Below are 134,495 nucleotides of genomic sequence, written 5' to 3' on the forward strand. Positions count from 1 at the left end.
GCTGTCCCCGTGTGGGGCTGGGCCCGGGCCGGAGCGTAGGGCCTTTCCCTCGGCGAGACCTTCGCTTTTTGATTTTGGGTTTCTGGAGCTGCCTGAGGGCGCTGCAAGGCTGGGGCCCCATGACACTTCCCTTTCTCAGCACCAGAAGTGGATTTCTGCATTGGGGAGCAGGCCCCCCCGAGCTGAGCCCCCAGCCCCGTCCCAGCTGACAGGCTCTCTCCCTTCCAGGGGAAGATCCACCGTGGCTGCTTCGGGTCAAATTCCACAGGCTCCCTTCCATCTAGAAATGACGGAGGGAGCAGCCTTCTGACTGCTCACAGGGCAGGATGAGGAGCAGGACGGGCGAAGACTTACTTCAAGAAACCATGGCGGCCCAGAGCCTCTGTCGTCTCCGATTCCCTGACCCTCAGACAGTTGATGTCATTGCTGTGTGTGTCTGTGTGTGTGAGGGTATCTGTGTGTGTGAGTATGTGAATCTCTGTGTGTGTGAGTATAGACCTGAGAAAGCTTCGTTCTGGGGGCCAGGGAGAGTTGCAGGCATGGTTCGGATCCCTCCTCCTCGAGACTGGGAGCCCAGGTGAGAGCTGAGGGGCTGTGGGGTGTCCACTGCATCGTGTCTCAGTCGAATATCATGAATGACTTTTTGATTTAAAAAACCAAGCCAAACCCCCAAAACGTGTTTCTCTGCCCTCCCCATCCCCCAGCTCCTTTGACCTTCTTCCTGATCATCATCGCCCCCTCCGCCCCTCGCCAGGCCCCCAGTTCTGGAAATCTGGGACCATTTAATTACGGTTTGGGCCATCGCTTGCAGAGCACACAGGTCTGTCTCCCACCAGCGATGCAAACACGTTCCGCTTTGCGGCTGCAGCGCAGCCTGCTCGCTCCCTGAAACAGCACCTGCTCCTTGACTCCCCTTCTCCATCACCCTTTCCGTCCTGCCCTTTTCCACTAAATGCTGCCCTTGGGGCTCATTTAGGTGAGTGTTCTGCGGAGGCTGATCCTCAGGGGTGTGATTGTTACGGATAGACCTCTTCTTGGTTGACTGCAAGGGAATCTCTGGGGGTGAGATCTGGAAATCAACGTCTTTGGGAGGGGACTTTATTCAGCTGGTTACGCGGGGCCTAGGAAGTGGTCACTACTATATCCTGGCCTCAGCTGCATGCTCCCGGGAGAGGCCTCTGACCTCTCCGAGCCTCAGCGTCCTCAGCTGTCCACATGGAGATACTAACACGTATTGGATAAGGAGGAGGGAGCCTTGGTGGCGTCAGGAAGGTCAGCAGTTCGAACCCACTGGTCGCTCTACTCATGTCAAGATGTACAGCCTCCGAGACCCCCAGGGCCGGTGCTCCCGTGTCCTACAGGGCTGCTTTGTGTGTGAATTGACTCGGTGGCATTGAGTTTGGGAGGAGGAGAAGGAGGCTGGAGTCGGACGTGAAAATGACCAGTCAGTGCTGGTTGCAGGAATTTGCTGAATGACGCATGGACCCCCAGTCCCTGGGCTCCCTATTAAATGTCCCTGGGGGCTCAGTGAGGACCGGAGACTAGGGAGACCCCAGTGAGGGGGGTAGAAGGGATCCAGGAAGCAATGTAGCTTGTGGAAAAGCAGAAGCCCCACTTTAAAATAATTATTAATCATTTTATTTGGGGGGAGCTCTTAGAAATCTTATGATAACCCATCATTCAATTGTATTAAGCACACATGTACATATGCTGCCATCAACATTTCCAAAACATTTTCTTTCTACTTGAGCCCTTGGTATCAGCTCTCATTTTCCCCCTCCCTTACCCACTCTGCCACCCTTGTGAATCCTTGATCAATATATATTGTTATTATTTTGTGTCTTACCCTGTCCATTGTTTCCCTTTACCCATATTTCTGTTATCCGTCCCCCTGGGGAGAGGGAGTTATATATCCAATCTTGTGATGGGTTCCTCCTTTCTCCCCTTTCCTCCCATCCCCCTACCCTCCTGATATTGCTACTCCCACTACTGTTCCTGAGGGTTTATCTGTCCTGAATTCCATGTGCTGAGAGCTCTCACCTAGACCACTGTGTGTTCTCTGATCTAGTCGGACTTGTCAGGTAGCACTGGGTCATGGTAGTGGCGGGGAGGAAGCATTCAGAAACTAGAGGAATGAAGTGTGTTACGTCAGTGTTATATTGCACCCTGGTTGGCTCGTCCCTTCCTTGTAACGCTTCTATGGGGGGATGTCCAATCGTCTACAGATGGGCTTTGGGTCTCCACTCCAACCCCCCCTCATTCACATCAATATAATTATTTGTTTTGGACCTTTTGATCCCTGATCCCGTCGACACCTCATGATCACACAGGCTGGTGTGTTCTCCCATGTGGGCTTTGTTGCTTCTGAGCTAGATGGCCGCTAGTTTATCTTCAAGCCTTTAAGACCCCAGATGCTATATCTTTTGGTAGTCGGGCACCATCAGCTTTCTTCACCACATTTGCTTATGCACCCATTTGTCTTCAGCGATCCTATCGGGAAGGTGAATATCAAAGAGTGCCAGGTTATTAGAACAAAATGTTCTTGTGTTAAGGGAGGCCTTGAGTAGAGGCCCAAAGTCTGTTTGCTATCTTAATACCTATCATATAAATATATGTACATTGGCCTCTATCCCTTTCATTATAAATTGATATATTTACATATATGCATGCCTACAGCTATACCTCTTTGAATAGCTTTTGCGTCCTACTTCTTTCTTCTGTTTCCTTTCACCTTCCTCCTGCCCCACTGTCATGCTCACCTTCCCCTCAGCTCTCAGTAATTCCTCTTGGACACACTGCACTTGATCAAACCCCATCGGGCCTCCTCGCCATTATTTTTACATCTCTTGTTGTTCCCTCATCCCTGAGTTTGTTGAGAAGCCCCACTTATGGAGGCGGGCCCCATGCCCCCTTCCCCCCTGTGCCAGGGATGGCACTGGCTCAGATACAACAGCACACAGGACCCCTTGGGGGGTCTGGGGAATCTGGGGGCTCAGACGCACGGCATACTGGTCCGGCTTAGATTTGCTGCAGCCTGGCCTGGGTGCGCTCTCCAAAGCAACTTGTGCTCTAGAGCCCACAGCAACCCCTCGTATAAACACAGGAATCTGCAACCTGCAGCTGGACATGCACGTCCCCTGAGTTAGCTCACTAGAGGCCGAATTGCAGGTCTTCTAAGCCCTGGCCTCTCGGTGAGGCCCGTGGACACCTGGGCCTCTGTGACTCTGTCTGTGTCCACCATCTCTCATCAGCAATGTGGCAGACTGGAGCTGGGGAGCCCAGGGCCACCCAGGAAGTCACCTGGCTGGGCTCCTGGACCTGCGGCTGCCTTTCCAGGGACCGAGCACTTGAGAGGCAAGGCGGCAGGGCGAGAGCTCTCGTTCTGGTTCTGTGGGTTGTGCTGCCCTGGAATTCGAACCAAGGTGGCAGCTTTGAAGAGTAGGCCTGAGTTAGCGCTGTCTTTGAGCATTTCTGCCGTGACCGGGATGCTTTCCTTCACTGCCCAGCATTCAGAGCCTGTGGTGAGGCAGGGTGTGCGTGGAGACATGGCTGAGGCCCATGGCTCGTGCTGGGGCAACTTTCCTGCAGGTGAGGACAGAGGGGACAGGATTAGGTGAGAGAGGGAGAGATGGGGTTCAGCCCCTCAGTTGCGTGCCTGGCTGCCTTCCCATCAGGCTGCAGTCTCCACCAACTGGGTTGGGAACCCAGAGCCAGGAGGGGACAGACACAGAGACAGACAGACAGATTCTAATTTCTGCAACTCTCACACCAGCCCTGAGACAGCCCCAAACTCTCCTCCTAGACCCAAATCCGCAGTCATCCCAGTGGCTCCTCCCTGCAGGAGGTGGGCCTGCCTAGGCCAACAGCAGTGTCATCCGGACCACTGTTGTGGACTGCCCACTGTGCCTTCCAGACTGACAGTCCTCCTGACAGCCCCACAAAGTCACCAATGCTTGCTCCATCCGCAGGTGGGACACTGAGCCCAGAGGCCACAGTGCTGATTCACTCACACAGGTGACAAGAGACATGGTAGGGTGAGTGCAGACTTCCTGGGCCAGGGGCTATGCAGGCCTAGGAAGGTCCATAAGAAAAAAGGCTTCCTGACGGACACCCCTGGACGTCCTCGTCCCCTCTGCCCCGGGCTGGTTTTCCTCTCCTCGCAGCCTACTGGCCTCCTCTCTTCGTGGTCATGTCAGACTCATGGCACCGTGAAGCCCTTGGTGAGCACCTCTCGTGGACCCGAGGTCTGTGGCACACGCAGCATCTAGCCCTCCCAAGCAGTCTTCTTGTTCAGTCACTGTGTCAGTCCGAGTGGACCTAGGAGACGCGTATCTGTATAAGAAAGAGGTTCATATACAAGAGCACTTGAATATTGAGAAAATATCCCAGCCCAGTTCACAGATCAAGTCCATAAGTCTGATATTAGCCCATATGTCTGATACCAATCTATAAATTCCTCCTCAGACGCACGAAGCTCATGTAATGATGCAGGATGATCACAGGCCAGTGGGTGGAAAGTCTTGTGGATCCAGTGGCAGTGTAAGCATCTCAGCACTGGCAGGGGTCTCCACGTGGCTTCTCCGGCTCTGAGGCTCTGGCTGCCATCAGCCTGTCTCCATGTGGCTTGTCAACAAGAATGCCTTGCAGGGACTGAGCAGAGAGTGTGTCTCCACCTCCAAGGGGGAATACCAGAGTTCCCAGAATCCTCAGGAGAAGGCCATGCACACACAGAGGCTAGACTCCACCCCTTCACTCTTAACCCTCTCAAATTGACAAACGATCATATAATTACCACAGTCACCATGGGGGGGGGGTGTGACAGAGCAGGCTGCGTTCAGGACCCAAACACCCACAGGAGGGAAGAATCCTGGCCCCAATATCGTGTTGTTAATGGATCAGTCACCTCTGTCATTCTGTTATGTTGACGGATTCAGTTTTGACTACGGGTCTCCATTGTGAGCCAGACAAATACGGGCCTCGACTTCTGGGTCCTCGCCCAGCAGCCCTCAGCTCTGCTTGTGTTCGTTCCTCCATCAGGCGAGTATTTTCTCCTTCCTCAAGGCTGCCCATGGCACTGTCGGGGATGAGGCGGCCTTGGCAAAGTGAGGTCCGATTTCGGAACCTTCTCTCCCCTGCAGTTCTAGATCTACTCCTGGGGCCTTCTGCTTTCACACACTGGACATCCAGCCTTCAAATTCAATCATTCAGTGCATTTTAAATTGGGTCTGTATCGCGCTTCTCAAACTCTGCGCGTCTGTGTTTATGCAGCACCTTGGTATAGAGCATTTAAAGACCACAGCCCACCAGTGCCTGTTACCAACACCCTGCATGGGCTTGGGAATGAATGAAGATCATATCCAACTCGTAGCCGCCCTACACAGAGTTTCCAAGCTGTGCCAGTTACACAATCTCCTGTCCACTTGAGCGGAGGGGTGGGGTCTAGGCTGTCAATCAGGTCACAGCCAATGAGGCCTCTGTGTGGGCGTGGCCTTCTCCTGAGGATTCTGGGAACTCCAGTCTTTCTCCCTGGAGGCTGGAAAGCACACACTCTCTCTGCCTCACCTTCCTGCTGACAAGCCATATGAAGCCACGCGGATGCCAGCTAGAGCCCTGGCGATACTTCGACCACTCCTGGATCCACCAGATTTTCCACCCACAGATCTTCCTGCAATCTGGCGTCATCACGTGTGTTGCATGAGTCTGAAGAGGAATTTACAGACTGACATCAGACATACGGGCTAATATCGGACTTATGGACTTGATCTGGATTGGGCCGGGATGCTTTCTCAATATAGAATTACTCTTAAAACTCTCTCACACACGTATGAGTGTCTCTGGATTTGTTTCTCCAGTCAACCTGGACTGACACATAAGGCTTTGTGAATCTTTATAGGGGAGACAGCCTCATCTTTCTCCCGATGATCAGTTGGCTTTGACCCACCAATCTTGGGGTCAGCAGTCCAATGCTAATTCGACAGCACCACCACACCAAACTCACTGCCAACAACTCCATTCTAACTCACAGCGACCTTATAGACAGGATAGAACCGCTCTGGTCAGTTCACAAGACTGTAACTCTTTGTGTGTGTGTGTGTGTGTGTGTGTGTGTGTGTGTGTTAAACATGAAGCCCTAACAGCATTGGACTAAAGATTTTATTGATATTGAATAATTCTTTTTTTCCATACTTTTATTGGGGGCTCTTTCATCTCTTATCACAACCCATACATTCATCCCGTGTGTCAAGCACATTTGCACATCTACCTCCATCATCATTTTCAAAGCATTCTCTTCCCACTTGAGCCCCTGATATCAGCTCCCCATTTCTTCCCCCTCCCTTCTCCACCTGCCCTCCCTCATGAACCCTTGATAAGTTATAGATTATTATTTTAATAATAAAACATCATCCTCTGTCGCCCCTCACCCACTTTTCCATTATTCATTCCCATGGGAAGGGGTTCTAGACTGATCCTTGTGATCAGTTTCCCCTTTCTCCCCCCACCTCCACTAATCCTCCTGGTATCTCTACTCTCCTTGTTGGCCCTGAGGGGTTTATCTATCCTGGATTCCCTGTGTTGTGGGCTCTTATCTGTAGCAGTGTGCATGCTCTGGTCTCATCCAATTTGTAAGGTAGACTTGAGATCATGACAGTGGGGAGACTGTAGCTCTCAACAGGAATAGAAAGCCCTGCCTTTCTCCAGCAGAGCAGCTGGCGGCTTCACACGGTGAATGTGTCATAACCCCTATGCCCCCAGGGTTTCAACAACAGCACACCATAGATTCAGATGACAGACATCTGAGACAGACAGATCTATCTGTAGTATGTCTGCACGTATCTCTAGAAAACCGCGCTTTCCCACCTAGGATGACGATGTGGTCCACATGGACTCAGGATGTTGTGCGTCCGTGTGATTCAGAAGCAGACCAATGATTATGATATGGTTTCATCAGTCTATGAACTCTCAAGTCAGCCAGTCAGAGCCAAGAGTCTCACAAGGGCTCTTATCTAGAGGTCCTGGGAGAAAATCTACTGCCCCGCTCATTCAGGGTGTTGGCAACAGGGGCTAGATTTTCTTCCTGTGTCTTTGCTGGCTGCTCTCTGCTCAGAGACCACCCCCATCCCTGGGCACCTGGCTCCCTCCATCTTCAAAGGCAGCGACACCCTGTCAAAACCCTTCCTGCTCTGCTGGAGCAAACTGCTGTTAAGGGGCTCGTGTCCTCCGTTAGCCCCCAGACGCTGACCTTTGATTGCATGGAACCCAGTCGCGGGCTTGACACTGGTGCTGTGAATCAGCAACCACGCAAGGCAACCCTGTTTGCACAGAGCAGAGCTGCTCCGTCGGGTTGTCTGGGCTTGGCCTTCTGGAGGACGATCGCCAGGCCTGTTTACCGAGGCGCCGCTGGAGTAGAAAGCCTTGTCTTTCTCCTGAGGAGGAATGGCAGGGGCTTTGAATGGCTGACCTTGTAGTTAGCACTGTAACCACTGTGCCACCAGGGCTCCAGCCTTTTAGTTAGTAGCCCTTCCTGGTCTGCACCACCCAAGGACATTGCCACCCACCCTGAGAGGGGCGGGGACGAGAGAAGGGCAAGGGTCATTCTCAAAGTCGGCCTTCCTGCCAAAGGGATGCCGGAGTGCCCAGGAGGGAGGATCTGCTTTGCGGAGGGCAATTTTGACTGTTTGCGGGGGGGATGTTTTTGTCACGTGAAAAATTGAGAAGCCATTCACCCCATTGAAAGCGTACCATTCGGTGGGTGTTAGCGAATCCATGGTGTTGTGTGCCTTTCCCCGTTGTCTAACTCCAGAGCACTGTCATCCTCCCGCCAAGAAACTCCACGCTCTTAGTCCCACCCAACCTTCTCGTCTACACTCCGCCTGTGGAGGTGCCTCCTGACTCCATTTTGGTACATCAAGGCAGCTTGTTCACGTGACTCTCATGCGCTGAGAAAATGTTTGCAGGGATGACTGCTATTAAGACAAGGCAATCCCTCGAGCATCTTCCAACGTTGCTCTGTGTGGTTGGTTCTGAGCACGCTCAACCCCTGCGTCTTCCCGTGCCACCCATACAGCTGTCAGATGCGGGCCTATTACACAGCCACTGAGCCAATCGGTCTTGCTGACGGGTTCCTCTTTTTAACTGACCTGCTACACCGAGCGTGACCTCTTTTCCCAGGGCCTGGCCTCTCCTGATAGCCAGTCTCGCTAGCCTCGCTTCACAGCTGTGTCCCGGTGGGGCTCACTCCGGCTTTCTACAGCACGTCCTGAAACAGCCCACTGCGGCCAGCCCACCCTGCTTCACCGCGGCCCTGCGGCCCCGCGGGACAGGGTCGAACTGCCCCCTATGGTCTGCCAGCCTGTACACGAGTCTTTAGGGGAGCAGACTGGCACATCGTGCAGCACATGGTTTTTCCATTTGAGTTTTGCCCTAAAACCCTTAAATCCAGCGCGGGTTGTTGGTTGTGGGGAGCGGGTACAGCATGGCATTGTGTAGAGTTTTGGCAATTGAGTTTTCCTTGTGGCCATTATTTCTACCAAGCATATAATCTCTCTGTGAGCCTGGGTGGCGTAGTGGTTCCTCACTGGGCTGCTAACTACAAGGTCAGCGGTTCAAAACCACCAACTGTTCCTTGGGAGACTGAGGGGGCTTCCTATTCCCATTAACGGGCACAGTCTTGGAACACTCCCAGGAGCAGCAGCTCTACCCTGCCCTGTAGGGTCACTGTGAGTCATTTTTTCACTCGATGGCAGTGAATTTTTTAAACATTATAATCTCTTCAGATTAAATTTTGCAGACGCACATTTTATCCAGAGGTTTCTTTGACCTTCCTTGTAGAAAACATCCCCCATCACCTTCTAACACTATGATCTGCTTTATTCTTCACTGAATTCATCACCTCCGGCGTCTATATTCATGGACTTACCACCTGGCTTCCTCGCCAGACTGAGTCCCATGAGGGCAGGGATTTTTGCTTGCTTTGTTCTTGGCCGCGTTCTGAACACTCACACCAGCGCCAGGGGTACAGGGGGTCTCAATAAGTAGAATGGATGACGGAATGAGTTACGATAGGCGTTTGATCAATTATTCGTGAATGGAGATGCCCCGGTCACGCAATGGTAACTAAAGGACCCTGGTTTTCCAGATGTGAAGGAGAGTGGACAAAGTGGAGACCCAACGTCCACTTGCAAGACCATTGGACTGGTCCTCACAGAGGGGCCTCGGGGTGGGGTAGGGGCATGAGGAAGTCAGGCTGTGGCATAGCACTGATGAAACCCCTAACCATCCTCTGGTTCTTTAATATTTCCCCCCCTCACTACTAAGCCTTATGTTTCACCTCATTAGTACCATTAGTCTGATGTCCATTCAGGCCTACAAGTGAGATCGTTAGATTCGGGAATGGCAGGATGGAATACCTACCAAAATGAGCAATGGGGGTCAAGATTCCCTGAGGATACGGGAAGACTGGGGGGGGGAGGGGGGAGCTGGTAGCAACGATGACTGTAGAACTCCACTCGAGGGGAGCAAGTATCAGAATTGTAGGTGAAACGTATATATGTACATATAAAAATGATAATAGAATATTAATGCTAACATCACAATAGCAACAAGGGTTCCTGGAGGGATGGGTTCGGGAGAAAGGGGAGCTGACATCAAAGCATTCAAGAAGAAAGAAGGTGTTGAAACTGATTGAAGTAGCAATTGTACAATTATGTTTGAACTATTTGAGTTATGGGATGTTATGACATCTGTAAGAGCTCCCAATAAAATAATGAATTAAGAAAAATTTTAAGATACATAAAATGAAAGCTATCATTAAAAAAATTCCTAATTTTCACACCCTCCCATGGCTTATGGAGAAAATATCTGGCCATATGTTTCTGTGAAGATTGCTGCCCAGGGAATCCTTTGGGGGCAGATCCACCCTGTCCCACAGGATGGTTCCAAGCAGGAACCAACACGACTGAACAACAACAGGGATGGATGATGGACTGGAGAGGACACTCACTGCCTTCAAGTGGGTGCCGATTCACAGTGACCCGACGGGGCCAGTAGAGCTGCTCCTGTGTGCTTCCCAGACTGACTGACGGGAGTGAAACGCCTTGTCTTTCTCCGGCGTGTAGAACACTTGTGGCCTGCATTTGTCTCTTAGCCCATGCATATGTCGTGGGCAACATTATTCGGCAAAAGCAGAGAGAAAGAGAGATTACGCAGGCTCGGGGTCTGCACGGTGCGCCAGGTTGCCCCACTCACCCCACCCTGGGGATGAGCCAAGCTCTATCCATGTAGCCAGGGAGGCAGGCAGCCAACAGAGCAGCTGGACTCCATTTCACTGCTGTAAAGTGGTACCTGGCATGGGTCCTTGGGGGCAGCAGGGCACTACGGCCAATTTGACTGGAAATGACGCTGAGGGTTAATCCAGGTTGGCTACAGAAACACATCCAGGGAGATTGGTGTGTACCAGAAAGAGCTTCATATACACGAGCAGTTGAATATTGAGAAAACACCCCAGCCCAGGCCAGATCAAATTCATAAGTTAGATATTAGCCCATATACCCGATACCAGTCTGTAAATGCCTCTTCAGACTCATGCAACACATGCGATGATGCAGAATGCAGGAAGATCACAGACCAGTGGGTGGAAAGTCTCGTGGATCCAGTGGTGGAAGCATCTCAGCGCTGATGTGGGTCTGCAGGTGGCTCCTCCAGCTCCAGGGCTATGGGTCCATCATCGTAGCTCCATGTGACTTGTCAACAGTTATGTATCACAGGGAGAGCGTGTGTCCGCCTCCAGGAGTTCCCAGAATCCTCAGGAGAAGGCCACGCCCACATAGAAGCCTCATTGGCTATGACCTGATTGACAGGCTAGACCCCACCCCCTTGCTCAAGTTGACAGGAGATGATGTAACTGCTACCGGGTGCTACTGTCTATCAGGCCAAAGGGCGAGACCACCCTGCTTTCTTCTTTTGAAAGAGATAGTTGGTTCAAAATAGCCAGCCGATTGCATGGCTGGGTTCAGTTTAATAGACAGGGGTGGCTCCCAGGCTTCACTTGTGAAAAGTAGCCCGTGATTCTTCTCACCTTCTTGGGGAAGCAAAGGTTCTCAGCCCCGACCACACAATGAGTTGGCGACAGAACAAGAGCCTGACTGAAGTCCCCTGACCCTAGAACTGTGCACGCTCCATCTCAGCCAGGGGCAGAAGAGCTGGGGAGGGGGGTGCGCAGGGGGCAGGTCTTCCCAGGCACGGGCCTTGCTTCCAGCTCCTTGCCCTAGCCCTGGGCTGCATGACGAAGGGACCCGGTTGGCAGGAGGGGCCCGGGCATTCCGACTGAGTGGCAGCACAACTGAGACTTGGGGTGTGGCTGGGAGAGCCTCCGGCCAGAGTGCCGCTGCCCCACCTGTGTCCTCCCTTAGGTGGGCTCTGCTTAGGAGGACGAGGCCGGTGAAATCGCACAGGATGGGAGAGGAACACCACCCTAGACTTCTGGAGTCCCACGCCTGTCACTGACTCACAGGGACCCTTGGGCAAGTCATCCAACCTCTGTGGGCCGGTAAGAAACAGGGGCCACGCTGCTTGGCTTCAGATGCCAACCAACAACTCAGGCCAGGGGTTCGAACCACCTGGGAAGTCTACTGCTTCAATAAGTCGGTGCTGTAATGGGTCTCATTTCCTCAATGAAAAAACCCGAGTCAAACGGATACCAGAAGTGGCACAGGTCTAGGGAGACCGGGCACCTGCAGACAGAAAACCGAAAAAGAAACGCCCCAAACCAACCGCAAGAGCCCTTTCTTGTGCGCCTGCTCCGATTCTGCCGCACTTAAGGGACGGCAGCACTAGGTGGCAGTAGTACTCAGCTTGTTTCTGAAGAGCCACCCCCATCCCAAAACGTCCTTTTCTGCAGTGGACCCTCTGAGAGCTGGAATTCCGAAGGACTGCCTTGTTTTCCTGGGTCTTGAGAGTTTTCCCGCTTTTGACGGGGTGCAGACATACGACTTTCTCATGAGTGGGGAATATCTGCGTTTTCCTTCCCTGACAGCTTTCCGCCTCACACGGGTTCTAGCTTGGGCAGGTTTGATAGCATTTAAAGAGGGGCCTCACCCAGGAGCCACTGAACCTCATCTATAAAGCGCAGGCAACAGCACCTACGTGAGATGATGCATGTGAGGTCTTCCGGCGTCCTGGAAAGCCCTCAGTCATCCTAGTCGTGTGGTTAAGAGGATGGTTTTTGAAACCAGGCTGCCTGAGTTTGAATCCTAGTTACACCAGCCATCTACTGTGTGATCTTGGGCAAGTTACCTAACTTCCCTGGGTCTCACTTTCCTTGTCTGCAAGATGCAGGCTGATGAAGGCACCTGGGTGCAGTGCTTTGCAGAGTGGGCCTGGTCCCTGGGACTCGCTGCTGCCCCCAGGCTGGGCATCCTCCCGGGCAGCCTGAGTCTTGGTCCTACCTTCAGACTGAGGGGCTGGTCCAGGCAATAGGCCTTCATGCTCACCGCCATAGAATCAATTCCAACTCACAGCAACAGGGTAGAACGGCCCGGCCCCCGTGGGTTGCCGTGACTAACTCTTCATGAAAGAAGCAAACCTCGTCTTCGTCCCGAGGAGCGGCTGGTAGCTTCAAACTGATGACCAAACTGAGCGGTGGTTCACAGCTCAATACGTACCCTCTACGATCCCAGGGCTCTTCAGGGTGGCCTTCCTCCCTAAACTGAGTCATGGACAGAGAAAGCCGCCGTTCCCACCCTGCTCACAGCCTGCCTCCGGATGCAGGCACAGCTGGCCACAGTTTCTGCTTCGCCAGGCAGGTGACAGAACCCAATGTGTAAGCGTGAAGGTGGGAGGAGAGAGAAACAGGGGCTGTGCGGCTATTTTCAAAGTGCTTTTGTTCCCCCTGTGTGTTCTGCCCCCCTCTGAGAAGCAGGCTGCTGGTAGGCAGCTCAGAAACCAACCCCCCTGGGGCTGCTGGCTGGTCCTTTCCCAGTGTCACCTCTGGCCAGGTTTGTGGGGCAGATGGAGGCATCAGGTGCTGGCAGGGCCCGACCAGAAGTCCAGAGATCCGATCCAAGATGGGCAGGGTGACCTTGAATGAGTCACTTTCCCTCTCTGGGCTTCTGAGGCCTGTTTGGCTCCAACCGGGACACAGCTCCAGCCTTCCTTAATGAGATGTGGTGGCAATAACAAAACCAGACACCTGGAAACCTCACCTCCTCCTTGAAGCCTTCCATGCCAGAGGGAACATAAGACAATCCAAGGCTCTCGGGGGCAGGGGGAGAGGGACATACACTATTCATGACCAGATACATTATTTATCCGTTGCTTTGTTTCTTTCCCACACTTCTCTGGGCGGGCAGACCTGCTGGCCGCTCCGCATGTGTCTATGGACGCTGGAAACTCTTGGGGCCGGGCGGGGCCAGCGGGACCCGGGTCCTTGCTTTGTATGGGGCAGAGGGTCGCATGGAAGAGGCTTCTGCTGAAGGATGGCCTGGAGCCCGCAGTGGGAAGGAAGGTCCGCAGTTGAGTCGGATCTGGCTTAAAGGGACTGAGGAAAGTGAGTTGCCTGGACGATCTGAGATGTAAAAAGCCCCGTAGAAAATCTACGTGCTGTGCACACAGGTGTGTCCTGGTCTCTGGGGACGGGCCGGGACACTAATGGAGGAGAGGGAGGGAGAGCTCGGCTCTGACGAATGTAAGGTTCACAATCAGAAAATCTAGAAGTGGGGGAGCGGGGAGGGAGGGGACAAAAATGAGGAGCTGATGCCAGGGGCTTAGGTAGAGAGCAAATGTTTTGAGAAGGACGAGGGCAATGAATGTACAAATGTGCTTGACACAATGGATGGATGTATGGTTTGTGATAAGAGTTGTCTGAGTCCTTAATAAAATGATTAAAAAGAAAGAAAGAAAATCTAGAAGGAAGTGAGTTTAATTTTAGGAAGCATGAACGTCTGTGTCAATTCCCAAAATAGCACTGCACTTTGGGTGACATGTGGGCAGGTGTGTGTGGAGGTGGGGGGAAGCGGCTGGAGCTTGGGGCTGCGAAAATCTCGAAACAACCCCCCCCCACCCCGGCATGACTCAACTTCAAATGGAGTACTGCTCTTTCCTCCATCACCGGGCCACGCCTCCAGTGCCCTCCCCACACTGTCTGAGAAGCTCCAACTGGGTGAGGGCAGAGGCCTGTCTTCAGAGTTCCTGTACTCTCTTTGTCCTCCGTCTTCCGACCTTGTGCCCCTTGCTTGTCCCCTCGGCAGAAGGCACGTCTGCCAAGGGACACTGGGCTTCCCCTAACAGCCAGTGTCCGGTGTCTGCACTTCATGGCCTCTTCAAAGTGATCAGACCTGGGCTTCCTCATTCCAGTGCCATCCACATCCCGGCTGCAGCCCCGGTCCAGAGCAGTGTACTGGCGTGGGAGGGGCGGAGATTTTAGTCAAGAGACCATCCGAGAGTGCATTGTAAGCGTCTCTTAGGGAATTCGTCTCTTCATATTGGGCAATTTATATATCAAATATAGGTATAGATTCATTATCTATATTAATTATTATATGTACGGGGACGGGAATTTCACAGCATGGTGACAGATCAAAAGGGAAGTGCTTTGGGGCTGCATGTAATTCATGATCACAATAAACAAATAAACAATCTCACTGCCTTCAACTCAGTTCTCACGCATGGTTACCCAACAGGACAGGGTGGAACTGCCCCTGGGGCTTCCGAGACGGTGACTCTTCATGCTTAGCTGTCCAGCACCATTGACTGCATGCCTACTAAGTTCCCAAAGGAGCCCTGGGGGCGTTGCGGGTTCTGTGCCGGGCTGCTAACTGCAAGGTCAGCAGTTTGAAATCACCAGCTGCCCCTGCGAAGAAAGAGGAGGCTTTTGTTTGGGCTGGGTCTGGACCGTGCAGCCGCCTCCCCTAGCTCTCCCGAAAGATAGCCTGCTGCACTGTGTAGTCCCTGCCTCCAGCATTCCAAGGAGCTTATCCCTTGGCCTGCTGGAGGAGTCGGTATAGCCCCTTCCCTCAGTGTTCCAGGACGATTTACTCACAGACCACATCCTGCTTCACAACCTGCAACTGCAGCCCCAGAAGGCCTCATCAGTACATACATCCTTGACTCAAGCCCTGTGTATGTCCCACTGCCTCACTTCCAGATGCAATTTTCCTGACCTAACTCATTGGGTCTCAGAACCCACCTGGTGGCTCAAGATGCCCTGTCCTTTCTCTGCTCTCCCTTCCCTCCCGGGAGTGCTTTCCCTGCCTCAATAAAATCCTTCTCAACTCCACCTTCCTGGCTAAACTCTATCTCTGTTCCCGCCAAGTCTCCAACCTCTCAGCTTTCTGCTCGTGTGAAGATGTACCCTGTCCTGTCGGGGCACTGTGAGTCAGAATCACCTTGATGGCCGTGAGACTGGTCAGGCACTTGGTTAGGTGCAGTGCATTCTTTGTCTAACTCCAGCATCCCCAGAGCCGGTACAAGGACCTCATCGCCATCACCACCTTGATCAAGACAAGCAAATGAAATAAGTGCTTCACTGCTAGGGGGTTCCCCTGGACACTGCAATTCTCACACAGCCTAAGACAGCGGGTTCTCAACTGGCGGGTCGCCACCCCTTTGGGGGTCGAATGACCCTTTCACAGGGGTCGCCCGATTCATCACAGTAGCAAAATGACAGTGATGAAGTAGCAACGAAAATAATTATATGGTTGGGGGGGGGGGGTTACTGCCACATAAGGAAAGGCAGGAAGTACACCTATGTGCCCCATCTAGGTGAGGACCCGGGAGTGGTGAGGTCCGGCAACATCGGAACTCCAGCCTTCCCCTCTCAAAGATGGGGTGGGGGTGACCGACCCTCACCTTCTCTCCCCTTTCCTGGCTTCGTTTGCCTTGTTCATGCATATCACTTTAAAATATGTTCTAGGTACACGGGGGATTCAAAGAGTTCGTGGGAAAATGGAGTGAGAAGATCATGGAATTTTCTCCCACGAGCTTTCAGAAACCCCCGTGCACTATTTATTGTATTTAATCGCTGCCTTGGTCACGCGTTGGGCTACTAACCCCCAGGTCAGCAGTTCGAAACCATGAGCTGCTCTGCGGGAGCGAGACGACTGGGCATCCTACTCCACTGAGAACTATTGTGCAGAAACCCACAGGGGCAGTTCTACCCTCTGCTATAGAGCCCTTGGGGTCGGCATGGCGCTCCGGTTGGTTTTAGGTTTTCCCCAAAAGCGTGGAGCAAAGATTTAGTCTGTTTTAAGCCCTGCTGTCGCCAATGATTGACACCTAGTAGGTCTTCAATGGATGGGCGAGTGGTGGGTGAGTGCTCCAAGGTGCCCGCTCCCGTCGGCGGTGCCAGCCTCCAGGTGCACGCAGGGCTCCAGCAGTGGCGTGGAGTCCTGGTGATGGCCAGTGCAGCTGGAACTGGGGCACCCGGGGTGGTGGCTCTGTCCCCCGGGGATACCGGGCTGCCTGGGGACGGGCGGAGGAGGGGTGCCGGCTGTCCGCTCCCGCCGCATGCCAGCCTTGGCCGCCCTCTGCGCATCCTGCGGCCCGCGCCAGGCGCAGAAGCCGCAGGGGCTGGGAGAGGCCAGTCCACCGAGTCCGCGCGGGAGCGAGCGCGGCGGCGCGAAGGTGGGGAAGGGGGCGGCGGCGGGGTGGGGGACAGGCTCGGGGCGCGGGGCACCTCGCCCTCTCTCCGCAGGGCCCTAGCCGGGCCGGGTGGGGGTGGGGACCGGGCGCGCTAAGCCGGGGGCTGCGGCCTCCGCAGCCGCCGCGCTTCCACCTGCGCAGGCCCGCGCCGCCCGCCCCGCGCCGCCGCTATTGGCTAGCTAAAAATGCCTTGCTAATCTGCGCTCATCTCTCCTCGCCTCCTCCCCGCTCTCCTCCTCCTCTTCCTCCTCCTCCTCCCCGGCTCTGACCTTCCTCCTGCCCGCAGCCGGGCCGAGATCGCTCGGAGACGCGGTGGTGGCCACCTCGTCCGCCGCCTCCTCCCCTCCCCGCCCCCGTGGGAAGCCGCCCGGTCGCGCCGCTGATGGTGCCCGGCGCTCCTGCCCACAGGTAGGAAGCTGGCTCCTCGGATGGAGGGGAGGGGGCTGTCTGAGAGTGGGTATGTGTGTGAGGTGGGCGCCAGCTGACACCTTCCTGGGCTAGAGCCCGGGAGGGAGGATGGGGCACTTACCTGGAGAGAGGTGGGCCATGACCCGAGGTGTTCCGTGGGCGCCGCCCGCCGGGATGCCCCTGGCCTGGGGCCCTGTCGAGCTGGGTGGGCACCTGGCTGCGCCGGCGGAGGCTTTACCCTGGGGAAAGCATAGGAACTAGGTTGCTTGGGAAGCCAGGAGCGGGCCTGGGTGGTCCACGTGCCTGGTTTTGGAAAGCCAGCTGAGTGGGTGGCAGTGCCAGCTTGGTGCGTATGCTATTTATGGATCAGAGTGGGCTGGGGAGAAACACAGTAGCAGATGGTCTCTGTCTGGTTTATGATTAAAGGTATTTCCTTCTGCCCCCTTCTCCCTTCCCTGACACCTGTGATCAGGAAGGGAGGAGGGGTGGGAAGGAGGGGATGCTCAAAGCCCCCCAGCCACAGCCCAATCTCTGGTCTGCCAGGCACTGCCAGTGCCCTCACCTCTCCCACCCCCTTACCGCTGGTTGGGGCAATCTCATCTCCTTATTTTTTGCCACAATGTTACGAAAGAGTTTCAGGGTCATCAGAGTATGTGGGACCAGTGACAGGGCTGGGCCAGAGTCAGCTTCGAACCCAGCCACCCTGTACCCCCTGCAGCTCAGCTTTGCACCCCACGTGCCGTGACACATGTGGTTTCTTTTCTCTGGGCAAAACCACAAATAGCCCACAGTGCCTGGCTCCTGGCATCACGTGTGTGCCAAATGGAGCTGTCTGCTCATGGCTCTGGGGTTTCTGACTTCAGGTATGACCCAATCACCACTGACGGGCTCCCCCCCCCCCAACACCCCAGGAGAAACCCTGGCTCCGTGTTCTCCGCCCCAGCCTGCTCTGTGGTGTCAATGATGTCTCGTCTGCTGCCCTCTAGGCTCGAAGTGTCGTCAGAGAAGGAAGCGGTCTGATTTGTCTGTGCTGTCACCCTTGCACCTGACCGGGGCCTGGCCACAAGTACATGTTTGTGGAATGAATGGATGAGTGAATGACTGAACTTGAGCTCTGAGAGATGGTGGGAGACCCAAAGGAGCCCTCCTGGATTCTCCAGGACCAGCCCAAACACCCCCCCCCCCAAATCAAAAACAAACTCACTGCCACTGTGTGCATGCTGATTCATAGAGGTGCTGGAGAACTGCCTCTGGGTGTTTCTGAGACTGCAACGAGAGCCTCATCTTCCTCCGAAGAGCAGCTGGTGGTTTCAAACTGCAGACCTTGCAGTTAGCAACCCAATGAGTAACCTTGACGCCACCAGGGCTCCTTCTTCCTGGACCAAAGAGCCCCACAGATGGACCCTTCTCTTCAGGCTCTTCCAGAACCTGGAGTGGATTGGGGGCTGCGTCCTTTGGAGACAAGACGCCACAGTCCTGCTGGTTCCAGAAGGGCTTGCTGGCCCCCTGTTTTGAGAGTCCTAGTCCGGGGCAAACTTGGTAGGAAGCCTGAGCAGAAAGGTCTGACTCGCTTCATGTCAGGCTGGCATCATCTTCCTGGGATGCAAGCTCAGACCTGGCTCAGCCCTTGGGAAAAACCCGGGTCAGCTCTAGGCAGGCTGCGAGGGCCTGAACCAGGCCAGCCTCTGTCACTGGGCCTCCAAGCAAGCTCTGAGCTTCTGCTGGGACTACTCCGGTGTGTGGATGAGAGGCAGGGGCGGCCACCAAGGGGACTGGCCAGCCACAGAAACCTGGGTGTGTGGACGTGACATTTGCACAGCCCCCTTCCAGCCTTGTTCCCGTGACAGTCATGCCTGACAAGACACCTGCAAGACATTCAAATCGGAGAGAACGGGAAACGAGGGCCCACAGAAGGTCAGCCACAGGGTCCTGGCTCCAAGTTCGGAGATTTTCCCACTGAGTCCCAGGGCCTGTGGGAGGAGAGTTGAGGCTGGGGTCAGAGCGCTGGGTTATCACCAAGCCCGGAGGTCCCACCTCTCTGGCCCTGTCCTGGCCCCTAGTGCTGAGACCATGCCTGTGAGTGCTCCCATAGTAATGTCCATTTTCCACATTAACAATTAACTCATTGAATTCACACCGTAGCCCAATAAGGTGGGGGAGACAGAGGCCCCAAGGGTTCTGTGTAAGGTCACACATTAGGAAGTAGAGGAGCTGGGATTTGAACCCAGACTTCAGAGTCGATGCCTGACCGTATATTCCCTAAGAGCAAAGAGACAGTAGACATAGCGGCTGGAGTGGGGTCTCCATGGAGATATGGGCTTCAGGGACCCCATGAATAGAGCCCATGCACCATGGTAGTGTGCTGGTGTAGGCGCTCAGAATGACAACACCCACAGCAGCCAGAGTGGTGTTGGCGCGCACATGCACGTGTGTATGTGTGTCAGGAGGTGCGCATTCAATCCTGTCACTCCTTTGCTCTGCATCCCCTAAGGCCCTCCCCCGCTCCAGGAGAAAGTGCTCTCTCAGTAGCATGACCCTGCCACCCTCCCCAGCCTGGGCTTCCTCTCCCCCCTGCTCTCCCCCTCCCCCTGGCTGCCAGCTGTTTCTCACTGCTCTCAGCTCCTCAGCTAAGTCCTGCTTCCCTTACCTGCAGGCTTTGCACAGGCTCTTGCCCCTGCGTGGGACACTCCCTCCCCCACCCCAAGTGCCTTGCCTTCAGGGGTCCACTGAGATGTTGCTTATTTATTTATTTTCCCAGGAGCTTCCTTCACTTGGTTGGGAGTCCCACCCTTGAATTCCCCCACCCTGAAACTTGATCACCTCCCTTGGGGACCCAACGCCTCATACAGCATCCTCATAATCTTTTGACTATGTTTTGACATAGTCCCCTCCCCTCCACTAAGCCGTGATTTGTTGAAGGCGGGGTCTGTATGCTGGCCTCTGGGCCCCCCTTGTTGTCTGTACTTGGGGAGGAAAGGAGGGAAGGAAGGAAGGAAGGAAGGAAGGAAGGAAGGAAGGAAGGAAGGAAGGAAGGAAGGAAGATAGATGGGCCCCATCATACAGGTTCTCTCTTCACCAGTCTTGGGACATCGGTACCATTTCTCCTTCTCCCAATAGGAAAGCATTCAGAAATTTGCATGAAACCTGCCAGCCTCCACTGGCGAGGTGAGCCTGGCTGCGGGCCTGCAACAAGGAGAGGACATGTAGGGTGCCGGGGCTCCCTCCTGCGGGGCATCTGCCGGAGGCAGAGGGCAAGGAGTGGCTGGGCTGGGTTGGGCTTGGTTTTATTATTTTTCTTCTTCTTAAAGTCGTCCGTATTTGTTGTGGAAAATTTAGAGTGTCCTGGAAAGCCAGTGCGGATGAGGAAAGCCCATTAGCCACCACTAGATCCACCTGCCACGGGCACTTTGTGGCTGGCGTCCCGGCAGGGGCGAGGTGGGCAGACAGGAGCAGGGAAGGCTGGGGCGGGGACTGGTGGGGCAGGTGGGAGGCAGGAGAAGATGCTCTTCAGCACATCACTTGTGGTAAGCCGGGAAGGGCCACAGGATGGGTACAGCAGTGCCAGCGGTCCCCTCAGCGACCACACTGTCCTCTGGGACTAGAGCGGTTCTCCAGAGTTGCGGGGATCTGCTTGGAGTGGTCAGGCACTTGGACCTGAGCGCCCATTGGGCAGGGGTTCCCAGGTGATGGTACCAATGATGAATGCACTCGGCTGCTGACTAGAAGGTCAGAGGTTTGAGTCTACCAGAGGTGCCTCAGAAGAGAGGCCTGGTGATCTGCTTTTGGAAAACCACCCATTGAAAACCCTGTGGGACATGGCTTTGCTTGGACACCCACAGGGCAGGCATGGGTGTCAGGTTGGGGATGTCTCAATGGCAGCTGGGTTTCGTCAGGTTTGGGACCCATCAGGCATAGGAGGGGCATGCCTCTGGGCAGGCAGCCAGCAGCAAGCAGGGGCTGGACAGAGGAGACCCATGGGGAACTGGGCCCAGCTGCCTCCTGAGAGAGAGAGAGAGAGAGAGAGAGAGAGAGAGAGAGAGAGAGAGAGAGAGAGAGAGAGAGAGAGAGAGAGAGAGAGATGGGAGCGGGTCCCATGGTGGCTGGGCTCTGCACTCCCAGCCACATCGTCTCCTTCAGGAGTGAGGCGACGTGTCTCTCGGGTTCTGAGACTAGGGGTGCTCCAGGAGACAGACCTGGAAGGAAGGGCAAGGAGATGGAGAGGGGCGGAGTTGACCCTGGGGACAAAGATGCTGAGGCTGAAGCAGGGAACTGCTAAGGCAGCTGCACCCTGGTCCGACCATCCCAAAGCAAGAGACCCGAGAACTAGAAAGGCGAGGCTCACCGAGCCATTTATCCCTCTGCCTTCAATTAACCCCACGTGTGTTTATCGGCCAGGTTGGCACAATCAACTACCTCACCATCTTTCCCCTCCCCTTTTCCAGTTGAGCCAGTGAGGAACCAGGTCCTTTATCCGGTAGGATTTCCCCGAGTTCAGGTTTTGCAGACTGTACCCTGTCACTGTGGTCGAAGATGCTCATCTGACCCCTCTGTGAATTGCTAGTTGGCGTCGTCTTGTTTTTTGGCATCTCTCCATCTAATCACCACTAACTCCCCTTAGATCTACCTTGGAAACAGACCCAGAATCTTACCATCATCCCTGCTGCCCTTCCTAAGCCCCTACCACCGCTCCCCTGGTCACTGCAGCTCCTCCATCCCATGGCCCTTTTCCTCTGCCACTTCCCACCCTAGTAGCCAAGCCCCTTCCCTGCGGAATGGGCTTCAGTGACCCAGAGTCCTCCAACAGCCTGGGAAGCCTGCTGTGAGGGATCCCTCTGCCTGACACTTCTTAGCTCACCTCACACCATTTCAGCCCCTTTGTCTCCTGTCTCCTGACCCTTTCGTGGACATATCAGAAAACCGCCTGTCTCAGGGCCTTTGCACGACTGGAAGGCACTTCCCCGGAGATCTATAGGATCCTCATGCCTCTGTCCATGCCACTCCCTCAGGGAGGCCCCCCACACCACCACAGCTAGGTTTCCATGTCCTGCCCTCCTCTCTGTCCCTTCCCAGGAATGACGCCATCTCCCCACAGTATCAGCTTTAGTTTCTCTGATTGCCTCTGCGTTCCGAGGGTGGGCCCACAGGCCTCAGCCCCTTCCCTGCCCCACCCCCAACTGCCCTCTCTTCCTCGCTTCCTGTCACCACTCTCCCTCCTCGTTTCCTGAAATGCAAAGCAACTCCAGGGTGGGATGTGGTGCTTCCTGGTTTATGAAATATTTCCTTTCTCAGGCCAGGTTCCCTAGCAGCAGATCCGGAACTCTGGGAAGTGATTTATGGCAGGCTCCTTCTCCCTGGAAGGTAGAGAGGGAGCCAGGGAGCGAGAGAGGCTTGGGGAGGAGCTGGGGGAAGTTGTGCTTCCAGATGCAGCCTAGTTCTGGTCTGGTCCCAGGAGCGGTTCTAGAGCAGGAGCAGCTGGCCTCACCCGGTGGGCCTTCCCCAAAGCAAGGCAAGGGGCCAGGCCATTGAACCCCTTCCTTCTACACCGTCTTTCAGAGGTGGCTGCGGAGGGTGACCTGCTCCCAGGGAAAGGCATTACCTCCCAGACAGCCTTAGGTGGGACTGCTCCCAGCAGCCTCTCAAAGGCAGCAGCTGTGAGCTGCCAGCAGTCAGCACCTCCAGAGGCTAGGGGCTGGGTGCCCACTTGGTAAGGGGTGCTCACAGCACCTCCTCCCCTTCTGTAGGCAGGGTGTGCCCTGAGGCCTACCACAGCTGAAGAGGAAGGCATGTGTTCATTAGCATGATGCCCATGGGGAGCTGGGGTTCTCCGGGGATCCACAGCCAGGGAAGGGCAGACTGGCAGGGTCCAGCTCAGAGTCTTCCTTGGGGTCCTCTGATTGGTAGAGAAATATCTTTGTTTTTTAAATCATTTTATTTGGGGCTCGTACAACTCTTATCATAATCCATACCTCCATCAATAACAACATTTGTAGTTGCTGACTCCTATTGTCACCAGCAGCCATTTTTTCAACAAATACGTTCTTGAGGACAGACTGGGAGCCCCTTTCTGAGCTTGCCATTCATTCACTCAGTCAGTCGGCTGTGAAGGGAGCGTACCTTGGCCCGTGGCTCTGGGACTCCCGTCCAGGGTGTCTGCCCCCATCACCACCATGGGCACCTAGGTTGGATCCTCAGCAGCCCCGCCTTCCACAGTCACAACCGCTGATCCCCAGGGAGCACCACTACGGAGCTCTGGTGGTGTCCTGGTGATGCGGTGGGTGGCTAACCTCAAAACCACCAGCCGATCTGGGGGAGCAAGATGGGGTTTTCTGTTCCCGCCAAGAGTGACCGTCTCGCCAGCAAACAGTCCTCAAACTAACTACAAGCTTTTCTTTCTTGTTGTGTTGTGTTTTGTTGTTATTGGTTTGTTGTTGTTATTTTGTTGTATATTGTTGCTTGGTTTTGCTCTGTCTTGTTTTTGTGCATGTTATTATCTCTGCAGGTCTGTCTAAATAAGATAGGTTGGATGAACAATCGGGAGGAGAAAACAACGGGACCGACAGTTCTCGGGGGACATGGGAGAAGGGGAGGTGGGGGAAAAGGAAGTGTTGTTAACAAACCCAGGGACAAGGGAACAACAAGTGATCCAAATCAGTGGTGAGGAGGGTGTAGGAGGCTTGATAAGGTCTGATCAAAGGTAATGTAATAAAGAGGAATTACTGAAACCCAAATGAAGATTGAGCATGATAGTGGGACAAGAGGAAAGTCAAAGGAAATAGAGGAAAGAGCTAGGAGGCAACGGGCATTTATAGAGGTCTAAATAAAGGCATGTACATGTGTAAATATATTTATATATGAGGATGGGGAAATAGATCTATGTACATATATTTATATGTTTAGTTTTAAGGTAGCAGATGAACATTGGGCCTCCACTCAAGTACTCCCTCAATGCCAGAATACTTTGTTCTATTAAACTGGCATTCCATGATGCTCACCTTCCTGACACAACCACTGAAGACAAAGGGGGTGAATAAGCAAATGTAGTGAAGAAAGCTGATGGTGCCCAGCTATCAAAGATATAGCGTCTGGGGTCTTAAAGACTTGAAGGTAAACCAGCAGCCATGTAGCTCAGAAGCAACAAATCCCACATGGAAGAAGCACACCAGCCTGTGCGATCATGAGGTGTCGAAGGGACCAGGTATCAGGCATCATCAGAACAAAAAATCATATCATTGTGAATGAGGGGAAGTGGAGAGTGGAGGCCCCAAACCCATCTGTAGGCTACTGGACATCCCCTTACAGAAGGGCCTCGGGGAGGAGATGAGCCAGTCAGGGTACGATGTAGCAACGATGAAAAATACAACTTTCCTCTAGTTCCTAAATGCCCCCCCCCCCCACCAGCCACTATCATGATCCTAATTCTACCTTACGAATCTGGCTAGACCAGAGGATGTACTCTGGTACAGATAGGAACTGGAAACACAGGGAATCCAGGGCGGATGATACCTTCAGGACCAGTGGTGTGAGTGGCTATATTGGGAAGACAGAGGGAGGGTAGGTTGGAAAGGGGTAACTGATTACAAGGATCTACATATAACCTTCTCCCTTGGACAACAGAAAAGTGGGTGAAGGGAGAAATAGGACAGTGTAAGAGAGGACAAAATAATAATTTAAAAATTATCAAGGGTTCATGAGGGAGGGGGGAGCGGGGAGGGAGGGGGAAAATGAGGAGCTGATGCCAGGGGCTTAAGTGGACAGGAAATGTTTTGAGAATGATGAGGGCAATGAGTGTACAAATGTGCTTTACACAACTGACATATGTATGGATTGTGCTAAGAGTTGTATGAGCTCCTAATAAAACGATATAAACATTTTTTTAAAAGAAAGAGTATCTGTCTCAGAAAGTTGCTGGGGGGCAGTCTACCCTGTCCTGTAGGGTGGCTTGGAGTCGGTGTGGACTCGCTGGCAGTGAGTTTGACTAGGGGCCGAGCTCTGAGTTAAGGCCTGCGGTTGATTAACTCACCTTCCTGGTGCGCCATGTTCAGATGGATAGTCAGAGTCTAAAGCTGGGGGGTGGGGCACATAGCCAACCCACTCTGCTATTAACCACAGGCTGGATTTCAGGAAGAGAAGTCTGGTGATCCACTTCTGCACATCAGCCACGGAGAGCCCCGGGAGCCCAGCCCTCCTTTGATGCACAGGGCAGCCCTGGGTCAGAAGGATTCACTCCGCATCCATCACCTACTCCTGCTCTTGTTTCCGTTTAAGCTGAGCCCGCAGAGAGGCTTAAGGCATCCAGCCAAGGTCCCAGGGTGAGTGTGGGGTTGTGCTCCTGGTGACTCCCCCACTCCCCCCTTCACTCAAGGCCTCTGTGTCCCCTCCCCCCAGCCCCACCCACAGCAGGGTATCTAGTGTTGCCCCTATCAGAAGCTCCATCAGACATCAGACACCTGCTGCCCGGGCATTGGGTGACTGGCTGCCTTTTCAACTGTCCCACTTGGCCCTGACCCAGACGGGGCATCACCGAGGAGATGGCTCCCCCAACCTGCAGGGCCAGAATCTGTGCTTCAGCATCCCCTTTGCTTCCCCCCACCCCCGTCCCCCGCCCCATCATTGGCCTGCACTGACTGGACGGACCCACCTGCCAGCCCAGCATGGTCTGGGGACTGTTGCCCACTATCCTGCCTCTGCTCCAGCTGACCGGATAAACTGAAAAAGTTTATTCGGGTTCATGCCCCTGGAAGGGCCGCTGGGGTGGAGGTGAGGAGGGGGGTGCTAACCTTCCTGTTCCTCCTGCTCCCATGGAGAACCACATCATGAAATACCTGCCCGAGGGGGTAAGAATGGAAAAAGTTCCAGACAGCCTTGGTGGTGGGGATCTGCAGGAAGATGTGGCATGAGGCCCCAGGCCTGCCCCAGCTCCAACCCCGGGCCCCTCCGGCTCCCCCAGGACCCTCTGGCTCCCTCCCTCATCCCCAGCCTGTCTCAATCACCGCTCAGCTGAGGGGTGGGGAGGCTATGCCCTGTTTGGCAGAACTCTGGGAATCGCTTTCTGGATTTGGCACATGAAATAGCATGCACATCATGTGCAAATGAGCCGTACCTCCTGGAGGTGTAGCCTACAGTGGGGCAGTGACTGCTCCGAGCACCTGCCGGCTCTCAGACTGGGCTGCTATGGTCTGTGGAGAATTGAGGTGCCCCTGCAGAGGCGGGGAGCACCAGGGCCTGAGGAGCTCTCAGGGCTGTTACTACAAGTTCATGTCCGGTTCCTCTGGCTTGTTTCTCTGTGACAGACGGTGTGATTGTTCTCCCGGGGTCATTTCGTTTGCCTTCATCCTTATTCACTCACGGCCATCGAGTCACCGCCGACTTGTAGTGACCGCCTGTCGGTTTCTGAGGCTGTGACTGTCGAGGGGAGTAGAAAGCCTCGTTTCTCGCCCAAGGCGCGGCTGGTGGCTTCGAACTGCCGACCATGCGGACTGCAGCCCAACGCGTAACCACTCCACCACCAGGGCACCTCCTTGCACTAATTAGTTAAACTTTTTTCCAAAAAGAACTTCCCCACTTCACCTATTTGTTTCTTCTGCAACACAGCTTATATGACAGAATAAAGGACTGGATTCTTTCTCTGTTTATCAACTTCCAGAGATGTGTGGGTTGGTCTTCTAGTAACTTCCAAAGGTAACCACTGAGTACTTGTTCCCTATCAAAGTGAGTAATTTCCCCGCAACGAGGTGCACATTACTATAGCACCAGCACTGCTGTTGCCATCAGGCAGGTCATTGCTGCAGCTCCAGAACTCTTCCCCACCACAAGCCCCTCGGTGCCCCAGGAGGACACCCTTCCTAACTTTACTGAGGGTTCTTAAAAGCAGACTCACTGTGGAGTCAGTTCTGACTCACGGCAACCCTCAGGGCAACAGGACAGGGCAGAGCTGACCCTGCGGGGTTTTGACGCTGTGGGTCTTTATGGGAGTAGAAAGCTTCGTCTTTCTCCCGAGAAGGGTCGGGTGGTTTCAAACTGCCGACCTTGTGGTGAGCCGTCCAAAGAGTAACCACTATGCCACCAGGGCTCCTTCGGGGTTGTTAGCTGCTTTGTTTTTGGTTTTACCACCGAAGCACACATCCAAGACAAAACAGCCTTCTCTTTTACAATTTCAATCAGTGGGATTAATTACGCATTCTTGTTTCCACCACTGTTCATTGTTTAATTGAGTAGCGTTAAGGGCGGTCCCAATATCGTGCAACCATTACCACTCCCAGGACTTGTTCGTGATCCCAAACGGAAGCTCTGTTTATTAAATTATGAAATGATAACTTCCCGTTTCCCCACCTCTTCCAGCCCCGGTAACTTCTTCTCATGCATTTTCTGTCCTACTGCATCTGTCTCTTGCAGCGATTTTCCATATTTCACTTACCATGATACTTCCAAGGATCACCCATGTTGTAGCATGGATGGAGCTTCGTTCCTTTTTATGGTCAAGTAATGCCCCACTGAATGCATAGACCGCACATTGTTGCTTCACCTGTCGGTGAATGCTTGATTGTTTCCACTCCGGGGACCGTTGTGAATAATGTAATCAACATCCGTGTACAAGTTTCTCTGAGTGTGTTTTCAGAGCCTTGGGAGACATAGAGATAGAATTGTTGGCTCAGCTACTAACTCCATGTCCCCTTTTTTTAAGGAACTGCCCAACAATTTCTGTAGTGTTTTCCATTCCCACTCGCAGTGCACGAGGATTCCGATTCCCCACGTTCTTGACGGCACTTGTTAGTGTCTGTGGGTGCGACATGGCTTGGATTTGCATTTCCCAGTCCAGTTGCTACTGAGTTGCCTCTGACTCATGGCGACCCTCTGTGCGTGAGAGGAGAACTCTGCCCCGTGGTCTTCGCAGAATGTTTAAGCAGATCGCCAGAACTTTCCAGATTACAAGGTGCCTCTGGGTGGATTTAAACTGCCAACCTTTCAGTTAGCAGCTGATCATTTAATCATCTGCACAACCCATAAGCAATTGCTTTCTGCACACACACACAGACACACACACAGACACACACACACACACAGACACACACACACAGCTATAACTCACGCAAGGTAATGTTCATCCCTGTAAGTGCACGATTCAGTGGGGTTTTTGTATATCTACAAAATTGCTCCACCCTAAAATTATTATTTATAAACTATCAAGAGAGCAGGGGGAAGGGGGAATCGGGGAGGCGGGGGGAAGGGGAAAAAGAAAAAGGAAACTGAGCTGATTCCAGGAATCCAAGAGGAAAGCGAATTTTGAGAATGACGAGGGCAACAAATGTATAAGGGTGCTTTGCTCAATTGATGTATGTACGGATTGTGATAAGAGTTGTATGAGCCCCAATAAAAAGATTTATTAATAAATAAATTGCTCCACCATTGTTGCTACGAGGGCCTCCGACTCATAGCACCCCTACTTGAGACCCGGTGAAACGCTGCTTGGTCTTGCGCGGCCTCTCAGTGGTGGTTATCCCTGAGCCACCTCTTGCAGCCACTGGTCAATCCATCATGCTGACCGTCTTCGTCTTCGTCGCTGCCTCCTGCTTTTCCAAGCATGGTGTCTGTCCTTCTCCAGCGACTGGTTTCTCCTGGTAACTTGTCCCAAGTGTGGGAGAAGAAATCTTGCCACCTCCACTTCTAAGGAGCGTCCTGGCCGGCCTTTCTCACACAGATTTGCCTGCGTTCTGGGCAGTCCTGGCACCGTCGGGCTTCTTCGCTGGCATCTTAATGCGAAGGCATCGATTCTTCCTTGGCCTTCTTGTCTCCTGGTCACAGACATAGGAGGCGACTGAACAGGCCACGGCTTGGGTCAGGAGCACCTTCGTCCCCAAAGGGACTTCTTTGCTTGGTTGCACTTTAAAGGAAGTCGGTGCTTGCCGATGCACCCAGTGGGATGTCTTGACTGCTTGCTTCCTTGGGTGTGGCTTGTGGATCTAAGCAAAAGGAAGTCCTTGACCACTTCAATCTTTTCTCCATTTGTCATGACCCCTCTCTAATTCCCCAACATGTTCCTCACCCCACAAAAAAAGCAAAACAACCCCCTGTGCCCACTAGCAGCCATTCCCCTCTTCCTCTCCCACCAGCTCCTGGCAACCCATCGTCTCTAGAGATTTGCCTGCTCGGGGCGTTCCAAGTCAATGGAACTGTACGAGCCGAGCCGTTTGCAACCGGCGTATTTCCCTGAGCACAGTGTTTCCAAGACGCATGCAGGTTGTAGCATGAGGAAACACGCTCCATCCCTTTTGTGGGGGATACCATTTCCCTGAATGGAGCGACCCCCGTTTGCCTATCCACTCGTCAGCCAGTGGGCCTTTGAGTTTCTTCTCTTTGGTGCTTACAGATTATGCTTCGGCCAGCCTCAGTGTGCAAGCATTTGTGTGCGCCTCTGTGTCCGTCTCCCTGGGGTCTACACCTGGGCTGGGGGATGCTGGCTCACAAGGCGCCTCGATGTTGCCTCTTTGAAGGAGCCGCCAGACTGTTCTCCCCAGCGATTGCGCCGTTTTTGCCTCCCAGAACAGCGATTTTCCACCTTCGCTCTGGCGCTTGCTGTCGCCCTTTTTTATCAGCGCCATTTCCGTGGGTGTGAAGCGAGAGCTGATTGTAATTCTGATGCGCACTGCCCTGGTGACTAATGGAAGGAGCATCTCTCCCTTTGCTCCCTCTCTTTTCTGGGGCCGAGAAAGGAGGCGGCTTGTCCAGGGAGCACCCAGCTACGAGGTGGCTGTAGCCCGCCAGAGCTGCTGGATCCCTGACGCAGCTGTTCGCCCTCCTGGGGGCCTCGCCCAGCACGATCCACATCCTCCAAACTTAGCCTTTCCGGCGCACGGCCACCGGGCCCTTCTGTCGCTCTCAGCCCTTCGCTTCCTTCAGTGGGAAGAGCGGGTCCCCTCACCTGCTTTTCTTCCTGCTCTACTCTGCTGTGTCACCTGGCCTTGGGAGGGGGCGCTTGGGCGGCTTGTCTGTCCATGGTCACATTCGGGAAGCTGTGGGTTCAACTGGGGGTAAAGCGCTCTCATTACTCACTGGCTCATCAGTGTCTTCACTGCCCTCGGAGGCATTGTGAATGTCGCGAGAGACTCAAGGCATGATAGTTGCCAGACTTGGAGGAAGGAGAACTGTGCAGGAGTCAGGTGTTTGGTCCTGGGTTCCCAGATGGGCTGTGCCATTCGTTAGCCTGTGACCTTGAGGGACTGCCCGCACCTTCCCCTCTCAGCCTGTTTCCGTCTCTGGAGGATGGGAAGGCAACCAGCATGCCTCCGTGTGTGTGTGTGTGTGTGTGTGTGTGTGTGTGCGTGTGTGTGTGAAGTAGTGGGTGCAATCCGTGGCAAGGACCTTGTCTGCTGCTGGAGTCCTGGTAGTGCAGTGCGCTATTCATTGGACTGTTAACCACAAGGTCAGCAGTTCGAAACCACCAGCCGCTCTACAGGCAAGAGAAGAGGCTTTCTGATCCCATCAAGATGTACAGCCTTGGAAACCCACCAGGGTGGTTCCACGCTGTTCTGCAGGGTCACCGGAGGTCAGAATCTCGACTTCAGGGCAGAGAGTTTTTGTGTTGAGGGTCTTGCTGCTCATTCAGGAAACGCTCGTGCGTGCTGGGGAAGCGCTCTTGGAGGAACATTCTATAGGACAGCCCTCCTTTCCACTCGCCGAAAGAGCGTCATTCTCCTGCCGTCTTCCGGCCTGCCACCCAGACCCAGTGAATGCCCACGGTATGCCTGGCACCCTGGTGGGCACTGGGCATGCAGCTGTGACCAAGAATAGACAAATGATACCCTTGTAGAGCTGGTGTTCGGGCAGCAGCGTGGCGGCGGTCAAGGGCAAGGCACAAATAACAACGAGAAAGCTCACACGTGCTGCAGAGAGCCGCTGGAGCAGGGGGAGAGGCTGGCAGTGATGGGAATGGTCTGGCCATTTTCGGTGGGGTGGGGCAGGGGCGGGGGACAAGGACTTAACAAGGTGAGGAAATGAGGGGCATGGATCTTGAGAGAACCACAGGTACAAAGGCCCCGAGGCAGGAGTGAGCTGGCTGGGTTTGAAGACTAGCAGAAAGGACTGAAATGCCTGAAGTGGAGCACCAGGGGGGGGAGGGGGAGGGGAGGGGACAGGGAGGGAGTAGTCGATCAATAGGCACCACCAAAAGCACATAAGGGTCTGGTTCAAACTGAGATGGCGACTTACTGGAGGGTGGTGGCAGGTCAACATTAAAGCTGTATTTTTAAAATGATGATTGACTGTTGGCACCGTCCTGCGAAGAGACAGTAGGAGGCCAGAGCAGAAGCAGGGAGGAAGGGGGAGGCTACAGTCAGCCAACGAGGAGATGATGGGCAAAGGGCGGGGGTGGGGTGGGGTGGGGAGTGGCGTCTGCTATGTGGCAGCTCTCTGATGGCTTGTCCTCTGGGTGGGCTTGGGAAGAGTCCTGGGTGGATGATGGTGTTCATTTCCTGAGCTGGAGAAGACCAGGTGGGGGGCGGGCTTGGGTCCAGTCAACAGTTGGTTGTGTCAGGTTGAGTGGGTTGAGCTGCTTGTTCCACGTTCAAATGGGATGTGAGAAGGTGGTTGTGTTTATGAGGCTGGTGTTCAGGGGCACAACGGGATTGGAGATGTGAAAGTGGGGTCTTTCAAACCTGGATGAGATCTCCGAGGGAAGGGAGGCCCCAGGCCTGAGCCCTAGGGTATCAGCCTGTAGAGGCGTCGAGACCGGAGTGGAGGTGAGTCGGGAGTGTGTTAGCAGAGGTGCCAATTGCGCCGAGAGGGGTTTAGAGACTGACCACTGGCTTTGGCACTGTGGGGTTAGTGGTGGTCAGGGAGGGCCAAAGCCCGAGTGGAGAGGCCCTGAGAGGGCGAGAGGATCGAGGTGTCCTCTGCTGACAGGGCAGGGGTTTCAGGACCACGTGAGATCTATGGAGAGCTTCTCTGATGAGGGGTCCGGTCTCTCTCGACAGGAGCTTTCTGTAGAGAGGGGGCAGCTGATCTGGGGTGAGGGGGCCGTTGCTGGAGCGATGCTGTTGCTGATCAAGGAAGGGGGGGGCTGAGTGTCCCGTGGAAGGGCGGCACAGCAGGGGTCAGGTGAAGGGGTGGGGAGTGAGTGTGGGGCCTTCTCTTCTGGTGCTCTCATTTTCTCAGTGAAATAAGCACTGTTTGTCAGCTGAGTGAGAAAGGAGGCGGCGGTGTGAACCTTTGTGTTGGAGTTTGGCGAGATCTTCACAGGCACTGAGTGAATCCATGCCATCGACTCTGCTCTGGAGGTGAGGACCAGGGAACTTGTCCGAAGGGAGAACTTGGATTTGAAGGGGGTCTGGTGGATTTCAAGAGCTCCCCTCCGGCGCCTTGTGTTCTTACAGGAGTCTGAACAGAAGGGCGTGGGTGGGAAGCTGTGCCTCCAGTCTCCCGCCCTAATTCACCTGCAGGGTGGACACTGAGGTCCAGAGAGGGGAGAGGACTACCTCAAGGCCACACAGCAAGTGGGTGACAGGACTGAATTTGGAATGCCTGCCCAGGGTCTTCAAATCGCCACCCACTGGGCCTCTTCCACCTTGTTCTAAGATCTAACCAGTGTCACACATCCGGGCCATCCCGTTCTCTTTCCTCCCTGCCCCCCCCCCCCGCAGTGCTGCCCTCTGGGGGTCTCCTTAACTGCTTTTGAGGCTCAGTTCAAGGTCGCCACTTGCTGGAATAGTTTCTCTTCTCTACTTCGTCAGACTCCAGCCAAACTTGGTTTCTTCAACTCTGGCTTTCTCACTGGGCAGCGGGCTGGGCACTGTCTTTTGAATGAGGTGCCGTCTACAGAGAGGAAGGTGTGCACTTCACAGTGGGACCACTACCCAGGACAAGAGCTAGAACACCTCCAGCATCCCAGAAGGTTTCTTCTTGTCCCTTCCCAGGAAACATCTGCTTCTCGTAATCACTGTCACCAGCATCTGATTCGCCTGTCACCAAACTTCATATAAATACAATCATGTGCAAAGCACTCCTTTGGGTTTTGTTTTGTTTCTTTTTAACCAGATAAGAAAAGCTACTGGACCAGGAATCACCATCTCGACACAAATACAACGGTGTAAAAGGGGAAAGGAGGTAGTTACACATTCGCTGTCTTTACACTGGCGAGTTCTCTATGAAGAGCAGGGGAGTACGCGGACGGATTAGCTGCTCCAGAAATGTGAATGTGATTGCCGTTGTTTTTGCCCTTCATTAAAAATCTGCCAGTGTAATAATGATTAATGAAACAGATGACACAGTGATTTAGTTCGTAGGTTTCACGGACAGGAGAACCAGCAACCCACACACCATGCTGTTCTCCCTTCTGGAAAGAAACTGAACGCAGCTACGCTGGTGAGGGCCTGGGGCTGTTCTGGTCCACCCTGGTGCTCCCCAGGGCGAGGCTCCCGCCCAGTGGGACACACAACGTGGGCCTTGGCTGGCCTGGTGTCATGCCATGTGCTGGGGAAGGCTCTCCTTTGTATCTGGCTGCTTTTGCTCAGCGTGTCTGGGAGAGCCATCTACAGTGTGCCCATTTTCAGGATTGGCTCCCTGTCATAGGTCTAGTTGCTAGGGCAAGATTCTGAGCTGGGGATTTGGACGCGGGAGGTTGCTCTTGGGATCGAGAGGGTTGACGGATGCAGGATGGGACTGCGATGCACTTATAACAGAAGTGCCAGCCCATTCCAGAGGGAGGTGTGCGGCTGGGGGGACTTTTCCATCCAGTATCAAGGCCGGGAAGGTGTCCAGGTGGTGGGTAAGCATTGGGCTGCTAACCAACCGCAATGAATCGGTGGGTTCACCTCAACAGCCTCTCCACGGGAGAAAGAAGGAACTTTCTTTTCCTGTAAAAATTGGCAGCCTTGGAAAACCTAGAGAGCAGTTCTACTTTGCCCTAAGAGTTGGAATTGACTTTGCAGCAGTGCGTGGTGCTGGTGGTGAAGTGAGAACAGGGGGCCAACCCTTCTGCATTCCCTGAGTAACCAGCAGATATTCCCAGGAAGAATACGTAATGAGACAGCTCCTTTCAGCCAAGAGCAGTCCCAGAGAGGGACTCCACTCTGTCCTATAATCAGGAGACACTTTCAACAACTGGAGCAAAAAAAAAAAAGAAAGAAAAAGGTGGGGGGGGAATGCCATAGACCTGAAGAGCGTACACCACAGTCCACCCCTTTGTTCTACTTGGAAATGCAGGCTCTTGTGATAATTTTATCCCACCTGGGTTTCTTCTGGGTTCTGGTTGACCTCTTTTGCTAGGGAAACTTAGCAGAAGAAGGTTAGTGAGATAAACTGCTTGCAGCAGTGGATCTTGGATGAGGTGACCCTGACCTTCAAGTCTCTGGCTGTAATCTCCTTTTCAGGTCATGGCTGCTGTACTTAACCACTGAGCACCAATATTGGTTGAGGACGTGCCAAGAGATGTTCCAGGAAGCCATCTGGATGCCAAACATTTTCTTTCCTGCTTATTCCGTGTACAGAAGGCTTCTCCTGATGATCAGGGTCATTTATTTCTGGCAGGACGGTCAGTGGCTGCTTTGCTTTGCCTGCTGGTCCCTTGCCACAAGGAGATGGAAACAAAACCAATGGCAACGGTAGCTTTACGTTGAACAAAGACCTTGCTGTCTAAGGATGGACACGTTTACTCTTTGAGAACCAGGGTTTTTGAACCGCAGTGTCCAGAGTGGGGGGTTGAGGAGCCCAAATTCCTCAAATGAGTCCGTGTCAGAGAACCCAGCGAGCAAGGAGCTCTATAGGGAACAATTTCACATCTTCACCACATTCAAGATTCTGCTTCTAGGTGTGGCTTGCCCCACAGGCCACAGAGCCACGGAGCCCATGTGCGACTCTGCCAACCACCAACTACGTTCATTCCAGTTACACGTCAGGGGCCAGACAGATGACCCCTGACCGGGCCTGTGAACCAAGTGGCCTCACTGTGAGCTGAGCCGGGAGTCACGTCCCTTCTGTCCCCATATGGCCATACCATGTGGGGCACTGGTGACGCGATGTCTCTGCCAGCCCCTTCACATGCCCACACTCTTAAGAGGAGGACATGGGGACTCTAAGTCTTTGGTACCAGTGCCCCTGGGGTTTTGTGTCCGACAGTCCTTGAAATGCCCAGATATGGTTATTTCACCGAATAAGTGGCTGTGTAGGTTCTTTGGGGAATCCCTGGCTGGTTCAAACAGTTAACATGCTCAGCTGCTAACTGAAAGGTTGGTGGTTTGATTCCTCCCAGAGACATGTTGAAAGTAAGGTCAGGTAGTCTACCCCTGAAAAATCACTGCCATGGAAATCTTACACAGGGGTTACTGTGAGTTAGAACTAACCCAATGGTGTGTGTGTGCGTGTGTGTGTGTGTGTGTGTGTGTAGTCCCTTTAGGGAGGGACTGGGAGGATCCTGCCTCTGTTCCCTTGCTGAGGAATTATGGGGTCCTTCTTTCTGGGGACACGTAGTCTCTCCTCCAGCCAATGGGTTTAACACCTTACAGCAGCCTGGAACCTGGACCAGGGACACTGAATTTTTTAGGTAGCTGCCCTCAGTGCCTCCTAGTCCAGCTTTGGTTTCTTTTGGATTATTTAGAGTGAGCAGAGCAGCGTCCTGGCTGGCTGCACATCTGCCTAGCCTCTGGGGATCTGTGTTCTATTAACCATTTCCTGGCTCAGACCTTCCTAGAGCACCTCTGACCTGGGCCTCTATGGATTACTGCCTGCACCTAGCCTCTCGGCCAGTTGTGCTATTAGCTGGCTTGTGTGGCTTGGGGTTCCCATACTCCCCGTCGCCGTCAGGACCCCCAGATCTGTAACAGCATCAAGCACTGCTAGGGGTAGAGGACACTCACAGCAGAGCGTCGCCTGCCAGTGCTGTCTCTCACACGTGCTGAGAAGACAACCCGGTGGGTCTGGCCTCATTGCCGTAGCTCCTGAGCACCCACTTTCTTCCCCTGAAGCCCAACCTTGTATTTAGTCCGCACTGTCACTTTCTCCAAGAAGCCTGCCATCTCCCCTTTCTGAGGGTCCTTGGCGCGATGTTAAGTCCTGACTCATGGAATAAGCTCCCCTGGGTGCTGCAAGAGGTGGGAGCTTGACTGCTAACCTAATCTAAAGCCCTGGGCATCTGCTTCCATGAAGTTGACAGCCAAGAACACCCCCCACCCCAGTCCCCTGCAGCAGGTCTTCTCTGCAACACCTGGCTCATGGGGGGGGATGGGGGAGAGGGGGCTGGAATCAGCTCAGTGGCAAGGGGTCCCGTGTTACGCCCCGCCTCCACCCCTTGGTCCAGCCCCTGCAGATGAAGTCCCGTGTCTTCGCTTGGTGCGCACGGGCTCTGTCCTGCAGCCCTGTTTCCTCGCCAGCTCAGTCTGGCTTTGACCTGGTGGCAGGAGAGATGGAGAACAGAGCTGGAGGGTGGGTGGTACGACTTATGTCGCTGACTCCCTGGTCTTTAGGAGGCAGAGAAGGTACTTCTGCGTTCCTTTCCAATCAGACCCTGGCCTGGGGCCGCAGACTCTGATTAGAACTAAGAATTCAACCTTCCGGGCAGCTCTGTTCTACTAATAATTAAACCCTGCCCTCCCCCCCAGCCCCCCATCTCTCTCTCTCTGCGTTTCCTTCCCCTCCAGCTGCAGGAGAAGGGAATTTATATGCTGCTAAAGAGGCCCTTGGCTTTCACACTTGGCCTTAAATTGGAGATTAATCACCCTCAGCTTTTCTTTGTCTTTCTTCATTGCCCGAGAGCCGGGCAACAGCCATCCAATCCAGTGGTCTTTGTAATTACCACTTCCCCAGCCTCTCAGACTGGGGGCGGGGGGGGGGGGGGCGAGGGGGGGGCGGTAATGCCCCAGCGAATGCGCTTGCTTCCCTTTCCAGAACCCAGGCTGGCTGGAGGGCCCACTGGGCTGTCAGCCCTCCCCCTCCCACCAGAGGTTGTCCTGGTTGCCAGCCAGGGTGGGTTACCCAGCTCCAGGTGTCAAGAGTCACTCCCAACCCAGCTACAGAGGGGGGGCTCCCCTGGGAATCAGATTCTGGAATGGAGATTTGCATGCATGGGGGTCCCAGGGGTGTAGGAACACCGGGTGGCAGAGGGGAGGGAAGCAGGATTGGTTATAGAGCAGGAGAGGTTGAGCCAAAGTACCGTGTTAACACGGGTCTTGGTTACCTCCCCCCACCCACTCCACCCCGGGAGTACTGAGTCTGAAGTGACTCTCAAGACTTAAGTCAAGGGACCCAGGCTTGTGTCAACTACTTATTAGATGCAAGCTGACCCTTTGGGAAGGATCCAGACGTGGAGGCAAGTTTTAGGGAGGGACCCAGCTGAGAGCTGGCAGGGTTGAAAGTATGAGACTGAGGAAGAAGGGGCTCCATACAGTTGGTGGGGAAATTCCATGATCTTTCTCCCCATTTGCCCACCAGCGTTAAGGCACTGCATTGTATATGGTAGGTATTGCCGAGTGGTTTCTGAAAGTGACGATACTGTCTTCTAAACAGATAGTGATGTGGGAGAGCTGGGTGTGCTGCTTTCTCGTCAGCACTTGGTCTTACCGGCCTTCTGCTTTAGCCAGTTGGAGGTTGGGACGTTGGTGAATCGACGTTGCAGCAGGATGAGAAACAGCAGCATGCACCCCCTCCCCCAGGTATTCATAAGAGGTGAGCTTTGGGGAGCCCTGGGACCACCCCCACCTGAATGTACCAGGTAGCCAATTCCATGGATACACAGAAATGGTGCCACATTTGTGTGGCTTTGCCCTCGCAGCCTGAGATGGTCAGCTCTGAAGGGTTATGGGAAGAAACAGAGGTACATTTTTCTACCTGTCAGGCGAGGCTTAAGTCAGGGAATCTTGAGGACACTGGGAAGCAACCAGGGTGATTCACCCTTTCCAGGGTTTCGTGGTCTCAGAAATGATTTCTCAGCTCAGCTCCTTGGGGGCTTGTGATAGCCCGGGAAGGACAGCGAGAGGAAACAGGTTCACTCCGTTCATCAGAAGAGGACATTGTAGCCCACGGTGAAGGTTCATGTTATGCACAATTGAGCCAACTTGAGCCACCAATTAATTGAAAGCCAGTCCGTTTCCTTGGGGCGTGTGGTCTGCATACAAAACAGATGGATGTTCTGTCAACTGAATGGCATTCTTCCGATCTTATATCTAACTCACCCTCCTCTGACGTCTGGTTCTTGGGATGTAAGCCCCAAGCAGCCTGCCGACTGACCAGCTGACTTGGGGTTTGCCAGCCAGTGAAAGAAACCATGTGAGTGGAGAAGCCTCCAGCCTGACTCCTGACCCGTAGACTTGAGACGTGGCAGCCTCTACAGCGGGGCGAGCCATTTCTTTGAAATAAGTCTCCATGTTTATATGTATTTTACTGGTTTTGCTTCTCTAGAGAAACCAGCTCAAGGCAGTTCAATACTTGTGAAAATTCAAACCACGAGTTAGTAGAAAAGCGAGCCTTGAACACACAGGCTGTAGATTCCCATCCAGGGTCCCAAATGTACCTACTTCTTAGTTTAATGGTCTAGCCCACTTCTTCCTTTCAAAAAGCAGCCCTTGGCCAGCTCTTTGGTGGCATTTAATCCCCTCTGCCCTCATTCCACACCCCTCCCACCACGTCCTTGGAACATACTTACTCATCCGTGTTCTGACGTGGGTAATTCTCAGAACTCTCTGGTTACATGTCAGACCAGAACTTCTCCAGCTGCCCTGTGCCCAAGGAGTCCCTTGGGGATCATGTGGAAGGATCTTGAGTGGACACTCTGGATGGCTAACAGAGTTTCAGGCAATGCCACCACTGCTGGCCTATGGACCACACTTTGGATAGTGAGGAGCGAGACCCCCCTCCGGCCCCGGGCTATACAGGCTGCTCTGCTCTGCTCTTAGGCAAACACTGGTCAGTTGTCTGGACTCTGGTCTGCGTGAATACACACCTTTCTGGGGTTCCCATTATGGGTTCGGACTCCTGATTCGAAGAGTCTCACTTTTTTTTCCAATTTAATAATAGAGAGATTAGATATTCTTGTAAGCAAACTCCACTATTCATATATGTTAAACATCTACACATTTCAGTGCTTTCATATTATTTAGTATTTTAAAATTTTATTTTATTGGGGCTCTTACAGTTCTTATCACAACATATATATATATATATGTATATATGGTGTCAAACACATCTGTACATGTGTTGTCATCATCTTTTTCAAAACATTTCCTCTCTACTTGAGCCCCAGGCACCAGCTCCTCATTTTTCCCCTGCCTTCCTCACCCTCTCTCCCCCATGTCCCCTCAATAATTTATAAATTATTCTTTTTCCCCCCAGGTCCTACACCAAATGCTGTCTCCTTTCACCCACCTTTCTGCTTGCTTTTAATGTCTCTTTTAGGAGGACTTCTTGCCCCTCTCTCTTCCTATTTTCCTTCTCCATCACAACTCCCAACTCGATTCCCTCCCCCTCCTCTGCCTCCCGCTTCCAGTGCTGAGGTGAGACCGACCTCAGCTAGGCACCAGCAAGGAAGCTGGCAGAGTCAGCTCATTTTGACTAAAGTGTGCATGACCCACATCTCTCCCCTTCACTCTTCCAGTGGTGATCCAGATGTGGCACAAAGGAACCTTTGGTTGTTGGAAACATTGACAGTATGGGAAAGGACAAACACTATATTCAGGGGTTCCTTCCTGTACTATCCGGTACTCCAATAGTTCCCACACAAGGGTGGACGATCAGAACGACACGAAGGAACCTTAGAACACAACAAAATCAAAACAAGAACTTGGGGGGGGGGGTTTGCCCCAGATCAACAGATTTAGCATCTCCAGACTGCGGCCAAGGAATGTGCATTCTACGAAGATCTGGGCGTGGGAGCTACTTCCCCAAACTGGGTGCTGGTTTCCTTTCTGTCCCACCGCCCCTGCTTCTAAAGGAGAGTTAGTCAGGGTCCCTCTGGGCCCCCCAGGAGGCCGTAGAGTGAGAAGACTCAGATGAGCTACTGGGGTGCCGTTCCTGATGGAGCTCGGTTGCTTAATGGGCCACCCCGCCATCCCCAGTGATCTAGTGCCCCGAGCCTCTGCCTTTGCTCTTAAGGTTCCTTCATGCAATCTCGCATGGGGATGGATGCAGCCTGCTGCCCCTGCCCCACTGTGGTGGTAGTTGTAGGGCAAAGGGAAGTGGACTGAGCAGATGCAGGCAGTGACGTCCTGGGACAAAGGGCAGCCTGTGAGGGGAACAGGGATGCGGGCGGGGTGTAAAAACATAGTTCAGGGCTTGGCACCTGGGCTGGTGCCTTGGTCACAATGGCTCATTGGGAATAAAAGCTGTAGTAATTCTGAAGATCACACCGGCAAATGGCTGCGAGTTTACATTCTGCCCCCCGGGCAAAGGTCGTTGATCATTGCCTGCCTCCCCCTCACGATGGCTAAGAGGCTGCCAAGGTGCGTCAGGGCCGGGCTGGGGATCTGTGGTCCATACAGAAGCTGCTGTCAGTTTGAGAGGATTCAGAGCGGAGGGGTGGAGTCTACTCTGTCAGTCGGGTCACAGCCAATGAGGCCTCTGTGGGGGCATGGCCTTCTTCTGAGGATTCTGGGAACTCCTGTGTTTTCTCCTTGGAGGCGGGAGAGACTCTTTTTCTGCTCACTCCCTGAGAGACACTCAACTGACAAGACACGTGGCATTAAGGTGATAGACCCCAACCACCTCTGGATCCTCAAGACTTTGCACCCATGGGCCTGTGATCTTCCTGTATTTGGCGTCATGGCATGTGTTCCGTGAGTCTGGAGAGGAATTCATAGATTGGACATATGGGCTACTATCGGACTTCTGGACTTGCTCTGGCCTGGGCTGGGATGTTTTCTCAATATTCAACTGCTCCTGCAGATAAAGCTCTCTCATGCACATATGAGTGCTCCTATGAATTTGCATCTTTGGTCCACCCGGACTCACACGGGGTCTTTGGGTTGCAGGGCTGGGTTTCGGAGACGGGAGAGGAGGGCTGCACTGTCTATAGAGATGTCAGTGCCGCCTGCTTCTCCTCAGCACTGCCCGGTGCTGGACCTCTTCGTGCTGAGCTTGCTGACATGTGGGGAGAAGCTTTGGCCGAGGCTGTGTCTTGCCTGGGCCTTCCTAGAAGCCTCGGCCGCAGGCCCTGGTCAGGCTAACCTGCTGCGGGGACCCTCTCACCTCTCTCGATCCTTCTCTATAAAATGAATAGTGGTTTTGAGAGGCCCCATCCAGCTCTGGGTTGTGGGATCCCAGGAGGCCAGCCCCTGGTCCGCAAGCTCCCAGGGGGATGTGTGAGTGGCTTTGTGCCCTGGCTCCTGCTGTGGGGTGTGAAGCTGTTGGGCTCAGAAGGCAGCTCACCTCTTTCCCAGGTTCCTCCTTGGGCTGTGGTTGAGGTGAGGAGAGAGGGCAATCGTGGCCCCTGCGGCAGATGGGGGCACAATGGTTCCGCTGACTGGAAGGTTGCTGGTTTGAGGCCACCCGGCACCTCTGCGGGAGAGAGACTTGGTGACCCGCTTCCCTAAAGGTCACAGGCCAGGAAACCGTGAGCCCGAATCATCCCACAGCTCCCAGCAACCACAAACATATCTGACACTGGTGGGCCTGTCCCCTGCGTCAGCCACAGTTCCAGGGCCTGGGAGGACCATGTAACCACTGCTGTGTGACAGGTATGGCTGTGTGACAGACTGACGGCCAGACCCATGGCTGCAGCGTCCAGGTCAACTCACAGTGACCCTGTGGACAGAGTAGGACTGCCCCCAGGAGTCTCTGAGGCCATCGATCTGCTTTGGTTGTTGTTGTTTTGTCTAAGGTTCCTCATTAAAAGACAAACCAAAGAAACCCTTTAATTGTGACTTAGATGGGGGTTTGCTTATCAGATCATCATTTTCGCACTCAGCAACTTAAACAGCTGACAGCGTAGCCTCCGCATGGCTTGCCCTATCTCCACCCTCCCGAGACTGTAAAATCTTTACTGGAGCAGAAAGCCTGACTCTCTCATGGACCCACTGGTGGACCTGACCAGTCAAGTCTGCAGGTACCATCCCCACTGCACCACCGGGGCTGAGGCCAGGGCACGTTTTCCCCGTGAAGTACTCTCTTGTGATGCTTAGAAGTGCAGTTCTGGACCCAGATGGCCTAGAAATCCAATCTTGCCTTTTTTTAAAAAAAATAATTTTATTGGGGGCTTGTACGGCTCTTCTCATAATCCATCCATCCACCCATCCATCCATTGTATCAAGCACATTTGTACATATGTTGCCATCATCATTCTCAAAACATTTGGTTTCTGCTTGAGCCCTTGGTATCAGCTCCTCATTTTTCCCTCCATCCCTCCTGAACCCTTGATAATTTATAAATCTTTGTTTCCACATTTCACACCGTCTGCTGCCTTCCTTCAGCCATGTTTCTGTTGTTCGCCCCTGGGGGTGTGGGAGGTTGTACGTCAATCTTTGTGATCGGTTCCTCCTTTCTCTCCCTTCTCCCCGCACCTTCTCCTTACCCTCATGGTCTGGCTACTCTCAATATTGGCCCCGAGGGGTTTATCTGTCCTGGATTCTGTGTGTTGAGAGCTCTTATCTCTAGCAGTGTACATGCTCTGGTCTAGACAGATTTGTAAGATAGATTTGGAATCATGATAGTGGTGGTGTAGGAAGCACTAAAGAACTAGAGGAATGTTAAGTTTCCTCAGTGCTATGCTGCACCCTGGATGACTCCTCTCTTCCTTGTGACCCTTCTGTGAGGGGATGTCCAGTTGTCTACAGATGGGCTTTGGGTCTCCATTCTGACCCCCCTCATTCCCATCAAAATGGTTTGTTGTTTTGGGTCTTCTGATGCCTGGTACCTGATCCCATGGATACCTCATGATCACACAGGCTGGTGTGCTTTTTCCATGTGGGCTTTGTTGCTTCCCTGTTAGATGGCCGCTGTTTATCTTCAAGCCTTGAAGACCTCAAACGCTATTTCTTTTGATAGCTGGGCACCGTCAGCTTTCTTCACCACATTTGCTATGAACCCATTTTGTCTTCAGTGATCATGTCGGGAAGGTGAGCATAATGGAATGCCAGGTTATTAGAACAAAGTGTTCTTGCATTGAGAGAGTATTGAGTAGAGGCCTAATGTCCATCTGCTACCTTAATACTTAGCCTGTAAATATAGGCCCATAGACCTATATCCCCATCATTATGAAGTAATATATTTACCTATGTACATGCCTATGTTTATATCTCTGTAAATGTCTTTTGCCTCCTAGTTCATTATGAAGTAATATATTTACCTATGTACATGCCTATGTTTATATCTCTGTAAATGTCTTTTGCCTCCTAGTTCGAGTCCTGATATATAGAGCAAGTTTCAGGCCGTGACTGGAGTAAATTACTGCTCTGTACCCGTTTCCTCCCCTGTACAACGGGATGGTAACAATGCCTGCTTCACAGGGAAGCTATGAGATGAAGCAAGATGATCCCCACAAAGCATTTAAGACAGCATCTACTCAGACTAAGCGCCCAGAAAATGTTGGCTAGTGTCCAGATAATGTGAGCGTATTAAAATTTATGTATCAGTTTCCCCCAGGATGGGCATCTCTGTCGGTTCTCTTTTCTGGTGGGACAGAGCTGTAAGGACATTCCTCAGGAGAAAAGTAAACAGTCTTCTAGGACAGGGAGTCGCAAAGTGTTGAGACGGGAGAGCGAGCCAATCCTGTCCCTCACAGCGATGTCACAATTATTTGTGAGCCATAAATACATTTTTACAAACAAATGAAATCATCATAATATCACTGAAAGTTTTTCAGTTTTCCGTGTATGGACCGGAAGAGCCGCATGTGGCTGGAGAGTCTCAGTTTGCCGACCCCTGCTCTAGGATGTTTGCCTAGCCCTAGACCGTGGCTCCCACCTTCCTCAGGCCGCGACCCTTTCATGCAGCAACCCACGGGGAGTGGTGACCCCAACCATAACATTATTTTCTTTTAAATTTTTAAAATCATTTTATTAGGGGCTCATACAACTCTTATCACAATCCATGCGTACAGCGATCGTGTAAAGAACATGTGTAAATTCATTGCCCTCATCCTCAAAACATTTGCTCTCCACCATAATATTATTTTTGTTGCCACTTCATCACTGTCACTTTGCTACTGCTATGAATGGTCATGTAAATATTTGATATGCAGGATGTATGAGGCGGCCCCTATGAAAGGGTCATTCGACCCCCAAAGGGGTCGCGACCCACAGGTTGAGAACTGCTGGCCTCGAGGCAGACCTCATAGGTCAATTTGCCAGTGCCGAAGAGACTACTCGAAGTCTCTCTTTTAAGAATTGTTGCACTGAATTATAAATATTTGAACCCTGGACTGCTGTCTGAGGAACTCGCTGCTAACCACAAGGTCGGCAGTTCCAGCCATGGAGAAGACGAGGCTTTCTCCTCCCACCAAGAGCGACAGCCTGGGGAAAGCACAGCACAGTCCCTCCCTGTCCTGTGGGGTTGCTGTGAGTCAGCCTGGACCCCATGGCAGTGAGGGTTGGCTTGGGTCGGCTGTGTGGACGCTGCAGGCCTCATGAAGAAAGAGTGCGTGGCGGTTGGGGTGCAAAGAACAGGAAAACGAAAAACTCCCAGGGGACCTAGACCAGTGTTTGTCGAATGGATTTCTATGTGAACCAGAAGTCACAACTTTAAAATTATCCGTCCTTCTAGACCACGTGACACCAGAGGCCTCCAGGGAACTACTGCCCTGAGATGTGAGTTAAAGCCTGTATAGAAACTAGCCCCCAGAGTCTCCTTTTAGCAAAATGACAGATTACGCGTCAGTGTGGTGCTCCATCTGAGATCGTGAGGTCAGCAAACATTTAAAGCCCTGGTTCTCAACCTGGGGGTCACACGACCCTTTCACAGGGGTCACCCAGTTCATAACAGTAGCAAAATAACAGTGATGAAGTAGCAACGAAGATCGTTGTATGGCTGGGGGTCCCCACCACATGAGGAAATGTCTGAAAGGGTCGGGCCTGAGGAAGGTGGGGAACCCCTGCTCTAAAGGAAGGGTGAGGAGCTGCAGGCGGGGCTGGGAGACTAGAGTACCAGAAACTGGACGGCCAGAACACAATGGTGCCCCACTGTGGAAAATGTCCCCCATGTCCCTGAACCATTTGGGTGGAAGTTGGCAAACGGGAACCTAACCTGCTGTGTGAACTTGCGCTGAACACTCTGTGAATCAGTCTTTAAAGAGCGGATGGGGGCTGCTGAGCCAGCATTTCTGGAGCTAGGTCTAAGAACCCCCATTTCTAACCCATTTCCAGATCAGGCTGATGCTGCTGGTCTACCCACCAGCCGCTCAGGGGTGAGGGCTAGTTCTCAAACATGGCTGCACACTGAAGCTCTGAGATACATCCTACAGACAGAAATTCTGGTCCATTGAGTTTTAAAAGCCTCATAGGAGCCATTAATTTGGGAACCACTTGATACAATCAGCAAGACTCCTTATCTCAGTCCCCAAGATCTCCAGGACCAGTTAGTTCTGTGGCTCAGCAGCCTCCAGCAACCAGCTTCTTAGCTTGCTACATTGACACACTTGATAGATACATTGGTCTTTAAGCTTGCTCCGGCTGGATACACACAGCGGCAGCCACAGCTGCAGACATGCATACAGACCCCACAGAGCCCAGGGGGACGGAAAACACTGTATCTTCCCACGGCCTCTGTTATTCACGAGGAGTCCTTCAGCGGAAGCTCCTTCGCACGGCTCCCTCTGGTCTGGTTGGCCAGGGGAACAGGAGCCTCAGAAGTGGCTCAAAGTGCCCTCTATGAACCCCAGACAAGCAGGGTGGAGCAGATTCTCAAGCCCTCCCACCGCCCTGCACCCGAAACTTGTCACAAGCCCCCAACGGGATTCGGGTGCATACCCACTCTGAGCTGGCTTTGTTGGGTGGGTAGGTGTGTGTGCGTGTGGGGGGGGTGGGGGGGGGACATGTGGCAATGTATGCCGGCGTTTTTGGCTGTCACAACTTCCGGGAGGATCTAGTGCTCAGAGGTGAGGGTGCTGCTCAGCACACAGGACGGGCCTCACCACAGAGGACTGCCGGGCCCCATTTGTCAGTAACGCGCAGCTTGGGAAACCCAGTTTTAATCCAGTAAGCCTGCACTAAGGCCACTCTTCATGTGCCCAGGTCACTCTTAATGACCCCCTCCGCCATGCAGTGATTTTCGTCGCTACTTCATGACTGTCGTTTTGCTACTGTCATCAGTCGTCATGTAAATGTCTCATAGGCAGGATGTATGTTCATTGTTACAAATTGAACATCATGAAAGCATAGTGATGGATCACAAAACAATCTGTGATTCTATATTGTGAGATATTTATCCCTAATGACAAATCAATGAAATGTTGTCTTGAAGCATGGTGCAGCATGGGTAACAGTCTTCACGCCGGGTACTCGTATGTGGGCATATCTGCGTGTGGGCGGACCCTCCTGGAGATGGATAGAGGAGCGGTGTCTCGGTTCCTAAGACCATCAGGAAACATGTGTTTTCTGATGGTCTTAGGTGACCCCTGTGAAGGGGTCTCGCCCCACAGGTTGAGAACTGCTGGGTTAGAGGGTCACAGGTCTGGGGCTCTCAGGGTTAGAGGGGTAGCAAGCCAGAGCAGGGGGGCCTTTGTTCCCCCCTCTGCCAGGGTGGGGGTTGGGGGGATCCTGAGGGAACCTGGATTCTGGCAGGTGCCATGCTTGGTGACTTACTCCAAGTATTACTGGTAACGCTGTTTGATCAGATGCTTAATCCTCTCGCTAAGCACAGAATGTGATAAAAGGCAGGCTGCACCCCCTCCGTGGGATTTTTGCACTGCTTTGGACCCACATTTTTGGTTCCAAGAAACGCTGCGTCTCGCAGTCGGTGTCTGAGCAGAGGACCGATGGGAGGAACTGGGCTTTGGGGCCCCATTAAACGTGTGCTGTTCGCCTTGCCTGCGCTGGTGTGGTTTGGGGACCCAGCCTCCCCACACTGTAAGATCAGTCTTTTTGGAAAGAGGGGGCCACTGAGCGCAGGAATTGTGGCAGCCGAGGAACTGAATTTCTACGAATTTGACAAAGACGCCTGCTTTGTGATGCCGCTGTTGAGACTAGACCCTGTAGAACACACCCGAGGCCAACAATTTCTACGTGTCCCGGGCAGGGAGAGCCTGTGGCGCTCTCTGAGTTGTGCCTCCCCCATTTACATAAACTGACGCCCCCCAGGGTCCTACCTCATCTGGCCAATTGTTGTTAGTTCTGAGAAGAGTTGTTTTGTTTTCTTTAAACAAATTAAGATAGCCTCTTTGGTGTCTGGTTGAGAGACCATCTCAGGGCAGTGGTTTCAGGGGGCCTGACAGTGTGTCTTCCATGAGAGTTTGAAGCACCGCTCTGCCTGTCTTCCTGGTGATGGGCTCTCTTCTATAGAACAGTTGATGAAGATGTTCAGCAATGGTAGATGGTTTTTTGTTTTCCCTTCAGTAATTAAATTTCTAATTTCATTTCATTGTCATTAGTTTCCATTTGAATAGCCACAGGGCACACGTAGCCCCCATCGGCGAACAGTGCGACCTAACTCCCTACGTTTTGCCCTGTGGCACGTGGCAGTGTGCTGGTTTGTGGTGGGCCCCGCGCCCAGCACGCAGGAGACTGACCGCTGGGTGGGCTGTTCAGTTGAAGGCCCCCGGAACTCCAGAGTTTGGAATAGGGCCAACTCTGTCCAAGAGCAGGCGACCCAGTGCACCATGATTTCAGCGCACTGTGCTTCGAAGAGCTGCTGGTGAGCCCGTGCTGCTGAGAAACTCTGCCCAGTAATGAATTGAGTGTAAAGCCCTATTTGGTTTCCAATTTAAAAAGAAATTACTTGTCCTGCTGGTCAAAAATCTTTCGAAGCCTGGGGGCCTTTGGGTGAAAAAATCCATAAGGGGCCCCTTGGTGGTTGGGACGCTGGTGGTGGTGGTGCTGGCGAGTCTGCGCCGACGCACAGTGCCCCGAGGGACAACGGAACAGGCCACCGCCCAGTCCTGCGCCATCTGCACAATGTCCGTTTGAGCCTGTTGCCATGGCCACTCTGCCGTCAGTTTCCTCGATGGTCTTTCTTTTTCCTTTACCAACAGCGGTGTTTCCTCCCAGGGGATGGGTTCCCACTCCCCCACCCCCCACCCCCCCGTCATAGGTCCAACAGAGGCGAGACGCAGTCTTAGCATCCTTGCTTCGAAGGAGCACTCTGGCCGTACTTCTTCCAGACAGGACTGTTTGTTCTTCAGTGCTGCAAGGACTGGGCTCCCAACCACCACACTGATGCTTAGAATCCATCAGCTTCTCCACCAGAGAAGCAGGGGCCGTCCGCGTCGGTGAAGATCTACAGCCTCGGAAACCTGCGATGGCTAGGGTGTGTGTCAGCTTGGCTGGCTGGGCCAGGATGCTCAGTGGTTTGGCAATTATGTTACGATGTAGTCACCCACCCCCCATGATGAAATCTGATATAATGCAATCACTTCCATAAGGAGATCTGCTGTGAACAGCTAATCAGTTGCAAGGGTGCTTCCCCGGAAGCAGGACCTGCGTCCAATAGCCAGTGTCCACGTGGAGGGTCTGTCAAAGCTCTGGCGCTTGGCTTGCTGGGAATCCTGCCTCTGGGCCTTGGGCTTGTGCCTGTAGCTTTCCCTGTTGCCTGCTGCCCTTGGAATTTGTAAGCCTCTGCAGCCTGTGAGCCAGTGGTAGGCCGTCTTCCCTGTCCATCTTGGATTTGTCAGCCCTGAAGGCAAATGACTCAGAAGCGTCCAGTCTGCTGTTGGGCCCACTGATTTGGAGCTTGTTAGTTCTCAGCCGCTACAACTATGCGAGCCATTTCCGTGAAAGTTCTCCGTGTGTGGCTGGTGGGTGCTGGTGAGTCGGTTCTGACTCACAACCGAACACTGCCCTGCCCTGAGCCACCGCGGCTTGTGCTGTGTGAGCCTGGTGTTGCTGCCACTGTGTTCTCCCACCCTCCCCTCCCGATTCTCTACTTCCCCAAGCAGGAAGCTCTCCTCCAGGGACCGATTCCTTCTGATGACACGTCCAAAGCGCATGAGAAGAAGTTCAAGCCTATTGGCGCTTGGCGACATTTGCTGCTCTGGATGCTCAGCCTAAGACAGAGCCCTGGGAGGCAGCGCAGCCAGGTTGCTCGTGGGAGCGCAGCGACAGTGGGTGTGTGGTGCGTGTGACACGCCGGAGCAAACCGGCTGGCGGGGCAGCTTGGTGAACGTGTGCGATGTGTACACTAGGGAAACTGCCCCTTGGATCGGGGTGGGGAGCACTCAGGGTCCCGCTGTCACCCCCAGACTCTCTCCTGTTGATGGGTCCTGTAGAGGCAGCTACTGCTCTTGGCCTCCAGCTCTGAGGATTAGGTACCTACTTCCTGTTTGGTCTGTAGTCTTTTTTTTTTTTTCATTTTCTGTTCACGCCTTTATTTATTTAAAACATTTTTTATTAGGGGCTCATACAACTCTCAGCACAATCCATACATATACATACATCAATTGTATAAAGCACATCTGTACATTCTTTGCCCCAATCATTCTCAAAGCATTTGCTCTCCACTTAAGCCCTTTGCATCGGGTCCTCTTTTTTCCCCTCCCTCCCCACTCCCCCTTCCCTCATGAGCCCTTGATAATTTATAAATTATTATTTTGACATATCTTGACCTGTCTGATGTCTCCCTTCACTCCCATTTCTGTGGTCCGTCCCCCAGGGAGGAGGTCACATGTCGATCCTTGTAATCGGTTCCCTCTTTCCAACCCACTCACCCTCTCCCCTCCCAGCATCGCCCCTCACCCCCTGGTCCTGAGGGGATCGTCCGCCTGGACTCCCTGTGCCTCCTTGTCTGTAGTCTTGTTAAGGTGTCTCTCTGTCTAGGTTTTTTAAGTGGTTGCCCCAGGCATCACTGTAAATGTCCATAACTCATCACAGTGACAACATTTTAGTAATTCAAGTGGGGTATAAAAAAGTATCTCTCGTTAAGCCCCTGCACCCCTGTATACGCTACCCCTCTCCCTTCATAATATAGATGTCTTCAATATTGATTCTATATACTCTGAGACCCATGTTCTAGAATGAATTGGGTCTCCCAGAACGCTGTAGTCAGTCCTGACTTCTAGCACTTGTGGGTGTGACCGGCTTGAAAAGGGGGTCTTTGAAGGTGTTATTAGCTAACACGAGGTCACACTGGAGAAGGTGGCCCGTGACCCAGTATCATTGGAGGTCTTGTAACAGAGAAGAGAGCAGATGACCGTGTGACGGTGGGGACGCTACAGCCACAAGGCAGGAAATCACTGGGCTTCCTGAAGCTTCCGGCAGAGCATGGGCCTGTTGACATCCTACATTGGACCTCTAGCCTCCAGAGCTGGCAAAGAAGCCTCTTCTGTTCTGGGCCCGCCACGCTGTGCTTTGTCACGGCAGTCCTAGGAAAGCAATGCACGTAGGTCGGCCATGCCCCATGTTGTTTTGCTTCAACTCGCAAACACAATTTAGAAAACTGGAGAGCAGGAAAAATCCTGCATATCCATGTTTACCCCGTCCACTGTTCCATCCTCCTCCCTGACGTTCCAGGATATTCCTTCTTTAAAGACGTTCCTATAGCCAGTCTCCTGGCAACAAATTCTCTCTGTTTTCCTTCCTCCGAGACTGCCTTGCTTTCCTCTTTCACAGGAGCGTGTTTTCACTCGATCTAGGATTCTTTTCTTTCAGCACTTGACAAACGTTCTACCACTTCCTTCTGGCTTCCATGGTTTCTGATGGGAAATCTGCTGTCATCCTCCTGGTTTTTCCTTTCAGGGAAGCTGCTGTTTTTCTTGTTGCTTTTCAAGATTTTTCTTTTCCAGCAGTTTGGTGTGTCTTGGCGTCGTTCTCTTTGGGGTGCATCCTGTATGAATTTCTTGTTCAGCTCCTTATTTCTGCCCCTTTGTGCCTCTTGCTAAAGGTGCCCATTTCTTAGCCTTTGTTTCTTTGAATACTTTTTCAGCCTGGCGCTTTCTCCTCTCCGCCTGGGACTCTGACAGCCCAGAACAGGCCTTCTGTCACAATCTCACAGGTCCCTGAGACTGTTCATTACTGTTTCCCTCTGTTCTGATTGGGTAATAAATTTCTATTGATCTTCAATTCCCAGATTATTTCTTCTCTGTTGTCCCCATTCTGCTCTTGGGTCCATCCCACAAGGTTTCAATTCTAAAGGTCAACTTGGTTCTCTGTGTCTTCTATTTCTTCGCTGAGCCTTTCTGTTTCTGTTCCAAGTGTGTACATGATTTTTGGTCGGCACATGCTTTTATGAAGACAGCTTTAGAATCCATGTTTGCCATCGTGGCATGGAAGTGTTTGTTGGGTGCTTTGTCCCCTTCATGTTGAGATTGTCCCATTTCTTGGTGTGATGCGTTATCGATCTATCAATCATATTCTGGACATTTGGAGTATTGCGCTATAAGGCTCTGGATCTCATCGAAACCTTCTGTTTTAGCATGCTCTTACACTGGGCCTTGTCACTGGCAAGTAGGTGTGGCAGTCCAGGCCCCCACGGTGCTGGCGCCCCAGGGCTGCTGTGACATGATGGACACATGAGTGGCTTAAAGCAGCACAGATGCAGCATCTCGCCGCTGCCGAGGCTAGCAGTGTGCGTGACTGGCTTGTGGTGGTCCTCGCGTTGCCATGGTCTGTGGCGTTGCCACTGCAGTCTCATCCCCAACTTCATATTGCTGCCCCCCCCCCGTCTCCGAGTCGCTCCTTGTGAGGACAACGATTATAGAGAAATTAGTATCCACCCGAGGGACCCCAGGGTGGGTGACCTCACTGGGGGTGGCGGTGAGGGTCCGCCCTCTGCAGCAGGCCTCCCCAGGCACCAGCCCAGCACAGAATGGGAGGGGTGCGTGGTGGCTGCTGGGTAGAGATGGGAGTTCAGACTTTCTGCATGGTCTTCTCTGATGCATCAGTGCCCGGCTCAGCACCACCTGAGGGGATGAGCACTCCAGTTTCTCACGTGCTCTCTGATAGCCCTCCAGCCGTGGGCCGTGAGTGCCCTGTGACAGACAGGACAGGCTTTCCACTCAGCCATTAGGCTGCAGTTTCCCCATGGCGTCTGGCTAGAGCAGAATGGTTACTGTCTAGAAGCGTGTCTTGTTCGCCTTGCTGCCCCAGGCCTTCGGCTGGAGAGAACAGGCTTGTCTTGGAGCTGCGTTAGTCCATGCTGACTTCTCCTGCTCCCAGGGTGGCGTGGTGGTTAAGCACTGGGCTGCTAACTACAAGGTCAGAAGTTCGAAACCACCAGCCACTCCGAGGGAGAAAGACCAGACTTTCTACGCTTGTAAAGAGGTACAGTCTTGGAAACCCACAGGGGCAGTCCTAGCCTGTCCCACATTGTCGCGATGAGTCTGGGGTGTATTGGGAAAAAGAAAACCCGGGGGACTCACTGCCCTGCCATGCCTCAGCTCTGAGGGTCCGAGCCAGTTGGGCAGCGTCTCTCCACCTTTAAAACTCATTTGAGATTTGTTTTACATAATGTCCAAGGGTTTTAGCCGTATGTGGCGGGAGGACTAAGGAGAAGTGGGTCTGTGGCATAGGCCTGGAAACAGACCCGGGGCTGCCGTCCGATCCAGGGATGTCGGCATACTCTGTGTGCTTTTTGCCGCTGTTGCTCAGAGGATGTCTTGCGATCTCTCCATGCGGCGGTATCTGAGCAATGACCACCCCCCCACCCTGCAAAGCAGGTGACCATAGCAACCCTAGAGAGGGCTTCCGAGGTTGTCAATCTTTGCAGGTGCAGAGAGCCTCGTCTTTTCCCCCCTGAGTGTCTGGTGGGTTTGAACCGCTGACCTTGAGGTTAGCAGTCCAGCACCTACTCCATAGCACCACCAGAGGCCCCTGTGGCTGTGTATAGTGGGATGAATATAGTGTGGGCTGAACTCACCACACAACAGACTTCGACACAGCAAGGAGAGCAAATCCCTGCGATATGCGATACGCTTCCACATCCTCTGTGTGGGCACTTGGGTCGGAGTTAGTGTGTGCAAACTCACTGCCGTCAAGTCAGTGCTGGCTCTTCGTGACCCTCTGGGACAGGGTAGAACTGCCCCTGTGGGTTTCCAAGATGAGCTCTTGATGGGGGTAGAAAGCCTCCTCTTTCTTCCATGGAGAGGCTGGTGGCTTCGAACGGCTGACCTGGTTTTGGCTGCAGCCCAGTGCGCAGCCACGGCTTGCTCTTCGTTATGAGCAAAGCTGCCACAAACATCCTCGGCTGTGCGCCTCAGTGGTCACGGGGTAACTGTTACAACAGCCTCTCCACGGGTCTCCTCGCGTCCGTCCTTACCCCTCCGTTGCTTCTCCAGACAGAGCTGCCACCGCCCTTCCTGGGCTCCGAGACACCGAGTGCTTTCTCAAGGATCATCGTGGGTGCCATCAAGTTGGTTCCAACTCAGGAGGCCTCTTGTGCCAAGGAGAGCTGCCCTGTAGGGGTCTCTTGGCCAAGCAGGAAGTCAGCTCTTTGTCCCCCAGTGCCGGTGGGTAGATGCGAACTGCCAACTCTTTGATCACTGGCTGAGCACTGAATGGATGCACTGCCAAGACTCCCTTTCTCCTTCAGACACAGAGACCCCACAGTCCTCCCTGGGGCCTGCAAGTCCTGACAAGTCTAGCCCTTGACTCTCTGTTGTATATACTCTACCTACTGTCCATCCATTCATCCACTTGTCCATCCATCCATCATATACATTCATCCATTTGCCCATCCATCCTTCCATCCATCCATCCATCCATTCATCCATTCATCCATCCATCATCCATCATATACATTCATGCACTTGTCCATCCATCACCCATCATATACATTCATCCACTTGTCCATCCATCCATCCATCCATCATCCATCATATACATTCATGCACTTGTCCATCCATCACCCATCATATACATTCATCTACTTGTCCATCTGTCATCCACCCATCATATACATTCATCAATTTTCCCATTCATTTATCATATACATTCATCTATTTGTCTATCCATTCAACCATCATATACATTCATCCACTTCTCCATCCATCCATCCATCCATCCATCCATCCATCCATCCATCCTATACACTCATCTGTTTGTCCATCCATCCACCCACCCACCTTGCATCAAATACATTCTTTCCATCTTGGGGTGCCTCCAATGTGCCTCGCTTACTCCTCCCTCTGGGCTTTTATCTTTATTGTTAGTTCTGCCCGACCCACTCTCTCTCCAATTGTCAGACCCTTCCATCTGGCCTTTTACTTAGATCTCTGTTCAAATATCACCTCTCCAGAGGTGATTTTGACATGGCACCCACTCACCCTCTGCTTCTCCTTACCCCATATTATTTTCCTTGATGGCATCCACTGCTCTTTGAAATCACATTGATTATATGTATTATTACATCATCTGTAATACAATAAAAGCTTGAAACACCATGAGGCCATGAGGTTGTCAGTCTGGACCCTGACAGGTCCCAGTTCCTAGAGCCGTGCTGCATACAGTAGGTGCTCAGGAACCCACAAAGGTGTTGGAGACACTCGCATGGGATGTGGTCTCCTCGATTGCTTCGTCTTCCAGCTGTGCATTAGATGGGACCAGTCCCTGAGCTCAGGTCTTCTCACACGCTGAGCTCCTTGGAGCTTGTTAGAACGCAGGTTCTGATCCAGGAAGCCGGCAGCGGGACCTGAGATCCTGCGTCTTTACCACCCCTAGGTGACACTGAAGCTGCTGGTCCATGGGCCTCCCTGTGAGTGGCGAGGCTTCCACCTCTCTGAGCCTTGGTCTCTGCCTTTATGAAGTGGCTCCTGTGAATAACAAGGGAGCGAAGGTGCAAGCCCAGCCCAGTGCCTGGCTTCCTTAGCACGCGCTCAGCAAGCAGCCTGGCTCTGCCTCCCGGCTGCTTTCAGGGTCAGAAGCTTGAAGTTGTAGCTGCTGATTCCTCCCTCTCCCCCCTCCCTCTACCCCCATCCCAGTGCCCACTCACAGGCCTGGCTCCCCCTACAGGGTCATCACGGAGCGGTATCCATTTTATTTCTCCAGAGTTGGCCAACTCTGCCAGCCCTTTCAGGGGTCTGTGGGATTCTGGGCATTTTAGCATTCACGGGCACGTTATGCAGATGAGATGCAAAGCAGCAGCTAATAAGCCCTGATTGCATTTGCTCTGGCCATGGAGAACACGTGGGATAACTGCTAAGTGGGGGAGGGGGGCACTGAAAGCTTTGGGGGCTGGGTGCAGAGGGGCTGACAGAAGGCATTGGCTTTTCCTGCGGAGAGGAAGGTGGCTGCTCTGTGGCCTGGGTGACACCCCTTTCCTGGGTTGTAGGAAGCTTCTGCCTGTGGGACCTGAGCTTGGATAAAGTGTGTGTGTGTGTGTGTGTGTGTGTGTGTGTGTGTGAAGACAGGCTCTGTGATCTGCAGATGGGGGTGCAGAGGCCTGCAGGTGGGCGACTCTGGGGGGGGGCCTTCCAGGAAGCAGATGGGCCTGGGTCAGGCTAACAATGGATGTGGGGTGGCAGCAGATGCTCTCCAGGCTGAAGAAGGAGGGGGGTGGGAGGGGGGTGACCCAGGGGGTCACTTCACCCACAGGGCATGTCTGAGACCTGTGAGTGTGGGAAGGCAGGACTCAGGAGTCCACCAGCAGCAGATGGGGCCAGATCAGGATGACAGAGGGTGGGGGCGGCTGGCTTGGGTGTCCCTGGACTATCAGCAATGCAGCCAGTTCTTTAGGAGAAAGATGATCTGGGGCTGGGGGCCCGCGGGCGGGCAGGGGGCTCTGCTTACAGAGCCTGGGAACTCAATCCCTCTCCGCCCCCTGCTGAGGCCACCTCAATATCCCAGGAGCCTCTGCTCTTAGGTGCCAGGCACCCCCACTCCCCGCATCCTGGCTCCTACCCGACTCTCTACCCAGGACCCCCAAGTCTGGGGGCAGCCCACACCAGGCTTCTGGCCTGAAGAAGGTCAGGCTGGCCTCCAGCTTGGAGGTCGATCCTGCGGGGGAGGGGGCCTCCTCTGTGTCCACCACCTGACCTGACCGGCACTATGCATGTACTCCTGCCATGATCTGAAGATGAGAAGAAGCCAACTTTGCCACGAAACGTCTAGAAGCCCGGTGCCTGTTGCCCTGCTTCCCAGTCAGATCCTCTTGGGAATGACCCGTGTGGAGCATTTGAGAAACTCAGCTTTCTGTCCTCTTGGGCGATTTCATCTCTGAGCGCCTCCATTTTCTAACTGGTCATTCTGGCTGCTGTGACCGCTGGAGCTGCTGCAGGGAGCCGGAGAGCAGGGTCGGGGGCTCAGTAAGCCCCGGGACTTGCTCTGCTGGTCTCAGGGGGGTTTCCCAGCCCCTCAGACATGTGCAGACACCTTGTCCATATCTGCTGTAGGAGTGAAGTGCCCCTTTTCTTCTATTCCAAGATGCCCACCCCACCCACCCCACCCCACCCTCACATTGTCACATCTGATATCGGGATGTTTCATACCATGTCTTGATTAGTTTAATTGGTGATCGAGACCAATTAGATGTGATGAAGTACGGATGAGACCATTATTAACAGGTTCAACTTTCCGATGTGTTCTCTTCAGCCGGAGCCATTCTCTCTAGGGTGTGGGAGGGGGTCCCAAGAGGCCCCTAAGGCGCAGGGGTGCAGTGACCCCTGCCTGAGGTCTTCTAGTAGTACGGGGGCTGGGGACAGCATGTTCTGGGGGCTCAGGCCCCCCCATCCCTGCTGTATATTGTCCTTCCTTAGGGTGGCAGAGTGGACTGATATCCAAAATATCCTCTAAGGAGGACAGGACTCTCTCTGTAATACTGATACAGGGAACCTATGTAGTGAGGCATTTAAAGGGACTGACTTCCAAGGAGCCCTGGTGGTCCAGCGGTGAAACGCTCTGCTGGCAAACTGAAGATGGGCAGCCCCGCTGGCGTAGCGGTGACTTGTTGGGCTGCTCACCGAAAGGTCAGCAATTCCACTCCACAGGAGAAAGAGGAGGACTGCTGCTCCCATGAAGAATTACAGTCTCGGAAACCCACCGGGACGGGTCTAGCCTGTCCTGCCGGGTGTTGGCAGGAGGGTGAGGTTCGAGGGGGCACAAGGGAGAACGTCTTGATCTGCTTCCTGAAAACCCTACCGGGCAGGGCTGCACTGCCACACGGGCCCAGATGAGTCAAAAGCAGCTCCGGGGCATTACCAGTAATTTATTCTGGTCCAAACTCCAAGAGCCAGGAATGGGCCATCACCCGGTAGGAGGTGGGTGCGGACGGGCAAGAGGCCTAGACCAGGGGCGAGGAACCGCTGGCCGCAGGCTGTAAAGCCACCATACCGGCCCCACCCAGGAGAAGCAGTCCAGCCAACGTGTTAAACTCGCCCACTGCCATCACATTGAGTCCGACTGACGGCCACCCTATCTGACAGGGGAGACCTGCCCCTGTGGGTTTCCACGGCTGTGAATCTTTATGGGAGTAGAAAGCCTCCTCTTCCTCTTGTGGAGCAGGCGGTGGTTTTGAACTGCTCACCTTGGGGTAGCAGCCACACTATGCCACCAGGGCTCCTAGCCGTCACATTAGGGATGATTTAATAAAATATTTGACTTGTGACTGATGTTATAAATATCCAAATGGCCCTTGGCAGAAAAAAGTTTCCTACCCCTTCACCTAGACCAAGGGGGACCCCCTAAGTGCCCCTCTAAGTGCCAGAGGATCCCCAGATTGAGGGGAGGCAGAGTGGAGGAGGTGGGTGGGCCTCTGTGCACTCACCCGCCCGCCAGCTGCAGAGACACTGCCCTGGGCAGATCCCTGGTGGGCAGAGCTGACAGTCAAATCCTGTCTTGGCGAGGCTGCTCATGGTTCAGTCCCCTGGGAGCAACATTTTTTCTCCTGTCATTGAGCCCCTCCTCAGAGACTGTGGGCTTGGGAGCTGTGATTTTGTCTAAGAAGGGCTTGTGTGTGGCATGTTCTGTATCCAGGCCGGTGCGTGTGCCTATGTCTTAAAGATGTGTCTACATTGAGATTGCTTATACAGCTAGCATGCGCATGCGTGTCACTGACATGTACACAGACATGTATCAGTAGATACACGCCTTGTGGAAATGCAAGTGTGCAGGTGCATGCTGGTATGTGTGTGGTTGGGGTGCACATGCGTGCCAGCCTGGGTGCGTGGGAAGGCACCAGAATTGGGCACCAAGAGGCCTCGCTGCCTAAAACTAGCCCATGAGCCCTGCTCTGCTCAGATGGATCGTGTTACTCCTGTGGGCCTCCGCTTCCGATCTGTAAAATGGGGACGTGGAACCTGGTTAAGATGTGGAGATGACAGGTGTGATCCTCAGGAAAGCCTCCCGACACAAATTTGACCAATGAGGAGACAACGAATGGCTGAATCCACAGCTGCCTCACAACCGAGTGGCGTGGCGTGGCGGATGAGATGGACCTGCGGGAAGGGGCTGGAAAGGGAGGTGCCTGGACAGGCTGGATCGTGGGTAGGCGGGCGATCGGGCCCTGAGCCTGTGTGCCCACCAGCATCTCTGTGCATGTGATGTGTGCACACCCATGCCGGCGCCAGGTCCACGGAGAACGCGTGAGCCCCTCTGCGTACTCCGGAGGGAGACTGTCTGAGCGGAGCATAGCCCGGTTGCCATAGAAACGAGCAGACGGAGGTGGGTGGCTGGAGAAGGAGGCGGGCCGAGGGGAGGGAGCGGGGAGGAGGCAGGGGAGGAGGCGGGCGGGGTGGGGGGGAGGCGGGGAGCTGCTCCTGGCATTCTGGCGCTGCCGCCGCCGCCGCCGCCTGAGCCAGCGAACGGTGGAGGGAGCCCAAGAGGTCAAAGCCTAGGGCCTGGGCGCCAGGCCCCCCGTCGCTCCTGCCACCACGGAGGACAGCCAGTCCCTCCGACCCTGGCCTGGCCCAGCGGGGGCAGTGAGCTCCTACCTGCCACCAGCTTGGTGCCCAGACAGGCCCAGGTAGGCATCTCCCATGGGGGTAGCTGAAGCCGGGGACCAGGGGCTGCCACTCTTGCAGCCCCGCCCCATTAACCTGTACAGACCTGAGGGCCTGGGCCAGCGGGCCAGAGTAGGACAGGGTCTGCATCCCAGCGGACCCCCTGCGCCCTCTCCTCCCACTGCTGCCACAGGTGCGACGCCCCTGCGCTCTGGGAGTGGGCCAAGGGGGCTGGGGCCTCCAGGTACCCGCTGCCCCTACCAAGCTAAGGCTAGAGAGAAGGAGGAAGGCTGGAAGAAGGTGGGTGTCTCCTGTGTGTCCCCCCCCCCTTCCCCGCAGCCTCCGTGTATAGAGCCCTGGTCAGAGAGAGGCATCTCTCTCCCCTTACCCCAGGTTCAGGTCCTCCCCCTCTTCTCTCGCTGAAGTCTTCCAAAGGACCCCCGTCCTCAGCCCCCATGGTCCAGGGGAGAAGGCTCCGGATCTGGCGGGGTGCGGTGGCCCTCCCTCCTCCCTCTGTCCCTGTGCTGCATTGCTCCTGGGCCTGACTCTGCTGCCTGCCGGGGTGCGGGCAGCGGGCACTGCGGAGGCGCTGCCGCTGTTGGGAGGGGGTGGGGTTGGGGCGCTTGGGAGGAACTGGGGCGCCCTGCCTTGTGGGGCACAGGGAGGAGGGGCCAGGAGGAAACAGCAGCAGGCTGTGGTTCGTGGGTGCGCCCGCCCCAGGTTTGCCCCTGATGGAGGTCGAGGCCTGGCCTGGCCCCAGAGGTGAGAGGATAGGTCTCTCTCCAGGTTTACGGGAGCAGGGTGTCCCTGTGGCTCTAACCCTGGAACTGGCAGCCCACACACAATTTCTCAGATCCCCATCACCTCTTCCCTGTGTGCCTTGGACCAGGGGCTGGTCTCTCTTTCTCAGGCTGGGGTGAAGGTGGGGGAGGGGGAGGAGGGGGGAGATAGGTGGGGGGGCAGGAGGTCCTCTTCTCACCAAGGCCTGGGGGCTGGCACCAACATTTGCCCTGTCCCACCTCCATCAGTCACTGGTCACCCTCTCCCCCGCAGCCAGCACAGGGTCTTCTAGCAAATGCTGGATGCTGGGAGGGGCTCCTCCCTGGCCCTTGTCCCCCTTCCCCTGGCTCTACTTTAAGTCAACCCCCCCTCCCCCTTTCATTCTGTGTCTGCCCTGCTCCTCCCTGGTCTCCATCAGCTCTGTCTCTCCTCTCCCTCTCCCCTGCCCTAGGCACCTGTCTGGAGGCCAGGTTGAGTCCCGGGTCAGTGAGTGGTCCATGCCTCCCTACAGAATGCCCCCAGGAGCACGTAGAGGCTGAGGGCTGGAAGAATGATTTCATTCAGCCGATCCCAGGCCCCCAGTCCAGGGGGAGCGTGAAGGGGACATCTCCATGTGACTCCTAAAAGGCTGGGACTCTCCAAAATGGAGCTCCTAGCTTCCCCAAAGCAGCCCCTCCCCCCTCCCCCCTGAGACTGCCCTGAGACTCCTCCCTGCTTGGTCCCTGGGGTTCTCCTTGACCCTCCGAGGACTCTTTCTGACTGTCAAGGCCCATGTCACTTGTCTATTCCCCTGCACCTCCCTGAGGGCCCACTCTTCTCCCTTCAGCTATACAGCCCTCTGTTGGGTCCTCAGACAGGGCAGCAGCCCTCAGCCTCAGGGCCTTTGCACTGACTGTTTCCTCTGCCAGGAGGCTCCCTCCCAGGTATGACTTGTTTAAGGAGTTTAAAGTAGCAACATGCCCAGCCCAGCACCAACCCTCCTTTCCCCTCCCCCTCTCTGACTGATGTTCCTGTGGTCCCTCACATTCTAACACTCTATCATCCACTTATCTATCTTGCCTTTTGTCTAACCCCGCTAGAAGGAACCTTGGTGGCACAGTGGGTTAGGCACTGGGCTGCTAACTCTAGGTTGGAGGTTCAAACCCATCAGCTGCGCCGAGAGAGAAGGATGAGGCTGTCTGCTCCCCACCAGGGCACTCCATTCTCTCCGACTTAGGAGTTGGACCCGGCTTGATAGCAGTGTGTCTAGCTAGCTTGTTTGTTTTTGCGACCCGTCTAGAACGCACGTCAGCTCCAGGAGGACATGGTACCTGCTGCTTGTTCACTGCTGTGGTCCAGGGCTGCAGTTGAAAGCCCGAATTCTCCAATCCAGTAACAGGCCCTCAGCTTGGTGCTGAAAGTGGGGAGGGAGGGGTGAGCTGTGATTCCGCGCACTCTTGTTGTCTCAGGGGCATCTGTTGGGCAGAGCTTCCTGTCTCAACGGAACCCAGGCCTTTTGGCTCTCTCCACTCTCAGCCTTGGCCAGAGCCGCTCTGCACAGCTGGACCCATTGCCCCTCAGTGCCACTGGAGGGCTGTCCCATCAGGCAAGCATCCTGTGGATGGATATCCCAGGCGCGTGGGCCACAGAGAAGGGATGACATGGGTCCAGCTCTCACGCACCAACAGGTCCATCTCCTGGCAACCCCACGAGTGTCGTGTGGGCTGTGCTCCCTATGTTTCCAACGGCTGATTGTTGAGAAGTGGATTGCCAGGCCTTTCTTCAGAGGCACCTCTGGGTAGACTTAACCCTCCAGCTGACCTTTCGGTTGGCTGCCAAGAGTGTTCTCTGCTTGCCTCACAGGGGAGCCCACTGAGTGAGGACCAGCCAGTCTCTAGGAGAGAGTGGTATCCAGAGCAGAAAGGACAGGGGGAATCTGTCTCCCCAACCAGCTCCCTCTCTGGCCTCCCAGTCTGGAGTGGTGGCTCCGTATGGCCTTCCCGGGAGCAGGCACTGAGACTGGGAAGTGAGCAGGCGCAGGTCCCTGAGAACTCTGCTAGGAGAGTGGGGAAGGGAGGCAGGGCGGGGAAGGCAGCCAGTAAAGGGAGTGTGTCTGGCCAGCTGAAGGAGCCCTGCGGCACTGTGGGCGAACTGTTGGACTGGGAACAACAACGTTGGCAGTTCAGATCCACCAGCCACACCGCGGGAGAACCGGGAGGCTGTTGGAGTTAACTGGATGGTAGTGGTTGCTTTGGTACTTTGGTGCGTAGCCAGCTATAGAGCCATAGACAACAGGGGACCCCCATCGTGCTGGGGACAACGCCAGCTGGCTCACCAGAGAGGTGATGGAGATGACGGAGCTGTACCCCAGCGTCTATCTGTTGTGGTGGAGGGCTGTTCTCGGGGGCTGCTGACTCCCAGGCACCCCGGGCTGCTCCCTTTGCGGCCTGCACTGATGGGTTGAGAGACCTAGCTGGTGACATGTGGAAGTCACAAGGTCCTGCAGGGGTGGGGGAATGGCGAGGGTTGGGGCACATTCCCATCCCCCAGCCCAGCACTGCTGGTCCCCAGGAGAGTGCTACCTCTCCTCCTTCCCCTGCCCAAGCCCCAGAGGCCCCCTGCTCCTCTGAGCAGCCTTCCCTGACCACCCTGTTAAAGCAGCATCCTCCAGTCCAGATTCCTGCCCCTCCCTGCTTGCTGCCCCTTAATGAGGACCCATGCACCCGCCTCTGTCCTTCCTGCCCTGAGATATACCCGCCCCGACAGAAAAACCCAGACTCTGGTCTAGCTGGATTTGCAAGGTAGAATTGGGGTCATGACAGGGGTAGTGGGGTTAGCATTGAAGAACTAGAGGAAAGTTGTATGTTTCATCAGTGCTGTACACGGGTGCAGATCAGAGCTGGAAACACAGGGAATCCAGGACAGATAAACCCCTCAGGACCAATCATGAAAGTAGTGATACCAGGAGGGGAAGGGGAAGGTGGAGGGAGAAAGGGGGAATCGATCACAGTGATCAATATATAACCCCTTCCTACGGGGAGAGACAACAGAAAAGTGGGTGAAGGGAGACAGCAGTCAGTGTAAGACATGAAAAAATAATAATTTCTAAATTATCAAGAGTTCATGAGGGAAGGAGGGGGAAAATGAGCTGATACCAAGGACTCAAATAGAAAGAAAGTGTTTTGAAAATGATGATGGCAACCTATGTACAAATGTGCTTGAGACGATGGATGGATGGATTGTGATAAGAGCTGTACGAGCCCCCAATAAAACGATTAAAAAAGAAAGAAAATTAAAACCCAAACTACCCGTGAGATGACTCCGACTCATCGTGACCCTGTAGACCAACAGCTCTCAACCTGTGGGTTGCGACCCCTTTGGGGGTGGACCGACTCTTTCACAGGGGTCCCCCGATTCAGGAAGGTTCAAAACCAGAGGAGACTGCCCATAGGGTTTCCCAGGCTGTCAATCTTTTAGGTTCAAACTACCACCTCTTTGGTTAGCAACCTGGGACAGTCTTAGAGGCTCGTGGGTGGTCTTGTCCACCGGGCCTGGGGGCTGGGAGTGCTAAGGGTTAGTGGGGTGGGGGGATGATGGTGACTCTACTGTAGAGAGTGGGCCTGGCCTGGAAGGAGGGACAGGAGGGGGTGCATGGAGAAGGGGGAGAGGGTGAGGAGGGCCACCCAGTCCTGCAGAGGTGAGGTTGAGTCCTGGCGGGGCCAGCGGTCAGTGTCTAGGGACAGGGCTGGAGACAAAGGGAGAAAGGGTCAGAGGACCAGGCCGCTGCTGAGGTCAAGTGGTAAGTAGGCATTTTTAGACAAGAGCTGGAGCAGAGAGATGAGGCTTTGATTAGCTTTCGGTACCGCATCCTTCTGTGAGCTGAAGGCTCCCGGAGGGCGCGGTCCCATCCTGAAGGCAGCATTGTCATGGGAGATTTGGGAAGGAGACAGGGGACCTGGAGCAGAGGCAGTGTCATGGTGGACTTGTTGAGCACCTCCTGTGTTTCTGCCGGGGACGCTCCCTGGGGGTGCTGTCAGGTAATCACTGGACGGCTCCCCGGAAGAGAGAGGAGGGTGCCTACGCCTACAGAGATGTACGTACAGCCTCTGAACCCCGAGGCAAGGTTGCTGTGAGTTGAAATTGACTCGATGCTGCCAAGTCTCGTGTCCTGGGTGTCTCTGGAAGTTAAACACTCCCACTAGCAACCAGAAGGGTGAGGGTGTGGCTCTGCCCATAAGCACCTGGGAAGAAAGGCCTGGCAACCTACTTCTGAAGGGTCCCGGCCACTGGGGACCCAGGCTCAGCTCTACCCGGAAGCACTCGAGGCTGCCAGGAAGCCGGGGTATTGATGTCGCGCCCTGAAGCGACTACTGATGGAGGGCCCGTTTTTGCTATTCATGGAGCGAATGTGCTAGAAGGATTGGGGCATTTATGTATTAATTCAACAAACATGTCTTACACACCTCCCATGCGTCAAGTCCTGCTGCGGACACTTGGAATGCAGCAGGGCCAGGCAGACAGCAGCCACTGCCCTCACAGCGAAGAAAGCGCTAAGCCCGTGGCTGTTCTGTTGTCGAGAGCGTGCCGGTGGGACAGAGTATAGAGAAGTGGGGTGCTGGGGGTGGGAAAGGGGTTCAAGACATTGGAGCGGAACGGGTGATTGGAAGACCGTAGCCCATGAAGCCCTAGCCCTGTGCTCACCCACCCCCCCCTTTTCTGGCTTCCCCAAAAGAATGGGCCCTACCAGTGGCTGGTGTTGTGGATGGCTCACGATCCAGAGTACTGTCCAGTGACCCCAAACCTAACGACTCGGGTCACCCTTACAGCCGCCCATTGTACAGATGAGGGTACTGAGGCCCAGGGAGAAGAAATGACCTGCCCAAGGTCACACAGCCTAGGGATACAGAGTCAGAATTTGAGCCCAGGCTGTCTAGGAGCCGTGGTGGTGCAGTGGTTAGAGAGGGGCTTTCTACGCCCATCAACGACGCCCCAAAACTCCCAGGGGCAGTTCTACCCCTTCCTATCGGGTTGCTGTGAGTCAGCATGGACTTGATGGCAGTGAGCTTCAGTTTTGTCTGTCTCTAGTCTGTGTTAGACCCCTGCCCTATGCGACACACCTCCAGGGTCAAATCCGAACTCTGGCACCACAAGCTGGTGACCTTGATCACCCATTTACCTCCCGAGTCTGTCTTTGCTCACACCTGCTGGTATAAAGTGGGAAACCAAGCCCTCTCTCTGGGGTTTGTTTTGAGACCCAAACTGAGGTCCTGGGGGCAAGGACCTGTCCCGTAGTAGGTGCTCAGTAAACACTGGAGCTACCCTGTCTTTCTCCTCCCCCATCTTCTTCCCTGCACCGTGGCTCCTCCTTCTTTCCCTTCAGGGCCCTTGGGAGGTGGGCTCAGAGGGGGCCCAGGCAGCAGGGACTGGACTGCCTGCGGCACCGCTTCCCTGAGGGGACCATGCAGCGCCCCCAGGGCTGTGTCCTATCGTGTCCGGTGCAGGAAGGCACTCAGTCACTGCTAACCAGTGGTAGCCAGAATGCTGTGCTGACAGTGTCTCCGTGGTGAGCAGTGGGCTTCACCTCCAGCCACCCCTGTTCCTAGCCACTGCCAGCAGGTGACTTCACGGCCCTGCGACTCTGTTTCTCCTGCGGCAAAGCTGAGTAGTCACAGTCCGTACCTCACACAGCTGCTGTGAGCGAATCCGTGCCTAAGGGTCTCACTCACAAAGCTAGACCCCCTCTATCTGCTAGCCTTCAATAAGGACAGCAGGCGCCTAGGTTTGAGGCCTGGAGCCCTGCCTGGGCCCCCTCCTTGCAGCTCCCCCGGACGAGCTCTTCCATCAAGACTAGGGGGCCCTCCATGGGGTCCGAGAATGTGATTGCATAGGGGAGTAGAAAGCCACCTGCAGAGCTCCTGGTGGTTTCAAACTGCCAACCATGCAGATGACAGCCTGACACATAACCACTGCACCACCAAGGCTCCCGGGTGCAGGCAGACAGTCCAAACCAAACCCCCCTGCCTCCTGCCTTGGCGCCCATTCCCACCCAGAGCGCCCTCTATGGGACAGAGTAGAACTGCTCCCCAGGATTTCTGAGGCCAGACCTTTTTACAGGAGCGGACAGCCTCATCTTGAACCAGCCCAGCAGCTGGGAAATTGACACAGCCAACCTTTCGGCTAGCAACCCTGCGCTTAACCCACCGCACCACCAGGGCTCCTCGTGGAGAACAGGCTCCCTGCTGGTGAGGGAGAGGTGATGATTGTGAGTAAGCGGGCTCTGAGCAAGAGCTCCGTCCATGTCAGCGCTTCGCTTTTGGAAGACCTGGGCCATGCGGACGGCCTAGAGCAGTGGTTCTCAAACTGTGAGTCGTGACCCCTTTGGGAGTCCAGTGACCCTCTCACATGAGTCGCCCGATTCATAACCGAAGCAAAATGACTGATGAAGTAGCAATGAAAATAACTTTAGGGTTGGGGTCACCGCCACACGAGGAACTGTATGAAAGGGCCGCGGCATGAGGAAGGTTGAAAACCACTGTCTTAGTGCTTGCTATTAACCACGAGGCTGGTGATTGCATCTACCCAAAGGGACCACAGAAGAAAGGCCTGGCCATCGACTTACCGGAAACGATGGTGCTTAGAAAGCCTCGGAGGCACAGCTCCATGGTGATACACCTGCGGGCCCCATGAACCAGATTTGACTCGAGGGGAACCCATTTGGTGTGTTTGTTTTCTGAAGTCCCGTCCCCAATTGCAACTATTTGTTCTATATCGGCAAATGGACATAACAAGATGAGTAATTCTGAGGCGTCAGTTCCGCTCTTCAAACGGTGTGACCACTCTCACTCTCCTTCTTCAAATCATTCCACAACCATTTGGTTTGCTTCTTCATCATCATTAGTAGTTGTGATGACGGCTCCGGGACCTCGATGGGCTGTGCCCACCGAGCGGAGAACTCAGCGGACCATTGGGTCTGAGGAAGGCTCGGAGCAGGGCAGGCTTGTCCACCAGGAGCAGCAGCCACCAGCTGCCCAGCCCGACTCAGGGCCGCAGCGTGACGGGCCAGCCAGGGAGGACAGAGTAAGGTGTGCCCCCAGGGTGGGGTGAGAGGCTGGTTTGGGCTAAGGAAGCCAGGTCAGGATGGGACAGTGAGGCTGGCCTATGACTGGTGGGGGGCTCAGACACTTCCTCCGCTCCGGCCTCAGCTCCGGATCTCCCCGCCTGTCTGCCCAGACCCACCCCTGAACAAGGGTCCAGTCTAGAATCTACCAGGAGCAAGACATCACCCCATGTAATCTTCAAATCAGTTCATCCCATCCCCATCTCACAGCAAGGCCCAGAGAAGCTGTGGGACTTGCCCAAGGTCACAAAGCATATGGATGGAAAAGCAGGGACCCCCGAAGCTGGAGTGGTTTCTACTGCATATGCTACTTCAGTGGAGAGTTTGGAGGACCCGTTTCCTGACCACAGCAGCAGCAGCAGGACCACAGCAGGCCGTACTGTCCTGAGCCTCCACCGTGCGGTCCATTCCTGCTGCCATGCTGGGTCCCCACTGCACACTCCCAGCTCCCTGGGCTCTGCAGCCAGCCGAACAGTTTGGCAGATATGCAAGGTGTGCATCAGAGTACCGTGTGAAAGCCACAAAGGAACCCAGAAAGGAGATTCTCCTTCCGACCCAGCTCCCCGAAAGCCCCCACAGCCCCAGTTCCCCACGCGGCCTTCCGAAAGAGCAGTAGACAGACACACATGTAGATACGAGGGGGGCTTCCAAAAGCGGCTGGGGAAAATGGGTCCCCCCTGGATTTCCTCACAAACTTCGGAAGTTCCCCTTGGCATAGAGAGATGGATTTTGCCCCGTGTTCCTTGAGCTGGTAGAATCGAAGGTGTCAGAGGAGGACTAGTCCCCCGCTGTCACAGTGATGAGCCGACCACCACGCCCCGTTCTCCCTCAGCTGTGGGTGGGTTTGAACCTTGGCTGCCAGGGCTGATAACTAACTTCTAGCTCAATTCTGACTCCTAGCCACCCAGCAGAGCAGAGTAGAAATGCTCCGTGGGCTTCTGAGACTGTAACGCTAGGTGGGAGCAGAAAGCCTCATCTTTCTCCCATAGGGTAGCTGGTGGTTTCAAACCGCTGACCTTGTGATTAACAGCCCAATTTGTAACCACTGTGCCACTAGGGCACCTAGGTAGGTCGGCAAGTCATTTTCCTTCCAACCGCACTGCCCTGGCCCTCACTGTTTTGCTTTGATGACACGTTGACTTAACCAGTCCCTCGTGGCCTTGAATTGTTTCCGGCCTTTTGCAAGGATGTGCTACTGTAAATAATCATGTCCATCTTCATGGCTGCAGGGCACATTCCTAGAAGTAGCCCCGTGGAGGGTGTGTGCTTCCAGCTGTGAGAAGAGAGCTAGTCTCCCTGCATTGAGGTGTCCCTGTGCCTTCCCCACTGTGATGGGTGAGACACAGGGCTGGGGGCCCGACCTGGATTCCCAGTGGGTGTGCTGCCGGTCTGCTGACAGCAATATTCCCCCCACCCCCACCCACGCCAGCAGAGCTCTGTGTGACGTCCAGGATTCTGGAAGGGGCTTTGACCCTGGAAATACTTCCCCAGCTTGGTGGAAAGTCCACTAAATATCCCCTGTCTTTTGCATCCTCAAATCTAAATTCAAAATGTTTACCAAACAAGGACTGCTTTTTAAAGGAAAAGTGCTAGCAAAAGTAGAAACAAGTTCAAAGACGCATCTCTTTGCCAGGCATTCCTTGGCCCTCACCCCCAACCCCCCAATCCTTTCATCCCCACTGCAGATGAGTGTGTGGGGCACGTTGGGCTTCCCTAGGGACATGTCACCAGGAGAGAGCCGTTCCTGGAGAAGGACATCGTGTGTGGTGATGGGGAAGGAGGGTCAGTGAGTAAAAGAGGGAGCCGGATTGAGACAGTGGCTCAGACAGCACAGCCGTTGTGAAGATGGGGCCCGAGTGGGCTGTGTTCTGTTGTGTGTGCACAGGGTGGCAGTGAGTCTGAACAACAACAAAGGAAAAGAGCCAAACTGTGTTAGGTGCTTGAGAGGAGCGAAGTGGTAATGCTGAATTCTTCCTGGGGAGAGACCCCCAGCCTTGAGAAGGAGCCCAGGGAAGTGGGAAGGCAGGCTCTGAGGAGTGGGCGCAGCTGGAAGCTGGCAGCTCCTAGTAGGGCCAGGCTTAGCCCAGACTCTTCTGGATCCTATCCCCTGACCACTGAACCATTCTCGCCTGGCTTGGGGAGGAGAGGCGTGCGCACCCCAGCCCCGGGGCAGCACGTTACCCAGATTGGACAATGTGATGGTTAACGAACGACAGATCCAGGGCAGAAGTGGCCGCCAAACGTTCACGCAGACCGCAGGGATAGTCTGCCCTTGGGCCAGGAAGCTGCCTGTCCGCACTCCCAGGAGACCTGTGAGTGGCTAATGGGGGCTTGGCACATGGGGCACGGGGGCCCCCATAAGGGCGTCCACAGGTTTCCGGCAGCTTAGAAGACTGAGGGTTCCCCGCTGCCAGCTTGGGACTCTGGGCCCCGGTCGGAGAGGCAGGAATAGGGTCTGGGCTCGAGGCCTGTCGTTCTGCATTGACAGGAAAGCTGAGGAGGTGCTCGCGGGCCTGGTGCCACGTCTGACCAGGTCAGGGTGGGCAGTCCTGAGGGAGGAGCCCCCAGCTGGGGCTCACTGACTCCGCAGCATACCAGCTGGGTTCCTGAGCCCCAGGGGTCTGGCCGGGTTTGGGCCCCGGGAACCCTGCATGCACAGATGAACCTGACCACTGACTTCGAGGAGCCGTGTGTGTGTGTGTGTGTGTGTGTGTGTGTGTGTGTGAAGGAAACCCCAGGTTTGTAGAAAACAAAGGGGCCGTGTGGCTCTCAGTGTGGGCATTAAGCACCCAGGAACGCAAGAACAGTGGTAGGCACCAGGGGTTCTGGTGTTAGGTCAGTGGGGACAGGCTTCTTTGAGGATGAGGATGGCTATGGCCTTAGGTGGGGGTGGGGAGGGGAGAAGGAGAGATGGGAAATGCAGGAGGGATGCCTCGGGGTGAATTTTGGGGCTCCCCTGGGGATGGTGAGCCAGGGCAGGAGACCCCATCCTGATGTTAACTCATGCCCACAGAGCCTTCATCCCCACGGCCAGTTTGGGATGCAGACCTGGAACGGGGTGCCTCCCTCATCTCCAGGGTACCTCCTTCCTCTTTCTAGCGCATGAGCAGCCGAGCCCGCTGACCGCAGCCCCACGCCTGCCGCCGCCACGGCCACACCATGTCCGGCTCCTACGATGAAGGCTCGCTGGCTGCGGAGGAAATCACTGACAGCTTTTGGGAGGTGAGACCCTGCCTGAGGTGCCCCAGGCCCCGGGGACCGGACGACCTGGCTGCGTGGAAGGCCCGGCTCCCATCTACCCCGACAGTCAGATCCCGCAGAGGGTGGGGGGCAGGGGGTGGAGCTTGAGAGGCAGAGAGGAGAGGTTTCTGGAGCCCACAGCAACGACAGGGAGCTGGAGGTAAGGCTAGGAGCCAGCATTCCTGGCAGCTCCCCGAGTGTTTGAGACCCCAGAGGAGAAAACAAGATTCTATTGGCTTTAGAAGCCTCCAACGAAAACCGGCAACCCTAAATTAATAAGTGTTTAATGAGATGTCTACAAAACATAATATTATGTCAAGTCGCTCAACTCAGCTCGTATATGGCTCTCTATAAATATAATAGATTTCACTCACAAGAACAGAATGAATTATTCATTCTAGTCCAAGTCCAAATAATAAAAATCTTTCCACATTTTGTGGCAGGGAGAGAATTCGATTTAAATGGGATGAGGGTGTGTTTAGGACAGGGTCTGACGCAGGATGCTGGGCCTCGGGAAGGGAGGGAGGTCAGCAAGTGGGGGCTCTAGGGCTGACGTCACCCCGTGCATTAACTCGGGGCACCCACCCCCACCCCAGACCAGACCAGAAAGATTCCTCAGTCACGTGCACTATCAGTTTAATCACAGAATAAGACGATAGCTATACATTGCTTCACTGTACTATGACTTCGTTGTACAAATACTAACCACAAAATTGTACTGTAACATCTTTCTACCTTGAATTACGTTATGAGTTACAATTAGTAACGGAACCTTTAAAAAAAAGTTTCTCCTTAATTGCAACTTCATTCTCAAAAAAAAAGCCATTGGCATACCTTCACAACTTCTACGGACCACGGCGTTTAAGGTGAAGCGCTAGGACGTTTGACAAAATCAGTGACTATAAAACACCTGCAGCATGGGAGGCAGCAGGACCTGCTTACGGGGGGGGGGTGAGGGGGGGAACCAGGTGACTGGAAGCAGCCTTGTGAATGGGCACTAAGTGGCCGCCCTGACTCAAGAGTCTCGCCAAGGCCCAAAGAGTAAATGGGCATGGCGTTTTAGCCTAGTGAATCTAGGGAGGCAAGTAATCTGAGCTTCCAAAGCATGTTTTTGTGGTTCTAACTTGCTACAGGGACATTTTTATGTAAACAAATGGTAATGAATGTCTATTGAGACGCAGCAGGAACCTTGTATAGACGGCCCTTCTGGGGTCACCCTCACTGACCATGTCCCCTAGTGCGGTCCTCCCTCTCCTCCCCCCCCCCCCCCCCCCCCCCCCCCCCCCCCCGCTCCCGATGCCACTAGGTCTGCAGGTGCCCTCGTGTATTTCCGGCCAGGAGGGAGGGGTCCGGGAGCCCGCGGGAGTCGAGTCGCCCTCGCTCTTGGCCGCCAGGTGGGGAACTACAAGCGGACAGTGAAGCGCATTGATGACGGCCACCGCCTGTGCAACGACCTGATGAGCTGCGTGCAGGAGCGCGCCAAGATCGAGAAGGCGTACGCGCAGCAGCTCACCGACTGGGCCAAGCGCTGGCGCCAGCTCATCGAGAAAGGTGCGCATCCCCCTGCCCACCCCGCGCGCCCGCCCCCACCGCCTAGCCTGGGTCCCGTGAAGCCCAAGGGAAGGAGAGAGTGAGCACAGGTCGGTGCCCCCTGCCCAGACCAGGCCCACCTACCTGTGACCCTGACTTCTTAGAGCGTCAGGAAAACACAACGCTGCCCTGTTTTATTTGGCAATCGTCGAAGCGTAGAGAAAAGTTGGAAGAACGGTGCAGGAGGAGTTGTGCCGGCACGGCACCCAGAGTCCATATTGTGGTGGTGTGTGTGTGTGTGTGTGTGTGTGTGTGTGTGGTGTGTGTGTGTGGTGTGTGGTGTGTGTGTGTGGTGTGTGTGTATGTGTGTGTGTGTGTGAGAGAGAGAGAGAGAGAGAGAGAGAGAGAGAGAGAGAGAGAGAGAGAGAGAGAGAGAGAGAGAGAGAGAGAGAGAGAGAGAGAGAGAGAAAGAGAGAGATTCTGCCTTGGGCTGGTCCAGTGTTCCAGGATCAGGAATGGCATTTACGTGTCTAGTACCCAGATGAATGGATGGAGCCATCTGTCATGTTAGTTTGTGTTTCTGTTCAGCTGCTGTTCCGGGAGCTCCTTGGGCCTGCCTGGTGCTGTGCTGGGGTTGGAGAGCTCACGGGGTTCAGGTTGCCCCCCAGTGGAGCCCAGAAGCTGAAGGGGAGTAGTAGGCCCCGAGGAAGTATGTAAGAGCAGAGCAGTTAGGGGGGCTTCTTGGAGGAGGTGGACTCTGGAGGATGGGTCGGGCTATGGAGAGAACCAAGCCCTGGCTGAGTGAATTTCTAACTCACAGTGACCTTGTAGAGCAGTGGTTCTCAACCTTCCTGATGCCGTGACCTTTCATACAGTTCCTCATGTGACGGGGACCACCCCCAACCATAAAATTTTTTGTTGTTGCTACTGCATCACTGTCGTTTTGCTACTGCTATGAATCGGGCGAGTCCTGTCAAAAGGTTGTCCGTGCCCCCCGCCCCCCCCCCCAGGTTGAGACCCGCTCCTATAAAGAGTTTCTGAGGCTCTACACAACATTCTTACAGGAGCAGACAGCCACAACTTTGTTCCAAAGGGCGGTTGAGGGGTTTGAATCCCCGACCTTGTGGTCAGCAGTCCTACCTGAGGGCATCGTGGGGAGAACCGCGGAAGGAAAGAAGGGGCAGGCTTAGAGAAAGGAGGCGTGAGGGGACCTCTGGGTGGGGGCTGATGGGAGCCCCCGTGGCCATCTCCTCAGGCCCGCAGTACGGCAGCCTGGAGCGGGCCTGGGGGGCCATGATGACGGAGGCCGACAAGGTGAGCGAGCTGCACCAGGAGGTGAAGAACAACCTGCTGAACGAGGACTTGGAGAAGGTCAAGAACTGGCAGAAGGACGCCTATCACAAGCAGATCATGGGCGGCTTCAAGGAGACCAAGGAGGCTGAGGATGGCTTCCGTAAGGCCCAGAAGCCCTGGGCCAAGAAGATGAAGGAGGTGCCTGGTGGGCCGCTGAGCTCAGAGGGGTGCCGGTGTCGGGCGGGGTGTCTGCAGGAGTAGGCACTGCGCCACTCTGAGATCATACCGGGGGTGGGGGGGGTAGCAGCACTGCCCACCAGAACGAAACGCCCACAGAGGAGGCTGCCGCTACCCAATGGGGAAAGGGCACCTTCCCAGGAAAAGTCCCAGAGGGGTTGGAGGGCAGGTGGCCCTCTGATCCACAGTCGGGGTGGGCCCGGCCGTAGCCAGGTGTCCACAGGGGGCAGCAGGCACTGTCCTCAGGGAAGCATCCACCGACTGGTGGGAACAGCTCTGTCAACCCAGAGCCAGCATGGTCTGCCTGTTAAGCAGGAGCTGGGCTCCTGGCGGAGTGGGCAGGTGGAAGGGGCCAAGCGCCCTGCTCACTAGTGGGAGCCCTGCTCCCTGGTGCGCCCCCCATCCTCACAGCTGGAGACGGCCAAGAAGGCCTACCATCTGGCGTGCAAAGAGGAGAAGCTTGCCGTGACCAGGGAGATGAACAGCAAGACGGAGCAGTCGGTCACGCCCGACCAGCAGAAGAAGCTTCAGGACAAAGTGGATAAGTGCAAGCAGGATGTACAGAAGGTATGGAGGCGGTGGGGGGGGGGCGGCAGGAGGAGGGAGAAGGGGAATGCGGGGTGGGGTGGACATGGGCAGTTGGGGGCTGTGGGCATGAGCCTCCCCACTCCTTCCCCCTCGGTGCCCGTAGACCCAGGAGAAGTACGAGAAGGTGCTGGAAGACGTGGGCAAGACCGCTCCCCAGTACATGGAGGGGATGGAGCAGGTGTTTGCTCAGTGCCAGCAGTTCGAGGAGAAGCGGTTGGTCTTCCTCAAGGAGGTGCTGCTGGACATCAAACGCCACCTCAACCTTGCTGAGAGTAGCAGGTACTGCTGCGTGGCAGGCGTGGTGGGCAGCGACTGCCAGCAGAGGGTGACACTGGCACACCGTGCCAGGAAGGGGAGGCGAGAGGGGAGAGGCTCCCGGTATGGTGGCTGTCTGGAGCAGCTGACACATAGTAGGTCCTCAAGAACTTGTGCCTGGAGGATGGGGGAGTGAGTGGCTAGGGTGCAGGCTTGGCATCTCTGGGTGTGACTACACTGGTGGTTGGCAAACGGTCTGCGCTGGTCCCCTGAATGGGCACCGAGCATGTGGAGAGGGCCACAATGAATCTGGGCCCCCATGCCCACTGCCAACAGCTACCTCCACGTCTACCGGGAGCTGGAGCAGGCCATCCGGGGTGTGGACGCGCAGGAGGACCTCAGGTGGTTCCGAAGCACCAGCGGCCCTGGCATGCCCATGAACTGGCCCCAGTTTGAGGTGAGGGGGTGTGGAGGTGCAGAGGGTGGCTTGAAAAGGTCGGAAGGAGCCTCAGGAGCAGATGGTCAGCCTGACCGCTCTTCCATGCCTCCCCACGCCCCCCCGCCACCGCAGGAGTGGAACCCAGACCTCCCTCACACCACTGCCAAGAAGGAGAAACAGCCCAAGAAGGCAGAGGGGGGGACGCTGACCAATGCCACAGGGGCAGTGGAATCTACATCCCAGGCCGGGGACCGTGGCAGGTGAGTGCCTCATCCTGGGGCTTCTTGGGGTGGCGGCGGCTGGGGCTGGGGGCTGAGAGACCCACCCAGTGGGACAGCTGAATTTTACCCCGGAGATGCTCAAGGCCATCAATTACAGCAAGCGCAAACACGTGCTCCTCTGGAAGACAGTCCTAGCTGATCTGTCCAGAGCCTGCAGGGTGCCAGGCGCAGGGTGCCAGGCGCAGGGTGCTAGGCTGTAAGCATCTGTGCACACGAGCTGATCTGCACTGTGGATATCCCCAGGCACTGAGGGCGAGATGCCTCCCAGAGAGAGTAAGTGACTTGCCCAAGGTTATAAGTTGGTTCATGAGCTTCACAGCCAAACAGATGCCCTAGCGCTCTGGCACCAGAATCCTCCTCCCTAACCATTAGGCTGCCCTACCCCTCTCAGACAAGGGCTCCGGTATTCCCCAAAGTGCCCTCCAGTGCCCCCTCGGACAGTGCTGATGGCTCGCGACTCCCTCCCACTCAGACAGTCCCCGCACGGTGGGGCCAGGGCTCTATAGTTCGCAGTCTGATCTGATTTCACGTCTGGTCCTCGCTCTGCACGTGCCTCAGTGTTAGCAGCTACGACAGGGGTCAAGCCTACGCCACCGAGTGGTCCGACGATGAGAGCGGGAACACCTTCGGGGGCAACGAGGCCAACGGGGGCGCCAACCCCTTTGAGGATGAAGCCAAGGGCGTGCGCGTGCGCGCGCTCTACGACTACGACGGCCAGGAGCAAGACGAGCTCAGCTTCAAGGCTGGTACGCGCAGGGCGGGGCGGGGCGGCCGGCGGCCAATCCGAGTACGGGCGAGGGTGCTGGGGAACCGGGCCTGGGTCTAGAGTGGGTATGTGGGCAGGGCAGGGGCGCAGCGTGTGTGGTGGGAGAAGGCCAACCTGGTGGAGCGCAGTAAGACAAAGCTTGGCTTTGTGGTTTAAGCGTTGGGCTGTGAGCCGCAAGGTCATCAGTTCGAAACAACAGCCATTCCGAGGGAGAAAGCCGAGGCTTTCTACTCCCGTAAACTGTTACAGTCACGGAAACCCACATGGGCAGTTCTGCCCTATCCTATAGGGTCGCTGTGAATCACCTGGATGGCAGCGAGTGAGTGTAGAGTTGCAGCCTTAGAAACCCTACCTGGCCTGTGCCGCTCACTGTTGAGTCAGAATGGACTTGATCGCCTTGAGAGAGCTTGGAGGCGGGCCTTGGGCCAGTGGGCGTAACCACTGCCAGGGGGCGGGGCCTAAGGGTCAGAGATGCCAAGGAAAGGCACCTGGAGGCGGGGCCTGCGCTCTATGGGCGGGGCCAAGTTCCAGGTGCTCTGTGTGGCTGGCCTGGGCCCCAGGGATGGGTGGGTAGCACTGAGGCTGGGGAGAAGGTAAGGACCTGGCTGGGGCTGTTTGTTGGGCTTGCGCGCAAAGCAGGGAGTGTGAGTGCGGTGTGGACAACTCTGCTTTCTGTCTTCCTCCGCAGGAGACGAGCTCACCAAACTGGGTGAGGAAGATGAACAGGGCTGGTGCCGCGGGCGGCTGGACAGCGGGCAGCTGGGCCTCTATCCCGCCAACTACGTGGAGGCCATCTAGCTGGACCGCCCCCACCACACTCCCCCCCACTCCTTGCCCACCGCCACCCCTCCACTCTTGTTGCCCTCTCCTAGCCATAGAGTTCCAGACATATTTTCCGATCAAGCTTTTATTTTTTTAAAAGTCAGAACAAAACAAGAAAACACAAAGAGACAAGCATTTGCAGGGCTGCCTGGAGGGTAGGAGGTAGGGCTTAGGTGGAGAGGTGAGGGTCTCAGCACATGGCCACTACTCCTGGCATCTGTTTCTCAGATCCCACCAAAGAGGCCCCAGAGCCCTGAGGGATGTCTCCTGGACCCTCCTCCCTGTGGGCTTCCCCCACCCCACTCTCCCAAGGCTGCCAGCACTGGACCCCGCTTTTCTCTGGGCCTAGTTTCCTAACTTCCTTCCCTGGCCTGCCCAGTTCCCTCTCCATCACTACCCTACTCTCAAAAGTCCCAGAAAGAGGGGGCACCAGTTTCTAGTCGGCCGCCCTACCTTCCCTTGGGCACTGTCTTCCCTCTCCATGGTGACCCAGGCACCATGGTACCCTCCTCCCCCCACGCATGAAGGGGGTGTGCTGGAGGAGATAGCAATCACTGGGGTGTAGGAGCGTGAGGTATGCCCCGTCTCAGCTCCAGGCCTGATTGGCCCTTATCTCCAGCTGTCAGCATTTGGGGCCCACACACGTCCTCAGAGATGTAGCTCTCGGTAGTTTTCAGAGCCCTTGCCCACCCCCACGCATAAGTCCTCTGGCAAGAAACGGGGTGGGGGGAGCACAAAGCCCAGGGGATAGCCAGCAACAGTAGCAGCCACCTCCCATTGCCCAAAAGAAGCACATCTTGTACCCCTTCCCCCGTCCCACCTCCCAGGCCCACAGCACCAGCCTCCGTGAGCCCAAGCCTTGGGCCCACAAGGCCCTTAGCCACCCAGCCCCTTCTCCCCTTGCCTGGCCTGTCTGAAGAGACACTGTGAGGCCCATCGAAGCTTCCAGCCTGGGACCATCAGGACAAGGCCTGTAGCCGCTGGAGGAAGCGTGTGTGGCAGGGAGGAGGAGGCCTGGCCCACAGGAGCAGGACAATCACTGTGTCTTTCTCCCTTGTCATCCTCATGTCAGGAACAACAGCCCCCTTGTGGCGGCCCTTCCAGCTCCCCAAGCCTGAGCCTCCGTTAAAGATGTAAGGTCAGGGAGCGGCGCCTGTGGGGATGGGACCCACGGCGCAAGCCTCCCCCTTAGGCCTTGGGGACAGGGCGGCTTGGGAAGCAGACCTAAAGGGGTGGAGAGTGGCTCTCAGGTAGAGGGGGCTCCAGGGGCCCCTGAGACAAGGGCCTGAGGTTTCCTGCTTGTGGTTGATGCCATTTCTGGGCCTGAGGTCCACAGGCACCTCCCCTTTTCTGTCTCGGGTACCCCAGTTCCCTCTGTCACCCTCGGACCTCTTTCACCCCCCACTGCTGCTTCCCACGGCCCACTGTTAGGAGTGTTAGACCCTGCCCGCTTTGTGTGGGCGCAGGAAGGTCCTGGGAGACCCTGACAGGAGCCTGAGTTAAGGGGGCTTTCCTCATGGCTGTGTGGGCACGAGATGGCTCCTTTGCCGCCACCTGTGCTCTCCCAGCCTCTGCTGCACCCTGAGATGGGCACTGGGCCCTCAGAGCCGGAGTGAGACTCCGGCAGCTCGCAGCCCTCCCAACGCTACAAGCGAAGTCACTTCTGCCTCTCCTCGAGACGGGCATGGGCTTCTCACTACAACCCTCGAAAGGCAGGAAGCTGGCACAGCTGCACCTCGGGGCCTGGGCTCCCCCCTAATCTGTGCCAGTGGCTTCCCAAGACCTGGAATGGGATGGTGGCCCCTGCCGGGACCCCAGGTCTGTCCCCTAGCTGCCCTCTGGGGCCAGGACTCGAAACCCCACCTCCTTTGAGCAGCATCCTCCATGGCCCTGTCTGGGTCCCCAGGTCTCCCTGGAAGACCCCCTTGGCTCTGGGGGCCCGGCCCCACCTGTCCGTGCTGAAGTCGAGGCACTCAGCACCCAGCCTGGGGGACGCACCCTCAGCCTGCCCCTAGCTCCCTGCCCGCCCCCTCGATGCTGCACGGGCCTGCCCCGGCAGGGGTCGGCAAGTCATGTGTTCTGCCCTCAGTTAGCCACCATTCTGCAGCCTGGTTCTTCCAGCAGCCGCGGCTGCCCCGCCCCCCGCCGCCCGCCCCCTAGGCTTCCTGACTCCATTCGTCCTGACACCTGTGAGTCTCAGCAGTGCACCTGTTTTGTACATGATTGTGTAATTTAAAAGTATATAAATATAAATATATATATATATAAGCTGTGATCGTATGACTGTGGATAAAATCCGGAACTGTGTCAACCTGGCTGACCTGTGTCATCTTGCGTCTCAAGCACTTTCAGCCCTAGACGTTTTGGAGCCTCTCTGGGATGGGCGGTGGGGCCGAGGGACTGGGTGACCAGGGGCAGGGGCTGGGTGACCAGGGGCAGGGTCTTGTCTCTGTGGGACAGGGTTGTGTTTGGGGGCCCCAGGCTCTGGCTTCCTAGTGTCCTGGGGGCTAGTGACGCATGCTGGTCGGGGGAGCTGCGGCTATGGTCTCACACCTCACATTCAAGGGTGAACTTGACCCCTGAAGAGCTTTAATTCTTGAAGCTAAATTCTAAAACCGAGGTACACGGTTCCTGGGTGCCCAGGGATGGCTCTGGGGTGGGTGGGATATCGTGTCATATCACACCTTCCAGTATCCTGCCTGACCTTCAGAGCTATTTCTGTGTGGGACCGCTGGGAGGGCCCCTCCAGGAAGACTTTTCAGAAGTGAGGGGACTCAGACCTCTCACTTCTCAACTCTGTCCAGCCAGGCTCAGACCCTGCCCTGGCCTCAGTCCCAAGCCTGTGCCCACAGATTGCCCAGCCCTGTTCTGCCCTTGTTCCCGCCTCTGCCCCTGCTCCAGCCTGCCCAGCCTGAGCTAGATCTCTGGGACGGGCCAGGAGTCCCAGGTCCAGCCCTGGCTCAGCCGTCGGTTCCCAATGAGCCCACCCTGACTCCCACCCACGGGCCTGACTTAAGCCTCTGGCTCAAAACTGCTGTCGGACAGTCGTCCAAGACCACTGCTCTCTCGGGCGCGGATGTCCTGGAGGGAGGGAGGATTGCTTCAGCTGGACCTTGAAGACCTTCGCCACCCCCTTCTCACCTCTTGTTATTCTAAGAGCCAGCTGGGTGGATACCAACTCGTTGGTGACCTCATGAGGTTTCCTAGGCTGTACTTTTTGGGGTTTTTTTGCCCAGGACCAGATGGCCAGGCCTGGCTTCTGCGGAGCTGGTATGCGGACGAAAGCCTTCAGCCTTTGGTCAGTGGCCAGTCACCACTGTCACCAGGGCTCCTTCCCATTCGTCAAGTCAAGAAAGGCAGCCTTGTCTTACGATGCAGGCTGTTCGGCTGAGCTATGGGGCATCCTGGATTCGGGACAGGGAAGGGGTTCTGCAGAGGAAGAGGGACTCTCCATTTGCTGCCAGCACCCTGGGTGGGGGTGTCACTGGATGGGTGTGTGCTCTCCAAGGGGACAGGGGGCAGATCTGCTCAGCAGGGAACGGTGTCATCTGACCCCCTCCCCATGCCACACCCCTCACCCTGTCCCTCTTCCCTCCAAACTCAGGCCCACCTGGAGACACGCAAGCAGGTGGCTCTAGGGATGCCGTTGGGGGTAGGGCTGGCAGGCTAGAGACAAAACCAGTTCAGCAGATCCATGCCGGGTCTGGCTGGGGTCCAGTCTGCCCCCTCCCTGGGCGTCGGTAGACAGTGGGACCCAATGAGACAGAGGTGGGGGGAGGGCTGCCTCCCCCGCTCGGTCCGGTCCCACTAACCGATGCCAAGGGCCTGTTTGCTCACTGTCAGGAGTAAACTTACTTCTGGAGACAATAAGAAGGCTGGAGGCAGAAGGCAGCATGGGACAAGATTTAACCCTTGGCAGTGTGGGGTTCCAGTTCTCCTGTCTCCCAGAGACTGTCCTCCGAGGCCCAAGTGGTGGAGCCCCGGGACACGGTCCAGATACCAAGAAGGAAGTGTGGAGGAGCAGAGAGCTGCCTGCCCTTGGGGAGCGAGTGACATGAGTCCCATTGCTGGTTTTGCTACCGATGGGCTGTGTGAGTGTGACCAGTCACGTAGCCGCGTCCAGCCTCTGGCTTCCGTGGGAGGCTTAGTGGCAGAAAAGCCACAGACATGTCTGGCACATAACAGCTGAGAGGCCGGGACAGGCATGTTGCTCCATCAAGTCCAGGTGACGCCCATGGGGAGGGAAGCCCATCCCATCCAGCACACACACACAGGACACACACCCTGCCCCCAGTGCCCACACGGAACTCACAGCTTCATGCATGTGCCATGAAGGAGGCCTTCAGGAAGTCAACATTTCAAACCTGAAGCCCCTTCCTCTGCCAGCCCTCTCGCACACCACCACTGTGGGGGCCAGCTCCCCCTAGGTTACGGAGCAGAGATGAGCTCTGTGCCACCTCGAAGGGGGGGCCAGCCCCTGCCCCCAGCAGAGCAAGAGGACATGGGCCTGCCTCCTCTTCAATCCTGCCTGTAGAGCCTTTCTCAGGCCCAGACCCACCTCCCCCAACCAACCCCATGGCCGCCTCTCCTTGGCCTCTCCCTGCTCCTGCCAGTTAACTGTCCCTTCAGGCTCGGCTTATCGCCACCTCCCCCAGGCAGCCTCCTTGGGGGCATTCCAGCTCCTGTGACCATACCCCAGCGCTGACACCGATCCGGGGACACAGATCCATTCTCTAGTATCTTTATTATCCTTACATGGGGTTCACCCCGCTACCCAACTCAGGTGCGCACGTTCCCCAGCATCGTCCCACGGGGGTGCAGAATGGACGGCGGTGGGATGTAGCAGAGCAAGCACTGGGTTGCCGACTTGGCCACAAACAGGCTGGGTGACCTCAGCCAGGTCATTGCCATCCTGTGGAGGTGTTAGGCTCTGCTCGAGCCATTCTGGGGTCCCAGCCTGAGGCTGGAGGGATGTCCTCTTCTGGGGGACAGTGACCACTGAGAACAGCCCGATTGTATGTGGGGCCACCCCAGTGGCCTGGCAGGTATTCAGTCAGGACTTTGGGGGCAGCATGCTCACCTTAGGGTCCCTGGCTCCAGAGAACACTCCTACAGCCCCGGAAGCATGGGCTACCCCCTCCCTGGCCCTAGCGTGTGGGCATGCCAGCAGCCTCCCCTCTCCACCCCTGCACAGGGTCTGGCAGGGCAGGGCAGGCAGGAGGGAGGCTCTCAGATGGGGTGCACAAACTGGTAGACCAGGCGCTGGGAAACATCCGGCTTCCGGATGATGCCCTTCTTGTAATACTGGCGGATGGAGCGGCTCAGTTTGTCGTAGTTCATGGCGGGCCGGTTCTTCCGGATGCCCCACAGTCGGGCCACCTGGGCCGAGTCCTCGATTTTGAAGATGCCTTCCGAGAGGCAGGAGGATCCCAAGAGAGCCGGCCCAAGGCAAGCCGGGGAGAGGAGGGGTGGGAGAGAGAAAGACGGGTTAGGCTCTGGAGAACCAAGAGGACCAGTCCCAGGGCCGGCCTCTGCTCCCCTATTCCCCCAGTGGCACCTAGCCATCCCAGCCTGGGGCTCCGGATTGCATTGTGCCACGTGAAAAAGATGCCCTGTAAGTCCTAACCTCGATGCCTGTAGAGTGCCAAAGAGCGAAGATGTCGCTCTGAGGACTAGGACCCGCCTGGTGGAAGCCAGGGCATTTTCAATGGCCTCGTGAGCTTGCGAAAGCGGGGCAGGGCATCAAGAAGACAAGAATTGAGGCTTCTGGCCGACAGTACTGGCGAGCAGTGTTAACCGTGGGACAGACTGTCCGGAGAACACACTGATGGGTCCTGGAGGAAGTGCAGCAGCGTGCTCCTTGGAAGCAGACTTGGCCTCACTGTGCGTCAGGAGGGACCCGGGCTGGAAGGATAGCGTACTCATGGACGTAGCGGGGCGGCTAAGACGAGGGCGCTCGCTGCGATGGATTGGCAGAGTGGCTGCAACAATGGGCTCAACACTACGATGGGGATGATGGTACGGGGCTCACGCGGGGTTTCGGACCAGTATGACCACGCCATTATGAGTCTGACGGCCCCACAGCTGCTAAGGACGGCAGCAGCAGTGGGTCTGCATCAGTCCCCTTGGGGGGGGGGGTTGTCTTTGCTATGGTAATGAGGCAAGATGCATGTAGGCTCCCTCTCTGTGCTTAGTAGCCTAAGGCGTAGCCTCCTAGCCACCCACAGTGGGGGGTGGGGGGTGGGGGGCTCCTAGCAGCCCTGTGTCTTGAGTCCACCTCTGTTGAAAGAGAAAAGAGATGAAATGCAAGGTAGAGAAGAGATAGGGGGGAAGTAGATGCCAGGCACATGGAAGTCTTCAAGGACCCAGGAAACAGAAGCCGAGCACGGAAGGACCTTCTCCCGGAACTGACAGCAAAGGAGCTTTTAGAAGAGACACCGTGAACCCGGACGGCCGCCTTCCCCCGTGCAAGAGAACGCAGTGCTGTGTGTTACAGGCCCCCACGTGTGGTCTCCATGCGAATGCAGCGCCCGGTAAGCCGGAGGAGCCGGAAGGCACCAAGTCGGGAAACCCAGGACCCCGAAGAGACTGGCTACAGTCAAGGCGCCGTCAAGAGCAGTTCTGACGAGGGCCCAGCAGGAGTGAAGGGGGCAACCGAGGAAGCCTCTCCCGTCTCAGGAAAGGAAGGCATATCCCCCAGCTACCGACAGAAGGCTGCTAGCGATGTGAATGTCCAAGGAGGCTTGCGAGGACCAGATTGGGTGGCTGGACAGCGGAGGAAGGGCGACGATGCCTTTTACGCGGTGGCAAAGAACTGTGTGAGGCGTGCCGAGACGTCTGATAGAAGGAAGCGCCGGAAAGGAAGCAGGAGCGGGGTCTCCGGCTGAGAGTGTTCCGAGCCATCCCAACGGCGCCCCGTGCTTTCTCCTCGCCGCTTAGAGTCAAAGGCAAGAGGAGAGAGATGGATTTTAAAATGAACCGGGCGAAACGGAAACAGCAGTGGGAGATTTGGAAAGGTTTGTTGTACATCAGGCCTGAGGTCCTGGAATGTCCACCAAGGATGTGGCTGGAAAAATCTCTTATGAAGGAAGTGAGGCCCGTGACTGAGGGGTCTAACCAGCGATCACAGCAGAAGACTAGAACATCCGTCTGGATGGGAGGGGACAGAGAAAGGACAACAGTAAAAGAAAGAAAGAATGTGATCGGCCTCTTGGGATTCTACAGGCAGGAGACCGCCCCAAGGGGCGTTTATCTATTGCCTTCCAAGAAAAGAAGAAGGTCCCCTGGAGTAGCTCAGAGGTCAGCAGGAGGGCTGGAAGGGGCACTAGAAGCAGGGCTGTCTTCATGTCAAAGGGCGAGGCCACACTCGCCTGGGAGCACCAAGTCAGACTATCCTGTCCTAAGTTTCAAAGAGTCCGATCTTTGCCAAGTTGGCTCCTGACCTTGGGGCTGACATTGAGGTGTGCCAGGAGCATGGGGCTGCCACCCACAGCTAAGGAGACGAGGCGTCTATGTCCAAGAGGCAGAAGAACAGGGCTGAGGAGGTGGGGTTACCACTCAGAGAAGCAGATGGTCGGGCTGCCCGAAGCCGCGGGGGCAGACTGCTGCTCCAGGAGGTCTGGAAGGCAAACGTGGAGCTGGGGGGCTGATAGGTCTCCCCCAAGAAGCCCGAGAGCCTCGTCGACACCCAGAGTCTGGAGGGCGGGGTCATTTGCCCAGATGCTAAACGGACTTGACCCACCACGCTCTTTCCAGAACAAAATTTATTCAGCAGTGAAAACCTCGTGTCCTACGGCCCAGAATCCAGGATCAAATGTGGGTGTTTGCTGCTGCAGCCCCCCGGAATCGTTCCACCACCCACCCAAGAAAGGGTGGTGTCGCCCACTTTGAGAGACACTTGAATGGCCTCACAGAGGAGGGGGATTTCCGAGCATCAAGCGCGAATGCACATCGCTCGGTTGGAGGCTTTCCGACAGCCTGGGAGCTTGCTGTCCACTCTCCCTTCTTTCTGTCCAGCCTCTCCCATCAATAAGGGACATCTGCCTTCGCCGGGCCCACGGCTGTGCTTCTGTACCGCCGAGGCAGACAACGGGTGGTCTAGAGTTCACAGGTTCACAGACAAAATCTGTCACCCCAGAGCAGAGTATGCCTGAATTCTCACTCAGTGTTTGGGATTGAATTGTGTCCATTCCTGCCCCACCCTCCCAAAATATATATATGTGACCATGTCGCTGGGCCATGATTCTCAGGGTTATGTAATTATCTCCATGTTGTGATCAGATGTAATGATGGGGGCGGAGTCCATCCAGGTGCCTCCGAAAAAAGACCTGGCCACCAACTTCTGAAAAAGCTGCCACCAGCCACTGGATGGAAAGGGATGAGGGAGATGGACAAGGGGACAAGTCACACACAGACTGTAACAACTGGGAGCTACAGCGGCCCGCTGACAGGCAGGTGGTGTTCCATCTCTCTGCCCAGCCCCGGGCCAGGCACCTGGGCAGCACGCAGGTGAGCCCCACGGCTCCTTCTCGCATTGCCCTCCTACCCAACAGCGCTCTCTGCCGGCACCCACTCACCCTTCTCCTTGTTGAGCCACCGGATGAAGCGGCCGTAGCTGTGGGGCTTGAGTAGCAGCTCCTTCAGAAACTGCCACAGGTGGATGGGCTGCCCGGGGCAAGATGAGTCCACCTCACTGTCGGTCCAGCTCTCCTCGCCGGTGGAGGCTGGGCAGCAGGGAGGGTGCAGGTTAAATGGGGAGCCCCAGGCCCCTGCCCCTTCCCTGCCCCTGCCCCAGCCCCAGGCTCACCACAGTAGTGAATCGCCCCAGGCAATGTCCTTTCTTGCATCCAGGCCGCTGCAGGGCAAGGAGAGGAGGTTGGGGGACCCAGAGAGACCCCCACAGTCTGGGGCCACTGACACGGGCTAGGGGCTGTCTCTGGGGCTCCCTTCTTCCTGGCTGTCTGGGATGAAAAGTCTAAGAGTTCAGAGGTAGGAAGGGCCTTACTGAGTTTAGAGAAAAGAGAGTAGAAGTTGAGCCTTGTTGGGCCTCCCTGGCCTCATCTGTGAAGTGGGTCCATGACCCCTCACAGGCCATTCAAAGACACACGGTAATGACATCCCCACAGCACCGCACTCAGTGCTGGCCTTCCAGGGCCAAGGTCACCCAGCTCCTCACACCCCTGCAGCTCTCCATAGGGCCCGCCGACGCCTACCTGGCACTCCCAGGTCCAGCTCAAGCAGCGGGGGGGTGGGAGGCAGCCTCAGAGGGACAGGGCTGCCAGGCTAGCTCAGTTTGTGCTGCGTCACTGCTGGTCCCGTGTGGCACTGGCCGACCCCCTGGGCAGGATGTGGGCCTTTGAGTGGGTCACGCAAGTAGACGCCGCCTCTTCACTCATCTTGGGTCCCTTAACAAGCACTGCCTCCCCCAAAGCCCAGACGGATGTCTGATGTTAGTCTAGACAATTTAAATATTAGGAGTTGGCTGCAGCCAGCCCAGGTGGAGTAATGGGTTATGCATTGGGCTGCTAACCACAAGGTCAGCAGTGTGAAACCACCAGCAGCTCCAAAGGAGAAAAATGAGGCTTTCTACATCCATAAAGATTTAGTCTCAGAAACCCACGGGGGCTAGTTCTACTCTGTCCTATTGACCCTGCTGTTTCTCAATAAATCCAGACCGATAACGACCCTGTAGGACAGAGTACAGCTGCCTCTGACGTGGTCCACATCGGCACCCCTCACATTCTGGTGTGTAGTCGCATAGAATCCCCTGCTCCTACTAAACCATTCATGGAGTATAAGCCTGATAGCACAGTGAGTCCTGATCGCATAGTGATGATGTTTGGGTGGTGAACCGCCAGTTCGAACCACCAGCCACTCCACAGGAGGAAGACGAGGCTCTCTACTCCAGTAAAGACTTACAGTCTCATGAATCCCCAGGGGCGGTTCTCCCTAGGAATCGGGATCGACTATTGAGCAGTGACCACCACGCCTTTCTTCTGCAGCTGCTGGGTTTGAACCACTAACCTTTTTGGTTGGCAGCAATGAACTTGGCCACTGAGCCACCAGGGCTGCATAGATAGAGAGATAAAAATATAGCTTATCTAAACACAGGCTATGCCAATAGTCTGTATACCCTGGTGCCACATTCTGCATGTAAACCATCCATATACGCTGGTATGCAAATAAACCAATATCTCTACCTATCTATATAGATTTATAACTGTCTGGAGGGAGAGCGAAAGAGAGAGAGAAGGCCCGGTGGTAAAACAATGACTTGCTTGGCTTGGAAGCCTCCAGCAGCTCAAGAGAAAAGATCTGTGATTTGTTCCCACACGGATTTCGTCCCAGGAACCCCAGCAGGGCAGTTCTACTCGGTCCTATAGAGTCGCCGACTCAGAACACAGATGGCGTGCACAGACTTGGCCTGGAAAAGTACCCCCAATCAAACAGACTCACTGCCATCGAGATGATGCTGACTCAAAGGGCCCCTACAGGGCAGGGGAGAAGTGCCCCCCCCCGTAAGCCTCCGATATTAGAACCCTTTATGAAAGTAGAAAGCCCCATCTTCTCCCGAGGGCCAGCCGGTGGCTTTGAACGGCTGACCTTGTGGTTAGTGGCCCAATTCATAACCACGATGCCACCAGAGCCTCCTGGAAAGCTACCACAGTAGCTGATAGGATGGTGGCCTCTGGGGAGGGGTTAGAAGAAGGCTGGGGTCAGATATGAGAGAGAATATTACTTTTTCCCACTGTGTTTATTGATAGGCACTCATTACCTCAGTACTTTTTCAAGGAAAAACAAAACAAATGCAAAGGAAAAGAGAAAGGGTAGCAGTCCCAGAGGTCCCCGTGGTCCGTGTCCTCATGGCCTGACCCTCTCGTGAGTGCTGTGCTTGGTCCTGAAGGCCTATGGCCTTGACCAGGACTCAGAGTGGCTTTCCTGCAGGTCTGGGAAGGAAGCTGCAATCGGGCCTGAGATTCAGAATGGAGCTCAGATTGCTTCCAGGGTCCCTTCCCTGAGCAGGGAGACCCTCTCAGTCTGCTTCCAGGGCCCACTGTCCCCTCCCCTCTGGTGTCTCCGGCTCCCGCCACATGACACACAGACTGACCTGACTTCCAGATGTCCAGGTGGGCGTGCAGCAGTTCGCCCCCCAGGGGCGAGCGCTGGCGGAACTGCTCCTCAGACATGGCACACAGCTCCTTGCCCGCCAGCTCCTGGAAGGCCTTGCCCACAGGGGGCAGCCGGTACTGGTGTTCTGTCCACAGGAGCCACTTCTGCACGTTGCCAGGGCTCCAGTCCACAGGGTCTGGGCAAGAGACACCAGAGGCTGGGTGAGCGCCCGGTGTGTGGCCTGATGGGCACCCGTGGGAGCCTGTGGCCCAGGGCCATGTCCTCCTGGGGGTGGGGAGGTGGGACAGGCCAGGCTTAGAGAGAGACTGGAGGGGCCTGGGAGTTGCTTGGGGTCCCAAGAAGAGAGGACAAGCAGGTGAGAAGAACAAGGCAGGTCCCTGCAAGCAAACCTGGTTCAGGGCAGGGCAGCCTCAGCCTCTGCGTCCCTCACCCCACCAGGGTCTCAGGAACCTCCAGCCCCTCCAAGGGTCTTCTGGGGGAGCCTAGTCCTGGATGGGGTAGTGACATCAAAGTGGGTCTCTTGCTTTCTCTGAGCTCATCAAAGAACCAGAGACCAGCACAGCCAGGGGTGAGTCCTCTAACTTTCAGCCCTCAACACTCAGGGCCTCGTAGCGATGCGGACACTAGTGTTCAACACTGGTGGGTGCCTCCCTGCACGAGGGAGGAGTCAATGAGAGGCAGGTCACAGAATGGTGGGGACAGCCACAGGCCTAGAGGGGGGTGGGGTGGGAGTGGAGGGACACTGGCTCAGGCAGAGGTGCTCTGGGTGTGCCTGGCAGGGTCCAGGCTGGGGGCCAGACTGGTGGGTGGGGCACAATGGGGCCACCAAGTGAACACCGTGGTCTGAGTCAGTGTACCTGCTGGGTGACCTGCTGACTGGCCTGCCCCCGCTAAATAAGGCCATTTTTCTTCCTGTGGTCAGAGCAGTTTGTTCTTGCCCCAGTTGTTCAGGGAACACACCCCTCCCAGCCCCGAGTGGGGCAGGAGGCACCATGGAAAAGCTACAGGGGTGGGGGGCATGGGGACTGGGAACCTGGAGGACTGGAGTGCCCATGGAGCTGCCTGAAATGGGCATAACAATTGGGGGCGATGTGGGGGACAGTCCCAGATGAGGCCCTGGAGGAGAAGCTGGGCCTGGGGCCAAGGGGGGCCGTCCATAAAGAACCTTCCTGCATGGGTAGGTGGGGAGTGGGGAGCGGCACAGAGTGTGAGCCACTCAAATGCCCAGGCACAAAGACCCCGGGAGAGGAGTCAGGCCTCCCCAACGCTGGAGCGATAATGGGGAACCAGAACTGGGAACCTGCACTGTCTGCTCCACAATCACACATCCAGGCCAGTCAGTCACAAGCCTGCTCGGGTCCTTGATGTCCCCATCCTGCCCTGTTGGGGATGGATGGATGGGTGTGGCCAGCTGGCTGCACCCCAAGTTCCATGCACATAGTGGCTGTGTGTTGAGTTCCCCTCTCAGTCCTCCAGTCCTAGCACAGTGCCTGGCACACAGGGAGTCCTGGTTACCGAGACCATTCAGCAAGCACGCATTGAGCAGCTGTTATGTGCCAGGCGGGGCTTTAAACGGGCTCCGGACGGGTCGCTCAGGGCTGTGATCTCATTACACAGCTGCTGGGTCTTCGAGGCATGAGGATTTTGATCTGAGACCATCGGGTTGCTAACCACTGGGTCAGCAGTTCAAAACTACCAACTGCTCCAAGAGAGAGAGGCGGGCTTCTACGCCTATTCCAGGCTCAGAAACCCGCAGGGGCAGTTCTACCCTCTCCAGTAGGGTCACTGGGTGTCAGAGTGGACTCGACAGGGAGCTTTTGACAGGAAAAGGGAAGCGGTGGACCAGTTCAGAGACGTCGTCGGCAGGCACACGTTCAAGGCAGAGGCCGCCACCATCGTTGAGTGGGGCACAGCTGCCCGTTTCCTACTTGGGTCAAAGAGATTCGGTTGCTATGCAACCTGAAGCTGCCCTGGTTTCCCTCTGCTGTGAAGGAACCATTTCCGACCAATTTGCAGCTCTGGCTCAGCGTGTGCTATTCCAGGAGCCGAGGACGGAGCAGTGAACAAAGCCTGCAAAAGCCCGCAGCCTGTGGGGTGTGCATTCCAGCTGGAGAGATAGGCAGGATGGGGACGAACACGCCGGAGGTGCCCCGCATTCGGCTGGGCTAAGAGACGCAGCGGGAGAGGAGCAGGTGGTGGGCGGTGGGACCATTTGAGAAGGGAAGGAAGAAGCCAAGCAGATAGGATATGCCGGGCAGGGATGGAGATGAGCGTGCTCTAGGGACGGAGTGGGAGCCTCCAGGCGGGAGGGCCGGGATGTGCACAAGTCCTGGGTGGGAGGTCTAGGCCAATGTGGCTGGAACCGACTGGAGAGCAGAGAGGTGTCTGAGAGGCGGTTGAGCTACCAAGTAGGGGTACTGGTTTAGCGTGAGTGGGGCATGGAGACAGGGAAGCACCACCCGGCTCAGGCTCGCTGGGGGTTGAAGTAGCAGTCTCTCCGGGGCTGCCTGAGGCGGCGGGGGAGCAAGAAGAGTCAGAGTCTGCAGGCCATGCCCCTCCTCATCGCAGCCACCTAGGCCCTGCCTGCGCCCCACCTGCGGGGGACTGGGACGGGGCTCACCTGCGGTGATGCTGAGCAGCTTACAGGCGGTCTCGATGTCCTTGAGCACCTCGCCCACCACCATGGACTGCACCTGCTCCAGCGAGTGCTCCTCCAGGGCCAGCCCGCCGGGGGCCACGTCCAGGCTGCCCCCCGGGGCCTGGCTGTCAATGACCGGGCACTGCTCAGGCTCCTCCGGCGCCTCCTCCTGAGCACCAGCCCCGGGGCCCTTGGCCGCCCAGCTGCTGTCCTCCGGGTACAGCATGTCAAAGTACGAGAGATAGAAGGCGGACAGGCCCTGCTCGGGCGTGGCCGGCGGGCTGGGGCTCCAGTCCCGACTCTCAGGCCCCAGCGCTCCCACCGCTGCCTTCTCCAGGCCGGTCCGCAGCGCCGAGTCGCTGGGCAGCAGCAGGCGGACGGAGGGTATGCTGCTCAGGCCCGGGCTGGCACTGCCCATGCCGCTGCTGCTCGGGCTGGCGGCTGCGTCTGCACAAGGCAACAAGGGAAGAGAGTCAGGCTCTGGCTGCCTCCCCGTCCCCATGGGGCCCGCTAAGCTGGGCACAGGGATGAGGGGCCCAGGGGCCAGGCCTGGGAAGGAGTCAGGGCTTCTGGGTCAGTGGGCAGCAGCTGGGACAAGGGTGGGCAGATAGGGACAAGCAGTGAGCAGGTGGGGCTGGGGGCAAACGGGTAGCTCTGTGGCCTCTCTAGGAGAGGCAGGCTGCCCAGGACCGTCACATGTTTACACGTGAATGTGTGTTCACCAGCCTGCAGGCCTCCCCGTGGAAGACCGATTAGGCCCAGTTGGCAGATGCGCCTACGGAGGCTTAGAGAAGGAGCCCGATATACCGAGGCTTCTGCCGCTGGACCCGCCCTCAGATCCCAGCCTAGAGGCTTGGGACGGAAGTTCCTTCTGAGCAGGACTAGATCTTTCCTGCTGCAGCAAACCTCATTTTACTTCTGCCCTCGAAGTGGGTATGGACGGGTGGACCCAGAGGGAGACGGCCGGCAGCCCGAAGACTACCATCACCATCCCCAGGTGAAGGAAGAGAAAAACAAGTGTGGGGGAGCGGTGCTATCTAACCTTCCCGCCTGCCCCCCAGGGCCGTTTGGGGGACATGAGCAAATTCAGTGTGTCATTCCTGAGGCGGCTAGTGACCAAAGCCTACAGGTGCGCCTGCCCGCAGCATTCAGGTCTGGTCCCCGGTGCGGGCTGCCGACTGGCCCATCCAAACTCTCAGGCCCTCTCTCCTCCCTCCAGCCCTGGAGGGGTGTGCGGCTGCCTGGAGATGTGGCTCACGTGCTGGCCTACACGGCCCCGGCTCCAGGGGGCCCTGAGACGCTCATCCAGGCAGATACACACTCCTCACTGCTGTCCCCAGAGCCCTGGAGGCTCCTGACAGCCTACAGCCAGGGCCCCACCACACATCTGTCCCCCGGGCTCTGCCTCTCCCGAACCTGCTTCCTCCCCGTCCTACCGGGACGCTAAGAGTAGCCCTCGGCTTGATGGCAGTGCGTTTGCAGTTTGGGTTGGTGGCACAGTGGTTACCCATTGGGCTGCTAACCACAAAGTCAGCAGTTCAAAACCACCAGCTGCTCCTCGGGAGAAAGATGAGGCTTTCTGCTCCTGTAAAGAGCTACGGCCTCAGAAGCCCCCAGAGGCAGTTCTCCCTGTCCCATGGGGTCGCTCTGAGTCGACATGGACTCAATGGCAGAGTGTGAGGATCTCCCGGTGGTCCGCGGGCTCGGCGCTCACTGAGAAATCAGGGCTGTGGGTGCTGGGGCAGATGGCCTACAGACTACCCTCCGTAACACACAGGGGCCGCTTAGAAAGGAGGAGGAGGAGGAGAGCATGGACTAAGCCTGGGAAGACCTCTCTCAGAGGCCCCGGGGTGGTCAAGCCATGCTCTCCATGTGTGTTCCCTGGACCTGCAGTGCCTGAAGGACAGGGCAGAGCTGCCCCTGTGGGTCTCTGGGACCCTAACCCCTTACCGGAAAGCCTCTGTGTTCTTGAGGAGCGGTTTAAGGGTTTCCAGCTGCTCGCCTCATGGGTAGCAGTCGAAGGCACAACCACTGTGGCCCAGAGTCCCGTCTAGGGCTGTCTGAAACACCCCAGTGGACAGCGCTTCTGCTACATGTGCAGTTTCCACCCCCCTGCCCTCCTGGTCCACGGGCTCTGATCTAGCATTCAGAGAAGCGGGACCTGCAAGCGGGCTTGAGCCCCGTCCTCAGACCCATCCCGGAGCAGCTACCTCACTGCCCAGGGACTGCCAATGCACCGTCAGGTTGGGGACCCGCTGCTTCCCAGGCGTCTGGCTGGAAAGAGGGAGGCTTCCATGAAAGACAGGTAGACCCTCTAACGGCAGAGTTGATGGTGCCCCCTGGGGCCATGGGGAGAGAGGGTGTCCGGCCCTGTGAGAGGCTGGCACAGCCTCGAGGCGCAGCACCATGTGTCCCTGCAGATGGGACAGGGCAAAGTAGCAAGCTCAGAAGTCACCTCTGGCTTCATGGGGGCTGTGGCTAGCCCCTAGACCTCTCCCTGAAACTCGGAGAAGGTCTTCTTGTCGTCTGGGGTTGGCAGGGCTTAGTGCCCCCCCCCCCACCCAAGCCAGGCGCCCTGGTTCAGTGTCCAACCTTCCCAACCTGATATAGCAGCCCGGACTGCCCCGTGGCAGAGAGAAAGCGCCCGGCAGCGGGAAGCACGTTTCCTTCAATTTCGAATCCTCCCTTTCTGGGCCTCCTTTAATTGACAAGGAAGGAAAGGTCAGGGTGGGGTGGGGTGGGCAGGGGCCAAGGGGTGTGGGGTTTCGGGGGACAGAGGGCAGGCCTGGACGCATGTCAAGTCCTTCTATGCAAACACGCGTGTGTGCTGTACGTCCGTGCTATTTACCCAGGCTGCGCCAACAGCTCGTTCTGCCCCTGGGTCCCCACCCCAGCCTGGGCCCACACCCAACCCCCTTGCAGCCCCACCCCTGGGGACAGCCCCCACCTCCAGTCCCCACATGGCCCTCATCACCTCTGCCTGCCTCCTGCCCGTCCACGTCCCCAGAATCCCATGGCTGCCACGTTAGAACAGTCGCTGCCAACACCCAGGCGGCATGCCAGGTGAACGGAAGCTTTCCCGAGAAGCAGAACTCGCCTCCCTTGTGCCCTGCTGTTTGCGTGGCCTCGGCCTACGGGAGGCTGTGAGGCAGCTGCTGGGCTGGGAGGGCTTGGTGGGGGTGAGTGGGAAGGGCAGGTGACGACGTTTGACCAGCTGGGACGTGGTGACACATCCCTGACACATTTGTTGACTGAGCGGCAAAGCCCTCACATCCATCCCGTCACCAGGGCAGATGCCGCACGGGGCTTCCCACTTTGCAGATGGGGAAGTTAAGGCTCAGAGAAAGAAGACAGCCAAGCCAAGGACTTCCACCTCCTGGCCCAGAGCTCCAACCCCAGTGCATGTCCAGAAGCCTGCTCTCCACCCAGGTTTGCTCCCGCTCCAAGATCTCCTTGGTGAAAGACAAGTTAACCATTGATCTGCACCAGGAGAGCCGCTCCGATCACTGGCAGGAGGCCGTGGGAGAAGATGCTCAGCCCCCCCATAGGTTTGAGGGGCCCTGGGGTGCTGGCCGGGCCCACAACTCTGGCATCTCCTCCAGACTCGCTTGGGAGGGAGGAGATCTGCTTGGAGAGCGCCTACTATGCGTGCGGCATGCCCCTGCCAGTGTTCATCCACGGCCCAGGGTCCGGGGGACGTGGACGTACCGGCCCCATTTTCCACAAGTGGGCGGTGAAGCTCAGAGAGCTGCTAGTGAACTGGCCGTGGCCCGGGGCTGCGCACCCTAACAGCCCCTCTGCTCGGGCCAGCACCTGGGTCCTGCCCACCTCTTAATCAGGCCCTTCCAGCCTCCCAAGTCTGCTCTTGCTTCCTGGCTGCTCACTCCACTCCAGTGTCACGTTCACGCCCTCCAAAACCCCTTCAGCAGATACCCAGTGCTCAACAGCCTCCCATGGCTCCCCATTGCGCGGCCTACTCATCCCCCTGGGATTCTGTTCACTGCTGGCAGGGACCATCGATGATTACAGATGGGACCGCTGAGGACCAGAGAGGGAAAGGGCAGGCCGCTGGGTCTGGACCAGACTCCGGGACGGACACGGAGACCACCTGCCAGCCAGACTGTGAGAACAGAGACTGTCCCCAAGGCTGTTTTCCCTTGCATGGCCCCCTTCCTTTCCATCTCAGTTCAGCTCCAAGCACCCCCACCCCGCCCTCAAGATGCCCTCCCCAGCAGCAGTTGCCCTCTCACCCCGCTCGCTCAGTCCATGCCACAATGCCCAGCCCCACAGCAGCTGTGCACCTGGTGTGCGCCAGGCAAATCGAGGCTCAGAGACTGGCCCAGACACACGCTCGGTCACACAGCAGAACCCGGGCCAGACGAGAGGCCCCTCGACCATCGGGGCATACTCCAGAGGCCCGAGGTCCTGGCCCAGCCTGCTGAGTGCCTGGTCCTGATCCTTGGACAGTGGGCCCAGCCTTCCCGGCAGTCTCTGAGGTTGCCTGTCTCCTGCACAATGCGTTCGGCTCTCAAACCCTGAGTCGATCTTTTCTGGATTAAGCCACGTGTCTGGATTCATCGTGGCTCCTCCTGCCCTGGAGGTGCTGGCTCCCACTCCAGACAAAGGCAGTTTGGTAACTAACCGCTGATGGAGGCCACAGTCACATCGGTGGGGAGGGAGTGAAGGGAGGGGACAGAGGGATTTAGCTACCTCTGACCCTCCTCTCTGAGCCTCCCCTACCCCCAGGAAGGCAGATGAAGGAGAGGACAGAGGAGTCCAAAGTCTCCCTCATTGCCTGTGGCCTAGGGCTCCCCTGCCCTCCTCCTGGTGTCCATCCCACCTGGCAGCACCATTCAGGATTCCAGAGACCTCCTGAGAACACAAGCACTCTTGACTCAGGCCCTGGGCTATGGTGGGGAGTATTCGGTCTTCCATGCCCTGCCTGCGCAGGCTCCCAGCCAGCACTCACTGGGGGCATTGCAGCGTGGGCAAAACGTATGTCCTAGCCCTCTACCCAGCCCCACCCAGGGCCAGGAGGCTGACTCACCCCTGTAAGTGGAGTACCGAGAGGGAGTGGGTGGGGAAGGGGTGCAGGGACACCCCATGGCTGCAGTCCCTCCCTCCCTCTCTCTGGAGTCCTGGCTGAAGTCATCAGACTTTGATGGTGGACTGGGGACCTGCCAGGATGCAGACCAGCCCGGGCCCCACAGGGTCAGCTGGTCAGCACCTTGGAGAGAACTCAGCCCAGCCCAAGGTCACAGGGTGTCCCAGGCCACTACCCATTGCCTGCTGGCCTGTTTCCCCGAGCCTTCCCCATTCCAGCCTTGCCTGTACCTGCCCCCTCTCTTCCCATTTTCCCACAGCACCCCAGCTCCCTTGCCCTTCAAAGCGGCTCTTCAAACCAGAACCCAAGAGGAGCAGAACCTGGGTCAGGGGCTGGGGTAGACCCTGAGGTGTCTGTGCACTTGGAACGGGCCCCACCTCCCACCCTCCTTCCCTGGTTTCTCCGTTCCTCTTGGGCTGGGTCCTCAGACGGGGACCCTCCCCCTGCCCACTTTCCACTCTGTGGTTCAGGACAGAGCCTGCCCCTGCAGTGTCTGAGACCCTAGGCTTCCACTTACTGCCCACGCTTCCCTGCCCAGTGTAGTGGCTGTTCCCTACTGGACATCACCCTGAGGACCCCGGCTGCTCCCCTCCTGGCCTGCTCTCAAGTTCCCCCCGTGGGCATCCCTAGCACCTAGGGGCTCTGAGGCCAGGAAAAGAGAGGTGGGCTCCTGGAGGGTTCCTGTCCTGGACTCGGTATGAGGGGCTGGGTTTCTTCCGGGTGTCCTGGCCTCTTCCCAGGTCCCAGACCTGCCCAGGCCACCCACCTGCCTTTCCCAGGAGCCCCTGCTCTTGGGGAAGTTCAGCCAACGAGCCAGCCAGTGGGCACTGGGACTGGAGTGTGTGTGGGAGATGCCGGGATGGGAGTGAGGGTCTGAGGGCCAGTAGGGTGAGGGGACAGGCCAGGAGGAGGGGCACAGGAAACTGAAGAGGAGAGAATGCCAAGGAAACATGGTCTGGTCTGCTTCTCTCATGATTCCCTGTGGACTCTGGGGCCTAATCACACATCACGTTTCCCAGGACTCCTCACTGCGCACCGCCTACTGCATGTCTACCCTCCAACAACACTTCCAACCCCTTCTGGGACAAGGTGGGGGCCAAACAAAACACATGGCTTCTTTGGCCCTCCCAGACCTCCCCGGGGCCAGACGGTATTGTTTCCAGCTGGCCAACAAGGGCGCTGTGCCCGGCTGGAGGTGTGCGACCAGGCGTGGTAATCACCCTCCTGCCAGATATGTGGATGGACTAGGTACCTCCCACGCCCCTCCTGACCACCCCTGGCCCTTTGCCTTCACTCAAGTCGCCTACCCATCTGCCCCCTGAAAATCATAACCCTACCCTGGTGGCGTGTTTACATGCTGGGCTGTGATCCACATGGTCGGCAGTTCGAAACTGCCAGCAGCTACTTGGAAGAAAGGCCGGGCTTTCGGCTCCTGCAATCAGTTACCATCTCGGAATCCCACAAGGGTCCACTGTGAGGTCAGCACTGACTCGATGGCAGGGAGCTGGCTTTGTTTTGGGTGGGTAGGGTGGTCATGGTGGTGGGCTCTGGGAGGGGCAGGTGCCTGTGGCCTGGAGGTCTCCGGCTCAATTCAGTGCCCTAAGCCTACTTCCAGAGCTGAGCTTGCTTCCGAGGGGGATAGGGCCCGGTAAGAGCTGGAGGGTCGGCGTTCGGACAAGCAGATGCACATCCAGCCTTTCCCACCATACAAAAGACCGTGGGCATTCCCTGGGCTCTGGCCCTCAGGTTCCTCACGGTTCTCACAGGGCCTGGGCCTTCCTCAAGACTTCCCAGTCCAGGCCAGGCCAGGGCTCTGCAGCCCGTCTGCCCCCATCTTGCCCTTGGAGACTTGGAAGAGGGCGAGTAGAGCCCCCCACCCCCCACTGCTGGCAGCGGAGAAGTTGTTTAGGGCTGATGATGTTAGCAGGATGAATTGCCCAGCCATCTGACCAAGCAGGACCCTGGCCCCTCGCTTCACAAGTGCCCAGCAGGCCTGCTCCCATCCCCAGCAGTAATAGGTCCTCCAGCCAGCCCGGACCCCCAGCCCAGATGAGCCTTGGACTTGGGATGAGTGGTGCCGAGGGAACGTGACAGGACCCCCATTCCCATTCACACCTAGTACACCTTCTGCCGGCCTTCCTCGCTCTCCGGAAACCGCTCTGCGCTCACGAGGACGGTGAGGTCCTGAAGGTCTGAGGACACATGGGCTTCACCTGGTCTTGGTTACCTGTGTCTCCTCGTTGGTGAAGTGGTGATTCCGAGAGACCGTGTGTCTTTGGAGCTTAACATGGGCAAGACCGGGGTCCCGCACAAAGCTCACTGCCCTGTAGACTCTATGGGATGGAGTCCAATGGTCCCTGTGGTGAGGCTGGACTTCTTGATGGGAGCAGAATGACTCATCTTTCTCCCAAGGAGTGGCTGCTGGATTCAAACCGCTGATCTCGTAGTTAGCAACCCAGTGTGCAACCCACGACACCACCGTGGTTCCTTCAGGACAGGGCACCCTGCCACTGTGCACACACAGCTGCCCACATCTCCATTCTCCAGTGTCACGGCAGCTGCCTCCAGGCCCAGCTCCATGCCCGGAGCCAAGCTTCCTAGTAGGCTCCAGCCAAGGAGGCTGTGAGAGGGTGGGGTGGGCCACCCGCCTGCTCCCCCATGCTAGGCCCAGGGAGCACACCTTAGGGCTGGGAAAGGGGCTTCAGGAAGCGTGAAGGGGGGTTATTACAGGGGTGGAGACCAGCGCCAACCCTATACTCAAGGCCATCCAGTCCACTCTGTGACTCATAGCAACCCTGCAGGGCAGGGTAGAACTGCGCCAGTGGGTTTCTGAGACTGTCACGGTCTCAGACTGTCACAGACGCCCACTGTCACCGGCGGGTGTCTTTCTTCCAAGGGGCGGCTGGTGGTTTTGAACTGCTGACCTGGTGGTTAGCAGTCCAATGTGTAACCGCTCTGCCACCAGGGCTCTTCCGGAGGAGCGGAAAGGGCTGCATTCCTGGGATTATGAAGGAGCCCTCGTAGCTCCGTGGTTAAGCGCCCGGAACTCACCAGCAGCTCCCAGGGATCACGCTTCTGTGAAGATGAACTCAAACCAGGGCAAGTGGGTTCCAACTCACAGGCCAGAGCAGGAGGCCCCACGCGGTTCCCAGGCTGCATCCCGCACAGAGGCAGCCTGCCCTCCCAAGAGGGGTGTCTGCTGGGTTTGAGCTTTACCCCTTTGCCATCAGGGCTCTAGCCAAAAACCCCTGCTCTGTAACACACAAGGTCACTGGGCTGCTAACCGCCAGATCCCAGTTAGGAACCACCAGCCAGTCCGTGGGAGAGAGACGAGGCCTTTCACTCACAGGTGCAGTCTTGGAAGCCCACAGGGGCAGCTCAACTTGGTCCCATAGTGTTGCCGTGTGTTGACCTTGTGAGTCGTTTGGGGGGTGGGGAGCGGTTCTTCAGGGACATGTCACTTTCTGTCCCAGGTGCAGGGAGCCACACAGAGGTGGGAGTGGGAGGAGATGGCCTCCTGCAGCTCACCGGGCCACCTGCTGCCCAAGAGCAGAAAGACCTAGGGGCACACAAGAGTCCTGGGAGCCTGGAAGTGCTGAGAGCCCTCCCTGCCCGCCCAGGCTGCTCGCAGAGGCAGTCCTGTCCAGCTCCCAGCTGGGTCACCCTCGGGCAGGTGGGGAGGACAGTGGAAGAGACCCCACCCACCCACTGAGAGGTGGGAAAGGGGAATCTGGCAGGGGGCACCTCTTGGACGGGCTCTCCCCACCCCCCCACCCCGGGCTGGGCAGAGAACATGCAAACGAGGAGGGAGAGAGAGCCTGGCATTAAATGTCAGGAAGAGCCCAGGGCAACTCGGCTTGTGCAAAGTTTGCTTTGGGAAGAGTTGTTCCACCTGACAGGCACTCACTTGGCCGGGGCGTTGGGTGGGGCGCTGAGTGAGACAAGGTTGGGGCGGGGGGGCGGCGTCCCAGAGCCAGCGTGGGCCCTCCACTTGAAGCGGCAAGTGACCGGGTCTCCTCTGACTCGGTTGTTCCATCTGTTAAATGGACTGTCAAGAACTTAGCTTGAACCAATTGTGAAGATTGTCTGGGGGCTGGACATGGGAATCCTTCACAGGGCTGAGGATGTCTGGAGGGGGGCACCTGGGGGCACCTGAGGGATGGGGCTGGAGGAAGGGCAATGGGAACAGGAATGAGGACAAAGGAAGAAGCAGGGGTGACAGGTGGGTGGAGGCGGGTCTGAGAGAGGGGAGAGGGCGATGGTCCAGGAGTCCTTGGCCTTTTACCCTGGGGTCACCCAGCTTTCTGGGACAACTGCTAGCCTCACAATGCCTTCCTTGATCGCTAAGAGGGGCCAGACCCGGAGTGCCTGTCCCACCGGCTTCCTCCACCCCATCCCCAACCCCATCCCCTCAGCTTAGGGCACAGGCTGGGAGAGCACACGGACTTCCAAAGTAGATCAATCCAGCCTCCACAAACTCCTACGCAGCCGTCAGAGCCCCACGCCAGCCTGTCGCCTCCTTTGAAAAGGCTTGAGTTCCTCAGAAATCATCTTATCCAAGCCTCTCGGCTCTTAGACACAAGACCGAGCGGAAACATGCCCAAGATCAGGCAGTGAGTTAAACCCCACTCTCCCCCTGCCCACCCCCCCACAGTCCCACTCAAGATGCACCAGGTCACTCCACACAATACAGTTCTCAAATTGTTACCATGTCCTGTCGGCACCAGTAGGGAGGGAGCTTGTAGGTTTGTATCCCTCCAGAGTGCCTAACATAGTATAAATCAATGCTTGCCTCGTCCCAGTCAAAGGAACCCTAGTGGCGAAGTGGTTATGCATTGGGCTGCTAATTGCAAGGCCAGCAGTTCAAAACCACCAGCTGTACTGAGACAAAAAGACGAGGCTTTCTACTCCCATAAAGAGTTGCAGTCTTAGAAACCCATAGGGACAGTGCCACCCTGCTGTCTTCTAGGGTTGCTCTGAGTTGAAATCAACTAGATGGGATTTTTTTTCTTCTTTCTTTTTCCTTTAAAATTCACAGTCAGGCTATCTGAGGGGAGGCCACGTCTACCACAGCTCATCTTCCTGGGAGCTCCAAGGATGCTCCCTGCCCCGCCTCCAAATTTGCCTATGAGTTCTGGGTGGTGAGACTCCAGGGCTGGGCGCACTTTCAGGAGGCTGAGCCGAGGCCCCGGCCTGGCTGTCAGATGGCCTCTCCTCCCCAGCCCTGCCCAGCTGCCCGCTGCTCGGACCTGGGATGGCCTGGAGTCTGTTTGCTTTGTTGTTCAGAGGGGCAGCTGGCGCTGGGAGAAGCCACTGTTCTGGGGGTTACAGAGAAGCTGCTGGTGGGGGAGGAAGTAAGAACAAGGCCCAGCCCTGGCCAAGGTCGAGGAAGAGGCTGTGACTGTCATAAGGGGACAGGTCACTCATGGCTTGTGGCCTGGGCGGCCTGCCCACTCCCCCAGACATATGCCTGCTGCACACCCATTCCTACGCACACTTCAGACTTCAGGGGAGCCCCTTGTCATGCAGACCGCTCAGCTTTTCACCCTATCATCCCCACCACCCACTGCCCTTTACACCCGTAGGAAGAAGCTCACAAATCTCCGAAGAGTTTTCAAGCAATTTCCACCCCAACACATGACACACACACGTACAGACACAGACACACCTGTTGCTTTTTTCATGTTCTCTGACTGACACTCAAGTACCCAAGATTTGCCTGCAGCTTCCCCAGACCACCCAGCTCCCATGCCCACCACTGCCCAGCCCTTGGGTTGTGGACTGGACCCCACACTTGGCCTGGTACCGGGTGCCCCTTCTTTTGGCAGAGCCGCCTGGGACCCAAGCAGGACCGGCCAGGTCTCAGGAGCCTGAGCTGGGCACCTGCAGAATGGCCACTGCAGGAGGGCAGCCTGGGCTTACTGGGCAGCGGAATGGTGTCATCCCAGAGCCAGGGCAGCTGGGTCTCAGCAGGCTCTGGAGTCCCCAGGAAAATGAGTGGGCACCCAGTGGAGGGCAGGTAGGGGACTCTGAGCATGAGGGGACCCACTCACAGGGATGCTGGTGCCTGAGGGAAGAGGCCCGAGCAGTCAGAGAGCACCTGTGGGAGTCTGCTCTCAACCACCCACTGTGCCCACAGTTGGCAGGGAAAGCCCCCTCCCAAGCTCCCCTCCCCCTGCAAGCCCCCTGCCGGACTCACCTGTTAGCTGCCCAGTGCCCAAGGAGTCGTCCGTTGCAGCGCCAACCTCAGGGGCCAGGAGGAGGCGTGCTGGGCAGCCTGGGCCACTGCTGGGTCTCAGCCGGGCATCTGGGGGGCCAGTGGGGCCAGAGGCCAGCAGAGCTGGGGGCAGAGTTGAAACTCGCGTGGGACGCCGGGGACCTGGCCACCCACGAGGGGTGGCCCTCTGGGGTCTCAGGGCTGAGGGTCTTGTAGGGAGCCCTTTGCTCCCGGCCCAAGGATGCCTGTGGTGCTGTGGCAAGGTCCAGCCCCCACGGGCCTAGACGCCCACGGGCTGGGGGCAGCGGGTGCAGGACACCCCGACGGTGCGGTGTGGACGCAGGCGAGTGCAGGAATGTGTGTGCCTGGAGGAAGTCGGGCTGCCCGGAGATGAAGAGTTGGCTGGGGCCTGGTTTCCCATTATAAGTAATCCTTCCTTATTTACCTGAACAAATACGCTCCCTGCTTACCTCAGACCACAGGCAGGCTGCAGTTAACCCTTGCAAGCCTCTCCTTCTTGGCTGGGGGAATCCACACTCTGGCAGCCAGGGAACGCGACCACTCACTCACTAGCTCTGAAACCCACTCGGGAGGCCTGGGAGACATAGCGAGAGGGCCCAGGGCCCCGGGCCCCGGGCGCTAGAAGGACTCAGCCCTGGGCGGGGGACAGAACACAGCAGTAAATCCCAGAGCACCGTGTTTGCGGACACTGAGGGTGGGCGCCCTGCAGAGGCGTCTGCAAGGGCTTCCTGCATACCCTGCTGAGCTGCTCACTTTCCCAGGCCTGGATGTGGGGAGTGGGCTGCAGACAGCCACCTCAGGGAGGTTCTTCGGTGTGTTAAGGGCTGTCCCAGGGGAGACAGGAGCCGGGTCATCCTTTCTCTGAAGGGCACCAGACACCAGTGCGCCCGTCCCCTCAGGCGAGGGGCTTTGCTGTTGTTGGCAGGCCCTATGGAGTCCGACTCATCAGGATGCCCGGTCCTCACTGGGCCCACGCGACCCTCATGCCTCTGCCATGCCTCAACCCGCCGTGCAAACCCATCTCTCTGCGGGTCTCTTCTTCCTCTGCCTGCCCCTGGACGGCCCCTCCTGAAGACACGGTCAAAATCTTGAGATAAAGTCTGGCATGCCCGCCTCTAAGGGGCATTCTAACTGTACTTCTTCCAAGACAGATTTGTTCCATCTTCGGGCAGTCTGTGTTACACTCCGTGTTCTTGGCCAGCACCGTCACTCAAAGGCAATAATTCTTCTTCAGTCTTCCTCTTCAGCGTCCAGCTTTCTGACCAGACGCGTGCACGATGGCTGAAAGGGCCATGGCTGGGGGCAGGCGCACCTTGGTCCTCACAGTGACATCTTTGGTTTTGTCTTGTTGTTTGTTAAAATCATTTTATTGGGGCTCTGACAGTTCTTATAACACTCCATACACCGAATGTATCAAGCATATTTGTACATCTGTTGCCATCATCATTTCCAAAATGTTTTCTAGTTGATCCCTTGGTATCAGCTCCTCTTTTCCCCTCCCACCCTCATGGATCCCTGATCAATTATATATTGTTATTGCTATTTCATATCTTACACTGTCCGTTGTCACCCTTCACCCACATGTCTGCTACTCGCCCCCTTCTCTATCTTAACCTCTTTCAAGGGGCCTTTGGTAGATGTGACCAGGTCACTGTGTGCTTTGGTTTCTTGGCTGCTGCTCCCATGGGTGTGCATGTGGATCCATGGAAATGGAACCCTTGACGGTGTCGATCTCCCCCTGGGGATCAGGAGCGATCTCGTTGGTTCCGCTCTAAGATCTTGTCTTCTTGGTGTTGAGGTGTAAGTCATACACACTGAAGGCTTGTCTATTCCAAAGTTCTTCACACAGACTAGTGAATGTTTCCAGCGTCCTGTCACATTTGGGGGACAATTCAGTTGGTATGCTTTCAATGCCTGGAGTCGTATTTTTCACCAACGTCTTCCAGGCAGCTCGGACTTCTGGAAATGCCACCAGTTCTTGATCATACGCTATCTCTTGGAATGGCTGACTGTCCACTGATTATTTTGTGACTGGATTCTTTCTGAGGCTGGTGGTTACGGGTTGGGCGGCGATCTGCAGGGTCGGCAGTTCAAAACTGCCAGTCACTCCGTGGGAGAAAAACGAGGCTTTCTACTCCCATAAACAGTTACACTCTCAGATCCCACGGGGGCAGTTCTAGCTTGTCCTACAGGTCGCTATGCGTCTGCATTGACTTGAAATTGGGCAGGGAGCATGTCTTCTGTCTTCTCTGATATCTCCTACACCGTTCCACATTCTGTCCCTAGAACCGTGCAGGAGAGCAAACCCAAGGCTTGACTTTTTTTCTTGAGTGCCTTCAGCTGAAGAAAGGCGGGGTCTGCTCTCCTGCTGGTCTTCTTCGAACTTTCCATGATAATATTCTGCTTTATCGTCTTCTCAAGCCACCGGTTGAACTCTCCTCTGCAGCTCTTCCACCTCATCATGTCCCCGTTTGCTCCTCAAGGTCTCTTCTGACACCGTGTTGGTTGTGGTATGAGGGGGGTGGCAGCCCCCCACCACTAACCACAGTTCGACAGGCACAATTGTACGGTTGAGAGATATAAATATTATATTAAAGTCATCAAGAGCATGAGAGATAGCAGAGATTGAAATAATGGAGTCAGACACATTTCATGGTGGCATGCTCACCTCAGCCCCGCTTGGTGGTCCACATGCAGAGAGGGGGAGGGGAAGGAGGACAAGGGGAAAGGAACAGGCAAGTGAGGATGGGAGAGGAGAGGGGAAACTGATGAGAGGTCAAGGGAGGAGCCGAGAGGGAGCTCATTATTGCTAACCCAGGCCTATATATCTTTGGGGGGAGTGCAAGCCCACTAATTACAGGTAAAGACATACGTCACAGGAAGGGGTTGCACTATAGGTTATACAGCAATGAGAGGGGGACAATCTAGGGGCACACACGCAATAGGAAGAGGAGGGATTGGGGATATCCATGTGACAAGATGGGCGGATCCTAGATTCAGGATGGCAGCCTAACTTTGGATGTCACTGAGCCGGTTGGATCTGTTCTCTGGATCTCCAGGAGAACCATGATCAGTAGGGTGTAAACCCCACCTACAGGAACCAAGCTAACAGGGAGAAGTAGCCATTGTCCTTAACAGCAGGGTGCGGGGCCTAGTCTGGTGACTGCCTCCAGGGAGGATGTGTGTGAGCATCTGACCTCCCCATGTCTTTGGGAGAGATAAAGCTAGGGAATCGTGTCTTTGGGATCCCGCAGCTGGTCTCCCCCCCTCTTCTGTGTGTTTAGTGGTCCTCTGTCCAGCACACGCATCATGTCCTCGAAGCCGTCCCCCCAGCTCACCGTCCTCTGGCTCTTGTGGACGCCCTCTCACTTCCTTCATCTTCAACTTGAACATGAACTTCAAAAATAAAAATTAAAAAAACGAGCCGCTCATGGTGGCCAGCGCCGGCCTTGCTCTGTTTGATGAGATGGCTATTCTCCGTGATTTCTTTCCTCCGAGATAGAGGATTAGACCGCTGCGCACTCCATCATCCGGTACAGTGGGTGTGTGCATGTTGTGCGTATGTTGTAGAAGAAAACACTATTTGCAAAGCATCCGTCCTTGGTCTGGGGAGATTTGGGATTGTGCTTATTGGCGGTGTGGCAACCCTGTAACCTAGGCAACTGGCTGAAAGGCTGGTGGGGCAACCTCACCCAGAGACCCCTCCATGGAAAGGCCTGGTACCCAGCCTCTGAAAGGCCCCAGCCTTGGAAACCAGGGAGGCTGTGAATCAGAATAAATTGAATGGCAACTGACAGCCACAGCATCGTTCTTCTCTAATCCCCAGAAGTCACTTTGTGGCTGCCTGCACCACTTTCGGGCTCCAGAAAGATCCTCCGGCCGGAAGAATTACTATGCCCCTCCTTAAATTATGCCAGAATTCACCACCATTTCTCTAGGCTTCCCCCTGCCCCCCCCCCCCCGCCCCACCACGGAGCCCAGCATGTCGGTGAGAAGGACTCAGTTCTTCCGCAGGGAGGGTGAAGGTCCTAAAATGGCTTCAGTTTAGCATCCCTCCTCCCAGTGGTCTGGCCTCCCGGGGCCAATAAGAAGGATGACCTCTCTGCTCCACGTGGGACCCTTCCAGATGCTCCCCCCCTGGGCGAGTCCTCTGCGTTCTGCCGCCCCAGCTGTGTGAGCGTGTGTGACGGTACCCGCTGCAGTCACGAGGATGGCTGCTTCTTCACGAGCCACTGCCCTCGTTGCCAGGAGGCCGGAAGACCTGGCTGGTGCCCGGATACCATGACTGGACATTTTGACCACTTGCTATAGCCAAAATCCTGACTCAATTTCAAATGATCATGGAATCCAGACTTTCTGGATTCATGGAGGCTGGATGAACCCCTGAGATCGTCTTGAAGCCTTCAACCAAAACCATCCCCTGAAGTTGTCTTGACATCACACAGTCACTGATTACCTAACTAATAAGCGCGTGGACTCTGATAAGAACCGTCTATACGGGATTAAAAGAGCAACCTCATTTTGAAAGATGAGGTGGGAAGTTTAGGGGGCAGTGATTTCATGTTACCGGGAGAGGAACATTCCGCAAGAAGAGGATGAAATGGTTACACAGCTCAAAGTAGGCGATCAACGTCCCTGAATTGTGCAGGTCGAAGTTATTGAATCGGTGTGTGTTCTGACTCCGCATATTCCCAACAACTAAAATAATTTTTTAAATGACTGTTCCTTTAGGAGCACCTACTATGTGCCAGGTACTTTACAGTGTTCGTCAGACATTCAAATGTGAGTTCTAGAGCATGGACAAGTAAGCAGAGTAGCCTACACCTGTTTACTGAATGCCTGGGGTGTCAGAGATAACTCGCTACTTCCAATGATAACGTACCCCTTTCCCTTACTCAACAACGCCCTGGTTTATAGCTGGGTGTGTGGCTGCTTGGGATCAAACTAGCCAGCCGCCCTGCAGCTAGATTCGACCACATGACCAAACAGAAGCATCTGGAGACTGAGGCCGCTAGTCGCCATCCATGACCACAAGGACGAGATGGCAAGACAGTGAGCTGGGGATGGCTCGGGTCTCTAAGGACAGGGACTGCATGAAGTCTCCAGGCCAGCTGTCAGGGATTTATGGCGCCCCCCAAAAAACACTCCGTCTTGGTGGGGCCATGTCTGGCAGTGGTCGACAGCTATGTCATGATGCACTTTGGTCATTATGAAATGATGCCACTATCCCACGTGATGGGATCCCATGGGATCCGCCGATCTGCTGTCAGGGATGCGAATGGGATGTTGATCTCAGTCCTGATCCAGCCAAGAGGAGTTCCCCTACCCTGTGGCCTGCCTCAACTTTGATCTTGCCAGAGGTAAAAGGAGAGAGGAGAGAAAGGAGGGGGAGGCATTTGGGCACCACCAGGAAGCAAAGCCAGGGACAGGGTCCATCCTTTGGGTCCACGGTCTCTGCCCTGAGATCCTTGCAGATCCCAGAGATCTCCAAGGAACGCGGGGCCACATCTGGATGGAGACAGAGACCTGTTTCTAGAACTCACTCAGAGAGCAAGCCTTCCCTCCAGCTGGTGCCTGAACTTGGCGGTCTAGCTTCCTGAACTGTGATGGAGGAGCTCCTTCCACCCTTGTCTCTCCGTGACGGAGCATGCCGTGTCACCAAGACGCCATCTCTAGACTGTTGGCCTCAGGACTTTCATGTAATTAACCTTTTTGTTTTTGCTAACCAGTCCCACTGGGATTCAAACCCAAGTCTGACCCTACCAGAAAACGGACAGATGAGGACAGACAGACGAAGACATAGCACTCCGGCCACCAGAGAGGACAGCTTCGTCCTGGGCGGCAATGGAGAGGGGCCTGGCCGGACTGCAGGACCCCTTGATCTTGGGAAGGCTACCCCTGGAATGCTGGGTACAGCCTTGGCTTTGTCTGGCTCTGGGGAAAGGGAGGGCTATTTAGGGTTGATCTTGAGCCTGTGAGGGGGCTCTGGATGACCACTTATACTTTCAATACCTGGACCCATCCAGTATGGTGTCAGGGCACCAACTGGTGGATTGGCTCAAGATCAAGTACATGATCTAGCTCCATGTCTGTCTCTTTCTGAGCGGTGGCCCGGGGCAAGTGTGTGGAACCTGCTGAACACCCTCCCCTGCTGGGCTCAGTCAGAGCCGTCTGACACATGCCATCCATAGTCCTCCCAGCAGCCCTGACGGGCAGCTACGGGGGCACCCGTTTCTCACGTAGGCGGCACCTGCCCCACCGACGACACGTGGTCAGTGCCCTCGAGTTGGTTCCGACTCTCAGCGCCCCTGTGCACCATGGACGGACTCCCTGCCCAGTCCTGCAGCCTCCTCGCCAGTGTGCTTGTGGCTGAGCCCACCGTGCAGCCGTGTACCAATCCATCTTGCCCAGGGCCCTCTTCGCTTTCTCTGCCCCTCTGCTTTACCAAGCACGAGTCCTTGTCCAGCGACTGATGTCTCCTGACGTGTCCAACAACAGGAAACAAAGTTTCCCCCTCCCTGCTTCTAGGGAGCATTCTGGGCTTCTTCCAAGACGAACCGGTTTGTTTTCCTGGCAGTTCACGGCGCTCTCAGTGTTCTCCGCCAACACCATAATTCAAACACACAATTCGCTTATTAGCACCCTAGAGGTGAGAATTTACCGCGCGCAGGATGATGACATCACATCACAAAAGCGGAGGATGCGTACGTAAGTCCGAGAAGCCCGGTCCAGCTAAGTTGACACGTGTTTGGTGGGGCCTCGTGCGATGCGTAAGGGCTAGGGAGCCACTCAAGGTTGTTCTGGTTCAAAGACGCCACTGGTTCCTCAATTGTCCCTGCCTGGTAGTACTCTGTACTACCCCGGGGTCACCCCTGGGGTCACCTCTCCACATCCTGGCCCGGGTCACGGGGTCTACTGGATTGCCTCTCTCCTGGTCCACAGCTCCCCCAGGATGGCCTCCTTGGTCCACCTCCCTCTGGCCGGTTCCCATTGCCTGGAGTGTTCACCCTCCTCCCTCCCCCCCACCCTGACCCCCGGTGACTGTTTATCCAACCCCCTCCAAGTCGCCAGTCCCGGCAGGCTCACAAGCCTAGTTGGCCCATTGTGACTATTTCCTGGAATTTTTCTCAGACCTACTGAGATTAAGAGATTCCCTCTCTCTCTCCGTGGGGCTTCTGGCCCTTTAAGCTGTAGCCTGAGAGTCAAGGGCTTCAAGCTGGGTAGCTGTAGGGAGTCCAGATGGGGAGGGGCGGGGCAGGAGCCAGCTGTCTTCCTGATGTCACATCACAGTTGTGTGAACACCTGGCAGGATCAGGAGCCCCCCACCCCCATCGCTCTCTCTCTCTCTCTCTCTCTCTCTCTCTCTCTCTCTCTCTCTCTCTCTCTCTCTCTCTCTCTCTCTCTCTCTCTTCCCATCAAGTGGATTTGAGTTGAGGTTGGTTTGTTGGTTTGTTTTTACTTTCTGTGTAAAGGTTCTCCGTTCATCCAGGGCACCTCAGAAGCCCTCCCCTCTCCCAAAGCCCCCCCACGTCCCCTCCAGCCTCACTGCACACCTTCCCATTGGCTCCTTCTCTTGTTGTTCCCGGAGGGCAGGGCCCCAGCAGCGGGCAGCACCTGAGCAATGATCAGATGGCCTGAGGGCCCTCCCTGAGCAGACCCTTTGTCACTAGCCCCTCAGGGCCCAGGACTCAGGCTTACGTGCTGAACCCCTAGCAGAAAATGCCCTTCCCATCCAGAGGCACCTAGGAAGCAAGGCCTGGCAATCTGCCTCCGAAGGATCACCGCCGGGGAGGGACGGGGCAGTTGTGCTTGCGGTGCGTGAGATGGCCCTGAGTCAGAACCGGCACCCTGACCACTAACATCAACCTGCCTGTGGCGTGGGCTTGAGCGAGTGGGTCTCTGGGCCTCCCTTACCCCCTCTTCCCCAAAGGGACATAGTAACACCTGCCCGGGAAAGTAGTGGGCTACCCGGGAGCAGCTGGCTGCACAGTCAGCAGTTTGAACCGCCAGCCGCTCTGAGGGAGCGTAGTTTCAGAATCCACAGGGGCAGTTCTACTGGGTCCCCCAGGGTCTCTGTGAGCTGACACCACTCCATGACAGTGAGGCTGTGTTTTGTACCCCTGGGGAAGTGAAAGCCAATTGACAGCAGAAGCGGACATGCCCTGGAGGGGGCAGTTTGTCTGTCTGTCACGGATCATGTTGCCCTTTTTCCTTTTATATATATATATATATATATATATATAGAGAGAGAGAGAGAGAGAGAGAGAGAGAGAGAGAGAGTTTTATTGTTGTAAGATTTACATATCCTACATTTCCAGAATCGCTTTTAAAAAGAGCTGCATGGACATGGTCACTGTCCTTTCCAGGGTTCCCTCCTCCTCCCCCCCCACCCCCCCCATTCCTTATTTGCTCTCTCATTCCCCTCACCCACCCCATCCCCCAGTCCCCGCCAAACCATCCCCTCAGTTCCTGTCACTACACATCCGCTCCATCTGTGCTTCATAACCTGGGACACCTAACAGAGACAGTAACAGACAAAATGAAGCAGAAAGAAATAATGTAAAATAAAGAATAAAGAGTAAGAACAAAAAGACAACCAGCAATATTTAAAAAGCCAGAGACGAAATCTCTGTCGTGGAACAACTGGGACCTGTTTAAGCCAAGCGCAAATTCAGGTTGCGTCAAGAAGGGCGGTCAACTGACCAAACATCAGACTGACACCATCCACCTGCCAGCGGCTTAATCCGACTAGTGTACAGATGAATTTTGGGCTCCCACCGTCCTCCACGGCCTCGTACACACTGTGGCTCACAATGTGATCTCCGCTGCTCTTCCCTTTGTCATCCTTGGATGTTGTTATTGTCATCTCGGGATCACACAAGCTGGTGTGCTTCTTCTGTGTGGACTTAGTTGACTCCTCACTTAGATGGCTGCTTATTTGAATACAAGCCTTTCAGACCCCAGACACTATTCCGATTCATAGCCGGGCACCACCTGCTCTGTTCAGCACACTTTGCTGTAGCTGCCTTGACTTCAGCGATCATCCCATGCACGTGAGGACTGAGCGGACGTGGCTATTGTCCTAACTGCCTTTCCGCCTCCACTCGCTGCACAGTCACCCTGCCACTCGGGTCAAGTACAGGATCTAACTCCATCTCTGTCTCTTCCCGCCTCCCAGTGACGCCTGGAGGTGGTGGCAAGAGGAACAAGGCTGGGACCCATGCCAGCCTCAGAGCCTGTCCCAGGTGAGATGGGCTGCCAGGTTGACACAGAGCCTCGTTCCCTTCCCAGGCTCCATCCATGAGAAGGCGGGGGCGGTAGAGGGGGACTCCCCCTGTTGAGGTCTGGAGAACCTGATGCCGGTCACCCGGAAGAGACCCTGGGAAGCAGAGTAGGTAGTAAGCCTAGTTTAGGGGGCCCCAGAGACCATCCATCCCTAGAGGGACAGAGGACAATCGTGAGACCAGAGAGGGTAGGGAAGAGGCTTAAGGACACACAGCAGGGCTCAGATTTGAATCTAGACTCGAGTCGATGTCCATGGGTACCACAGGCGCTCTCCTCCCACCCCAACAGGAGCTCCAGCTGAGGGGTTCTGTGCCCTTCCACTCACTGACAACCAGGGTCCTAAGAGCCCAGCAGGCAAGGCTCAAAAGTAGCAGAGGCAGGAGGGGGTCAGGCTGGGCCTGCTGGAGTCCTCTCTCCAGGACATGTGCTACGGTTGGATGATGAACAAGGGGACCAGGGACAGCCCAGAGGGTGGCAGCTATGCCCCAGCCCTGCCCTTCCGTGGGACACCCTATAAGGCAGTCCCACCTCTGAAGCACCCAGAGCCCCACATGGTACGGGGAGTCCCTGAGCACACGTTGCTCCACCGAGACCAGTATGGGTTTACTGAGCACCCACGCCCGGCCAGCTTCAGTGTGGGCCCTGAAAGCTGCAGGGGCTGGGGGCACGGGCACTGTGCACCCTCTGGGTGCTTAAAGCAGCAGTCACTTGATGCCCCCAGGGTGCTGCCCATGGCTAGCCATCTGTGGGCTTCCTGGTTTCATAAATCTGTATCATTCTAGGGGGTAATGAACAGGTAGGAAGAGCCCAAGGCCTTCCCAGCTGGGGGCTTGGCTCTCCAGGCCCTGGGTCCCACCCACTAATGCCAGCTCCCACCTATCTCCAGATGGACCACTCAGAGAGACTCCAGGATCCTGAGGGGGGCTGCGTAGAAGGGTAGGTCTCCTTGAGTCCAAGGTCTGGCTGCACCCTCCCCTGTAGCCTCGCCACCCAGCCCCATTGCCTGTCCACACCTGGGATGCCAGCTGAGGGGGCCCTACCCCACCTAGGCCACCAGCTAGGACCTTTGAGTCTCACCTGCCCAGTGAACCGAGTCAGTGGCACCCAGGCGGAGGAGGGCTTTGCGCCCGGAGAAGCCTGAAGACCTGGCTGGGAGGACAGACAGACAGATACGTGCAGTATCCCCTCTACTTCTCCCGGCCCTCAGCCATGGTGGAGGCGCAGGCTTGACCCTGGCTTGGTCTCTTCCCACGCGGATCCATTTACTGCACAGATCCGCTACGGGCCAGGGGCTGGGGCAGGCAGTGACGGGGGTCTACCACTTGGCCTCCTAGGCCTCCATTCTAGATGAGAGAGATGGGCAATCACATGAAAAATGACTAACTGCCATCGAGGGAATGCCAACTCATAGCCACCCTCCAGGACAATGCAGAGCTGCCCCCGTGGGTTTCTGAGACTGACTCATTACAGGAGCAGAAAACCTGTCTTTCTCCCTTGGAGCGGAGGGTGGTTTCTAACTGCTGACCTTGTGGTGACCAGCCCGCCATGCCGCCGTAGTGCAGCAAAAACCAACACCCAGACCACTGCTACCAAGTGCGTTCAAACTCACGCTCAGGCTTCCGGGGGCGCGACAGCTCCCGAGCATTTCCTGACTGCAGGTCTTCCGGAAGCAGGCTGTCAGGCCTTTCTTCCACAGTGCAGGTTAAAACTGCCAGCCTCTGGTCGGCAGCTCGGGGCAGACCCTGAGTGCCACCCAAGGACCTTATGGAGTACAGTAGAGCCCATTAGTGCTACGGAAAGACCAAAAAAGGCATGTAATACAGGGAAAGCCAAGTACAGGTTAGCAGAGGCCGTAGTTCATGAGAGGTCACTAGGGAGAGACACCAAAGGGAGGGAAAACCAAGGTGCTGCTCAGCACGCTGGGGAAGTCTGGGAATGGATGAAGATGATGACCGACCATAGAGAGGGGTGAGGGAGAGGCGGGTGATGAGATTGTGGGGGAGAGGGGCCAGACGGGAGCCAGACTGCTGGGGGCCAAGCATCTCAGTGTGGGACACCCATGAGGGACCAAGTGGCATGCTACTTGCATGGGAAGGGTTAACTCATGTAAGTTGTCTTAGCCTTTGAGGGGCCACCCCCACCACTCTAACTAACTAACTAACTAACCAACCCCCCTGCCCTCGAGTTGATGCCGACTTCTGAGGCGACGGGTGAGGCGTGGAACCAGGCCCAGACGCCAGTCCCTACTCGTAGTCGGCACTGCCTGCCTCCCTGCCCATCCCGCCAGCACCAGGCCTGCTGGGGTGGGGGTCGGCACCAGATGTGCCCGGCCTCATTGTGGGGGGTGATGGCGGAGGGTCTCCGCGTCACTTCACTGTCCACACCCTCCGCTGGCCACTGCCTTTCCCCCCGTTAGGGCAGTGCCAGCAGGGCCCGACAAACCGCAGGCCCAGATAAGAACACAATCAGGACCTGTTTTGTGGGCAAGCCGGCTCCCCAGGGGTGGTGGGAAGTGGGAGGGGGGCACTGGCAGCGCTGTAGTCCTGCTATCAGCAGGGCTGCCCCCCCCCCCCACCATCAGCTCCTTTGAAATTTACCCACCTTATCAGGGGTGCGAGCTTTCTGAGGAAGGGCGGCTGGGCCTTTGTGTGTGGCCAAGGCCTTCCGCCTCACCTGGCCTCAGCTTCTGGCCTTCCGCTTCACCCAGCCTTTCCACGACACGGGTGGGGGTGGGGGTGGGCGCCTGGAAGGAGGGAGGACCCAGCTCTCAGACCCCTGGGACAGGTGTTCTCCTGCGTCTCCCACTCCAAGCCTGCAGCACCACGACTCTCTCGCATCCTCCACGCAGGTTCCCCCCAGCCAATGTTTCCACTCTGCCAGGCAGGCGGGCACAGGCATCTGCCCCTCTTCACACCCCTGCCGGGCTGCCCCCAGCAACTCAGGCCTGGTACATGTTCTCCCTGCACTCTTAGCCCTACCTTCAGCCCTGTGTCTGGAACACCCACCACATGCCAGGCAAGGGGACCCAGCAGTGAACAGGACAGAGCCACGCTCTCCCAAGGGGAGACGTGGTAGACAGACTCATGGCAGCAGGACTCCGAGGTGTCTGAGGGAGATGGCTGCTGTGTTACGGAATAAAGCCCGGGACACCTCCCACGTGTGAGTCTGGGGAGCCGCACCTACCGTCCACCTGCTCATGCACGCTTGCACGCTGTCAGGAGGCTGCACAGGGGCCAGCGGTGTGTTCAGACCAAACGTGACTAGGAAGAAAGGTCTGGCGGTCTGCTTCTGAAAATCAGCCTGGGCACCTGGCCTGATCCCAAACCGGTCTGAGCACAGGATCTGGCAGGATTCTGCTCTGTCATATGTGGGGTCACCGTGAAGTGGGGATGGGGGTGGGGGAGCAGGTAGTCAGCTCCACAGCGGCTAACAACATGGAGAAAAACACAGCAGGGAAAGGCAGGCAATCTGACGTGTTTCAGGACGGAGGAGGGTTTAGGCAACGTGCCCTTGAAGAGCTGACATTTGAATCAAGCCCTGAAGGATTCTAACCCGCTCCTCCCATGGGGTTAGGATCACAAACACAGTACGACTGAGCCAGGAGGCGGGGAGGGACCAGCCAGACCAACAACCTCCTCTTCTTGCCGGGGCTCAGAGAGGGCAGTGGGCTGCCCAGGTCACGAGGCACAGTGGGAGCGCTGAGCCAAGCAGAAGTCAGCACCGACACGGCCAGGCCCTTCCCTCCAGGACGGTGCTGCTCTCTGGTCTCGGCCGGACCCTGGAGCTATGGGCTGAGTCTGCTGACAGCCATCTCCTGTCTCTTGCAGTCAGGGGCCCGAGGCTCATCTGGGTGACTCTGGAGGCCTCAGCGCCCTCTGCCCAGGTCAGCCCACCCATGTGTTCGCCATCTGCCCCAGAAGTCCGGTGAGCACCCAGGTCTGAGCTCCTGGGTGTCCTCCCAGAAGGCCTCCTCCCCATGGTTCACTCCTTACTCGTGGACCTGTTCTTCCCCTCCGGCCCCCCACTCCGCCCGGGTAGAAGGATGATTAGCCACAGGGGTGTTTGGGAGAGGAAGCAGATACCCCAGGCTGGCTATGGTGGAGGGTGGGATTGTGGGGCCAGGAGAGGACCTGCAGGGCTGATGTTGGGGCCTGACCCACGCTCGAAGGAGGCAGATGGAGATGCAGATGCTGAGAGGGGGCCGAGCTGGTGGGCTGCAGGCAGGCTCTTTCCTCTGGGGCTCTGGGGGCAAGGATTGGAGAGAGTTGCAGACGTGTTAGGCAGCCCTGCTGTTGGGGGGAAGGTACACTCTGGGGATCACTCAAACTCCACACGGCTGCTCTTCTCCCTGCAGAAGTGGGACAAGGATCTCTTCTTCAAGGGGACGCTGGCCGGAGCGACCGAGACCACAGCCACCGCGCAATCTGCGTCTGCAAGCTGCGGCTCTTGAGCCGTATGCTGCTCTTTCGGTGCATCCGTGTGGCTCAGGAGTAGAATTGAAAATGAAAATACGACGATCACAGATTTATTTAAAGGATATTATGCAGATCATGGTGATTTCATTTGTTTGTGAAAATATATTTGTGGCTCTGGAATGGTTTTTAAGCTGTTGTGAGGGGCTCTTCCATCTCAAGTTTGCCAAGCCTGTTCTCGGTGGCCCTGCCCTCAGTGGCCCTACCTTAGGTGGCCTTGACCTTGGTGGTCTTGCCTCGGTGGCCCCTCCCCTCAGTGGTCCCCCGAGAGGCGGCGAGGATTCACGCTGGTTGCTCAGCTCAGTTCGTTAGCTTCTGTACTAAACCGGGGGCCCTGTTTTGTAGATGCAGAGATGAGACCCACTGAGAGTGCAGGGCCCCTCTGCCTCGGCGATGCTAGAGACCAGGGGGCAACTTCTGCTGACCCTTCCTCTTCCGGGAGCCAGACAGATTGAGCCCTGGACAGCAGTGTCGTTCCCGTCACCTCCTCTCTCTGCTCCCCGCCATATTCTGCAGCTCAGCAGAGCGGATGGAAGGGACCACACCCACAGACTCGGCCTACCCGGCCCAGCCCCTGACCTCCCGTGGGGCTCTGCCATCTGGGGGGCTCCAAGGACTGAGGCTCTCTGTCCCCCCAGGTCTTCCTCAGCCCAGCTCAGGGCCCTCAGAGCCCGGAGCTCCTAATTACTCTCCCTGCAAAACAACCAAAACCTCCAAACCCACCAGATAGATCATGGAGTCAGTGCCGGCTCACAGCGACCCTTTGGGTCGGGTAGCACTGCCCCTGCGGGTTCCTCAGACTTCCACTGTCTGTGGAAGCAGAAAGCTGTCTTTCTCCTGAGGAGCAGCTGGTGGATTTGAACTGCCGACCTTATGGGTCACGGCCCAATGTGTAGCCACGACCCCACCAGGGCTCCTTGCAGATGGTCCTCACGTCTGGGTGCTGGATGAAGGCAAAATGACATGAGATGAAGACATGGACGCATGAGGAAGCTGGAGGGGGACAGCGGATGGAAGGTGGGCATGGTGGGCGGAGCATCATGAGATTTGCCCCCTGCCAGCTGGAAGAGACACCTCCTCACACAGGGCGCCCCATGTCCCTTGGGTTGCTTGACTTGCTTGACTCTGACCTCCAGCCCCCACTGTCCCCGCCCTGACCCCCTCTCCCGACTGGTGACGTCCCTGACACTGTGGAGATCCTGGAAACCTTCCTGAGCCCGTAGAGCTAAGGCTGATCCTGGGACCTGGGCTGTGGGCAGGACTCTCTGCAGAGCACCTCCCCAACCACCACCCAGGAAGTGCTGGGAGTCCTGGGCCTGCTGCCAGGAAGGGCCAGCTCCCCAGTGTAGGGCGGGGAGCCCTGCAGGACCAGGCTCAGGTGTGTGTGTGTGTGGGGGGGGCAGTGAACTTGGTCTGCCTGGAACTTCCAATGCAGCATCCAGATGCAGGGCTGGCTGTCCCAACCCCCACCCCACGTGGAGCCTGTCCGGTGTGCTGGTCACTCTCAGACTCTGCTACAAGCTGTGGTGTGTGCTCACCTCGGAGCACCCACCCGTGTACTCAATTCCAGGGGCTCACCCCTGCCCCCAAACAAACCCCCAGGTGAGAGGCCCTGGCCTGAACTGTGGACAGGGCTCGACAGATTCATCACGGGCTCAGAGCAGAACATCGGGCCCACAGGAGATGCTTAAGATGTGGTCTTTCCAGTGTGGATGTGTGACCGAGCTGACCCCACCACACCGAGGCCAAACACGAAACACTAAAGGCGTGCAAGAGAGCGGGGGAGCAGAGCAAGGAAGTCCCAAGGGAGTATCAAAAATAGACTTTGGGGCCAGAGCATGGCACCCATCAGACTCGACCGGAAAACACTCCTAAAGGTCAACAGACCTTGAACTATTAATAGGTTTTTCTTTCTTTCGTTTTTCCTTCTTTTAGATTTTGTACGTCATTGGCTTTTTGTTTGTTAGTTTGTTGGTGTTGTTGCCTTGCATTTATGTGTCACTCTGTTTGGTGATGTCAAGGCCATCCGCAATTTTATGTGCACATTGTTATCTCTGCAGGTCTGTCTAGATAAGATAGGCTGGATGAACAATGTGGAGAAGAAAACAACGGGACGGATGGTTGGGGGGAAGGGGGGACATGGGAGAGTGGGAGGTGGGGGAAGGGAAGAGGTGTTGACCAACCCAGGGACAAGGGAACAACAAGTGATTCAAAACCAGTGGCAAGGAGCAGGTGGGAGGACTGGTAGGGAGTTATCAAGGGCAATGTAACCAAGAGGAATTACTGAAACCCAAATGAAGGCTGAGCATGATAGTGGGACAAGAGGAAAGTAAAAGGAAATAGAGGAAAGAAGTAGGAGGCAAAGGGCATACATAGAGGCTTAAATACAGGCATGTACATATGTAAATATGTTTATATGTGATTATGGGGGAAATAGGTCTATGTGCATATATTTATAAGTTAGTAGTAGGGTAACAGATGGACATTGGGCCTCCACTCACGTACTCCCTCAATACGAGAAAACTTAGCTCAACTAAACACATTTCATGATACCCACCTTCCCAACACAATCGCTGAAGACAAATGTGTGCATAAGTAAGTGTGGTGAAGAAGGCTGATGGTGCCCAGCTAGTGAGAGATATAGCGTCTGGGGTCTTAAAGGCTTGACGGTAAACAAGCAGCCATCTTACTCAGAAGCAACAAAGCCCGGTGTCGAAGGGATCAGGTATCAGGCATCAGAGAACAAAAACAATCATTGTGTGTTCACCATATAAATGCTGAAGACGAATGTGTGCATAAGTAAGTGTGGTGAAGAAGGCTGATGGTGCCCGGCTACTGAGAGATATAGTGTCTGGGGTCTTAAAGGCTTGCAGGTAAACAAGAGGCCATCTAGCTCAGAAGCAACAAAGCCCACATGGAAGAAGCACACCAGCCTGTGTGAAGGGATCAGGTATCAAGCACCAAAGAACAAAAAATCCTATCATCGTGAATGAGGGGTAGTGAGAGATGGGGACCCAATGCCCATCTGTAGACAACTGGACATCCCTTGCAGAGGGGTAGCGGGGAGGAGATGAGTCACTCAGGGTGCAGTGTGGCATGGATGAAACTCACAACTTTCCTCTAGTTCTTAAATGCTTCCTCCCCGCCTCCCACTATCGCGATCCCAATTCTACCTTACAAAACTGGTTAGACCAGAGGATGTACAGTGGTGCAGATAGGAACTGGAAACATAGGGAATCCAGGACAGATGAACCCCTCAGGACCAGTGGTAAGAAGGTGGAACCGATGATAAGGATCCACATATAACCTCCTCCCTGGGAGATGGACAACAATAAAGTGGGTGAAGGGAGACGTCGGGCAGTGTAAGATAAGACAAAATAATAATTTCTAAATTATCAAGGGTTCATGAGGGACGGAGAGAGGGAAGGGAGGGGAAAAATGAAAAGTGAGGAGCTGATGCCAAGGGCTTAAGTGGAGAGCAAATGTTTTGAGAGTGAAGAGGGCAACGAATGTACAAATGTGCTTTACACGATTGACGCATGTATGGATTGTGATAAGAGTTGTATGAGCCCCCAATAAAATGATTAAAAACAACGTGGTCTTTCACCAAGTCAAGAGTGGCAGGGGCTGGCTTGCTGGAGGACGGAAAGGGGAGGGAGGCCCAGTGTCAGAGGAAGGGAAGGAAGGGGAGGTGGGTGCTAACAGGCCACTGATCAGAGCCCAACATCTCCCCACACCCTCCTGAGGAGCTGAGAGGGGCAGGGGGCATAGAAGCCCCACGAGGACCTGGCCCAGCCCCTCGTGCACGGCTGTCTCCCACACGCAGGCTGGTGCTCTCCCCACACGCTCACTTCTTCAGCGGGTTTAGGGCATCGCCCGCAGGCCAGGCACTGTTCCCACCCTGGGGCCACGATGGGCAACAGTGGAGCACGTGGCCCTGCCTTCGGGGGCCTGGCAATACCAGACGCCAAGGTATTTCATCTTCTGAACATGGGCACCCCCTCCGTTGATCCTGCCAATCTCGGGACCGGAGACCACAGCACGGATACCACCTTCCGGAGGCACCCTTCTGCGTCTCGGCCTCCCCAACAGGGTGGCCGCCCTTTGAGACGGGGATTTCATCCACTTGCTCGGGGCCCAGGGCCTCAGGGATGTGTCTGCCAGGAGCTGTGTGTGGAACGAAGACACCGAATGGAGGGAGGGACAGAGGGTGAGACTTGTTGGGACCCGGGCTGCCAGGAAGCAGGGCTGAGGTGGGCTCCGGAGCACCGGGAGTCCAGGGCGCATGGGGAGGGTGGCAGACAGGCTCTCGTGCGAACATCAGGAGACGGCAATGGTCGCAGGTGTGTGGGGAGGAGGAGGGTCGGGGGAGGGATGTATAGGGTTTGCTTTCTGGTTCGGGGCTTCCCACCACTCCTACCGCAGCCAGAACCCCTCCCCTGATAGGATGCAGCCCTGCCCCGTGGAAGGGTGTCAGGAGAGGTGAGCAGCACAGGGGTGGGAGACGCTGACTACTTCCCTTCCCAGGGGGCCACCCCCATATCACGGGCTCCCAGAGGGGCCGCTGACATTGCCTGTGCTGTGCTCAGACCCCAAGGCAGGCTGAGAGAGGGAGAGCTCTGTCTGAGGTCACCCAGCCGGCTGGATTCTGTTGTTTGTCCTCGGGCCAGGGAGAGGGCAGAGGGTGTCTCTGAGGGTCCTCTCTGCTGACAGGAGGTAGGCCTGGCCTGCCTTTCCCAGTGGGCAGCCTTGGCTGGTGAGAGGGATCTAACCATGTTGGCTCCTGTCAGTCACCTCAGCCCTCCCCACCGTCTAACCTGTGACCACCACCACACACCTCATGTGGCTATGTACCTTGGCAGAGGGAGGGGAGGGGAGAGGCTGGGAGGGTCACCATCCTCAGGGGCTGGGGAGTGTGGCCCCAGAATGCCTTACATCCCCTTCCCAGAACAACAAACCTCGGAGCTGGAAGGCATCTCCTGCCCACGGTCACTGCCCCCTCCCCCACGCTTCCACGGCCGAGCTTATGGGGTCTTCTTCCTGTGGTTTATACACTGAGACCCTCCCAGGTGCCCTGCGAGGCAGGCTCTATTTCTCCAGCCACAAGAAAGATGAGGCGCTCTACTCCCTTGAAGAACGACAGTCTCAGAAACCCACAGGAGCAGTTCCATCCCATCGTTCAGAGTCGGGATGGACTCCAGGGCAGTGAGTTTGGGTTTGAGATTCTACAAAGGGAGAGACTGAGGCACAGAGAGCTTGAGGAAGTCGTCTGAGCTCCCGCGGCTTGTGAGTGGCAGAGTGGGTGTCTGAGCCCAGACAGCGTTGCTCTGGGAGCCCTTGGGTGCCCTGGTGAGGCACTCAGTTGCTAGCCCAAAGCCTGGGGCTTGAACGCACCAGTCACTCAGGGGGAGAGAGATGTGGCCATCGCTTCCATATTGACACAACCTTCTGGGGGCAGCTCTACCCTGTCTGCTAGGTGGTTCTGAGCCAGAATTGAATCGAAGGCCCACGGCACCCATCTCACTCCAGCCCTTGCCCATCAGGCCGGGCTTGGCTTCCTCTTGGCGTCTTCACCACGCCAAGTCTTCGCTTCTTCTGCTTCTGCGTGCCGTCAGTTGGATTCTTGTGGTCTCTGTGCCTTTACCATGATGCGCACAAAAACAATGCCACCACTCCTTGCCTTATGGGGCCTCTTACATGGCGCCATGGAATGCGCACCATAACTTGATGAGGCGGTATCACAGCCCCATTTGAAAGAGGAGGAAACGGTGGCCCGGCGAGGTTCATGAATTTGCCCGGTGATATACAGTGAATAGGCGGCTGCCAGGAGGCAAAGCCAGCCAAGCCCAGACTCTGAATCATGACTCTGCCAGGCTGCACGTGGACCGAGCTGCACACTGGGTCATGGTCACCCTGCCCAGGAAGGTGGCTCTGTCCAGCCTTGGAGACCTCTCACCACCTGGGCCCAGAAGTTACCCACAACCAGTAAGCCCCGTCCCATTCCTGCTCCTGGCTTAGCATCTGCGTCATGTCGGGGAAGCCAGGATCCCCGCGCCCAGTCTGGGGCAGAGTTGGCAGCAGTTGCAGGAAGCAAGACCCACCCAGCATCTCGGGTGTCACTCACGAACCCTCCAGGTGGCACCCTCCAGCACGCGCCACGGTCGCCTCTGCTGGACTTCCGTATCACACAACCACATGCTGCTTAAAACAAAACACACCCCAAACTTCTTCCTGGGAACTGGGTGGCGGGTTTACAAACCAGGTCACTTTCACATGTAATTATTTCTGCCCACTTGGTTCCACACCGCCATGGCCCCGTCCACAGCCCACCTTCTCCCCGGGCTACCCATTTCCATTCCTCCTTCTTCTGGGACTTCTCAACCCTTCTGATCTGAGATGCTTGATGCTTCTAAGGTGCGCCTGCCTCCCTCGGGTGACCACTCCCCTCATAGACTGGTCTATCGATGGCCTGAAAAGAAAGCCACAGAAGGGAGTTCATTTCCAGACCTGAAAGGTGACCTAGGACCACAGTCTCAGGGGTTCCATGCGTCTCTGATGATGGAGCCTGGTCTGTTTCTTTTATGTACGATTTGGAGGTCTTCCTATCCAGGACCTGCCCCTGTGAGCCCCTTCCGAGCAGCTGGTGGTGGTGGCCTGGCACCGTCTAGGTTCTGCTTGTGGAGGCTGGTCAATCAGCACAGTGGACTAATGGTCTCCATGCGTCTTCAATTCTCTCCACTCCTCTCTCCTGCAACCACAGCGACCCTCTAAGACCCCAGTGGCTACCACTGAGAGAGGATGCACAACACTGCCTTTGCTTGACCTCGGCAACCCCGAGACGGTGGGCCTGAGCCCCGGGGACTCACTCCCACAGGTGTTTGGTGGTGTCCCAGAAGTCTTCATGACTTGAATTCTTTAGGCAGCCACTGGGAAGCCCAGACGCTGCCCTGGGGGAAGTGACAGTCTAGTTTCCAGTTCCTGGAAACTTCCCAGCACCCAGGCACGGGTGCGTGTCGTGTCGAGAGGCAGTCTTGGGATCCCACAGGTGGATAGTCATCGTGGCAAAGGCAGGCTGGGGAGCTGGGTTCTGAAGGGCGGGGAGAGCAGGAGCTGGGGTGGGCTCCTCACCTGTGGGCATCCGTGGCACATGTGTGAGTGAGGTGGGGCGGGCAGATGGGCTGTGTGACCTTGGGCAAGTCACTCCACCCACCTGGGCCTCAGTTTCCTGGGAGATCAAAGACGGCATTGGCCTTCCCAGGCTGTGGGAGGAGCAAACCCCACTGGACGGCACCACCCATCATGGTGGGTGAGGGGATTCACTTCTCATCCTCCACTAAGAGATGCAGAAACCATGGGGGCTGGGCAGGCGGCAAGAGGACTTGCCCCAGGGTGCGGAGCTGGGTCAAGGCGTCCTAGAGTATTCAAGCAGGAGTGACGGGCGAGCGTGCTGGAGGCTGGGGGCACAGCTGAGGCTCCAGACCTCCCCTTGGCACCTCTCTCAGTGACTTGAGTCCCAGCTCACTGCGACCCGCTGTGCACACTCCACAGGCTGCTTTCCCTCTCTGGGCCTGACAGTGGGAGGCCGTCTCAGTGCTGAAAGCTCACCACGGTCCCCCAAGGAGCAGTCCCTCCCCAACTCCTCTCTGCTTCTCCCTCATACACAATGAGGGGGGTGGGAGGGGCAGGTGAGAGACCAGACAGCTGACTTTTATTCAGCGAAACAAACAGGACCTGCAGCTATTCGATTCTAGCGACCTAGATACAAGGTTTCAGAGAGGGTGAATCTTTAGGGGCAGACAGCCTCTTCTTTCTCCTGTGGAGCGGCTGGTAGGCTTGAACGGCTGGCCTTGAGGTTAGCAGCCCAATGCCTAACCCATCAGGGCCTTCTAAAGCACAGGTTCCCAAACTGATGTGGCCTTTCAGGGCGGCGGGGAAAAAGCACCTCGACAGTGAAAACGTCTTAATAATCTGGGGTACGGTGTCGATCCCTGCTTTTGCACCCCACGTGGACGTCCCAGCACACCCTCTCCCAGGGTGTGTGTTTGTGTGTGTGTGTGTAATCACCCACTTTGGGAACACTGTCCTAAAGCATCCCTGGCCCATGTCATAGTCTGTCTCTTGAGAAGGAGAAGCAGAGACTGGAAGGAGGGGGTTAGAAGGACCAGGAGGGGAAGGGGGAGACCCCAGCTCTCACAGCGTCCTGGCTGGCCCCCTCTTCTGTAAGGCCCTGTTCTTGAACTGCGGCCCCTCACACCAGGCCCCAGGTAGGAGGCCCGCCAAGGGGGACGTGCCTGGTGTGGCCACCGTGGGTGAGGCCTCCAGGGAGAGGCTGTTTGTTCCTGGGCAGCCCAGGTTCGGGGATGACTTTATGGTGCCATCTGGGAGATGTGACATGGGCGGGCCTCATTGGCACAGTGCCTGGGTGAGGAAGGGGGCACAGGGCAGAGCAGTGAGCTGCCCCCCAGCTGTTACCTGGCCCCTGAGCAGAGGGCGGGAGCCTTAGGTGAGTCTAGCAAGCCTGGCAGTGACCCCATGAAGCAGGAACTAGCCCCATTTCTCGGGCGAGGACCCCGAGGCCTAGCGGGTCAGCAAACTGCCCAAGGTCACACCACCCCAGGACTGAGCGACTCTGGACCTCATGCCTCACTCCCTCTCAGCACTGCCCGTCCACAGCAGGATGCCCTAGCCTGGCATCCAGGACCCAGCCCTGTCCCCGGAGGCACTGCCCCTTTCCGCCCCTGGGGGCTTGAGCACGTTGCCCGCCTCCCAGCTGCAGTCTTCTCAAGTGAGCTCCTGGAAGAGAAAACACATCGCTCAGACACGGAAGGTATTTATTGTTTCTTATGCCAGCCAACAGTAAGCAGAGCCATCTGCCTGCTTCCCACAGAGAAGAGCTTCACATGGCAGTCTGCTTTGCTGACGGTTTACAGTAGCGGTTCCCAAGCTGTGGGTCAAGACTCCTTAGGGGGTCGAACGACTCTTTCACAGGGGTCGCCCGATTCATAGCAGTAGCAAAATGACAGTGATGCAGTAGCAAAATGACAGTGATGCAGTAGCAAGGAAACTAATTTGATGGTTGGGGGGGTCCCATCACATGAGCTCTATGAAAGGGTCGCGGCCTTAGGAAGGTTGAGAACCACTGGTTTACAGCCTCCAAATAACATCGACCCCCACCCCCCAGGTGGGGGGGTGGTGGCGTAATTCTACTCTGTCGCAAGCCGAGTCAGCTGAATGGCAGTGGGGCTGGGTTTGGTTTTGCATGGCCTCAGGCATATTCGGGTGAGAAGCAAGGTCTGAGGGTGCAGGATTACAGAAAGAGACACTTTGGGGAGCCCACCCAGCTCCCTACCTGCCTGCGCCCCTGCGGTGGCTGCCCCACAGAAGAGGAAAGGCCACAGGGCTCGCTGTGAGTGAGATGGGCCACTTTCCCATGACCTTGCTCACCACGGTCTTGTAATTCCGACAAAATGACCGGGTGAACTCACTGCCAAAGGATGAGTCCGTAGGCCGGAGGAGACCTGCTCCCTTGCGTCTCTGAGACTGTAACTCTTCACAGGACTAGAAAGCCTCTGCTGTCGCACTCAGAGCAGCTGCTGGCTTTGAACTGCTGGCCTTGCTGTTAGCAGCACAGAGCATCGCTCATCACGCCACCAGGACACACGGAATCGCTGGTGGGGCTATGCAAATTAGGTGCTGTGGCCCGACAACAGGATCAAGTAGCTTAAAATGCTAATAAGGTGCTATGGTACTCTTGTGGGGGTGGACCATGCAAACAAGGCATCTGGAACCTTCACAAGGGGATTGGTCAGTTCTGCTGTGCTGCTGGGTTTAGCTGTCTCCGAGGTAAGGGAGGGGAGCTCATCACAGTCAAGAAAGAAAAGCAGGGCAGGGAGGGTGTCCTCTGGGGCCCCACCCCTCCCCGCCCTGAGGGCCTGCTAGACCTAGGGGGAGAGTGAGGACAGACCCTCTCTTGAGGGGTGAGAGCCTGAAAAGCCGAGCACCACAACCAGGCCATCTGCTCAGACGTGCGGTGGGCTGCCCAGACTAGAGGGGGAGAGCTGAGCGCCTCTGTGGTGGAGGAGCAGCAGGCCTCCAGGCACTGATTGGTGGAGCTAGAGAACCCGGCCACACCGTCTGGGTGTGCAGGACACAGGCTGGGCTGGCCCAAGATACCTGAAGGGCCAGACAGAAGTCTGCTTTCAGGCATGTCAGCGAAGGAAGGGGCTGTCCTGAGCATGGCCATATCCTGAGTCTTTCGTGATCCTGAATTGTAACTTGCTACTATTGGAAACCTACCAAACCCCGTTGCGTGAGTTCTACAGTGGCCATTGCAACTAATCGTGGAAGCCAGCTGAGGCCTAGAGTGCCGTGGGAGGGCAGTTGTGTCAGAATTGGTGGACAGTATTAGAGAGTGCCTGGGCTTCGCATACGAGGATTCAGCCTTGATCTTGCTTCTCCTCCTGCAGGCTCAGCCCTGGTGGTGAAAGGGTTACACCTCCCACATGGCTGGTTTGGGGGTAGGAGCTGGCTCCCCTCCAAGGCCCTAGAAGCCTGGGCTTGCTGCCAGGAGGTGAGAGGTAGGCAGTGGGGAGGGGGAGGCAGGTGAGGCCCTGCCCCCTCCAGAGGCCTGCTTGAAGCTCACCATTCACCTGTACCACCACCACCACCACCACCCCGACCTTGGGCCCAGACAAGGACTACTTGGGGGTCCACTGTAGCCCGGTCCTGATCCTTGGGCACCTGCTGGGCCTCTGGACGCCCATGGCTGCTTCTCTCTTCTCCAGGCCCACCCCTTCTGCAGGCCCTGAGGTCCCCTACTTGGAGGTGGGCTCAGAGGGGTCCCCACCTGCCAGAGGGGCTCCAGAAATCAGATCCTGGGGCTTGCGTTCAACCCTCTTTCACCACCAAGAGTGACCCCTGGTGGTGAGGTGGTTAGGAGCTGGGCTGTGAATGGCAAGGTCAACAGATCTAATCTACCAGCCGGTCCTTGGGTGAAAGAGGAGGTTCTCTGCTCCCACAAAGATATGTGGTCTCAGAAACCCACAGGGGTGGATCTACCCTCTTCTACAGCATCACGAGTCAGAATAGACTCCATGGCCCCTGGGTCACTCATCTGCCTGTCACTTAGCGGAGCCCGAGAGGACAGACTTGGGGTTTGTATGTGCTTCCCACCTGGGGGCAGGGGCTAGGCCTGGCTCTACACTGCTGGGCTCAGCACTGGGACAGGGCTGGCCCACCAATCAGCTGGGGCGAGACCCTGCCCTGCCCCTCCCCTCAGGAGGGCACCTGCTAGGTAGTATTCCTCACTTTTTTCCCCCTAAACAGTTTATTGGTGCTCTTACAGCCCTTGTAACAATCCGTACACCAATTGCATCATGCACATCTGTACATATGTTGCCATCATTATTTTCTAGACATTTGCTTTTTATTGAGCTCTTGACGTCAGCTCCTCTTCCTCCCCCCTCCCCCACCTCGTGGCCCCTTAATAAATTATAAAGTATTATTATTTTCATATCTTAAACTGACTGCTGTCTCCCTTCCCCAACGGTTCCCGTTGTTTGTCCCCCTGGGGATGTGGGGTGTGTGTGTGTCGATCATTACAAACGGTTCCCTTCCTCTCCCCACCTTCCCCCCGCCCTCCTGTTATCACTACTCACATTCTTGTTCCTGGATTCCGTGTGTCATGAGCTCTTAGCTCTTATCCGTACCTGTGCACATGCTCTGTTCTAGCCCACAGGGAAGGGCAGGACTGGGGTCATGGTAGTGAGGGTGGAGGAAGCCTCAAGGAACCAAAGAAATAGTGTGTTTCATCGGTGCTTTACTGCACCCAGGTTGACTCATTCCTTCCGTGACCCCTGTGAGGGGATGTCCCATTGTCCACAGGTGGGCTTTGGGTCTCTGCTCCAGGCCCGCTTGTTCTGTTTCCTCACTCTGACCATTAACTCTCCTTCACGCTCCCTACCCGCACCCCACACACAACCCTGGGGGGTTTGCCAATCCAACAGGTTCCACCAGCATGCTGTAGTATCGTCTCCCCTCGCTGGGGTTGGGGTGTCGGGAGAGGGCCACGCAGGTGGAGGACACCTGCATGAGCTTCTTCAGGTCCACAGAAGGAAGAGTCAAGAGCGTGTGCAGGAAAGAGGCTGCTATGGACTCCCCAAAGTCTCTCTCTTCTGCCACCTTACCAACCCCTCCCCCCTCCCATACGGAAACCGAGGTGGTCAAGGCCTGGCCATGGGACCTGCATGAAGTTGTTGGGTGGACTCCCAAGGTAGCGCCCTAAAAGTGGGGTTGATTCAGCCTTTCCCCCTCCCTGCTGGCTTAGGAGACGCATGGGTAGAGCAGGAGGTGGGGCGGGGGGGGGGGGGCTGTTTTGTGACCATGATGAAGCTCTGAGGATGGGAACCCGCTCTGGACCGACATTCAGACGGAATATTCCCCGGGAGGAAAAGAAATCCCTGTCTGGTTGAAGCCATTATCTTTTATCGTTAATAAAGGCAAATGATGGTGGTGTGTTAGTGGGTACCGTTGGGCTGCGATCGGCAGGGTCGGAGGTTTGAAACCACCAGCAGCTCTGTGGGAGAAAGTCTGAGCTTTCTACTCCTGTACACAGTCAGTCTTGGAAACCCACGGGGGTCACTGGGAGTCAGTATCAACTCGATAGCAGTGAGTTGGTTGGTTGGTTTGGAATGGCAACTGAATGTCATTTTTAAGAACAAGCCCACCCAACCTGTCCCCCCACTGGGTAGACTGTGACTCACACTGACCCTAGAGGTCAGTGTGGAGCTGCCCCCCCCGCCCCATAGTGTTACCAAGTCAGTAAATCTCTGTGGAAGCAGGTAGCCATGTCTTTCGCCACGGGAGTCGCTGGTGGGTTTAAACCCAGGGCTCCTCATGACTCCCTCCTTCTTTGCTTGGTGGTCCCGGGTTCCATTTCCCCTCAGAAGGTCTTTGAGATGCAAAGGGCACAGGAGGGAGATGTGGAGCAGCCCTTGGAGAAGTCAGGGGGTCTTCAGGAGAGGGGTCCCCTTGAGATGAAGTAGGCCTGCTGTCATGTGTCTAAGGGGGTAGGTCTGAAGGGACTCCAGACCCAACCGCCCTCTGCGTTCCCTCCAGCCGTCACTCACGGCTTAGCCACTGCTTCCATCCCTCCAACACAGGCAGCAGCCAGTATGGAGACTGATCTGCGGCCTGGCCCCTAGCAGAGGGGCCACGGGCCCGATGAAGCTGTGGCCTGCCTGGATGAGAACGGTGAAGGCGGAGGTGCTGCTGGGGAACTCTTCCAGGCACTGTGACCAGACCCGGGGGTCACAGAGAGGCTCAGGGGGACCAGGCAGCTCACACTGGGTGGATGGAACCCAAGGGGGTCGCTGGTTTCTCCAAAGTCACACAGCCTGTCTTGTTTGTGGGCTGCCTTATTCTCTCCACCTGGGATGCTCTTTGCCCCCACAGCCCGGCGACCACTTTCCGACCTCCATGGCTCTCCGGCGATCCCTTCCTGACCTTCTGACCTCGCGGCTCTTCCCCTGTGAGAGGGTCATTCGACCCCCAAAGGGCTCGAGACCCACAGGTTGAGGACCGCAGCAACAGACTCTCCATTGCACCCCATGATGCAGGGGGTGCATCTCTTTCCTGCTCACTGCTGTGTCCTCAACACCTGTGAGCAATCTGGGCACAAGGGAGTTGCTCCAAGCATGTGAAATTCTCTTAATAGAGAATGAACGTCAACAGTTTCTCCAGACATGACGGGCATCTTGAATGACTTCTCCTTCCAAAGGGTCCGCAAATGGGTCCCCTGCCTCCACAGACACACTCTGCTAAACATGTCCCAAGTCATCCTGCGTCCCCTGCCCAAAGCCATGAGCCGCCGCCCTCCCAGTGCACGGAGCTTGCTGCCCCCTTCGTGCCCCAAATGTGCAGCAAAGCTTAAGTCCCCCCTATGGCTTTCTTGGAGGCAAAGCAACACCAGCCTCCCCATCTCTTTGGGGCTGGTGGTCCTGTATCACTGTAAGGGTGATATGTTAGGTCTAGACTAGCCCCTTCTTAACGAGGAGGCCGTGAACTAGGGCCGCAGTTCTTATCGATTCCAGAGAAACCACACTCACCGCCACTGAGTCGGTTCTAGCTCATGGAATCCCTATGGCATGAGCAGAACGGCCCCTTTGTGTTTCTGAGACTCTGGATCTTTCCAGGAGGCGGGAGCAGCGTCTTTCTCCCGTGGAGCGGCTGGTGGTTTTGAACTGCTGACCTCGCGGTGAACAGCCCAACTGTAACTCACTCCGCCACTAGGGCGCCTTTCTCCTCAAACAGGTGGAAGTACTAATGGTGCTTCAAATGGTCACTCCTCTTGTGTGGGACTGGGAAGGCCCCCCGGGGAGGCCCCTGGGGCTCTGGGCCCCTCTTGATCTGCAGCTGGGGGACAGTTATGCAGCTACGTGTGTAGGAGAGAGGGCAGGAAGCGGAACCCCTGGGCTTCCTGCCCTCTGTTGCGTGTGAGTTACATGTTAGTAACAGAGAACGGTGCTGACTGGAGAAGGTGGCTGTTGAGGAAGGAAGACAGAGTGTCACAGAAGCCTGACTTACGGAGGAAACGGAGAATAAGGAAGTCTGTGTGAGTGCGGGCGTGCAGGAACTAGGGCGGTGAGTGGGCACCTGTGTCATCAGTCCATGGAGGCACGTGTGTGGTGTGCACACACACCGCTGTGTGCCCTGGGGGGGGTGTGCTCAGGACTGTATGTGTATGTTGGCTAGCACGTGAGGGGCCTCGAAGAGTTAGTGGACAAATGGAAGGAAGGGACAAGGAAAAACCCCATGAAGTTTCTGAAGCCCACTAGTACCTGTGAACGTGTGAGCGCCCATGTGCCGGCACATAGGGGCTTTCTGCGCCACACCGGACTACATCCCTAGCCCACAGTCCTGGGGCCCAGTCAAGGGGGCCTGGCTAGCTGCAGGGCTGTCCCCACCCAAAAAGGCCTCCTGACTCCCCACAAGCTCTTCCTTTCTCACAGCTACAATTCCTCAGAGATGCAAATTCCTCCCCATTCCATGCAAATGATCCCTGAGAGCCAAGCCTGCCACCCCTGAGGCTCCACCATGCCCACTGTGATTGGACCCCAGTGGGCACCCCCTCATTCAGCCCAGCCGCCAGGTTAGGGGAACGCAGCCAGCTGGAGTCCGAAGCCTGTTTCGGCTCCTTCTCTTCCCACGGGCCCTGGGCTCCTGCTGGCTCAGGGGTGCGGAGGGACTATGGGTCAGGTGCCCCATCCTTAGGGGCTGCCCCAGATCTTCCTGCATGGGTCCCCCTAACAGGACCTGCTCAGCCATCAGGGAGCTGGAAGGTGGGGAGCGGCGTGTGGAAGCCCAAGAGTAGTCAGGAGAGCCACAGGGCCGTGGGAGCTGGAGATGCTCAGAGGAGCGGGGTGCCTTCCTGAACCGTCGAAGGATAACTAACGTGGGCTGCAAATGCCAGCTGGGCCTCATCTGTGGCCCTGGCATTAGAATGGGCCCTGTGGGCACCCGCTGCAGACGTGTCCGCTCCTTTGCTCCACCCTCGGAAGTGGTAAACCACAGCAGGCAGACACGTTTCCAGGCCAGTTTCTGGGCTGTCATTCTCAGCAGTGGGCACACCTGCGACCCTGGCCTCTTGCCAGGAGCCCGTTACTGTCTGGGGTGCGGGCTGGGCAGTATCCGCCTGCAGAAATCGGGTTGGTTCGGCACTGGGCAGGACGTGTCTCTGGGGCATGGGCCCATCCATCAAGGGTGCGCTGTCAAGGGCAGCCTCCTCTCATTTACAGCCAGGGAGTCCGGGTCTCCGAGATACGCTTCCAGGAGCCCTGGTGGCACAACAGGTTAAGCGCCAGGCTGCGAACCCAATGATGGGTGGTTCGAGCCCACCAGTCACTGTGCAGGAGAAACATGAGGCAGTCTGCTGTAACAATTTAGAAACCCTTTGGTTTGGAGACTTTCTTCCTGAACGGACCTTTCTTGATTTCCAAGCCTCGCCCAGGGCCGTGAAGAGCCCACGGGGCAAGTCTGCAGGAAAGTAGAGGTCCCTGAGCAGAGCACAGGATTTGGGAGCACTGAATGTCAGTGTCCCCTCTCCTCAGGATTCCGCAGGTCCGGAGGGGCACTGAGTCAAACAAGGGTCACCACAAGCTGGACACGCCCATGTGTCAGGCCTTCAAGTGGAAGCGTTTTTTATCATGGATTTTCTCATGTGGACTTGAAGTCCAGACCCCTCATCTCCCAACCGCCACTTCTCTGAATGCCAGTCCCACCACATCTGCCCACGTCTGTCGAGAATCCAGACCCCGGCCTGGCTCCCTGGGAGTGGAGCGGAGAAGCGACACTTATCCTGGAGGAGTGGGAATTTGGGGGACTTGCTGGCAGGAGAGGCCAGGCCTGGGTTTGACCTTTCCCCAGCATGCTGGGGCCATAGGGCGCCCTCTGCTGTTCTCAGGCCCACCCTGCACCAGCTCTGAGGTGACCCCACACTCCCAATACCCGCCTCCCCCACCCTGCCCCCTTCCTCACAGCGCAACTAGAAGCCCTCCCCGGCCCTTGTTCAGTCCTGCGCCCCCGCCCCCCACGACCTCATATCAGAGAGCCCTGGCCAGGGGCACCAAGCTACATCACCCAGCCTTTCAGGGGTCTGGTGTATCCTGCCTGCTGAGAAAGAATGGAGGGGTGGTCAAAGTGGGCCTGGATCCTACAAGGCCTCTGTCCTTGGGCCGAAAGTCAAACACAGCCTCCTCTTGTCCACCGCTCAGCAGATCAAGTCCAGGACGTGGGTCCTGGCCATCTCAAGTCAGGGTCTCCTAGGGCCCTCACTCACCACCTGGCTCCTGGGAGGGGGTGACCCTGGCCCCTTGGCAGGGAGACGACCCAGACTCTTCAACCATGTCAGCACCACCTGCAGAGCCCTCAGGGAGGTGAGGGTGAGGAGGGGGTTGCTGCCAGGCAGGATGGCAGCCCACTGGGTCCACAGAGGATCTTCTGAGACGCTCCTCTGGAGAGCTGAGGTAGGGGCAGCCTTGGAGGGAGTCAGGCAGAGGCGGCGGCTGCCTCCTCTTTGTCCTTTATGGGCACGTGCTGGTCCCGAGGCTCCCACGGGCCTGCCTGGCACCTCACATGAACAGGCCCCAGAAGGACTCCTGATTTCTGGCCCCCGTTCCCCAAGTCAGTTTCTGAGTCTTTGCTGCCATAGTGGTCACCCAGACGTCCAGGAACAAGATGCTGGTTGTTTGCCTATGTTCTACATCTAACTCACTGGAGGCAAATGTACTGCTTCAACTTTCAAAATATATTGATGATCCGAACACTGCTCACCGTCTCCACGGACACCCCTGGTTAACCATCTGACTGTCTCCCTTTTTCTCCCCTTGCCGCCCTCTAGTGTACTCTCCACCCAGCAGCGTCTTAGGACGGGCGTTGATGCGGGTCCTGCTGATGCGCAAAGCCCGTCAACGCCCCCATGCCAGCCACGGTGAAAAGCCAGTTAGTGATTCCCTCATGGCCCACATGGGGGAGGCTCTCCCCTCTCTGGCTTCACCTCTGCCATCCTTCCTCCAGCTCATCAGCCCCATTCCTCAGCTCTCGGCTAAAATGTTCCTTCCTCCCAGAAGTCTCCCTGATACCCCTGGGGTACATTCAGGCCCCCTTCTCCAAGTCCCGGAGGAGCCTGCACTTCCATGTTCATAGAACTCGTGGACTGCCCTCGGCTACCTCATCGGGAACACATCATCTTCTATAGGTAAGCTGTGAAGGTTACATGAGGTCATGCATAGAAACTGTTTGATGGGAGTTGATAATGGCCCCCTACATAGTGAGGGGGGACAGTGTGTGTCCTGGTCTGGATGAACGCTGGGGAGTTCTCAGGGCCCACATTTGGACTGTACCTGCTCTAGATCACTCTATCTCCTTCAATTCCCAGGGGGCCTGGCTAGACAATGAGTCTCCAACATCAGATGGGTGAGGGGCATCCTGGGTCCCTTTCAGGCCCCCTGCTGACCTCACTAAAGGGGTGGTTTGTTGGACTGGCAGCGTCTGCTCACCTGGGAGCATGTTAGGCTGAAGAATCTTTTCCCATCAGAATTTGCCTTTTAACACCTTCACGTGTGGGTAACCCTGCCCTAATAGCACCGCACACATGTCCAGGTTCCTGAACCCATTAGTGCACCTCTGTTTAACAGATGAGGCACCAAGGCCCCTATCGGTCACCTAACCTGTCGGCCACCCCTTCCCCCCAAACTCATACACACCGGCCCCCACCCCAAAATGCCTCAGCTGCTCCCTACACCATTCCCGTTTTGAAAACCCAGGCTTCAAGTGCCCTTGTTGTCCCTGTCCCTTGGCTACCACATAGAGCTGGACACCAGGCTCTGAGCCTGGGAAAGTGGCCGGTCACCAAAAGCTGGTGAAGGAGGCGGTACCCAGTATGGCCTGAGCAGGGGAGGAAGGTAGTGTGAGAGTATGTTTTCTCTGCCAGGAGGGCTGGGCTCAGACCACAGCAAATGCCCCCCACCCCCAGGCAGTTCAGCTGAGAGCCCCCTCCCTGTCACCCAGCCCCCGTGGGAATGGCTCTGGCAAGGAGATATCATCATACCCGCTCCCTTCTCCCAGGGCCTGGTGACTTCTTGACAGGTTACAGCCCCAAAGACAAACAGATTCTGCCAAGCAAATAACTGTTCAGCGGTGGAGGTGGTGAGGAAGGCTTGGGAGTGGGAGTGGGTCTGGGCTGCTGCAAGACCCAGGGGATGGGGTGGGGGGCCACACCCCTGCAGAGAGCAAACAGCTGTGGGCACCTGGAAAGAAGCAGGACGCAGGTACAGTGTCACATCGCTGGGGACAGGGGGGAGGCCAGAGACCCAGGTTCCATGCAGGTCATCGCTGCTCCCCAACATGAGAGCCTTGCCTGCTGCCCCCTCTGCCTGGGGCCAGCTCTTTTTCAGGCACCTGTTTTCTTTCCAGCCATCTGTGGCCCTGGGCTCCCTCGTCTGCGGCCCATGGGAAAGTGGCTGGGGCCCCCTGGCTCCCTCTCAGGGTGCCATCATTTAGAAAGCACACTTTGTCAGGCAAGGGTCTGGTTCACAGTGATGTGAAAGGCATGCCAGCACGTGGCAGGCCAGGCCAGGCCAGGGTCCAGGCTTGACTTGCTAAGCTGTGGGGCTCAGCTCTGGGAACCAGCGCCCCGCTCTCATCTGTCTCTTCAACACAGAGGAATGATGGTGGGACAGAGGACAGACGAGCCCCGAGCTCACCTGCTTCTGCTCCAGGGCTGCCCATCGCAGCCCCTCCACGTTCTTCACGTGGCCACGCTGTACACCCCGAGCTCACAGG

General features: G+C 56.1%; 2 protein-coding genes across 4 annotated transcripts; one reads left to right on the top strand and one right to left on the bottom strand.

Annotated features, from left to right (window-relative positions):
* Positions 1-16,906: 16,906 nt before the first annotated feature.
* Positions 16,907-78,601, top strand: PACSIN1 (protein kinase C and casein kinase substrate in neurons 1). Of its 2 annotated transcripts, none has more exons than XM_075555495.1 (10): positions 16,907-17,043; positions 69,939-70,061; positions 71,474-71,630; positions 72,865-73,100; positions 73,551-73,706; positions 73,831-74,006; positions 74,319-74,439; positions 74,554-74,681; positions 75,261-75,448; positions 76,157-78,601. In XM_075555495.1, the coding sequence occupies exons 2-10, from the start codon at positions 69,999-70,001 to the stop codon at positions 76,264-76,266; spliced, it is 1,335 nt and encodes a 444-aa protein (XP_075411610.1). In that variant the 5' UTR covers positions 16,907-17,043; positions 69,939-69,998; the 3' UTR covers positions 76,267-78,601. The 2 variants fall into 2 exon arrangements, with proteins under 2 accessions (XP_075411610.1, XP_075411609.1); XM_075555494.1 differs by lacking the exon at positions 16,907-17,043 and adding an exon at positions 58,789-58,986.
* A 2,918-nt stretch (positions 78,602-81,519) lies between these two features.
* Positions 81,520-90,476, bottom strand: SPDEF (SAM pointed domain containing ETS transcription factor). Of its 2 annotated transcripts, XM_075554189.1 has the most exons (5): positions 90,041-90,476; positions 87,398-87,595; positions 85,097-85,144; positions 84,867-85,013; positions 81,520-81,698 (listed from the first exon to the last, which is right to left on the bottom strand). In XM_075554189.1, exons 1-5 carry the CDS (start codon positions 90,474-90,476, stop codon positions 81,520-81,522), a joined length of 1,008 nt encoding a protein of 335 aa, XP_075410304.1. The 2 variants fall into 2 exon arrangements, with proteins under 2 accessions (XP_075410304.1, XP_075410305.1); XM_075554190.1 differs by lacking the exon at positions 85,097-85,144.
* Positions 90,477-134,495: the final 44,019 nt, after the last annotated feature.

This window comes from Tenrec ecaudatus, chromosome 7 (genome assembly GCF_050624435.1).
Source record: "Tenrec ecaudatus isolate mTenEca1 chromosome 7, mTenEca1.hap1, whole genome shotgun sequence".
In the NCBI taxonomy this organism is placed as follows: domain Eukaryota; kingdom Metazoa; phylum Chordata; class Mammalia; order Afrosoricida; family Tenrecidae; genus Tenrec; species Tenrec ecaudatus.

Excerpts from the sequence above, each read along its gene's own strand:
- PACSIN1 (XM_075555495.1), top strand. The coding sequence starts at position 69,999 with ATGTCCGGCTCCTACGATGAAGGCTCGCTGGCTGCGGAGGAAATCACT. Across the intron at positions 73,707-73,830 it reads GCAAGCAGGATGTACAGAAG|ACCCAGGAGAAGTACGAGAA; the intron begins GTATGGAGGCGG and ends CGGTGCCCGTAG. Across the intron at positions 74,682-75,260 it reads CAGGCCGGGGACCGTGGCAG|TGTTAGCAGCTACGACAGGG; the intron begins GTGAGTGCCTCA and ends CACGTGCCTCAG.
- SPDEF (XM_075554189.1), bottom strand. The coding sequence starts at position 90,476 with ATGGGCAGTGCCAGCCCGGGCCTGAGCAGCATACCCTCCGTCCGCCTG. Across the intron at positions 87,596-90,040 it reads GCTGCTCAGCATCACCGCAG|ACCCTGTGGACTGGAGCCCT; the intron begins GTGAGCCCCGTC and ends TCTCTTGCCCAG. Across the intron at positions 81,699-84,866 it reads GTGGCTCAACAAGGAGAAGG|GCATCTTCAAAATCGAGGAC; the intron begins GTGAGTGGGTGC and ends GCCTCTCGGAAG.